This window comes from Barbus barbus, assembly GCF_936440315.1.
Source record: "Barbus barbus genome assembly, chromosome: 13".
NCBI lineage: Eukaryota > Metazoa > Chordata > Actinopteri > Cypriniformes > Cyprinidae > Barbus > Barbus barbus.
This window is the reverse complement of record NC_136741.1, coordinates 11,551,446-11,695,624: the sequence shown is the minus strand read 5'-3', so window position 1 is coordinate 11,695,624 and position 144,179 is coordinate 11,551,446. Positions and strand designations below refer to the sequence as shown.

Below are 144,179 nucleotides of genomic sequence, written 5' to 3'. Positions count from 1 at the left end.
AAGACACAGAAAAATCCAAAGGGCAGCGTGGGTCGACGATCAGCGTACAGTATCCAGACAGGGCAAGGCAGAGAGAATAATCCAGGAACACGGGCAGGAATCAAGACACCGGAAGACTAACTATGAAAAAGGGAAACGCTTTGTAAGGTAGACGGGCTAATACAATACTCGGCCGTGAGCAAGAGCAAGTCCCAGGCTTAAATAGTGTGTGTTTGGGTGATGGTAATTGCGAGATGGTTCTCAGGTGTGGGCGTGATCAGTGTGAACAGCTGTGAGTGATTAGTGAGTGCAATGGATGGTGGGAAATGGAGTCCAATGTGCTGTGTAGTGTGAAAGTCCATGTGGTGAGCGGGTGACCTCTGGTGGTGAGAACACGGAAGTGCATGGCCAGGATTCGTAACATTATGACTTTCAAGTTTTCTTTTAACAGTTGTAATACTTGATTGCCCTAGTGCATGTTGAAACTCTGAAGTCGTGTTTATTGCTGCAGCATTTTAAGATTGTTATTCTGGCACTTTGAGAACAATTTTGTTGCTCCAGCACTTTAAAGGCATCACAAGATTTAAAGAATTAAGATTTTTGCCTCTCGTTTATGCCTTTCATTTTATTTAAATTTTATTTTATATATAGTTTTTTAATTATTTTGATGAGTGGCGTAGAACTGTATCTGAGTCCAATTTTTGCATTGCATGCTGACAGAAAATGTGTCGCTTGGCAGAATTGTCAAATAAATATTTTTCTGTAAAAATGACTGTATGTCATGAAAATGCGTATGAAAATGTATTTTTTTTATTGTGTTTACAGTATGGTTTGCAATCTGTGTTTGATTTTTAAAATGAAGGCCATACAGGAATCTGTGGAAGAAGTTTGAATGCAAGATTTACAACTGTAAACTAAAAGAAGAAAATTAAGTTGAGCCAACTTAAAAAAATTAAGGTAATTTGCTGCAAAGCTTTTTTGAGTTTACTGAACTTCAGGTCTGTAGTTGTCCCTACTCGTTTCTTAAAGTTTACTCAACCCCCTTTTTAACTTTAAACACACTCATGATGTGCTGGTTAGATGTGCTTACTGAAGAAGGTATACCTAACTTAAACTAGCAGTTTCAATCAACTTTCTACAATGATTTGGCATAACTTTAACTACGGAAGTTGAGTAAACTCAAAATTGCTTTGCAGCAAATTACCTTAATTTAAGTTAACTCAACTTTTTATTTTTACAGTGCATTTCTGTTGATTTAATTGTGTTAAGAACTGGGTTGCTGTTCAAGAATAAAGCAGAAAGTTGAGATAAAAGTATTTTTGTGTCCACAGTGCACAGTGCAAGGTGGCCTCTGGCAAGATTCTTATCAGCATTCAGCATAGTTCATTACACACACATTATGCTTGTCTCTTTTTAGAGTGTAAAAATACAGAATAACGCAGGATTATTAATATATATTATGCAAATACCAGTTAAATTGCTCAGTAAGCAAGTTGCAAACAATATCATAAAACAGCAGAACACATACAGTATATGTCACAGTTGTCCCAATCACTGTTGCTAATGTAGATGGGAGGTCACCCTGACCTAATCATGGCACTGTGACCCTATGAACAGAATAGACTTCAGTATGGAACTAAATCAATCATCAAATAATCTAGGAGGTTAAATACTGATCAATAACTTGATTAATAAACACACAAGAAATAATATTATTGTGAAGGGTATGGTAGATTGCATCCACTCCTTCAGCATGAATTCATGATGATTCATGTACCAAAAGTATATTTATCCACAGTGGGTAGTAAATGCCTTTTTTTTTTAACAAAGAAAACATCATGATCATGCGTAATAAATCATAAATCATGGTGATGTACCCATCTTAGTTAATGTCTTAATGTGTTGTTCATCCATGAAGTCATGATAGAAATATTTTGAATTATTGTTAATTCCTGATAATTCATGAGATATTAATGCATGAAGTAACGCATCATTCATGCATGAATTTATGCATGAATTCATGGTAATTTGTGTACCCTTACCGTAAAGTGTTACCAAAACTCCTTTTAAAATAATAATACAATTAACATTAACATTTTACAAGAGATGTGAATACGAGTTGTCGGCTGATGTGTACATTATTAAATAAAAAATTCTATTAGAGGTCCTCATGAACTGAAGGTGTAAACAAAAATACTGTGCAACATACTGTCCAACAGCGTACTTTGATTTACCAACAAGATAATTTAATGCGTTGCTTTCTAGATTAAACTTGAGGTAATTAAAGAGATAACAATCTCGCTGAACGTGTCAACGCATCTGATGTTTTATGACTATTGAAGGTGTCACATCCTGATTTGTTTCACACCTATGGAGTCCTACCTATATTCACAATTTGGTATTTAAATAAGGTTTTGGTGGCACAGTTATCTGCAGAAAATCCGCAAAAGTACAAATCTAGTACTTTTTCCAGTGGGAAATTATCCTATATTTGTAAATAAACACGGCAAGGACACTGAAACAAACTTTTTGTCTCAAAGCAGCGACGAGTCTGACTCTGAGTATCATAGTGACTGGCCTATTCAAGAGGACAACCCCTTCAAATGCTGCAAAACGAGTCTATATTTTGAGCAGAGTGACGTACCTGTGTTACACACCATTTTCTCGACAATAGACAAGCTGTTTAACTTGAATTTAATTTATTTTAAGCATTGCTGAATGATCAGTAAGTGTTTAAACCTGATGACGCGCATCAATATTTTTTTTGACTAGAACCATGTGTTATAGCAAACCTCTGTGGCAAATACTCTATTTAGTCATTTATTGAGTCCTTGCTTCTGTTTCCATGCTACTACCTCTATGTTCCTTGCTGTATGTTAAATTGTTTAATAAACAGCTATTGGATTAAATTTTCCCTTGCCTCTAAGACTCTTTTATTCAAATTATGTCATGTTTAAAAGGTATAAGCATATTTTGAAACACATTGTAAGGATTACAGAACCTCAGACACTTTGAACTCCTGAGATGGACAACACACACACACAGTGCATTAACATACAGACATCTGTCTCCACACCCCACTGAGAGAGAATACAAGAAAATGCCTCTCTCACATATGCATCAGTTCCTTTTCATCCCCTTCCTTCCCCCATCCTTCCCTTCACTCAGAATGGTCAATAGAAGAATGTAATATTCTACATTAATGCAAATGTTATTTACAGTCATGTTTGGTATCATTTGAATTGTCTCAGGGCGACTGGTACAATGGTCTCATTCTTATAAGAAGTAAACTAAAAGGTAATACAAATCCTAAGAGTTCAGAGATATTTTGCATACTGTAGAGGGCGGATCAACACCTAGTGGTTTTCATGCAAATTACCTTCTGTCCCAAAAGGTGCCAACTTGGCTTGATCAAAGCAAATTCAAATTGTTAGTTCCTGTCTCGAGTTTGGGGGATGTTTATTCTGGTCTGAAGTACTTAAAGAAATTTGGCAAAAGGATCAGGGCGATTTCTGTAGCCAGAAGCCCGTAGTGTGCTGTGTCAATACTCACACTACGTATTTCTATAAAGTCAGGTTTGCATTCTTTACTCATAGATTTATCTTTGAGAATTCTATGTTTTGTATTGATATGATTTGATCTCTTTGAATTGCTGTGGAATTGACATAATACATACAGTATTTACCTGACTGATAATAAATTGTTACATTTGACCTTATTCTGTTTTACTCTGTAATTATTGACTCTAGTAGATTACGTTGCATCCTTGTTAAAGACATGAGCAACCGAATGAACGAGTAAATATAAAGTTAAGAGTTAACTAGAATAATCAAATATCAGAATAATAAATTAGAAATGGACAAGCAATCAATTTGTATTTCAAGCTAAATACGAGGTCAAGCTAAAATGGAGTCAGATTAAATGATAAGAGTTTAATTTTAATTTAATTTAAACTCAGATTAGAGTTTAATTTAAATTGAAGAACTGTGCACACTGGAAAGACCGAACACGCAGGAAACCTTCATCCACCATCGGAAACCTTCTTTGGGCCGGATTGGTGGAGCCTTACAACATATAGTGTTGAATATATTGTGTTCATCACATCTTTTATTTATTTGACATTTTAATATGTAAGTCTTTAACTGTACTTAGCATCTTAACATTATCTTTGGTATAGAAGTTAAAGTATAACCATTGTGAAATTAATGTTATGGATCATGGATCTTATTATGAACAATACATTTTTGACCCTCTAATCTTTAATCAAAATATATTCTTGCAGTGATATCAGTATACATTTATTTTCTAACAACTCAGGGTCATTTTATATCAGTGAAACATTTAAATAAAAGTTAACTGTGTGAACGCGTATTGCTGATTACTGTCTTTTGTTCATTTAAGTTGACGATGGTTGTGGTTACAGTTTCATGCAATGAGTCTTCATTGTATATTTAGCTTAAATACTAGTTTTTAAATCGGTTACAAAAGTGTCAGGCATGAAGCTTATATGTATTTTTAAATAATTACGATAGAGTTACAGGGTTTGGGTAGTTGGGTGCATTTAAGCGGTGGAAACTTGTGATGGACGAGAGTGTTATTCAAACAGGTGTCTGTTTGAATTTGTTTACTGCAGTTTCACCATTCTTATCTTATTTTCCCACCTAATTGTAATTGTTAGCCTAACGCTTATGGCGTTGTACACTTTGTTTCCCAGTTTTTTGCTGCCATGTTAGCGGGCCTTTTTGTTCACAGAAGCCAATATTTCTGTGAATATGGTTGATTTAAGAAAATATTGCTTTAAACCTCGTCTTCATTCAAGACATTTACGTTATATTATTTTTGATTGGGTGGAGGAACAGAGCAACACCCCAAGCAAGGACAGTATCTAATTGGTCAAGACGGGACGGTATGAAAGCCGAGTTTAAAAACTCAGGACACCATCAAACTCTTTCTTAGTCACCCTTCGCTCTCTTCTCTCTCCTCTTCTTCTCTTCTTCTCTTTTGCCACCGCATTTTGACGCTGCTCTTTGAGCGTGCTCTGGCCCACGTGCCAGCTGCTACCACAATGATAAGAAAAACCACCTAGTCTCGTTATATCCATTTATTCTTTTACTTTAATTTCTTTTCCGTTGTGAGTTTCGTGTACTCAGTTAAGTTTTGCCACCACGCCTCGTCTGTGAGTTCAACTCGAGTCTGTGACCGCCTCAAAACTTCTATCAGCCACAACTCCATTGGTTTCCCAAGATGTCACTTCACGACTACTGAACTCTCAACCAGTCAGCCACTTCGGGGAACCCCCTTTCCTGCAACAACGACGACAAAAGGGATTCCCTTAGCAACGAAGCAAGTAACCTCCAGGTTCTACCCCTCAAAACTGGACTTTAACTCGCAATTCTGACTTTATAACTTGCAATTGCAAGTTTATATCTCACAATTCTGAGGAAAAAAAGTCAGAATTGCGAGTTTATATCTCTCGGAGCACGGAGGGGAAATTGTTGACGCTCCACTCCGCTCACATACTCTGATCGGACACCGCCACACAAATGTGGCTTTTTGTTAATGACTGTCATAGAATTTTACACAGAGCAACAGCTCACTACCAATTACAGTTATTATTAGTAAAAATTGTATTATTATTTTAACCTGTTAACCTTTGCCAGAGCGACGGTGCACTGAACGCTCTTTGTTTGCATGTGTCATTGTTTTCTAATAGAATAAATGAAACGGGACAAAGTTAATCTTGGCAAACTATATATCATTCTGAAGGTCTAAGCCTCAAGCATCGACGACAGATCGCTGTTTTCCGATGGAAAGCTTATAAGGAATGTATTTGCTACATTTGTGTAAGCAGTACACATCAAAACAGGCAGAATAAAAAAGCAGAATATACCAGATTCATTGTAATAACGAGTCACAAACGCGTCCACTGCTGAAATCCCAGTTTAGTTAGAGAGGTAAGGGTCCACAGAACAACATCCCAGCGAGCACTTTTAGTCCAGCGAAACAATAACGTTGTAATAAGGATGAATATTCCTTTGTTTACATTTCATTTCTTCGGGAGAGTTATTGTTCGCGTCCGTTATGGAATAAATTACGCTCAAAAACAGCGGCTTGGTGGTAAAAAAACAACACGGTGTTGTAGCATACAGTTTTACAAACAGAATGAGATCATCCACGGAAAAAAAGTCTCAGATAGGCGGAATATAGTTTATTTTAATTTGGCGCTCTCTCCTGAGTGACGCACGCTGTGACGCAGCTGTCATCTGAGTGTAACTTAGCAATCTGTTTAGAGACACAGACAAAGGAAATAGTGTCTGTGGCATCCTTGACTTTTAATGTCTAACTTTAAGTGTAATCGATGGGTTTGTATTAAGTGTTACAGTCATAACAGAAAATGTCAAGACTCATTTTCAAGTTGAGGTAAGGGCTATTATGTGTCTTTGTGACACAGGTAGACAGGATCATAGACAGATCAGAAAAGACATCCGAAAAGGATATCACACTTTTAGTTTAAAACGCTCTCATCTAGAAGGACTATCCTTTTATTTTTATGCTGTATTGGTTCATAAATTCCTATGAACATACACTGCATGTCTGACCACAATCAGAAAGAACTCATCACCTGAAAACTATGCAAAAACAAAATTCAAACAGACTCATTGATTATCTCTAGTGGAATAATATTATTTACAAACCACAAATTCACAATAGAGCAGAAAAGAGGATTTCTGTCTTATGTCCTCATTATAGCTAAAATTCTCTTTTGCCAAATGCCGAACACACTTTTGCATTTCGTAATTCAATGATTTTTAGTCAGTCTGTTTTGCACAAAGATAAATCCTATGTAAGGATTATATTTGAATTTTTTCTATAACCTTTACAAATGTGTGGAACATCATAGTTCTCAAATGTGTTTGCATTACATCTAACAAATATGACAGAAATGGAGAAACACTGTCCTAACCCTCCGCCTAACATGCACGTATTGTAGATGCTTACGTACACTAGAGATGTTGCTTTGTTTGAGTCAAAGAAGATGGCTATAGTAATTGATAACATTCTTTAATGTTTAATGTCGTTGTGTTGAAAAAGATTCTGTGGACAAACACCTCAGGGAAAATTATTTGTAATGGAGGTTTTTCAAATAATAAAAAGTTCAGTCAAATGTTTAATAATTTTCTTAAATGAAGAAATGTGTATTATGCAATGTTAAGAGGTATGTGCTCCTCATGCTCTTTTCCCCATGCGAGAATTTGCATGAACTTACAGAGGGGTCTTAAAACAAATGCAGCCAAACAAACAAAATGTGAATTGTGTCATCTGCTATCTGAACAAAATGCCTAAACTAGTGGAGTAATAAAAATATAATTTACAAATCCACTTTCACAATTGTTTAGGAAACAGATTTCTGAATTCTCTATGCATTATAAACATTTCTATTCTTGCTATACTTTCTTTCTTAGTGATCTGGTCTCTTGAATGTACAAAAGGTTAATATTAAATTTATCTATACTCTTTACAAGAGCGTGGAAACTTTAACATGCTCAAACTTAAAAGAATGTACAGCTTTCAGTGCAATAGTTTGATTTGCTTAGGTTGTAATTGTTTTAAGGGTAAAACAGCAAGACTTAATTTTCGTGTTGATGCTTCATGTGATCGCACTTTGTGAAGTTGCACTAAAACAATTATCTCAAAGAGAAAGACTGTTACTAAATTTCTTAATTTTCATTTATTCCTATTATGATGACAGCTCACAAAGAGGAGTCTTCACCTAAAAACATACACAGTCCAACAAACAACTGTGAACGGCCATCCGAAATCTTGATAATATGACTAAATCTAGGGGTATATGAAAAATGTCTGTCAAAAATATTGTGATTTTTAGATTAAAAAATCTGTTGGCATGCAAAAATACTCACAAATGTTTTAGCACAGCTATTTAAACATAGTATGAGAACTGTATACTGTGTCACTTACAATAAAATTAATTTATTAAATATCAGTTTATTAGGGTCAAAAGGAAATGATGATAATAGTTGAAACATCCTTAGCTTGAACATCTCTTTCATGTTGAAAATCACAGGTTCTGGTGTCACGAGTCCGGGTCCTGCGCTTCTCCCTGTCGCCACAGGAGGCCGCCATCTCCCGTCCTCCCGGACTCATCTCTTGTAAATACATACACCTGTCCCATCACACACACCTGTCCCACTCATTACACCCACAGCTGTTCCCCATTGCCACAAACTATTTAGTCTCCCCTCTCCCACCACTCTGTTTTTCGTGCCGTGTTGGCCTTTTTGTTTCTATTAAATACCCTCACCTGCATTTGGACACAGACTCCGTCCTTTCCACGGCACCCTCGCAGCATACCGGGACAGAATGAAACCAGGCAGAGTGGTGGGAGAGGGGAGACTAAATCGTCCGTGGCAATGGGGAACAGCTGTGGGTGTAATGAGTGGGACAGGTGTGTGTGATGTGACAGGTGTATGTATTTACGGGAGATGAGTCCGGGAGGACGGGAGATGGCGGCCTCCTGTGGAGACAGGGAGAAGCGCAGGACCCGGACTCGTGACATGACCCCTCCGTTAAGGAATGGCTTCCAGACGTTCCACCAAAACCCCAAAAGTCCGGAGGGAGGTGGAACAGGGGGAGGGATGGCGGGCCAGGCCCGTGTAGCGGAAGAGGGCCTGGAGACGGAGGCAGACACGGGTGCCAGGATGGTGCCGGCAGAGCAGGAGGCCAAGGCGGAGCAGGCAGAGCAGGAGGATCGTGAGCAGACATTGCCGCTGCCTCGGAAGCCCTGTGAGCGTGCACCGCCGCCTCGGAAGCCTTGTGAGCGTGCACCGCTGCCTCGGAAGCCTTGTGAGCGGGCACCGCCGCCTCGGAAGCCTTCGGGAGGATCGTGAGCGGGCACCACCGCTTCGGAAGCCTTGTGAGTGGGTACCGCTACCTCGGGAGGATCGTGAGCAGGCACCGCCGCCTCGGAAGCCTTGTGAGCATGCACCTCCGCCTCGGAAGCCTTGTGAGCATGCACCTCCGCCTCGGAAGCCTTGTGAGCGTGCACCGCCCCTTCAGGAGGATTGTGAGCGTGCACCACCGCTTCGGAAGCCTTGTGAGTGGGTACCGCTGCCTCAGGAGGATCGTGACTGGGCACCGCCTCGGAAGCCTTGTGAGTGGGTACCGCTGCCTCAGGAGGATCGTGAGCGGGCACCACCGCTTCGGAAGCCTTGTGAGTGGGCACCGCCGCCTCGGGAGGATCGTGAGTGGGCAACACCGCTTCGGAAGCCTTGTGAGTGGGCACCGCCACCTCGGGAGGATCATGATTGGACACTGCCGTTGCCTCGGAAGCGTTGTGAGCGTGCACCGCCGCCTCAAAAGCCTTGTGAGCGTGCACCGCCGCCTCGGAAGCCTTGTGAGCATGCACCTCCGCCTCGGAAGCCTTGTGAGCATGCACCTCCGCCTCGGAAGCCTTGTGAGCGTGCACCGCCCCTTCAGGAGGATTGTGAGCGTGCACCGCCGCTTCGGAAGCCTTGTGAGCGTGCACCGCCGCCTCGGAAGCCTTGTGAGCGTGCACCGCAGCCTCGGAAGCCTTGTGAGCGTGCACCGCCGCCTCGGAAGTCGTGAGCGTGCACCGCCGCCCTGGAAAGACCACGAGCAGACCACGCTGCTCGCACCGACATCAGTGGGGAATCCTGCACGCCGTGCATCAGCCCAGGATGCTCCGGAAGCGGGCGCGAGGCACTGGGCACGGCCGCCGATTCCTCCGCCAACCCCCGGATCGCCACCTCGGGAGAACTGTGAACGGGCTCCGCAGCTAACTCCACCCTGAAGGCTGAGCCGCTCACCTGCAGAGCCAGGTCAATGTAGTCCTCCAGCGACTCCTCGGGGTCCCAGTATGGCACAAGGGACTTGAAGGGCTCGGCCAGGCCTCCGTAAAAGAAGACCATGAGGCAGGTCCTATCCATAGCCGACCGCCGAGCCACTCCAATGAAGTCCCTGGCATACTCCTCCATGCTCCGGTCTCCCTGGCGTATGTTGAGCACCCTCGCTGCTGGACCCAGGGAGATGAGTCCGGGAGGACGAGGACTCGTGACATCTGGTGCTTTTAATCTTTTACTAAATAATTTAAAATGACATGATATCTACAAATAGTCAGAATGTATTAAACTACTTGGTTGGCATGAAGCTTAATCTGGATCCTCAAAGCAAAGTTTTGTATTCTAGCTATAAAAATTTACACCAATAAAGGTTTCATTAACATTAGAAAACAACATGCAATACTTGTGATTGCTAAACACCTCGGGTAAATAATTTGAAACGTAGATCTGTCAAATGAGAAATGTTCACTCTGAAACATAGATAGACAGCGTGCCTTGCTTTCGTGACACGCAATGTGTTTAACCTTTTAAACATGTTTAAAACTTGTGGTTGTAATTATTTTACTGAGCAGTATCGAAGATACTCCCGCCCCTCCTTCTCAGTTAGGCCCAAACATTAGATGGGTGGATGGTAGTGGTTTCAATAAATTGCTTGGCTCTTTGTCTTCAGTTTTTAACAATAGCCTATCAGCTTGTACTGACTCTCACTCACTACAGTGCTGTGTCAGGATGCACACATACAAATTTTTTAGAAAGACCCAAACTTAAAACATTTTCAGAAGGATATAAACAGTGTGATGGGTAATGGTCTTTGTGAACGCTTTGATTTTTTTTGTCTTAGCCATTAACATTTAGCCCATAGATCAGGTAGACACGAGTTTGGAGGTCTTCAACCTAAAACAAAGTACATCCCCAAACATGACACCTTTATTCTACCATCACTAGAAGGTAGACGCTCATTAACATAAGAGGCAATAATATACAGCCATTAGATCAGACCATGGTGAGGTGTCGACATAAACACTGTTGTACAGACCCAGAAAGTCAGGAAGGAGACAGATGAAGAAAGCATGCTTTTAGACTAGTTAGGACATTCATGTGAAAAGTTTAGATATTGACTCATTTCTCAATACATGTTTGATACTACCAGTCAGGGTAACACATTGCAATCCAAATATACAACAACATACCCCACAGATAGGAGGGCTAAGCATGCATGTCTGTCTGGGAAAAGCTTAATTCACAGATAGGCATGTGGACTGCATGGATCTCACTTTAACTCAGGTAAGTTCACTTAGAACTTTGTTTTATTTCTTAAACTATTTTGTTTCTTCATTTGCCTCCACAAGTGGAAAATGTACCGTATCTCTAAGGGTCTAAAAAGAACATGTCCGGGCATATCACTTTTTCAGAAGCATAGATGGATTAGATTAGACTAGACTTGGATAATTGTTTGCCATTTTAATCTATTGAGCCCCCATGATAGCCATAGGGACAAATGTTTGGAAAAGTTTTTCATCACAAAACAAAAGAACTCAATGGCTCTCAGCTCATTCATTCTAGTTCTTATTCAAAGGTGTGAAACAACCACAACATTTGACGGACCAACCCATCCGAGATCATTGTGACACTTCATAACACATGGTAAAACAAAATGGCCGAACCACATCCTGATCACAATATGGCCACTGCCACAAACAGGGTGTCATAAACATCAAGAAACAGACATCAAGAAAAGAGGAACAGGAGGTCAGAGGTACCAGTTTGACACCTGGTGTCATAAACATCAAGAAACAAACATCAGGAAACAGGAACAGGAGGTCAGAGGTGTCCATTTGACACCTGTGGGTCATAAATCAATCAATTTACATAAAGTGCCTCATAATTTTTCTTCTCCCGCCCGCAGTTTCTTCGCCCTAGAGAGAGGGCTCGACACTCCGCCTGTCTTGCTCTGAGGAGGTGAACGTGTAGGACGTCAATGAATTGTAAAGCTGCAGTGTTTGCACAAGCATATTATGAATGATGACATCATTATAGCAGCGTAAGAAATGCTAGAAATGGAGTTTGTGCTGTCAGCTCTAAAGAAAAGGGGCTGATTGTGCTTCTCTGATTGGCGGCGAATGAGATCGCGGGGATCGCAACATGGATCGGGCGGACGGGTTGGAGACGGGTTCGCCCTATCTCCATCTGCATTCCCCAGATCTAGCGCTCTCGCTCGAGTCTGGAGGCGGTTCTTCCCCCTCTGAGTGAGAGCTCGCTGTTGCAGAGGTGACGCGTGCATTACGTCATTCTCATTTTTATCAGAATCAGAATTAACTTTATTGGCCAAGTATGTTTACACATACAAGGAATTTGTTGTAGTGACAGAAGCTCCACAGTGCAACAGAAAGACAGTAACAGGACAGGACACAGGTAATAAAACAAAATAACAAGAAATAGTCAATAACCAATGTACAAAGCAGCAAAAAAATAAAAAATACACAATATATAATATATAATATAGGCGACTATGTATGTACAGGTCAAGTATGTGCAAATTAGAAATGAGAAAAATTAAAATAAAATAAGTGAGTGTGGTGAATGGATAATGAATTAGTTGTGTGTTCCACGTTTATTTATTGAGTGTTCATGAGATGTATTGACTGAGGGAAGAAACTATTCCTGTGTCTGGTCATTCTGGTGCTCAGAGCTCTGTAGCATCGACCAGACGGTAACAGTTCAAAGAGGGAGTGTGCTGGGTGTGAGGGGTCCAGAGTGATTTTGCCAGCCCTTTTGCTCACTCTGGATAAGTACAGTTCTTGGAGAGTGGGGAGGGTTGTACCAATGATTCGCTCAGCAGTCCGGACTACCCTCCGTAGTCTTTTGAGGTCAGATTTGGTAGCTGAGCTGAACCAGACAGTTATTGAGGTGCAGAGGATGGATTCAATGATGGCAGAGTAGAACTGTTTCAGTAAGTCCTGTGGCAGGTTGAACTTCCTCAGCTGGCGAAGAAAGTACAACCTCTGCTGGGCCTTCCTGACAATGGAGTCAATGTGAATATCAACTTCAGGTCCTGAGAGATGGTGGTGCCCAGTGTTTATTTATTTATTTAGTCATTTAGCAGACGCTTTTATCCAAAGCGACTTACAAATGAGGACATAAGAAGCAATCAAAACCAACAAAAGAGCAACAACGTGCAAGTGCTATTACAAGTCTTGGTTAGCCTAACGCAGTACAGATAATTATTATTATTGTTATTTTTTAATAAAAAGACATAGATAAAATACAATTACAATAGATAGTGCTAGAGTTAGAGGGTCAAGTAAAGATGGAACAGATGAGTTTTTAGCCGTTTCTTGAAGATGGGTAAGGATTCGGCTGCTCGGATCGAGTTGGGCAGGTCATTCCACCAGATGGGAACAGTTAATGAAAAAGTCCTTGAAAGTGTTTTTCTGTGTTTTTGGGATGGTACAATAATTCGTTGTTCACTTGAAGAACGCAAGCTTCTAGAGGGCACATAAGTCTGAAGTAAAGAATTTAGGTAAAGGGGCGCAGAGCCAGTGGTGGTTCTGTAGGCAAACATTAATGCCTTGAATTTAATGCGAGCAGCTATTGGTAGCCAGTGCAAATTGATGAACAGAGGCGTGACGTGCGTTCTTTTCGGCTCATTAAAGATTAATCTTGCAGCGGCATTTTGGATTAATTGTAGAGGTTTAATAGAATTGGCTGGAAGACCTGCCAAGAGAGCATTGCAATAGTCAAGTCTAGACAGAACAAGAGCCTGAACAAGGAGTTGCGTTGCATGTTCCGAGAGAAAGGGCCTGATCTTCTTAATATTATATAATGCAAATCTGCAGGACCGGGCAGTTTTAACAATGTGGTCTGAGAAATTCAGCTTATCATCAATCACAACTCCAAGGTTTCTGGCTGTTTTTGAAGGAGTTATGGTAGATGAGCCTAACTGGAAGCTGAGATTGTGATGAAGCGATGGGTTAGCTGAAATTACAAGCAGTTCTGTCTTAGCTAGGTTGAGTTGAAGGTGATGGTCCATCATCCAGCAAGAAATGTCTGATAGACACGCTGAGATGCGAGCAGCTATCGTCGGATCATCAGGATGGAATGAGAGGTAGAGTTGAGTGTCATCAGCATAGCAGTGATATGAAAAGCCATGTTTCTGAATGACAGAACCTAGTGATGCCATGTAGACAGAAAAGAGAAGTGGTCCAAGAACTGAGCCCTGAGGCACCCCAGTAGCTAGATGTTGCGACTTGGATACCTCACCTCTCCAAGATACTTTGAAGGACCTATCAGAGAGGTAAGACTCAAACCACTGGAGTGAGGTTCCTGAGAAGCCCTTTCTCAATAGGGTTGACAAGAGGATCTGATGGTTGACTCAGTGTTAATTGATTGATTGGTTAATGAGTATGCTCCCAATTATTATGGATTTCTCTCAGGTGTGTTTGTCATGTGTCCATGCCATGTGATGTTCTATTTAAGCTGCACCTGTACCAATAAACAATTGACTGCGTGTTCTCACTGCAACCTGTGTGAAGCATGTTTATTCTCTGTCTTAGCCGGTATCTAGTCAAGCTCTGTTTAACAGGTTATGGGCCCAGATGCGCTGACGTTTGTGCAGATACGGCGTGAGTAGTAAGACAGTTTGTCTGCACGTTTGGAATTCGTGTCTCAAGGTTTGGAGTGCCAGCACTATGAGCGAAAGGATAAGTTCACGTTGGTCTCGTCTTGTGTTCGACGGAGACGAAAAGTATTATGAACTGTGGGAGACAAAGTTTTTGGGCCATCTGCGGTTGCAGAAATTGAAGGACACAATTTTGAATGGGCCCGCTGTGGGTGCGGATGCAGACGCACTGGCTGAGGATACAGCAAAGAATGCTGAAGCGTATGCTGAACTGATCCAATTCCTTGATGATAAAAGTTTGTCCCTGATCATGCGAGAGGCTGCGGATGATGGGCGTGGAGCACTCAAGATCTTGCGGGACTATTATGCTGGAAAGGGTAAGCCCCGCATTGTGAGTCTCTATACAGAATTGACTTCCCTGCAAAAGCTGAGTGGTGAGAGTGTGACTGACTATGTCATACGTGCCGAGACCTCAATCACAGCGCTGAGGAATGCTGGAGAAGTATTGAGTGATGGATTATTAGTTGCAATGGTTTTGAAGGGGCTGCCAGAATCATTCAAGCCTTTTTCCATTTTTGTCACTCAAAGGGATGAGACTCTCTCTTTTGCGGATTTTAAGACAAAACTGCGGAGTTACGAGAGCACTGAAGGTATGTGCACAGCTGTGGCCGAAGACCATGTCATGGGGGCCCGGGCACATTCAAGGAAGGCCAGTGCCCCGACAGGCGTAAGGGTGTGGAGCACTGAGAGCAGGGACATGGAGTGTTTCCGTTGTGGCCAGAGAGGACACAAGGCAAGACAGTATCACATGGCGAGGAGGACGGAAACCGCAACAGCAGGACGACGCACATGGGGTGTACGAGGAGACCGACAACACTTTTGCTTTCAAATTGGTGGCCAGTGATCGTCAACCAGGGAGCGATGTCACCAGAAAGGGGTTGATGGTGGACACTGGTGCGACATCTCATATCATCACCGAGCTGGCCAGGTTCAAGAGCTTCGACGACCGATTCCAGGCCGAGACGCACTGCGTGGAGCTGGCCGATGGCACAAGGTGCAAGGGGGTCGCGGAGCGCAGAGGAGAAGCAGAGGTGTGTCTGGTCGACAGCAGGGGGAGGCACCTCAGTGCCACACTGAAGCAGGCGCTGTACATTCCCTCCTATCCCCAAGACATCTTCTCCGTGAGAGCTGCAACTTCCAGCGGGGCAACAGTGATCTTCAAGGAGGGTGAAGACGTCCTGCAGTATAAAGACGGTACACGTTTTCTTATTCATGAACATAACAGGCTGTTCTATTTGCCTACTGTGCCAGTGAACAATGACTGTGATGATCAATGCATGAGTTGCCATGATATTCAGAAGTGGCATGAGATTTTGGGACACTGCAATTTTAATGATGTTCAGAAGTTAGAGAATGTTGTGGATGGTATGTCGATCAAGGGTAAAGTACCCAAGTCTATGCAATGTGATGTGTGTTCAAGGTAAATTCACTCAGAGTAGGAATAGAAAGCCTGATGTGAGAGCCAAGTTGGCTCTAGAGTTGATACACACTGACTTGGCAGGCCCCATTGACCCAAAGTCCAGAGAAGGGTATAGGTACGCACTTTCCTTTACTAATGACCACTCAAGTGCAGTGTTTGTGTACTTTTTGAAGCATAAAAGTGACACAGTGGACGCCACAGAGAGGTTCCTAGCTGACACAGCTCCATATGGGAATGTTACATGTATCAGGTCTGATAATGGTGCTGAGTTTACTGGACAGGGTTATCAAGTATTACGTCGCAGGAACAAAATCAGACATGAGACATCAGCACCATACTCACCACACCAGAATGGCACTGCTGAGCGTAACTGGAGAACCCTTTTTGATATGGCTAGATGTATGCTCTTAGAAAGTCAGTTACCCCAGGAGCTATGGCCGTATGCAGTCCAGACAGCAGCAGTGGTGAGGAATAGATTGTTTTAACAACCGCACCAAACAGACACCTTACTTTATGCTAACAGGAAGGAAACCCAATATGTCCAGGATGCAGAAGTTTGGTACTGTGTGTTATACCTATAGACAGGACAGGAAGAAGCTAGACTCAAGGTCTGTCAAAGGCATCTTCGTTGGGTATGATAAGAACAGTCCAGCCTATATGGTCTACTATCCTGACAGTAGAAAGGTGATGAAACACAGACTGGTGAGATTTATGTCCAATATTGAGGGACAGGAGACTGATGAATTGTCTGATGACGATGACGTTGGTGTGCGGTTTAGCAGAACCAGACCTGACCCTGACAAACCCAAGCAGTGTGACATTCCAGAGACTAGGCTAGGCCCAAGCCAGATAAGTCTACAGTCAACTGAGGTCAAGCCAGAATCGTATTCTCCAGATACCCGGAGTAGAGAGAGGAGAGAAAGACTACCCTTCTCCTTCCTGGCCTCCTTCTTTCTCTACCCTGGTAGAGAAAGATGGAGGCCAGATTTCTATGGGGTAGAGAGTGATCAGGTGCAGATCAGCATTGATTATTGCTATAAGATTGTTTCAAATGTACCTCAGACTTTCAGAGAAGCTGTGACTTCATCCAACTCAAAAGAGTGGGTAGATGCAATGGATGAGGAGATGAAATCACTGAGGGATAACACCACATTTACTTTGACCACCCTACCTGAAGGCAAGAAAGCAGTGGGGGGTAGATGGGTGTATGCTATCAAAATCAATACTAATGGATCTGACAAGTATAAGGCCCGCTATGTCGCTAGGGGGTATAGTCAGGAGATTGGTGTAGATTATGGAGAAACTTTTTCTCCTACTGCTGACCTTACCAGTGTGAGAGTGTTAATGCAGAAAGCTGCTCAGGAGAATCTGATCCTCCATCAGATGGATGTTAAAACTGCCTACCTGCATGCACCGATTGATTATGAAATTTACATGGAACAGCCAGAGGGGTATGATGTAAAATCTCAGACAAATAAGAAAATGGTATGTAAACTGGAGAAATCATTGTATGGGCTAAAACAATCAGGTCGAAACTGGAACAAAATGTTACATGACTATTTGTGTGAAAACATCTTTGTACAAAACCCAGCTGATCATTGTGTTTACAAGAGAGAAACAGAACATAAGAAAGTGATAATATTGATATGGGTTGATGACTTGGTTATTGCTGCCAGTGATGAGAGCGTTTTAAAAACGGTCAAAGAGATGCTTACTGGGAAATTCCAGATGAAAGATTTAGGAAGACTGAAGAATTTTCTTGGTATCACTTTTGACCAGTATGATGAGGGTGTGACTATGTCACAGCAGAGTTATGTTGGCAAACTGCTGGACAGGTTTGACATGCAAGATTGTAAACCCAGGTCGACACCTTGTGAACCAAAGTTGAATTACATCGATGGTGATGAAAAGTGACCCCAGGAAATACAGAGAGGCAGTGGGTAGCCTAATCTACCTAACCTCATGCACTAGACCTGATCTGAGTTATGTTGTTAGCAAACTGTCCCAGTATTTCAGTGAGCCAACAGAAGAGCAGTGGACAACTGTAAAGCATGTACTGAAATATCTGAAAGGTACAAATGACAAGATGCTCTGTTACAGGAAATGTGATGAAGGGTTAAGGTTGGTGATTTACAGTGATGCAGATTGGGCAGGTGATGCAAATGACCGACGTAGTACATCTGGTTATTGTGTTAGCCTATGTAAGAATGGTCCTCTGATTTCTTGGAAGACCAAAAAGCAGCCAACTGTAGCATTATCAACATGTGAGGCTGAGTACATGGCATTAGCTGCCACTATACAAGAGTGTTTGTACTTGAGACAATTGCTTGAACATCTTGATGATTATCAGTATGGTGTACCTATGATCTATGAAGACAACCAAGGTACAATTGCATTGGCAAAGAATCCTGTTAGCAGACAGAGATGTAAGCATATTGATATTAAATACCATTTTGTGAGATCAACTGTAAACAATGGTGAAGTGTTTTTGGAGTATTGCCCAACAGATCAGATGGTTGCTGACCTAATGACTAAACCAGCTACAAAAGTGAAGCTACTTACCTTTTCCACGTTCTTGTTTGGGTTATAGCCAAGCTTCAGTTGGTTTCCATGATGTTTTGTTTTAGTTTTTCTTTGTGACTGAATATGAATGATTGTGGATAATGTGTGAGCAATTGGGGGTGTTAATTGATTGATTGGTTAATGAGTATGCTCCCAATTATTATGGATTTCTCTCAGGTGTGTTTGTCATGTGTCCATGCCATGTGATGTTCTATTTAAGCTGCACCTGTACCAATAAACAATTGACTGCGTGTTCTCACTGCAACCTGTGTGAAGCATGTTTATTCTCTGTCTTAGCCGGTATCTAGTCAAGCTCTGTTTAACACCCAGGAATCTGAATGACTCCACTGCAGTCACAGTGCTGTTCATGATGGTGAGTGGGGGGAGAGCAGGGGGGTTTCTCCTGAAGTCCACTATCATCTCCACAGTTTTGAGCGTGTTAAGCTCCAGGTTGTTGAGACTGCACCAGACAGCCAGCTCCTTAACCTCCTGTCTGTAAGCAGACTCGTCACCGTCCTGGATGAGGCCAATCAGTGTGGTGTCGTCTGCAAACTTCAGGAGCTTGACAGAGGGGTCTTTAGATGTGCAGTCGTTGGTGTAGAGGGAGAAGAGCAGTGGGGAGAGAACGCAGCCCTGAGGAGCTCCAGTGCTGATGGTGCGAGTGCTGGATGTGAATTTGCCAAGCTTTACTAACTGCTGTCTGTCTGTCAGGAAGCTGTTGATCCACTGGCAGACGGAGGTGGGGACGGAGAGCTGAGTTAGTTTATTTTGAAGGGTTTCCGGGATAATGGTGTTAAAAGCAGAGCTGAAGTCCACAAACAGGATCCTCACATAAGTCCCTGGTCTGTCCAGATGCTGCAGGATGAAGTGCAGTCCCATGTTGACTGCATCATCCACAGACCTGTTTGCTCTGTAGGCAAACTGCAGGGGGTCCAGTAAGGGTCCAGTGATGTCCTTCAGATGAGCCAGAACAAGTCTTTCGAATGATTTCATGGCTACAGACGTTAGGGCCACAGGTCTGTAGTCATTAAGTCCAGTAATTTTGTGTTTCTTTGGGACGGGGATGATGGTGGAGCGTTTGAAGCATGAGGGGACTTCACACAGCTCCAGTGATCTATTGAAGATCTGTGTGAAGATGGGGGCCAGCTGATCAGCATATTATGAATCCTTTCGTATCAGACTGGGTTTACTCGTCTGGTTCTCTTTCTGCATTTAATTTTGAGGAATTAAATGATGTATTTCATCTAACTAGGAGAAGTTAGATGTGTAAATGTGTATACATATACATATATGTGTGTATAGGAGCCTCTTGGGACATTTCTCGAGTGAGAGCACAATGTTTTACCTCTCTTCCTCTGAGGAGGTTGAGGTGATCAGCAGGGGTTGCTGGGCGGAGCAGCCCCAACCGTGTTCCAGCTCCTCATTTAGGGAGCATCACTTCTTGTACTCCCCATAATATTGGAGTCAGAGTGGCGCTCCCAGGCCAAAGGTTTCTAGCAGAAGGCGGATCTGCGGACCGTTGTTCTCGCTGGATAGTCTTTGGCTAAAACGTCCTGCTGCCTGTGACCCAGGACTTCTGAGGGCCGGCCCCTCTGGGGAAGAGCGGCTTACATCGCATTACACGGTGCCCGTCTCTCCTCAGTGCCCGCAGGAGATCGGTCTGCCAGTGTTCCAGGGCACAGCGGTCTCCAGCGAGCGCTTCTCTCAGTTACTTCCACCCGGAAACGTAGCGGAACTGAGAGGCTCGCCTGCCCTTTGGGGGTCTTTAGAGCAGCTAGAGTGGCCATCCCCTGCCGGTCTTCTGCTTCAGGGCACCGAGCTAGCAGCTCTAAGCACACCAGAGGCCAGTCTCGAGAGACTGGTTCCCTTAGTAGGCATCTGGCGGTGAGGGAGCCCCTGCTAAGCGTGTCTCATTGGGTCCTTCCTGAGCAGGCTCTGGTTCTATCAGTCTAGTCTTCCTATAAATGATGCGGGTCTGAGGACCGTTTCAATAGGAGACTTCAGCTGAGGCAGTCCTGATGCTATGGTCCAGGACTCATGAGGGCAGCCCCCTCTGGGGAAGATCGGCGTACACCGCGGTACACGGTGCCCGTCTCTCCTCAGTGCCCTCGGGAGATCGGTCTGCCAACCCTACCATGTACGGTGTTCCAGGGTGCATCGATCTCCAGTGAGCACACATCTCAGTTTCTTCTGACCAGAAACGTAGCGGAGCTGAGATGTTCGCCACCCCTTCGGGGATTTCTAGAGTAGCTATTTCGGCCATCTCCTGCCGGTGTGCCGTTCCAGGACACCGAGCTAGCCGCTCTGGGTACACCAGAGGCCAATCTCGAGAGACTGGTTCCCTTAGTAGACTATTTGGCTGCGTGGAAACTACTGCCAAATGTGTCTCCATGGGTCCTGCATACTGTAGAGAGAGGCTACAGAATCCAGTTTGGTTCTCCTCCGCCTCAATTCAATGGGGTGAATCCCACTCTGGTTGACCCTGAGCAGGCTCTGGTAATGGAAGGAGAAGTAGAGTACTCTCTTGAGGAATGAGGCCATCGAAATGGTCCCTCCTCACGAAAGAGAGTCCGGGTTCTACAGCCGGTACCTCATAGTTCCCAAGAAGGATGGAGGGTTGCGTCCCATTTTAGATCTGCGTCAGCTGAACCGCTCAGTCATGCGACTAAAGTTCAAGATGCTCACAATCAAACATGTTGTGTCTCAAATCAGGTCCGAGGACTGATTTGTCACGATAGATCTAAAGGACGCGTACTTCCATGTCTCCATCCTTCCCAGTCACAGGAAGTTCCTGAGGTTTGCTTTCGGGGGCGAAGCTTACCAATATCGAGTTCTTCCCTTTGGCCTAGCACTCTCACCCCGTACTTTCATGAAGTGTGGGGATGCGGCACTGGCCCCGCTGCGGCTCCAGGGCATCCGCATACTGAATTATATTGACGATTGGTTGACCCTAGCTCAATCAGAGCAAACGGTAGCTCAACATCGAGATGTCGTTCTCGCCCACATGAAAGACCTGGGGTTAAGACTAAACGCCAAGAAAAGTGTGCTTTCTCCATTACAAAGGACCACTTATCTTAAACCACCAAGATTCTTACGAGACTACATCTGTGACGCTACTCGTATATAAGTGCGGATGAAGAACTAGAGCTTTTGCAGTCAGAGAGTAATGTGCGCTACTGAGTTCTTTTATGGACACTGGGACAGTTGTCTCTTAAGGGAGGGGTAGTGTAGCGCACAGACTTTATTATCATGGGGAAACTTGTTATTTGTTTAGCACCGGCAATGATAGTGTTAATGCGGGGAGTTCAGGACCCGGAGGAGGGGGAGGAGCGAATTAGTTAGGCTGGTGCGTCTGTAAACAGTTGTTCTGCGTTCTAATTATAACGAGGATACACGGAGGTTCTTTTGTCTGTCATTCTTCAGACGTTACAGTATTCTGAAAGACTGCTTATGTGATGTCCACAAGTCAGTTTATTATAAGTAACAGAAGACTTTAACAGTCAATGACATTTACAGTTGGGGAGGCTGGACTGAATTTCTACTGTTTAGTGTTAATCATTTAACTCGACCAGTTGCATTTATCTTAAGAATATGTTGCCTGGAGCACAGGATTTATCAGCTGGCAATTTTCAATGCACATTTAAGAGAGCCTGTTTTTAAATTCCATAGCCTGACTTTCAGTTCACAAGGCTGGCCAGGAGTTCCCATCGCTCTCATCATCTGAAACAAGGAGATATAAACATTGTATTCGGTTTAACTGCTGTACACAGACACACATACACAGTATCTGTGTTATAGGCCTAACTCCCTTTCTACCGCATGCACCACACTAATGGAACTTAAGTTATTAGCTAGGTATATGAGAAAGCCAACATACTGTTATACGATTTAAACTTATTATTCTTCTGACACCAAGAATTTTCAATTGTACTGTATATCCTCCTAGGGCTTTAATGCTACAGGCACCAAACTCATCAGAGATCTTGGACTTGATCTGTAGTTTGTTTCTATATCTTTTCTAACTGATGAGACTTAGTTTTCATATAAATAATTATAAAAAAATCAAAGATTTCCCATAGCATTGGCTGAGCAAAAAAGCCCTCTCTAGAGGGCAACTGCAGTCCACTAGAGGGATCCACAGGATAAGAAATCTTTCAACTCCCCTCATTTAATTTTGTTTTCAGTCAGTTAAATTTACAAATAATTGCATATTTTTTCCTTTATGCTGCCAAGCAAAGCTAACATATGTAGGATATCAGAGACTGAATCAGACAAATTTAACATTCGATCAGAACATCGAAACATGAGAAGCTGAGATTCCACAAAGAGGGGCTTCATAGCTGTAACAGGACAACGTCATAAATCTGTCCAAATCCTAGAGCCAACTAGTCTGAAGCAAGCAAACTAACCAGCAAGCCTCTTTCACAGAACAGCTTACAACCTTGAGACAAAGGAACACTTATTGATAATTACAATTAAGGAAGGAGACTGTAAAATTTGGGGCAAGTAATCAAGACTTGAAAATCACGAGCTACAGACTCCCTTGGGCTGGTCTCCCCCCATACAAGACAAAGACTTGACCTTTTAACCTCTCTCTGGTCATCAAAGAACATGCCTCTTATTCTCTATAGAACCACACAGAGACAATCTTTTCATATGCATTAAAAATCATTGATCTTATGAATTATTTCTCTGCATAGAAATAACCTATATTATGTTTGTAACCCACACGTTAGATTATCATGTTTTAATCAAATATTAGGTATGTTTTTTTTAATCACTGTTGAATAGCTGAAGGATTCAGATGCATGTTTGGTATGTATGAGTTTGAAAAATCATGCTTTAAATGTTTCTTCCAATCAATTCTTTGTCAAATGCATCATAGTCTTGTTATAGCAATCATGTTCAAAAGTATACTTTGCAAGAGCCTGTAAAGTTCGGACCTCTGACTGAACAGATAACATGTTGATTTATTGATTGGGTGGAGGAACAGAGCAACACCCCAACCAAGGACAGTATCTAATTGGTCAAGACGTCCATATGGGACGGTATGAAAGCTGAGTTTAAAAACTCAGGACGCCATCAAACTCTCTCTTAGTCACCCTTCGCTCTCTCTTCTCTCTCCTCTTCTTCTCTTTTGCCACCGCGTTTTGAAGCTGCTCTTTGAGCGTGCTCTGGCCCACGTGCCAGCTGCTACCACAATGAGAAGAAAAACCACCTAGTCTCGTTATATACTTTTATTCTTTTACTTTAATTTATTTTATTTTCTGTTGTGAGTTTCGTGTACTTTCGTGTAAGTTTTGTCGCCACGCCTCGTCTCCGAATTGAACTCGAGTCTGTGACCGCCTCAAAACTTCTACCAGCCACAACTCCATTGGTTTCCCAAGATGTCACTTCACAACTACTGAACTCATATCTCTCAATTCTGAGAAGAAAAAGTCAGAATTGCGAGTCTATATCTCACAATTCTGTGGAAAAAAGAGAGTCAGAATTGTGAGATAAAAAATATCAATAACCTTTTTTTTTTTTTTATTCAGTGGCGGAAACGGCTTCCATAGAACTGTGATATTTCAAACATACTGAAATACTTTAGACGCAGAGTGGTGTTTCTGATATCAGTGAGCGCAGAGTGGAGCTGGAGCAGAATGATTATTAAATGCTCGGAGCGCGGAGGGGAAATTGTTGACGCTCCACTCCGCTCACATACTTTGATTGGACACCGCCACACAAAATGTGGCTTTTTGTTAATGACTGTCATAGGATTTTAAACAGAGCAACAGCTCACTACCAATTACAAAATACACTGTAACAGTCAGTCACAGGCAATTCTGTTTGCATTTTTCATCCATTAATATATCTTAAATTATCCTTTGACTATGTTCTGGCCCACCATCTAGTGGTGAATGTTTTTTTTGGCCCGATGCCAAACTTACTTGCCGACCCCTGGTGTATGGAGTGTAGATTGATGTGGAAAAAAAGTAATTTAAATCAGTTTAACATAAGGCAACATAAAACGTGAAAATAATTAAGCGGTATGAATACTTTCGCAAGGCACTGTATATGCAACATGTCTAACCTATAGTCAAAGTTTAGATGTAATATTAAATAGTCATTATAATACAATAAGCAAGATGTGCTCTCTCAGTTGAGAGAACAAAACCCTGAAATAACATTGACAAAAAAAAAAAAAAAAGATGTATTAGTATTAAAAAACTATTGTTATATCTGTGTCCTTTTATGTCAGGTTCTTATTTAATCAATAAATTCAATCCGAATAAAGACATGTTGGCTATTAACAATCAAATGAAATTACTATCAACAAAATCCACAGATGGATTTTTATAAATTATGTAAAGTTTAAATATAACATTTAAATGTAGAAATATTAAATGATTGCAAAAAATGAAATAAGCAACTTTTTTAAATATGAAACAACCACCAGTAGGTGGCAGCAAGTGACTATCTTAATGAGTGAGTTGAATCAAACTGATTAGTTTAAAATGCTGATTCATTTAAATTCACAAATGACTGACTGCACTTATAACTTTATGGAATCATTTATGGTCTGTGTAACGCCGTGGAACAAAACAGTGTTGCTCGGAGACACAAAAGTTCTGCTGTTTGTTCTATTTTCTTTTTCATGGAGCAAAACAGAATTTTGTGTCTGAAAGTTCAGTAAGTTGTAGTCTATTGTACATTTGCGATGGTGCAGATATTTGGAAAAAAAAAACAGGACTCTTGTTTGTGTGATAGGCTAAATCCTATCACAGGCATATGAAAACAGAAACTCATTAAATGGCTGTTTTTATTTTTTTTTATAATTTTGATGACATTTCTGCCATGTGTGATGTCAGTGAGACGGGAGAGAGCGCTCAAAATGATTCAGATCGCATAATTCAGTAGAATATTAATAATTTAAAATCATAATCTGTAATGAAATGGCGCGTGAACATTTCATGAATTTATCATTATCTTTCTATATGTGTGCTCTTTTAGGATAAAGGCTTAATGGAGCTGTTCAAAGTGAGCCATGTGATAAACTAATCAGTGCAGACGTGATCAATATGTGTCCTTGTATGTGAAATAATCATCAGTTTATGCTGATTATGGCCTCGAAGCTCATAGTTGGAAACTGTTAGCCCCGGCTGTCTCGTTTAGCTCTTGCGTGCGCAGTGGAAATGCAGCTAATAATTTCTGACTAGCATATAACTGAACAAATCAAACAAACGTAAACGGGCAGGGCTCATGGGCTGCAGCCTAGAGCCCTGCACGGGCCTCAAATTTAGGACCTAGCCTGGCCCTGGCCCGAGATGCTCAGGCCTAGCCCGGCCCACGTCCGACAGGCTTATCAGAATTACCGGCCCGAGTCTGTCTTTTTTTCCCCCCTTCTCCTAAAACAGTTTATACTACTGTTTCGGCTATTAAAATAGTTCAGTTTTGTGTGTAATGGCAAAATTCTTATATTTCGTTTTTTTTTTTTTATTAAGTTAATTTAGAAAAACGGATTTTTGTTCATTAAATATCCTATAAGTTTTTGTTTTTTTTAAAGTAACGACCAAGCGGCCAGCTGCATGAGCTGATCATAGCCTATGTTTGATCAATTTAGCCTTCTCATATCATTACGACTTGCCTAAAATTAAATCTATAGATATACTAAAACAGTTCAAGTATATAACAATGTTTGAACGTTAAACCTGCGCTATAATAATAATAATGTGCGCTAGCCTATATCTAAGTTTGTGCGGAGAGTGGAAGCTAAAGCGCGCTCTGCAGGACATGGAGGCACCAGAGCAAACACTTGGAAACAAATTAAAATAGCCTATGCCGTAATTTATTTATTTTTTTGATAAAAGTAAGAGTAATACATCATTCGGACCTGTAAAGGGTCTACTTGTATTTGTGTGTACTCACAATACCAACAAAAGGTAGTTCTTTTATAAAACAAAGAAAACAAACATGATGCGCTTTCTGCCGTCTTGAACAGGAGCGCGTCACAAAAATGAACCGAAGCTGAGCGAATACATGCCTCACAGACATGATAAATATATCTATAGAAAGCTTTAAATTATCACTTAACGAAATAAAAAAATTGAAAACAAAAACTCTTATAATCTTAATCATAATAAATAAAGATGCATTTCTCTCTAAAGGCGCGTCTAATGAGGAGATGGCGAATCAGGATCAGCAATTTTATCCTTGCGACACGGACTCAGAAAACATTTGTTTATTAGTAAATAATTGAAATATCTCCTTACTATTTCCCGCAGACTGGTTCTGTTTGCTGGGGTTTTGCAGCAAGCGTTAGCCTATTGCGTGCATTTGAACGCAGAACTATTCAGATGCGCTGAAGTGACTTGCGCACCTCCTGCTGCGGCACACTAAACACCATCGAGCTGCTCTCAGTCGCGGCACGGTCTCGTGTTGTTTCCACCAGCGCTGCGATTTTTTTTTTTTTTTTTTTTTTTTTTTTTTTTTTTTTTTTTTTTTTTCCATCACTAATTGATAGATGTCTATAATATAAAAATGAGGAGAAACCCAAAACAGGCCCGAGGCCCGAGGCCCGGCCCGTGTCTTAACTATGACGTGGAAATTGGCCCGAAAGCCCGGCCCTAGAGGTGTAAAAAAGTCGGGGCCTGTTGGGCCCGGGCCGAAATGCAGGGTTCTACTGCAGCTCAGTCAAGTCCAGTCCGGCCATGCCTACAGGAAATGCTTGACATGCCAATAAAGCTTTGATTAGGCTGACTAAGAATTTTTACTGGAATGCAGTTTAAATTTAACATATATTTCATTTTATTTTGACTAATTAATAGACAATAAATACTATAGTGTTTCATTGAGGAATTAATCATTGACGTAGTTTCATTTGAAAATGAAAACACAACACGCTCATTTATCATCACACACAGGCATAAATTCAATCAAAGTCAAATATTTTATTGGTATAATTGTCAGGGCCCATATTCATAAAGATTCTAAGAATCCTCTCAGAAAACTATTAATTGACTCTATGCACGATCACTTCCGCGTTTGGTCTCAGTCCGCTCAGTTACATCCGGTGCAGCACCGGAAGCCGTTTTCCCTATTGGCGATAACTGTGTGAAGATGGCGCAGGAGAGGATGACACACTACACTCGCTGTTTACAGGAGCTTCCCCGGATAACGGTTAATGATGTTAATTGTATTGTGAGGCAATCAGCTGTTACACCCAACAGTAAGAAAGAGAAGGGCTTCAAATTATATATTTCGAGTTATATCGACAATTTTGAGGGTGAGTATTCTCATGCTATAATGTTATACGAATATCGATTCTAGCTGTCTCCGTTTCTCACAGTTCATATATGTCTTTGCATTATTTGTGTTTATTTGTTTATATATCTATCTAGTTACATTTTATGTACATTGTTTGCATCTTATGTGATATTTTTTAATTAATATACATTTTGGATTTTACTTTATTAACGTTACTAACTGTAAGTAATATCTCAGTTTCTAGTAAGGATAAGGTGACAGGAGAGATCTGCGTGAGGGCGACATGTTTCAGGTCGATGAGGAAGTCAGAGAAGCCGCATAGTTTGAGAGTAGGAGGACACGATCAAGACTTTAGCTAAGCAAAGTTAACGTTTTAAATAGAGATGCACCGATCGACCTGTGTTGTGCCAGATATTGCTTGTGCAGCCTGCCTTGCCACAGCAGAACTGTTTTGTGTCTCCGAGCAACACAGGGGTTTTTTTAGTTACTGAATGAATCCACGATTTTTAACAAATCAAGTGAGTCAATGATTCAGTAATCCATTCATAAACACAGTTGCTTGCCTCGTTTCTGAATGAATCAGCTGTTTGAACAAATCTGTTGAACTCACTTATTCAAACAGCCATTTGCTGCCACCTACTGGTTTGGTTTCACTTTATTTTATTTTCATTTAAAATTATCATTGCATTTTTTTCAATATTTCCTATTTGTATGTTTAAAAATATTTTATCTATAAAATATTTGTAAAATAAAATGTATCTTATAACATTATTTATGCATTTTAAATTTTGCAGTGTAAATTAATTTATGCCACCTCAGCTTCATCAAGCAGTTTGAGCAAATACATTTAATGCCACTTAAGATGCAGCTTTGCAGCTGCAGTGAAAAGATGGAGTTTGTTGATACTGATTTCATTTGAATGGTAACAGCTCCATAGCTCAATTTCAGAAAAAAAAACAGAATCCGAAGAAAATTGTAATCGGTGCATCTCTAATTAAAATAATAATAATAATAATAATAATTGTTGGTTCTACATCTGTCAAAAGATAGGCATAGGTAAAATGTAATGGAATGTATGGATGATAGTAATTACAGTATATGGCTATATTTAAAGTCTATTTATAAATAATATTAATTGCTAATTCTTGCCATCTTGTTTAATTCAATTATCTTCACAGATTGTATTAAAGGACTCTCGTCCTGTAATACTCTCTCAAAGCAGTTGTTCCTGTGTTGCTGGCACAGCAGTGTGCAACCACATTGTTGCACTACTCTACCAGGCAGCACACTACTCACAGCTTGGCCTTAGTGCAGTTCCTCCAGTTCGCAGCTGCACTGAAGCTGAGCAAAGCTGGCACAAACCAAGGACAATGGTGAGTTTAAATCGATTGCTTATAAAAATGATATATTTAAAGGTAAGTTATGGATAATGCAGTAAATTAATTATTAAATACAATAAACATGTTTTGAATTTAAAATTGTATTTACTAAGTTGTAAAGAGTATTATTAAAAGATAATACAAACACTGCTCTTTAGGGTACATAATTTTTCTTGATAATTTCTTGGTAATTTCTGTGAACAGTGGCCATTATTCAGAAATATTTGACTGCTGAATTGACCTACTATAGTAAGAATATAAGAATATTAGTATTGTAAAATATTTTTTGTAATAATCATATTATTATTATTATTATTTTTATTATTAACATGTCTCTTGTGTATCCCTAGGGAATCAAGCCTGGTCCTGTCAATAAAATGGTGCTTCTGTCTGCAAGACCCAAAGAAAGGAAACTTGCTGAGGGATTAAGGTGAGACACTTCAATTCTTCATTGTAGTTTTTTCAAATTCATACAACAACAACAAAAAAAGATGAATATGTATGAAATAAAAAATATGAACAATTAGACAACAGATTATGAACTAAGGAATTTACCTTTTGATGAACATTTTTATTCCATTTTAGGAGTACCCTTTACAAGGGTGTCACCAGTGAGCTGCCTGACCTGTCAGTCCTGCAAGTGGCAGAGGTTTACAAGGACTTCGCCAGTGCTACAGCCCCTTTGATCACCACAATTGGGATTTCCAGTGAGGATTCTTTGGTGGATTCTGCCTTTGGCAAAGTTCAAGCTGGAAGCGTGCTATCATACCAACAGCCACCAGCAACAACTCGCAACATTAGTACACATCCTGATGCCCCAGCACCACCACCTTTGCCACTTCATGGTTACAGCCTTGACACATCTGTCTGCTTGTTTGTCCACAGCAAACATGAACAATTACACATGAGGTCATTGGAGGTGACTTTGGAAATGGCTCACAATATCGAGACAGCCACCAAAGACCAAAGTGCATCCCTTGATTGGCATTCTGTCAGAAAACCAAGGGTAACATCATCTCGTTTTAGGGAGGTTTGTCATGTGCGTGGCCAGAGCTCAGCTGAACACCTGGCTGAAAGAGTGTACAAAGGAACTCGCCAGACAGCACACATGAAAAGAGGACTGCAAATGGAATCTGCTGCAGTTGAGGAATACTGTCTCCTGCAAGAAGTAAACTATTATCCTTGTGGATTTATGATTCATCCCGATGCACCTTGGCTGGGGGCTTCTCCTGACGGGATTATTTTTGACCCTAAAGAGCATCATGTTTTTGGCCTTTTGGAGATCAAATGTCCAAATGTACAAAGTTACGTAGACTGTCCTTACCTTAAATTTCACAATGGCACACCAGAACTGAAAGAACAGCATGCCTACTATTGGCAGGTTCAGGGACAAATGCTGATCTCAGGATTGGACTGGTGTGATTTTGTCATTTATGCACAGGATGACATGATGGTCCAGCGCATCTACAAAGACATCAAAGTATTTCAGACCATTCGAGAGAAAGCTGACCATTTCTTTTTTTACTTTTACCTGCCGAGATGCCTACAGGTATAGAAAACACACAAACAAACAAACAAAAAAAACACAGAAGACAAATAATCATTTAATATTGTATTTACACAACATCACTGTACAGGAAATGTTTAACACTGTATCAAAGTTATTTATATTTACATATTTACATTACTGCAGTGCAAATGTTTAAAGTTATTTATATATTTACATGTTTACATTACTGCAGTGCAAATGTATAAAGTTATATATATTTACATGTTTACATTACTGCAGTGCAAATGTATAAAGTTATATATATTTACATGTTTACATTACTGCAGTGCAAATGTATAAAGTTATATATATATTTACATGTTTACATTACTGCAGTGCAAATGTATAAAGTTATATATATTTACATGTTTACATTACTGCAGTGCAAATGTATAAAGTTATATATATTTACATGTTTACAGTACTGCAGTGCAGCCAACATTGTATAAAATAATTTATATACATGTTTATATTATTTATTACAAAAATAAATCTAAAATCAATCTCCAACAAATGTTTTCTTGTCTTTAATCCTTTGCCCAAGCTTTCACTAATGGGCCATTCTGGTAATTTACAAGGAGGCAAGCAACAGTGTATAGCTGGTTGATGCTCCCTGTAATAGAAAGAGGGATGACTGTGTCAAACAGCTTGTGTTGCTTCACCCTGCGGATGAGACGCTCAACGTGGACCCTCAGCCGAGCAATGGACTGTGTCTCCCTCACCTCATCAGCCGACATCTGTTCCCTCTTCGACAGGTAAGCAGGTCTGTAGACTTTGCATGGCACACAGTCATCAACAAGAAACCCTTTGTCAACCATTATTGCCATACCAGGTTTCAACAGAGACACAATCCCAGACTGCTTAAAAAGTTCCTTATCACTGACAGAACCTGCATACAGGGATGAGACAAAGGTGACTGCGCCATGTGGTGCCATGCCGATTAATCCCTTGACGGTGCAGTGGGACTTGTAAGTGGAAAAAACTTCACTTTGAAGCAGAAGTGAGGATGGAGTTTGGCAACGCAATTCTGTGCAGTCAATCACCACTTGTGTGTCTGGGTAGTCCTGGAACTCATTGGGTAGATGAGCCTTGATTGCCTCCTCAGACATCCAGATGCGGACAGACCCAAGAACAGTGTACAAAAAATTGGCCCAGGTTGTAATAATTCGGCTAACTGTGGACTGATGGATGTTGAATCTGTGGGCAAGATCCCTCTGTGTTAGGCCAACTGAGAGGTGGACCATGAAGAGGAAGAACTCATCAATGGGCTGCAGGGACTGACCCTGTAAAAACAACAAGGTTTCCAATTATGTGCATATAATGTGCGGGCTAGGCTTCCACTGAAAATATAGAATTAAGTTTTGTTCTTCTATTTCTTTATTTACCCATCCACTGCTTGTTGTTCCAACGTCACGCCTCATTGTAGTTGCTCTTACTCTGGACACACGAATCATGTTGTGGGATGCAGGTTCAATGAGTTTCCAGAAAGCCATTAAATGGCTGTAAGTTCCGAACCTAAAGTAGATGTAGGACATGTTATAAATGTACATAAATTACAAACTGAAATGAATTACCTACAACAATTCTAAATATTAAATTTAAAAATATAATCAAATAATATATATATATATGTGTGTTATATATATATATATATATATATATATATATATATATATATATATATATATATATATATTTATTATCAGTACTCAAAAACAATGCCAGCAAGAATGCAAGCTGCTATCGAGGAGAAAGGAGACCATACAAAATAAAAATAAAATCTGTTTTTTTTTTTTTGGCTACTATGTGTGAATCAAGACTAGTTGTTTCAGTTTGCCTAATAAATGAAAATAGACAATAACATTTTTAGTTTAAAACACGTTTTTGACAGATTCCTAAAATATTTGTGTTTACTCTTCATTATGACAAGTGGTCTATAATAAATTCGTTAAGCATACACACACACACACAGTATCTTATATTGTGCAGTACGTAAGGGTTTTAAATCGTACCTTGTGTAGAACCTTATATCATCGTCAGAAGCCGCAAATCGTCCCAAACAAAATCTTTGACTGACCGACAACTCCTCCACCTGTCTCCTTAGTCGCTCCACCTCCTTACGGAGATCTTCAGTCTGATCCAGTGCCTTATCAACTGCCGCGGGTTCTGGAACTGAACAATAATCATGTTCCAGATGCTGGGCACCAATCGGCACGGGATCCTCATCCACTTGAGAGTCAACCTCCCTTTTTTGCCATACCCCGGTGCGCCTTGGTTCAGCAACGGAGTAGCCGTTCCACTGGAATAAGGTGGGTACTGCCCCTTTCCTCAGCAAGCGACGCGCTTTAGGGGTCAATGGCTCGATCAAATCATCACTAATAAAGTGGCGACTGCAGACCCTTGTATGAGATGTGATGTTAAATCTCTCACGTCGAATGTTGTGAATCCACTTTCTACGTGTTTCTTCGTCCACGGGAAAAGTGTGGAAACTCAGTACAGAGTTGAACTTTGAGGAGGCTTCACATAACGGGACACAACAATGTTCAGCCGAACTACTGTCTTCCCGCCGTTGATATTTAAACTTTCTGCAAGCCATTACTATAATATATAACTATATAATACTATATTTAATACTTAAATTATAAATCGCTGTCAAATGAATGTTATGAAATAGTTTTGCCGGTATCCTTCGCTATAGAATGCGCTATGCGGAAGTAAATAGGCTGACTGAGATTCTACCGGAAATACGTCAGCAGCGTTCGTGGATAGAGTCTATTTAGCTTAAAAACTTTTACGTAGGAGTCTTAGCTTAAGAGCGATTCGGGACCGATCTGAGAGCAACTCTGAGTAAGGAAAAGACAAAAACGTTCATCTTAGTGAGGAGGCGGGGTTGACCCCGTTGCTATGTATGACACAATCTTTTGAAGACTGTGATTGGTTGGTTGTCAAGAAGGAAATAAAAGAGTGCTTTTAAGAGTAGGGTATATTATAAGCCTTCACTTTGAAATTACAGGCGGAATTTTTCCTCTCGCTCTTTCACACACACACATTATATATGTATATATATATTCTTTATTTACCATGCTGTCATACTTACAGAGCCGGCGCCAGGGCACCTCCATCGGGGGGCATTTAAATTTCTGGGGGGGGAGGCACAAATCACGTTTTGTGTGTGTGTGTGTCGGGGGGTGGGGGGGCTGCAATCTGTGATCTCGTGCAGTTGCTGACGCTTGCTAAAGCGTGCAATCGTATTATGTGCGCTGTTTTATCGGTACTTTCGCTTTCAAAATCGATCGCGTTCAGCAAGGAGGGGAGAGGATGGAAAGTGGGGGGGCACAGTAACTCGTTTGGGCGCCTTGGCGCCGGCCCTGCATATTTACTGTGTTTTATAGGAAATTAACAGAGACATATAAGCCTAATAACTGCTGTAACAGACCCAAATCATCACTGCTGCATAGTTGCATTTTTCCAGTTACCGAATATGTTAATGTAGTCATTTCTGGCGCTATGGCAATTCTGCGCGGTGTCTGAGATTTTAGCATGTCTTTAATAAGATCAGTCACAAACATGATCCCTGCACGAACTAATGTGTAGTGTCTTATTAACTCACTGTCATGCATTGTGTGCAACACATTTCTTCTCCCTCTTCATTTTCGTCCATTTTCTCCGCTGTTAAAGAAACTCTTAAGCCCCTTAAAAGTCCTCGTCCGTACTCCTAACAAGTTTGACCTTAAGACCTCTTTTAAGTGTTAAGATGCTTTCTGAATTACTTTTTTCTTTACTAGGATTTTTTCTTTAATTCTAAGAGTAAACGCCCACATTTCTAAGAATTTTCTTAGAATTTTGTCACTAGGAGCTACTTTTTACATTAAAATTCTTCATGAATACGGGCCCAGGTTTTTACAGTATTTGCAAAATATATGGTAGCAAATACTAGCATAATTATACAGAAAATTAATTAGGTAAAGTGATACACGAATTGAAAGGGAATAAGCATAAAAATAAATATAAAAATATAGCCCTAACAAGTTAATATATTATTAATATACAAATATTAAATTAAATGTTTAATGTTAATACAAATGTTTTATCCATCTCTGATAATCCTGGGTTGCTATGGTCACGTAGAAAAATGTCGTTCCCTCAACAAAGTCGTAGCCTCGACATAAGGATGTAGTTACTTCGACAAAATGATCTCGTGGCCATGACATAATATCAAGTTGTCACAAGTTCATATGTAATGGCCACGACAAAATTAAGTGGACTGAACATGTCCCCTCCTGGTCACCGTAACTGCTAAAAAACATCTGTTTTGCTTCTGATTATCATGTTTTAAACCATATTAATTTAAACTTCTGATCAACAGTTTTCTGAGTGCACATGTCCGAAGCACATGTACAGAAAGCGGCTGTCACATTGCATGCAAGTACTAAACTAAGTTCTCATTTATGGCTCGTTTCCACTGAGCGGTACAATACGGTACGGTACGGTACGTAGTTGTCAGAAGTTGTGAATGGTACCAAAATAGCGAACCATACCGTACCACTTTTTTGGTACCCTTTCGTTGGGGTACCTAGCACAGAAAAGGATGGAGCTAAACTCACTGCAGAAATTGATTGGTTGACTAGAATCGTCACTTGTACAATACAAGGGGATTCTCCTTCACTCGCTCCGCTCTGCTTATTACATCAGAGTGCACAAACACACACACACAAAAAAAATATAACTGTGTATTTTATACTCTTATATTTTCACACAGATAATAACCGTTTCTCAATGTGTTTTTGTGGACTTGTGAAACATCATTGCCCAAAATCCCTCATAATTTTCAAAATATTACTGTTATTGTGTCATTAAATGTAGTTTTAAGAGTTTTTCAGGTGAGAATGTAGTTGTTTAAAACTCAAATCTGCAGTTTATTTATAAAGATATAGCGCCTATTTGAAAATTTGCTATGCCGATTTCGAATCTCCAGGCGATCACCGGGTGCTCGGTGCTCATGTATCCGCCTCGAGCAGCCTTACGCTTGGCTAGTCCTTCGGACATTTGCCACTGGCTCTGATGTCTCTGTGGTGATTAAACAAGAATCAATTCGTTTCGTGTATATTTAACAGGCATTCGTGGTCTCATGAATCTATTATTTGTTCCTGGTCATATCGTTTTGACTGAGCACAAAGTTTAACTTTTTATTTATTTTGAACTTTACCGCAGTAACTTGCAGCGCTGACTTTGTAGCAAACGTTTGACTGTGAATTGTTTGCTTTTGTCTTTATTTCCTCTTATATAAGCCTCTTATACTTTGTACTTATACTTTTATAATGGCTATTATTGTTCATAAAAACTGACATAAGAGGCAGAGTTGTGCTTATTGTCACGCTTTATTGTCGATCGCTACTTTCCGGCATACACCACGCCTATTAAGTAAAGGGTACTGTTGGCAGTGGAAACGCAAGCCTGATCAGGGTTGCCTGTACCGAATCATACCGTACTAAACTGTACTGTACCGTACGAGGCATTACACACAAGTTTACGTTAAAAACACACAAGTTACCAAAACAGTCGTTTATGTCTGTGAAGGTAAACAGCTGGGAAAGAAATTGCATGTTTATATTAGATCTGTGTGGCAGAAACAATATACAGTAATAAATCAATAAATACACTGCTCTCTTGTCTCCTCTGAGGCTGGGACTCTAAATAGTGTTCTGTGCTCATCTGTGCAGCCAAAGGCAGAACAGTTAGCATGTTTTGTTCAAACTTTCACCATAGCATTAGAACTGGTACACCATTGTCGCTTGCGAAATCATGATGGCACCGTGGGTGGAAATTTACAGATAAAGGAGCGGTAATATTATGAGATTCCTTTGCAACGTCACAAGAAAAGTGAAATCAGCACGCTCGTTTTTTCAGACGCTTGCAGAAAAAGGCTTACCAAAACAAAGTTACTGGGTTAATCATTTTCACGTTTCCTTGGTTGGTAGATGCACCGGGGACCAGATTATAGCACTTAAAACCTGGAGAAGTCAGATTTTCATGATATGTCACCTTTGACTTTAATATTTTTGCCCTTCCAAAATTTTGTTAGTTGGATTTTTTACAGTGTAACCCTGAGTCCCACCAACTTGCAAGACATGTTTGAAGAGTTTCTAAAACTAAAAATTAATTGAGGTTAATGTGTATAGTAAAGTGATTTTTGTATATTCCTGTAATTAAGTTTGTTTATTGAACTCATTTGGATTAAGAGTTTGATTTCCTTGTTTGAACAGAAGAGAACATTCATTTAGTAATTTATTTAGTAGACATCTGGATGAATTGAGACATAGATTGCTGTGCTTAATACTATACATAAAAACAAATCTATATTTGTCATTCTTTACAGTTTACAGCCAGACACTTTACAGTTTTCCCCCCAGGCCATATCCCACCTGAACAACACAGCACACCTCAGGACTGCACATCTGTAAATAACACATATGCACATTCACAATTCTGTCTATTGACATTTTATTATGTAGTACTTTCTGTACTGGAAGCTCCTAACACACTTGGCAATAAAGCTTTTTTTCTGATTCTGATTAGTTAATATCACACACACACACACACACACACAAAGGAGGAACACAGCATAAGCATCTCTTTAATTCAAATTTAATAACTTCGAAAAATGTAAAGGCGCTATAATTGTATATTACTTGAATATTTTTTTTCACATACAGAATTTGTCAGAGGAAAAAAACAGATATGTAACATCACAGCAAAAAGAAAAAAAGATACAAGCAGAGGGAGAAAACAATGGACATAAACAGTTAATAGCCTTCAAACAGATGAGACCACATAAACACTTGAGATATTCAAACATAATCCAGGTTGGTGTTGTTTATAATGAGAATTATTATTACATAGAAAAGGTGAGATTCTGTGAAGAAATTCTGAATTCATTTAATTCAGCTGGTTCATTCTCGTTCTAAACATTCTAAACTCAATTTACAGAATGAGAATATTGGTGCTTGTTTGTGGAATGCTGGGTTGGTGTGAAAGCCCCTAGATTTACTTCTCAAACACACTGGTCTGATCAGTTAAAGGCAGGTGTATAAGGAAGACTACAAGTGTGCGTGTGTGTGCGAATGTGCACAGATAGAGTGTGTTTTTGGACACATTAGTGGCCCTTATACATTTTCTGTATAGATGCTTGCGACACAAATTTAAATGACTGACATAGCGCATTAGATGGCTGAAACCGATAAGTGAAGGAGGTGAACAAAACAACCACACGTTCATACAAATCATATAGAATTCTCTTCACAGTAAAGCATTACAGAGTTACACTTGACACACTGGTTTTATGTTGATTTTTGCAATATTCAAACAGCAATTTGTTAAAGATTTTAAGAATTGTACTGTAAATAGAATCTCTCACTTTTTCCTAAACTCTTAAGCATAAAACAAGTCTACTAGAACCATGAGCTCTGAAACTCCTATCTGACTGGCAGCCTGTAGTCAAATGAGAGGATTTCAAAGTACGCATGGTTCAGAATATGTGCTTGACGGGTGTTTAGAAGTTTTAAGGGATGGTAGGTTGATATAGGATTTCCATAGAAACCCAAATTGCATTTAAAGTTGTATTGTATTTATGCCCATATGACACGCTAAAAACACTGACCTATAAACTTAACAGTTGTAAAATAATCCTAAAAGTTTTTTTTCTGTTATTACACTTCCAGAATACTAGTACACTGTTAATGTATCTTGAATATTACGAAACACATTCTAGGAATGACATGTAAAAACTAGTTGTTAAGTGTAACAATCTCCTTTTCCCTAAGAAATGAAGGAGAGGGAGTATTTTTAGATCATTGGCGCCAGCATGATTCAAACAACTGGTGCAAGTTAAATTTGAGTACATCCACTGTCCTCAGGTAAACCTCACCTGGATGCAGACATATTCTCACAGGATATTAAGCAGGTGAGACTAGTTTATTGTGCAGGTTGTCAAGCATGTTAAAGTCACCTGGATTAATGGACATGCTATCGTCCAGACAATTATTGAGCATTTAGTTTTAAATTCTGATTGATATTCTAACCTGAACAAAGAGTCTTTAAGGAGCATGTTTCCCTAGACTGTGTAACTTCACTACATTTAAAGTTTTTGCCAATAGAAACTGTCAAACAAAAGAGGTTTTTAAAAAACAAAAAAAAACAAAAAAACTAACCTTTCTTTCCTTTTATAATACAGAAAAAATAAAAACAAATTTAACTATTCTGTTGGAGCAATGACACAATTCACTACAAAATTTACACTGCCTCTCTTCCAGTAAAGCTGTCTTTAAATAATGCTTTGACCTATTAATACGAATGACCATTCCAAGCACTGATTGGCTGACTGCATAGGAACTGATCAACAGCAAGTCTGAGGTTCGATATCAAGGCATTTCCACAAAGCCAAATTTCAAGCTAACACTAGTAGTAAGCACTGAAGCAGTACTGTGATGATTTCACTAAACACGTTGCCATTTTCAAACCGCAAGTCTAGCCCACACTAACGATGAGGAAACAAGCTTGTAGCACCCTAGAAGACTTAACCCAGTCTCCTTAAACATTTTATGATAAATAGAAATTCAACTACTACAAAATTCTTCTAAATTATTGCAGAAGCCCTCCCACTGACCTAATAACAATTCACCAAGAGGATGAGCTCCTAGTGATATGGCAGAACTAAGTGCATATTTGTAGGTATGTGCAGTATTTGAGATGTGTAAGTTCATTTCAGGCTCTTTCCCAATCTGAAGAACATGTATTGCTTAGTTCAGCATGCAGTCCATGGGAAATGTAGAAATGCACGGTAAAGTGTGAGCTCCTTTGGACACTCACACAAAGCACAATCGGCCTATGAACTGACCTGCAGCTCAGCTGAGCGCTATGGCAAAGCAGATTCAAGCCCTTTAACAAAAAAACCTACCACCACCAGAATCCTTTCAGGTAAGGATATCTTTTATACTCTTTTTAGTTGTGCGAGCATGCTTCAGGTCCTTCGTATGGAGTGATACAGTGTTGGGATAGATAGAGTAAGAGTAGTAATGGTTTATTTACAATCTATAAAATGAAGTGATGAAACATTTTAGAGCCCAAATCTCTTTCTATTCTACCTGGAGATCATAGAGCTGGACTGCGACTGGCTGGAGGATGTGGTGGCGGCGCTGAGCTGAGAGAAACCACTGTGACTGGATTCCAGACTGGTCATTGAGCCCCTGAGATTAGAACAGAATAGAATGGCATGTGAGAAATTAATAAGCCTGAAGACTATAAATAAAATTCTGTAAGAAAAAAAGGTTTAAGGAAAATGTGTAGATCAGTGGTTCCCAACCATGCTCATGGAGACCCCCCAACACTGCATTATTTCCATGTTTCCTTAATCAAATACACCTGATCAGATCATCAGCTCAGACGCCAAGACCTGAAATAGTTGTGTCAGACAAAGGAGAGATGCAAAATGTGCAGTGTTGGGGGGCCTCCAGGAACATGGTTGGTAACCACTGGTCTAGATACTTTAATAAAAACCTGTAAGTTACACTCGCTCATGCAATTTGGTTTTATCGGTGTTCATATACAGTTAAATACCCATATCTTAAGCAGGACATGCAGTTAGAAAAAAGCCAAACTAAGGCAAATAAGAAGTATATGCCTTTTATCATATTTGACATTAAAGTTAAATTTACTGAAAATTTCTCTCAGAATAAAAAGGTAATTAGTACAAATATTCGAAGCCCACGCGAGTTTAGAATCCTCACAAAAAATTATGTAAACCTTACAGGCAGACAATGATTTTTTTTCTGCTCATTTACCAGCCATAGGACTTCTTAAATTTGTTTTTACATTAAATGCTGTTGCTTATACAAAAAACACACTTGAAACACATTTCATCATCTTGGGCATTCACTGGCTGGTTGGCAAAAAGTCAATATTATACCCTGCTTACACAATCAATTAAGGTAGCTTGTCATTTGCAAAAAAACATTTGACAACCATCTAGCCAGAGCATTTTATTAGTATTCAATGTTCCTGTTCTTCTTGGCTTCAGAATACATTCTTCAAACTGCCTACATAAAGCTCACATAACCACCATATTAAGGCTTTTTCACACCAAGTCTGATGCAGTAAGAAAAAAAGTTTTCCAAAAAAACTGACCCAGTACAATGCAAATCTTAGTAATTTTCTGAAATAAATAAATACAAATGTTCATGCCTGAATCAAAATGCACTCCAGTTATTCACATGCTTTAATGCAAATTACAACCCACCCCTAAATCAGAAATGCTGTCACTCTTCTGCAATGCAACTATGGAAATAGTAAAAATAGTGTGACTAAAAAGAACTTAAATATAGGAATACAAAGGTTTTTTGGTAATAAGTGGTCAAATACTACTATTACACATAAATGGTTAATACTAATATTAACACAGATTTGCAACAGACATAAGGCAAGTATATTAAAATTCCTTGCCATACATCTTTTCCTTGATTGTTTGTTGCCACTGTTTTTCATCAAACAGTGCAATATAAAAGTTTAATGTAAAATCAACCTACACTCAGTAACGACGGACAGAAATGACAAAAGGTCAGACTTGGTGTGAACAGGCATTTTATAAAACCAAGTAGAGACTTAAAGTGAATAGGCATTCTATAAAATCAAGTAAAAGGAAATTTTACCATGATACTAGATAATGCGATAAATACTGAACCTACACAGCCAAGAACATATTGGAGTTTCAAAAAAGATACACACACACACATACATATATACAGTCATGGCCAAACATATCGGCATACTTGGAAAATATGATCAAAGGCGGCTGTGAAAATTAATCTGCATTGTTAATCCTTTTGATCTTTTATTTAAAAAAATCTAACCTTTCATTGGATAATAAGAATTTAAAATGGGGGGAAATATCATTATGAAATAAATATTTTTCTCAAATACACATTGGACACGATTATTGGCACCCCCTTGAAATTCTTATGAGTAAAATATCTCTGAAGTATATTCCCATTCATATTCACAATTTTGAGCACTCCAGGGTGATTATGAACATGAAATTATCCAGCCATGGCTTCCTGAAATAGAAAATAGAAAATCACGAGCTACAGACTGTCTTGGGAGGGGTCTTCCCCCATACAAGACAAAGACTGTCTGCTTCCATATGCACCTAAAATCATCTTAAAAGACTTTCATTTTACATTTTTTATGAAACTAATAATTTCTATGCATAACTGCATATTATGTATGTAACTCACACATTTGACTATCCTTGTTTTAATCACTCATTGTGTATGTCTTGCTTTTAATAAGTATTGAATAGCTTAAGCCTTAAAGGGTAATATTCATGTTTGGTATGTATGAGTTTGAAAATTCATGCTTTAAATGTTTCTTCCAATTAATTATTTGTAAAATGTATCATATTCTGGTTATAGAAATCACATTCAAAAGTATGCTTTGCAAGAGCTTGTAAAGTTCGGAAATGTGACTGACCATTTAACATGTTGATTTATTGATGGGGTGGAGAAACAAAGCAATACCCCGAGCAAGGACAGTATCTAATTGGTCAAGACGTCCAGATGGGATGGTCTGAAAGCCGAGTTTAAAAACTCAGGACACCATCAAACTCTCTCTTAGTCACCCTTCTCCTCTTCTTCTCTTTTGCATAATGACATTTCACAACATTTTAAATTCTTATTATGCAATGAAAGGTTAGATTTTGTGAATTTTGTGAGACTGTGAATTCTTTAAATAAAAGATAAAAAGGATTAACAATGCAGATTCATTTTCACAGCCGCCTTTGATCATATTTACGAAGGGTGCCGATATTTTTAGCCATGGCTGTATGTATGTATATATTTATATATATAGTATATATATAAATAATATATATATATATATATATATATATATATATATATATATATATATATATATATATATTAGTATATAGATATATATATGTATACATACATACACACACACACACACACACACATAGAGTATGGATGCGTCCAAAAGCTGAAAAATTCTGTCTCTGTAGGTGGGGTAGGAAGGCGACAAGGCACGTCCGAATACAATGATCGTGTCACATCCGTTTCTACTGAGAGACCTTCATCTGATCGATTTTTGAAGGCAGATTAGTTTACATGTTGGCCTAACCTTCGCTGCCTTTGATATCCCACAAACCCGTGCGTTCCATTCTGTAACGGTTCATGTTACGGTTGATGGCCAATTTGTGTGTGTTTTTCCCCCCACTTTTTATGTAATTTCTAGCGAGAAATTAGTATTATAGTAGTTGAATATTTGCTTAATTATCACCAAGGTTCTCTCTGTTTTGCTCTAGATTTTTAAATGGTTATGCTGCTTCAAAAGTCTGTCAGAAATCAGTTTCTTGAGGTACCTTCGTGTACAAATGCAACCTGCAAAGTCATTGCCTGATAGGGTTTTTGGACACAGCCTATACGCCAAAGGTTATGGGACACACCTCTTAATCATTGAATTCAGTTGTTTCAATCAGACCCGTTGTTGCATGTGTATAAAATCAAGCACCTAGCCATCCAGTCTACATTTACAAACAAAAAAATGGGTCATTCTGAAGAGCTCAGTGAATTCAAGCATGGTAATGTGATAAGTCAGTTCATGAAATTTCATCCCTGCTACAAATTCCATGGCCAACTGTAAGTGGTTTTATTGGAAATTGGAACCAGGAAAAGCACCAGCTCAGCCATAAAGACCACATAGAGTCACAGAGCAGGGCCACAGACATCTGAGGCGTGTGGTACATAAAAGCCCAATTCCATGGCTGAAGAGTTCCAAACTTCCCCTGGCATTAATATTAGCACAAAAATTGTGTTTATGCTACAAATTATTAAGTTCCTCTAACTTAATGTAGTTTGTTGATTGAATATAATTTCATTAGAAGTTGTCAAAAAGATTCATGCAAATAGTTGCATTAATTTCATTTTATATTTTTCCACACATTATTTGTTTTGTGTGAACTTTGTGGGAACAGTTTGGGGAAGGGCCTTTTCTATTCCAGCATGACTGTGCCCAAGTGTAAAAAGCAAGGCTCAAAAAGACATGGTTGGATGAGTTTGGTGTGGAAAACCTTGACTGACCTGCACAAAGCCCTGACTTCAACCCCACTGAATACCTTAGCAATGACCTGGAATGGAGACTGAAAGCCAGGCCTATTCGTCCAATATCAATGCCTGACCTCACAAAACCTCTACTGGATGAATGGCCAAAAATTAACAGAGTTCCACACTTCATCTTGTGAAGGGCCTTCCAAGATGCATGGAAAGGGGGAGGATAAACTCCATATTAAATTAGAAATTAGAATGTCATTTAAGTCCCTGCTCGTGCAATGGTCAGGTGTCCCAATACATTTGTCCAAAGTGTATATAATCAGTTTACAAATTACTTGGGGAAAAAATTTGGAAATTTTTGAAGAGGGTTTTTAATAGGAAACAGGTTTTCAGAAGCTTGTAATTTTCATGTAGGCTTACAGTATCATCGTCTCACGTCAGCTGTATTACATCAGCCTGCATATACTGAATGCAGAGTTAGAGGGTGATACAACAAGCCAAGCATGTTTGAGCAGGCAGAATTAACAGAGTTTTGTTAGCATGATGATAATGCTAACAATCACAATCCACTGACAAAGCGCAGTCGTTAAGCTAACGACAGACAAGTTCACTTACAAACTCTGCACATCGTAGCAAGCCGTTCTTTACAGGGAGAAACAGAAAGGATGGTGGTCATGTGCAGAAGGGAGAGAAAGAGAAAAAAGCAGCAGGCTTGGACACTGCTCATAACTATTTTGCTCTATTATTACTTTAATAAGACAATACTGGTAAAACATACACTGTAAAAAATTTACATTTACAAAAATTGGGGAAATTGACAAATAAACATTGGCTCAACAAATTGCTTCCCAAAAATTACCCCAAAACAAAAAAATACATTGTGCTAATTTTAGCTGAAGGTCTGAAGTTAAAGTAAAAAATATATATTTACTGAACATATTAAATTGTTTTCAGCCAATTTATCAAGCATAAGTGAAAAATCTGTTTTGGCCCAACAAGCCTTGCAGCAAAAACGAGTGTGCGCATGCGCATGAGAGAATCGTACTGGATTAAAATTCCTGTCTGCGGGAGAGCGAGAGATGCTTAGCAGCGACGAAACGAAACATCATTTCCAGACGGATTTTCATCTATAAAGTTACGGTGAGTACTGAACTGTATTTATTAAGTCCTCTTTAGGTTAAATAGAGTGCAACTGTCAGTAATTTCGACAAAAAAACGTAAAACATGGGCATTACATTACCGCCTCAGACAAGTACGTTAACGTTAGTTATTCGTTAAATGAATTGCCAGGTTTTCCGATTTATCCAGGTTTATACTTGAGGACACGGTACATTTTACGTGTATTATATTGTATTTTTTGCAGATTAAGTGTGAATTCACGCCTTTACTGGTGTTTATTTCGCAGAATAATGTAACAGTGAATTCACATCTTTAAATTAACTTAACTTACTGGTGTCGTGTTGGCGTTTATAACTCAATTTAGCCCATGCTGATCCCTCGGTTACTTAAAGTTACTATTTATTTAACTAAATTATTTTATGTCACTTTATAATAACGATATTAAATGTATGAGGCACAATGAATACGTTTCTGCAATAAATATAAATGTTTTTCCCCTCAGTGAACCCACCATTGCTAGGCCTGCATGAACACGCGAGGCACCATTTAGTGAAGAACACTAACGTACGACTTGAGCAGTGAGTATTAACGAATTCTTATTGAATATATGTTTATTCTACATTAGTGTCAAATACTATTAGCTTGTAAATGTGATTAGCCTAGACGCATTGCTGGTCTGCTGAGCCTTTGAAATTGGCGCTCAAAGTTTATAAATGTGCATGCCCCTTGCAGAATATGCAAAATGTTAATAACTTTATCAAAATAAGAGGGATGAAGAAAATTTGCATGTTATTGTTTAATTAATACTGTCACGAATAAGCTATTTCACATAACAGATGTTTATATATTTTCCACAAGACAAAGTAATAACTGAATTTATGAAAAAAGTCCCAGTTCAAAAGTTTACATACCCTTGAATCTTAATAATCTGTTGTTTCCTGGATTATTTGCGACTGTTTTATATTTTGTGATAGTTGTTCATTAGTCCCTCATTGATCCCAAGCAGTTCAACTGCCTGCTGTTCTTCAGAAAAATCCTTCAGCTCCTTTTTTATATTTGAACCCTTTTCAACAGTGACTGTATGATTTTGAGATCTGTCTTTTTACACTGATGACAACTGGGGGACTCATACATAACTATTATATAAGGTGAAAACATTCACTGATGCTCAAGAAGGCAACACAATGCATTAAGAGCTGGGGGGTGTAACATTTTTTAATTGGATGATCAGGGTAGATTGCACTTATTTCATTTTCTGAGGTAACTTCTTCAGTGCAGTACCAAATGAAAAAAATATGATCTTTAGACAAAATAAGAAAAATTAACACATCATCCTGTTCAAAATTTTACACTACCCAGCTCTTAATGCATTGTGTTGCCTTCTGGAGCATCAGTAAATGTTTACACCTTTTGTAATTGCTGTCTATGAGTCCCTCAATTATCTTCAATGTGAAAAGATGAATCTCAAAATTGTACAATCCCTGTTGGAAAGGGTTCAAATATGCAGAAGACACCGGAAAAACCAAATAATGTGCAGGAGCTGGAGGATTTTTCTGAAGAACAGCAGGCAGTTGAACTGCTCAGGACCAATGAGGAACTCGTGAACAACCATCACAAAACAGAACAACAGTCGTGGATCATACAGCAAACAACACAGATTATTAAGATTCAAGGGTATGTAAACTTTTTAATAGGGTAATTTTTATGAATTCATTTATTATTTTGTATTGTGGAGTATATAGAAATATCTCTCATGTGAAATAGCTTATTCGGGACAGCATTAAATAAACAATAACATGCAATTTCTATGATCCCTTTTATTTTGTCAAAATTATTAACATTTAGCATATTCTGCAAGGGGCGTGTAAATTTGAGCACAACTGTATATAGGATAACAACGCAATTTGGTTTCGGTTTCATTACTTTCTGAATATGACCGTTACATCGTAGCACATACACAGATTATATATTTATATATATGGCATCCATCTACGTGCTTGGAGCGGTCCAATGGGGTGTCTATATGGTTTTAACAATTTCAAAATACTGTTTAGACCTGAAAATCTATGTGGCTTAATTTTGAAGTACCCACATTCCCACATAGATTTAAGAAATGCTATTTTAAAAGGTCTTTTTGAAATGAAGAGTTCATTTGCAAATCCGATAACTCGAATACAGGTAATTTACAAAATTGAAGTTAATTGAAAGTGCGTGTGTATATATATATATATATATATAAAAAAAAAAACACACACAGTAAGTGTTTAATAGCAAACGCAGATAACTCCCAAGTCTTTTTTTGACAAAACGTGTTTAGGGTTCAGATCACACTCTGTGGAGACTACAGAGTGCAATCAACTAATTTTTTTTTTTTTTTTTTTTATATATATTCTTTACTCTACTTTGGAAATGCATGGAATCATGTTGTTTTTTTCACTCGGTGTTGTTGGCTGTGCACTGCAAAAAATGCTTTTCTTGCTTTTCTTCAGTCTCTGTAACAGGATATGAAACAAACTAAACAACCAAAGTAGCCAACAAAGTAAAATGATCCTAAAGTAACTTATTCATATTTTATCAAACATTGAGAATATGGGTTGTGATGATGTTGTATATTGTTCTGGATTTATTTGTTATATGTAGACTTAATATTGACATTGCTATGTTGTTGTTGTTTTTATACAGAGTACAGAGCCATTGGAGAACCACACAACTGAAATGAAGATGGAAGAGCCCACCTCAAGAGCCCAGTCAAGTACTCAGGATGTCTCCGTTGTGCTGGAAGAGGAGGTGGTATTTGACAACTTGGGAGACTTTGTAAATGCATTCATTGTACTCTTTGGATTGGTGTATGCATTCAATATGGAGTACAACAAGGACTTAAAATACAATTTTGAGTTGATTCAGAAGGTGTCTTTAAACCTTGGCACTGAGTGCAGCAAAAAGGTTCAAGCTCTTAGGTCCAAATTATTGGGAATCTAGGTGATGAAACCCTTAGGGGAGAAGTAAGCTCAAAGTACCTCTTACAATATTTTTTTTTTGGTAGTGTAAGATGCAGTTTTACAAGCTAAAAGTACTGCTTCTGAGAATAGTTTCACTTGAATTGAACCACACTGAAGAATAGATGACGTTACCTCCCCAGTTAAATTTATGCTGTTTTGACACTTAAAAATGCATAAGTGTATTTGATGTTTAATATTTAAACTGTTAAGATGCCGTTTCATGAGCTCAAATATGAGCCCCGTGTGTTTTTGTACCTTACATTTATAAATGTTTACATGTTTAATATTTTAATTAGTTAAAACTTTGTGAGTTAAGATTACCTTTTTTCACTTTTGTAAAGTGTTGGATGCAGTTTCAAGAGCTCATTTTTTTATATTTTTGTTTTTGTTTTTTGCATCTCTGTAAACATTTGTAAAAACATGTTTAATATGTGAAGTAAGATGTGGTTTCATGAGCTTAAAGTGAGAATGTTAGTAAATATGTGTAAATTGTGAGAGTGGTAGAATTTGTAAAATTACTCTAAACTGGGTGAAATAACCACGCCATTATGTAAATTTGGTGTGTGTGTGTGTTTTTTTTTATGTGAATGTACATGCGTTTAAACAGTTAAGATGCGGTTTCATGAGCTCAGGTGACGTTGCACTAACTTCTGGTTGAAGTAACCCCAGACAAATTACCTTTTATGGTGTTTTTGCACATGTTTGTAAGCGTTTTAATTTATAAGATGCAATTCTTAATCTTTGTTTATCTTGTAAGAATTAATGTATGATTTTATGTATGGCTATATTGTGTTAAATGTTAATATGTTTGTCATTTTAAGGTATTTTGCACAATATTGTGTTGTAGATTTAATTAAAAGTATTAAAATGTGGCAGTGTTTAGTATCATTTAATGCATTTTTTTTTTTTTTTTTTTTTTCATTTGGGACAATGGGGAATAAGCAATTCAGTAAAGTTGCTTTAGCTATATAAATTGGCCAATGGACATTTTTAAATTAGGCAAAACCAAAAAAGTATACTGGTACTATTTAAAATATTCAATTGGGCCAATAACATGCTTTGGTAGATTTAATGTTTTTCCATTTGGCTCAACACATTATTTCTCATTGAGCCAATGTCAACTGACTGTTGCCATAAGTGAAAAAAATAAATTTGCCGAATTTCAATGTTTAAAAATTGGGCCAATGAAAAATTTTAAATGTTACCAGTCACTAGAAAAGTTTAAGTTGGGCAAATTTAGAATTTTTTACAGTGTAGACACAGCCCCAAAAAAGTAATTGCCAGTTTAAATAAAAAAGCTGGAAAAGAAACACACAAACAAACATTTAAGTCATTTTGATTAAAATAACATTTTAAATGACAATAACTAGACAGGGATGAAATGATAACAACAGATATCACACAATTCAGTATTGTTCAGTATGTTTACCTAAAGTCCTCTGAGCCCAGAACCTCAGTGTAGTACATGACTTTGCACTTGTGAGAGGACACCTGCAGAGTAGCCAGAACATCATCCACCCGAGGTAGGTTTGTGGTGGCACATGCTGGCATAGAGTGGAACTTCCATTGCAAAATATAGAATCCTGGCCATCGCGTCACATGTGAACCCTAAATGGTGTGTACATATGTTGGCAGAGGATAAAACAAGGGAAGGAAAAAAGATGGAATGCAATTATCAACTCTTAACTCTCTCTCTCACATGCAAAGAGAGCATTTACATAGTCTTAAAGGTACAGAAGCAAAGTATGGTATGACCACTATGAACCTTTACTATTGCAACTCAATCAGCATTAAACAGGATGCTGGTTGTAACTGACATACCTGTACACTTTCTCCCTCTTTGCAGGTGAGAGGTGACTCCACCATGCTGTAGTCCTGTCCCAGCAGCCAAGATTTATCTATAAGCTGCACGTTGTTGCCTGCAGGAGAGGTAGCCAGCGGATCTTTCCTCGGTGGCTGTGGAGCCCGTTTAGAGTGATAGATATTGAAGATCACATCACCTTTACATACATCAAAGTCCCAAGTGATGACTGAGGAGGCATCAATGATCTCGATCAGTAGCTGAAGGGGGAGATATAAAAAAGAAAATTGTTTGTTAATTAAAACTGTAGTTTCATTGCTGTCCAGTAGGCTGTATTCTGCTTTAAAAAAATATCTAAAAATTTATGTTAGGCCATAAGGTGAAGCCGTTTTTCGTTTAATTCCGTTCCTATACATGGTGCACTAAATTCTTTTCATTCCAATAAAACTATATATTGATTTCGAGCGAGAAAACAAAAAGTTCTCCATGTGTAATCCTGCAATTTATTAAGTTGGCTTGAAAAATCCAATTTACTGATCTACTATTTAATTTGTGGTGCTTGCCAAAGGCAAGGCATCACTATTATTATCTCACATACTTATTAGTGGTGCTTGCCAAAGGCAAGGCATCACTATTATTATCTCACATACTTATTATTAGCGGTGCTTGCCAAAGGCAAGGCATCACTATTGTTATCTTGCATACTTATTATTGCATACTTGCATACTTATTATACAGATCTTCAATTTATACAGATTATACTATTATAAAGATCTTCAATTTAAGCTTATTATTATTACGTTGGCTTAATATTATTATGTGGCAACATACTGTTATGCTATTTAAACTTCTTTTTATCATATTTTCTTCTGAGAGTTAATTTACTATAGAAATACATACAACAAACTACATCATTTCCATGTGATTTACAGCCTTATAAATCAAAACATTCCAGCGATCGAACACAGTACATATAGAAGAACATAATAAAATGAGTGCTTATGAGATTTTTTTTCTCTAACTGCAGAGCAACGTGCAGCTCGCTGGACCGCATTATCATCACTTCTCTTGAAAAAACACAGACAAGATTAATTAAAAAATAAAGGATATCTAAACATTTAGTTTATACAGCTATAATACATAAAACAGAATTAGGAAATGAAGCTAAGCAAAAAAAAAAAAAAAACAGGTTGCAGTCCTGTTACGTTTTAGATTGTAACTTCAAGAAACATGCATAGATCTTGAAAAACTGCACAGCATTATTTTCAGAAAATTCTCCAGATTAAAAAGAGAAAACAATTGCCATATTCCGTCGATCAGATCGAAAGATTTTGTTCATAGAGCTGTCACACATTATACCAGACAGGCGCACTGAGGCGCTGCAAGGAAAAACAGCTTCACGTTGCGTTTTTATTCTTAACTTCACGAAACTTGCATAAATTATTTCACATCCAGCTAGCCAACTTTGTTGAAGCTGTTGTCATAGCCTAGTATGCTTTTTATTAGAATAGAAAATAGCAAGGGTTCATGGAAAAATACTGTTGTATGTACATCAAATGTACATTTGATGTTTTCATTTCCGGATCTAAACACCTACCTAAAACCTGCTCTTTTATACTATCGTTTGCAATTTGTTTAATCGCACAATTTAACTGATATCTACACTTTTATTTTCATAATAAACATGTTTGTTAGAATAGACAATTACATCGGTCTATAACAATTATTACCAGGGTTCGTACAAGCTGCTTAAAATGCCAAAAGTACTTGACATTTAGTTTTTGAAATTAATGACAACATTATGAATGAATTCGTGTTTATTTTTAAGTAATGACAATTTTGGTTGTCATGAAAGCCTTCTTCGTTACAATACAAAATAGCAAGTGTCTACTGAAAATTTTATGAAGACAATAACTATGGGATGATATTAGACTCAAAATGATTAATAGATGCACGCACAATTCTCCATGTACTGCATACATTTTATGCATGTATCTTACTAACCACTAACAAATGTATTTCAATTTGAGTTGGTGGAATTCGGGATTAAATGTTTATGCAGTGATTTTAACAAATACACACATGTTTGTGTATAAAAATGTTGTGATCTGCATTAATATATCATAAATTGCTCATGCAAAAAGGAATCCGTGCATTTGTGGATCAGGTGACACACGTGCATTTATTGACATCTTGTTTGCATTAATCTTGTTCGGTTCATTTGGATTTTGAGACTTCATTTTCGCAGTTTGCAGCATTTCACGACGCCCACACACACAACTACCAATGAACAAAGCCCAGTGCAATTCATTAACGTATACACGATTTGAAAAATTCGCAAATGTGCATCACTACACTGAAACAAATGCTTTTCAGCCAAATTTTTAATACAAATGTTATAGTTTGTATTAAACTATCATAATTTGTGCATGCAGCGATTAAAATGTGCATTTGTGCATCAGGCGACGCACGTGCATTCATTCACATCTCTTCTGAGTCGATTCTATTTGATTCATTTGAATTTTGAGACTTTCGTTCCGCCCGTTTAGCCTTGCCCAATCCACACACACACAGCTCGCGATCCACACGCAGCTGAGCCTAAGAACATCAGCGAGCACTAGATGGCACTAGCCCCAGTAAGTAACATCAGTAGCATTTTTAGAGATTTGCTGTTTACACCAATTGAAAATAGCCATTCTATACATAGCCACCCTGATTACCCTAGCAACCGCATAGCAACACCTAGGAACCACACTGTGTACCCCAGCAACTGCATAGCAATACCCTAGCAACCGGATAGCAACATCCTAACAACATCCTATCCTAGCAACCACCCCAAATACCCTAGCAATCACATAGCAACACCTTAGCAACTAGCCCGGGTACCCTAGTAATGGCACTAGCAACCATCCTTGGTACCCTAGCAACCGCATAGCAACACCCTAGCAACCACCCAAAGTACCCTAGCAACAAGCCTGGGTACCCTAGCAATGGCCCTAGCAACCATCTTGGGTACCCTAGCAACCACCCTGATTACCCTAGCAACCGCATAGCAACAACCGAGCAACCACATACCAACACCTTAGCAACCACCCCAAGTACCCTAGCAACCAACCTGGGTACACTAGCAATGACCCTACCAACTACCCTGGCTACCTTCGCAACTGCATAGCAACACCGTAGCAACTACCCTGGGTACCCTAACAACGGGCCTAGCAACCATCCTGGGTATGCTAGCAACCACCCAGAGTATCCTAGCAACTGCCTAGCAGTGCGGTGGAAACCACTCAAGCCAACCTAGCAACCGAGGGGCGATTTTTGCCACGGCAAGCACCACTCACATTTTCTTCAGGAAATGTACATATCTAGTCTTATTAGTAACTCGTCCTGCACCGTTTGTCATAGACTCATCAATGAGGTGTCAAATTGTGTGGCTTATTGAGGAGAGGTGTGCTATGACTTTCATAAGCAATTGGTTGTACAATGTTCGTACAATGGGTGAAAAACTTTGCCCCATAGACTTAACATTGGCACAAAATTAGTGAGATTATATCTTTGGATCAGGAGGTCACAGAGACTTGGCGGAGGCCTCATTTGACTCAGCCTATCAAGCAGCCAATAAGTACTGACATGACAACTTCATAGCTATGCCCTAGCAACCCCTTACAGCACCCTAGCAACCATAAAAGGACATTAACAAACAATTTTTCAGCACAAAAACATTGTAGAAACATGGCTTTGGGCTCTGTTGATTCAGACTGTCAAATAGTCTTTAAATACCATCCCATAAACTGTATAGCCACAGCATAGCAACCATTTAGAGTACCTTAGCAACTGAACAAACACGTGAATAAGCAATTTCTCAGCACCAGAAAGTGGTATAGATATGGAGGTGGCTTCTTTTGTTTGGGCTGAAAAACTAGTCTGTAAGTATCACCATGGCGACTGTGCAGCTACACCCTAGCAACCATATAGAGCACCCTAGCAACTGTATAGCAACATAAAGAAGCCATATCTCAGCTCCACAACATCATACAGACATGGGAGTTGGCTCTCTACAATCATGCTGAAGGCTCTACTGACGGCCTAGTGCCGAGTTTTGCCACGGCAAGCACCACTCACATTTTTTTCAGGAAATGTACATTCTAGCTAGTGGTGCTTGCCAAAGGCAAAGCATCACTATTAATATCTCACATACTACTTCTTTCGTACAGACTTCGGCGCGTGACTCGTCCCGCACCGTTTGTCACAGACCCATGAAACAGACATCAAATCATGCGGCCTATTGAGGAATGGTGTGCTATGACTTTTATAAGCGATCGGGTGTACGATGATCATACAGGGGGCGAAAAATCGGCTGAAAAATCCCATAGACAATGCATTGCGGCCAACTTTGGTGGGTTGTAGCACAGAGTGAGAATTTCGTAGAAACATGTGAATCACCACGTTTTAAGAGGCTATCAAGCTGTGCGAGAACATACCCTGTAGTGGGGTATAAGTTGTACCCCTGGGACGCAAGAGTGCCCCAAAGTTGCCCCATTGACATAGTTTGCTGAGGGAAGGCCCATGAAACTGCATACGTTTTTCCTACGATGGTAATTTACTTAGGAATTTTGCATTGCACATAACTTTCCGTCAAAATAACACAGAGACATGGGGGTGGGCTCATTTTACTCAGGCAACTAATCCGACTCTCAGGATCATTTTGACGCTGTCAAGCCACACTCTAGTAACCATTTAAGGCGAGACACGGCAGGCAAAAACATCGGGGGGTTTTTTATTGGTCAATTTTGAGATTTTTGGATATTTGTCTTCAATAACATGTCTTCTTTTAGACTTGTGGTGAAAAAAAAGTCCAAAATACACATTTAGGTCTTTATTTTACTGCACTTTGTCTGTTTGTGTCTGTAGATTTCTCATAAATTCAACAAAAGTTGGCGTTCTAAATCAACATGCTGCTCCGCGATCTCTGCCTGTACCCAGTCATCACGTACACTGCTGGAAAGCTCTCTCTCTTCTGTACTATGCTGTCGGATCCAAATATGGTCATTTCCTTTTTATCAGCAACCAATCGTGAAAGTAAAAGAGGGGATTTAACTCTAAATGCGCAATCTCATTGGCTGAAGACAATTTCTGACAACTTGATTCATTCAGAATCGTCACATGGTATGCTTTGACGCTTCCTTGTTTGGTTTAGCTTTCCGCGGGATCTTTTGAGTGAATGAATGAAAATTACTTTGCGTCAATCATCGAAAAGAGTACAGCAGTTGTCACTTGCAAGGGGGGAAGGAAAATTAGTGATGGATTACCCAGTGAAATGCCCTCGGGAAGCGCATCTGAACGTAAGCTGTCGATGGGAGGTTTAGATATAAGCCAATCTATAAATAAAGTGCACTCTACACAACAGTGGCTGCTTGTTCATGTTGCGCGACTGAATGAGCTGATTGGTGATTTAACTTGTCCGAATTGTGGTATGTCAGGGCTAAAAATTAATATAGATCCACAGAATCAAGGGTTCTGTAGCAGTTTATTGCTCGAGTGCTGTCTGTGTAAAGATGACAAGTACCGCAGGAGCGTGTACACGTCTACGCGACTTCGCGATGAGTCCAGAAACGATGTCGCATTTGATGTGAATGTGCGAATGGTCCTCTTGGCACACGAGTTAGGATTGGGATATGCAGCTCTCAGAAAAATCAGCAAGGTGTTGGGGCTCCCTGGCCTTCACCTTAAAACGTATCAGAGGCACGGCAAGAGAGTGACAGGTAGGCTATGGAAACAGGGTTGTAGCCTATCCCAAAAATTGAAGCAGTCTGTAGAATTTCTAATGTAAGAAATAGCCCAATACGTGTGGCTGTTACCACCTTGTAACATATTATAACATTACTGTAACAATATTTGTTTTGTATGGATGAAATATTTATTTATTTATAAGATTTATAAGAATAGAGTAAAGTGCCATCTCATTCATTATGTTGTGTTGCGGTGGTCAGTTTTACTTTTACAGTACAGATTTCTGTGAGCTGTATCTATAAAAACAAAACAAATGAACAGTTATTGATACAATACACATTTCATTTTAGCGGCAGAAATTGAGAGAGGTCTTGAGTCACTTCACAGGACCAGGGAGCAGGTCAGGCAGGCCTTTGCAGATATTGATGCAGATGTGGCAGAGTTGCTGAGAGAGGATGCAGATGCGGTGATAAATATCAGTGTGTCTTTTGATGGCACTTGGCAGAAAAGAGGGTTCACATCACACTATGGGATCGGGGTGTGCATCGATATTTTTACGGGGCTGGTGATCGACTTTGAGGTTCTATCCTCCTATTGCCATGCTTGTGCCCTTAAAGAAGCTGCCAGGCATGAGGGAAAGATTACAGATGAGGAAATTGACAGCTGGAGAGAAACGCATGACTGTGCACAAAATTTTAGGGGCTCAAGCAAGGCTATGGAGCAGGAGGCAGCGAAGAGGATGTGGGCCAGGTCTGTGAGTCGCCACCAGCTGAGATACATTCAGATGCTGTCAGATGGGGACAGTGCTGCATTCAGGGAGGTGGTATCCCTCAACCCATACCCTGGGCATGAGGTAGTAAAATTAGAATGCATCAACCATGCCCATAAGCGTATGGGCACAGCACTACGAAAATTAAGTGCTGAACGCAAATTGGGGGGGAACGGTCTAGGAAAATTAACGGCCAAAAAATGTAAAACATTACAAAATTATTACAGGGGGGCAATTTTTAATAACCAGGGTTCCATAGAGAAAATGAAAAATGAGATCTGGGCTGGTCTCCTCCATAGCATGTCCTGTGACGAAGTCCCCTTGCACACCAGGTGCAACCTGTCCTGGTGTTAGTATAGGAGAGCGGAGGAAAATGGAGAAACTCCAGAGAGCCACAGGCTCCGTGCAGGAATCTTTTTGTCTCGGGAGGTGGGCCAGAAGCTGATACCTGTATACCACCGCATGTCAAGTGACAGCCTGCTGCAGCACATGCAGCATGGTGGCACTCAAAATGCGAATGAGTGCCTCAACTCCGTCATTTGGGCCCGCTGTCCAAAAACAGTGTTTGTAGGTAAGAGTAGAGTTGAGGCAGCTGCATAATGGCAAGCATGGCAGAGGCCCCCTCATTAAAAGTTGAAATGGCCATACTTGCCATTATGGATAAGCTTTGGCTGGAAAGCACTGTCGTTACCGTCACCACCATCAGGGAAACCGACATGCTGAGGATCACAAAAGCCGAATCCATCCAGTCTGAGAGTGTAAAACGTTGCAGAAAGACTCTGAGCACAGCTAAAAAGCTGAAAAGGCATCAGCAAGAGAGGGGTGAGGGGCCTACATATGGTGCAGGCATGGAGAGCTAGGCTTTCAACCCTCATGGGTGAACTTTGTGTTCCGATGGACATAGATGACTAGAGTTGCAGTTCTGATGATAAGTTTGTGTCTGTATTTGTGGTTCTCTGTGGTTAGTTGAAGGTCTTATTTGGCAATGTTGTTTTATTCAGTTGTCATTGTTCATGGTTTACATTGTTATAAACAATTACTTGGCCAGTTGTTTTGCTTGTTAGCAATGTTTTCATATAAAAATGTGTGGATTTTTACAATATAAATCTTTAAAGCCCGTTTTCTCAAAATGACTTTTCTCTCATACTCCAAGTCCGAAATCTCCACTTCAGTAGCACCTATATACACCAAACTTTCCAGTCTTGTACCTAGTTATATTATGAAGACAATTACAGAGGGATTTGTAAATATATTATACCTAGCCTGATTTATATAACATTTTATTCCAAAAAACATGGTGAAAATACATTAATAAGGCTATTGACAGTATATTCTGATTTACAGGATAACAAAAGTAGATATCCATAAATCCCTCTGTAATTTTTTCCCCATCTAATATGTGAACACAATGAAAAAATAATTTTGAACCTGGCTTTATCCAATTCTGAGATTTAGTTTTTTTAAATATATGCAAATTAGTGCATATTTAATTAGATAATGCCTAATTTGCATATTTAAACATAAAATTACAGAAACTTTGTAATACATTTTTTTCTCATCTTAATGTAGGTAATCAACTGGGAAAGTTTCATGGTGATATCTGCTAGTTAAAAATTTTACCCTATTCACCTGTAGTGTCTCGCCTTAAGGCACCCTAGCAGCTGATCCCATATCCATGATGGTTGCTAGGGCCGTTGCTAGGGTACCCAGGGTGGTTGCTAGGGCCGTTGCTAGGGTGTTGCTATGCGGTTGCTAGGGTAATCAGGGTGGTTGCTAGGGTACCTAGGATGGTTGCTAGGGCGGTTGCTCGGGTACCCATGATGGTTGCTAGGGTGTTGCTATGCGGTTGCTAGGGTACCCAGGGTGGTTGCTATGTGGATGCTAGGGTAATTGGGGTGGTTGCTAGGGTGTTGCTATGCGGTTGCTAGGGTAATCAGGGTGGTTGCTAGGGTACCTAGGATGGTTGCTAGGGTACACAGGATGGTTGCTAGGGCCGTAGCTAGGGTACTTGGGGTGGTTGCTATGCAGTTGCTAGGTTACCCAGGATGGTTGCTAGGGCCGTTGCTAGGGTACCCAGAGTGGTTGCTAGGGGTAGCTATGCGGTTGCTAGGGTACTTGTGGAGGTTGCTATGGTACCTGGGGTGTTGCTAGGCAGTTGTTAGTTTCACAGATCTAGACCTAGTTTCTAAAGTGTTGCTATGTGGTTGCTAGGGTACTTGGAGTGGTTGCTACGGTGTTGCTATGCAGTTGTTAGGGTACCCAAGATGCTTGCTAGGGCCGTTGCTAGGGTACCCAGAGTGATTGCTAGGGGTAACTATGTGGTTGCTATGGTACCTGGTGTGTTAATAGGCAGTTGTTAGTTTCACAGATCTAGACCTAGTTTCTAGGGTGTTGATATGCGGTTGATAGGGTAATCAGGGTGGTTGCTAGGGTACCCAGGATGGTTGCTAGGGTACCCAGAGTGATTGCTAGGGGTAACTATGTGGTTGCTAGGGTACTTGGGGTGGTTGCTATGGTGTTGCTATGCGGTTGCTAGGGTACTTGTGGAGGTTGCTATGGTACCTGAGGTGTTGCTAGGGTGTTGTTAGGCAGTTACTAGTTTCACAGATCGTTACTATGGAGTTTTATAGATTTATTAACGCTCTTAGCCTGAATTAGCAATTAACTAATGACTATTAGCATGTAGCTATTCACTGATAGCATGACTAGCATGATTGAAGTCCGGTTTGCTAGCATGAGTCAAAAGAACCAACTCCCATATCTGTACAATATTCTGATGCAAAGATATAGGTCTTGCCATACGGTTGCTAGGGTACACTGTTTGGTTGCTAGGGAGTGGCTTGGCAGCTGCCCATGGTTATACTGCAAAGACAGCTTGTCAGTATGAATGACATAAACAAACCCCCATATCTCTATGACATTCAGATTTGAAGATACACCTCTTTGGGTTTGCATTGCTAGGGTCATCAATAATGGTTGCTAGGGTGTGGCTAGGAAGGGCCAGTGGTGGTTCATGATTGGTTATTTGCTGTCCCGAGTCAAAAACACCCACCCCCATGTCTCTACAAAACTGTGATCTAAAGATATCCATCTGGTCCTTTATAATGACAGTCTATGTGATCATTTGCTAGGGTGCTCTGAATGCTTGCTAAGGCGTGGCTTGACAGCTACACAGTGCTCCTGAGAGTCTGATTGGTTGCCTGAGTAAAATGAGCCCACCCCCATGCCTCTATGACATTAAGATTTGAAGATATGCCTGTTTGCATTTGGTTGCTAGGGTGCTCGACAGTGGTTTCTAGGGTGTGGCTAGTAAGTGTCTATAGTGATTTATGATTGGCTGTTTGCTGCCCCAAATCAAACTAGCCCACCCCCATGTCTCTATGACAATGTGATCTAAAGATGTCCATCTGGGCTTTTATAATAGCAGCCTATGGGAAACGAAGAGAAACATTACTTACTCATCATACTTATCTGTGTCCTGTCGCTGTCTTTCTGTTGCACTGTGGAGCTTCTGTCACTACAACAAATTCCTTGTATGTGTAAACATGCTTGGCCAATAAAGCTCATTCTGATTCTGATTCTCATCAGATCAATCTTCTCTTCTGGATGAACTCTTGCTCTTATTTTGAGGGAAATCCAGCCTTTACTCAGCTCGTTTTCTTGCAGAAACGAACAGTAGCCTCGATGAACGATCTCCTCACTCTTTGTTTGTGTTGGGCGTATCCATGAGCGCGTGTCTCACGTGGATATTTACATATGAACGGCGCGAGGGGGCGGGATCGCATTAGAGATGACGAGTTAGACGGGAAAGACTGAACATTGTGTTGGTTTCATATGGATTACTTCATCACAAAATGTTTGTTTTTGATAAGACTTACTTCATTTAAAAGTAGACACTTCAAGCTTTCTATAGATATAACTCATGTCTGTGTGTTGAGTTTTCGCTGAGTTACAGTTAATTTTAGGGACGTGTTTCAAAAAGCAGTTTGTGGAGACGGAGAAGACAGAGCGCACCCAGTTTGTTTTCTTTTTTTCCAAAACCACAAAGTTTTGTTGCAATTGTGAGTGTACACAAAAAAGTAGACACTTAACAGTTTCGATTGATGTATAACACTTATTTGTGTGACCAAAATCAACAGAGTATTTTTAGTGTCTTTTGCACTCATAAGAAAAACAAATTAGCTCGTCTCGCCAGTGAGACCATCGACCCCAGAGAGTTAAAAGCGCTATATAAATAAAGGTGACTTGACTTATGGCCTATGTTTTATAAGAATGAAATTAAGTTTTTGTGAATAAATAAATCATAAATTGTGTGTTCATACTATGCAAATGCACCAAACAAAACCAAACTCGAGCTGTATAATTTAGTTTTTAATGCATAAGTCTGACCTCATGTGGTGCTCCTTTGAAGATGCTGGCACTCTGGTAAATAGTCTCCGTCCAAAGTCTGATTTCATCATTCTCCAGTTCTTCTGCAGTTCTGTACAGAGACTTGGGAACCAGGCCGCCCTCTGGCACTTCACACTACACATATTTTACAGTGCCATAACTTTAGTTCAATAAGCCACTAAAACCATACTAAGGTGAGACATAATATCCAAATTTGAATACATGCATACAGATCATCTTACTGAGAGCAAGTTTTACTTTTATGCAAGTGAATAGACACCATTCAGTCGCAAAACATAGGGAAAATAAAATTACACACCATACACTCTCCTCCAAGAAAGTCAGGGATGATCTCTTTATCAATGTAGTCCACAAGACCGCCAGGGCCCTGGTAGTCATTTCCTGCATAGATCAGGAACTTCTTTCGTGTATTCTCATCAATGAAAGGGCTCACCTGTAAAGAGATGAGAGAAGAAACCCACCGTTGATACATACATAATATGCTTCCTTTAAGTTAAATCAGGCTATTAAGAGTTTAAACTGGGTGACTCATGTACTTTGTAAATGAGAGGTTGTTAATTCAAGCAATTTTTATAAAGGACTATAAATATAAGGGGGTTAATAACTTGAACAAATGAATATGGCATGTCGTGTTAAAATGCCATTCCCATCTCTAGATTTTAGCAGAGAAGATCAATTTAAAAGCAATAGCAAACAGCGGTGTCTCTAACCAGCGTCCACAGGACAGGAAAGACTCTGGGAGCTCTGAGGATGAGTAGACGGCCCAGGGTCTCTGGGTAATTGGCCTCCACCACCTCAATAATCCTCAGCAAAGCTTTGACTCCAGGACGCCACAGATGCCTCATATTGAGCCCCTCAAGATCGACCAGACATGTCCAACAACTATAGGATGAGAAAATGTGAATTCAAACAAATGTTTATAGGGGGCCTCTTATGGGACTTGTTACAGACAAAAGGTATTTGTATTTTAACTGTAAATACTGTAAATGTGTGTGTTCAAATGGATGGGTTAAATGCAGAGCACAAATTCAGAGTATGGGTCACCATACTTGGCCACACGTCACTTCACTTCATAATATTACACTTTATGGTTACAGAAGAAAAATCTGCTAGCCCTGTCAGTACCTAATTGGCCGACCAAAGACTTTGGTGTTTTCCTCACAGCGTCTCAGACCCTCTTCATTGATTGACAGCACCTTAAAATTCATATATGCTGTTAGACTCTGCACTATTCACTTGAATTCATATGAATGAAATACACCAGAGACCATGATGGAAAATTATTATTATAGAATTATAGGATTATAGAATCTGTTACATGTCTGAGCAGGGATTCTTCTCCAAGTGCTCGAACCAGTCCTTTAGTGTCCATATGTCCTAGGCGTAGGATATACAGAGGCCTGCCATCTGCAGAAAGCAAGACAGAAACACAAGAGTTTAAGCATGTGAGAACACAACACACCAGATTTTTTATTAATATGTAAATATGAAAAAAAGAAAAATGAAATTATGCGCTAAAAGGTGGCTGTAAATGTATTAATGCAGTGGTTTTTAATCCTGATCTTGGGGACCCCTGCTCTGCATATTTTGCATGTCTCCCTTATTGAACACACCTGATTCAGATCATCAGATCGTTAGGAGAGAGCTCTATGAACTGAAATAAGGCTACGTCCACACGAAGCCAGATTTCTCCCTATCCAATCTTTTTTTTTGCTTCAAATTCCGTAAACACGGAGTCGTCTCAGGAAATATCTGCGTACACATGCAATCACTGAAACCGACTGAAAACTATGTAGTACACATGCCAGACCAATATGTGGCGCTGTAATTCTGCCACAGAGATACACAAAACAACAGAGAAGAAGACTTGGACCATGTGCGTAAACCTTGCGCGCTGAATACAAACTAACACACAAAGCAGAAGATTTTGCTTTAATAAAGTTAATGAGCTCAGTGGGTTCTGCAGCACGAACACAGGCACGTAGTCTGACATTGTTGTTGTTGTTGTCGGTATTATGTGACGTAGCGGTGTCTGATTAGGGGCGAGACGTGGGCTGATGACGTCATCGTTTCAGAAAATATACGGATTCGCCGTCCACACGAAAACGTGAAAACGGCGTTTTCAAATTTATCCTCCCTGGGACCCGGTTTCAAAAATTATCGGTTTCACTCTTCTATAACGCCTATACGGTAAAAAATGTATGCGTATCAAGCGAAACGCGTCTTCGTGTGGAGGGGGCCTAAAGCTGTATCTGAAATCGCCCCCTATACCTTCATTAACTATTCTCTATATTAGTTCTGTAATTAATTTCACTTGAAGGAGTGAATGAAAGCGAGTGAATTCGGACACCGAGTGCAATGGAGGGACTGCCACTTTTGCATAATTTGTGTGTAACAATTTCTAAGCTCAAAAGGGAATTGTATATAAATAATTACGATTAATTATGATTAATTACAATTATTTATATTGGCTGACAGTAATAACTGTCGCAGAATTGAATTGCCATCAGCTGATCTGTCCGTCCAGCGAACATTCAGTGTAAGTTTGTATCAACTCTAAGAAAGGGTATTTCCACAGAAAATACTTTCTTATTAATGCATTAGAGCATTGTAGCAAGGGTCAAAATCGTAAAGGGACATTTAATATGCAAGGCAGAATCAGAAACTCATGTAATTTGTGCATACAACTTTTATTAACTAAACACTAACGCAGACTAGTCTAACAAACAAACAAACTAACTAACAAACAAACATACAATCACTCATACATGGGAAAGGCTAATGAGTGTTGATGGATGAAACCATCAGGAAAACCAGAGAATGCAGTTATGGAGAAAGTCATTTAACCACCTGAGTAAAACCATCAGCACCATTTATAATGGGGTCTATAACTTATACTAAACCTCGTTTAGTTAAATGTTATACTTGCACTGCCTTTGGTCGGGTCGAGTGTCCGGAATGCAGTCTCAGATGAAAATCTTAATGGTTTCAAAGTTTTGGACTCCCGATCACGTTCTTCCGGGTTGAAGAGTGATGAATTCCCAAGATGTTCTGAGGTAGAAATGTTCTTCCAAGTGTTGAATGGAAAAAAAAAACTAAGAAAGAGATCTGCTGAGGTCCAAGGAGCTTGGTTGAATGGAAAGACAAGGCCGCACGGCCTGGCACAAAAACTTAGAGGGTCCAGAAAATGTTCTAGCTCACATCTTCTTAGGATCTAACAAAACCGCAGACTGCCAGGGGTCACTTACGTGAGAGCTTTATCTGCTATACAGGTCATACCTCTGGGGTGTCAAAGACCCAATGGAGTCCTGGATTTTTGGAGGGAAAGTTTTACGATCCTTTGTCTCTGGACATGGTCATTTGCATAGGTAATTCAGCTGGTTTAATGCACAAACTTCTAAAGATTCTTAAGACATTAATATGTTGCATAGGTATCAACAGCTAATATTCACTCTCAATTAGATCATCCGAAGACGAATTGATAGAGACTAAACATGACACATGCTAGAGTGATATTGACTAGTGAACTAGTGGTCTATCATTCGCATGCATAAAATGGTGTACAATACACAAAAACATATACATATACAAGAACAGTAATAATATACACAATGACCTGAAGATATGTGTGTTCATTCAAAGAAAGGTTTTTCTATGAATTAATTAGAGAAGATTCCATTTCTCTTTCCTAAGGGGCAAAGAAGTGAGTTCCCGCATTCCTTTGAGCAATAAAACCAGTGTTATCAGATGGGTTGCCATGGAACCAGAGACCTGTTCTGCCTTCTTAGGTGTTAGATGCATTTCGGGGGGAAGGGTCCACAGACCCTCATAGTTGGCCTTTTGGTTAGGTGAGGGGGCATAAGAGATTATTTGTTAAATATAACAAATATTTGTGTGTCTGATTGGTCCAAATGTTACATAATTCCCCCCTTACGAACGTTGTTGTCCATCCAATAGACAACAGCGAGCGACGTTAAAGATACAGAACAATCAAACATGCACCTGCCACCCATGGCTGGGAGACAGTGGTGGCTCTCAGGCTGCTGCTTATCTCCAGGTGTGGTCGTGGTGCTGTGATGGATGCTGTCAGGTGGTATGCTGTAGCAAGGTGTGGGTCCTCGAACTTATGCAGCAGGTGTCGAGGCGGAGTCACCTGTCGTTCTGAAGTGAGTTGATCCGGGTCAGATGGTTGTTGATGTTGTTAGCCAGTAGGCTATCTGTGGTACCCACGGTGTGGAACAGCTGGGTTAGACTCTCACTGGTGAGAGTGCAGGTGTTTCCAGGGGTCGAAAGGAGTTTTGATGGAGATTTTGTAGTGCGAAGAAAGTTTCAAGGTTTTAAGGGATGCTCCTCCCTTGGAGGGGTCTGATGCTGCGTTGCGTCAGGCAAGGAGTCAGAAGTTTGTCCTTCGCAGTACTCCTCAGTTGAGTTTTGTTCAAGCTCTTCTGCTAGTTTCAGCATCTCCTGTAACTCAGAATTAGGCGTGTCCGGCTGTCCTTGTGCAACATACGTTTGGCACCTGTGTAAAGGGTGTGGAGGAGGATGTTGTGGGGGACTGTCGCTGGACATGCCGTGGTGTTCACAGGATGTGGATGGCCTTTTCCATGGTTTCTGCCAGTGGCGGTAATGCTGATGAGGGCTTCGCTTTTCTTGGCTCTAATTCCTTTTCAGGTGGTCTTCCAGAGCATTTATTTTAAAGTCTTTGTTTTAAGGTCACTTTGGCTTTCTCTAGTAGCTGTTCTGCAGACTTCTCATGTCTTTCTGGGAAGCCTTTAGTTCTTCTCGGTCACGTTAAGCAACTGCAAGGGCTTCTTGGAGCTATTCAGATTTTTTCTTTGTTTCCTGCTCCACTCCGTCTGGTACCTTGAGTTTATGCTGGGTTTTCACTTGGAGCTTGTCTGTGCAGCATGAGATGTGCAATAGCTTTCTCAGGAACTCAGTGGTCTGATGCCTGAAATCATCTTGGACTTTCACTGCCAGCCTGTCTATGCGGCTTTGGGCATGTGTCAGCTCCTTCTAACGATGGGTGCTGTGCTCGTCGCTTAGTGTCAGCTGGGCTGTGAAGGCATAGGGAACTGATGGTCTTGTTTAGCTCCCCGTGGTGTTGATTCTGGCTTGAGTCATGTGTCAGGAGTCTCTTCCGAATCGTGACTATTACTCAGAATATTAAAAGTTCAGTGGTCTTGTGGGTGAGAACTATCTGTAATGCCTCTTCAGAATCAGAATCAGAATGAGCTTTATTGGCCAAGTATGTTTACACATACAAGGAATTTGTTATAGTGACAGAAGCTCCACAGTGCAACAGAAGGACAGTAACAGGACAGGACACAGGTAATGAAACAAAATAACAGGAAATAGCCAATGACCAATGTACAAAGCAGCAAAAAAATATATAAAAAAATAAAAATACACAATATATAATATATAATATAGGCGACTATGTATGTACAGGTCAAGTATGTGCAAATTAGAAATGAGAAAATAAAATAAAATAAGTGAGTGTGGTGAATGGATAATGTATTAGTTGTGTGTTCTACGTTTATTTATTGAGTGTTCATGAGATGTATTGACTGAGGGAAGAAACTGTTCCTGTGTCTGGTCGTTCTGGTGCACAGAGCTCTGTAGCGTCGACCAGATGGTAAAAGTTCAAAGAGGTTGTGTGCTGGATGTGAGGGGTCCAGAGTGATTTTACCAGCCTTTTTGCTCACTCTGGATAAGTACAGTTCTTGGAGAGTGGGGAGGGTTGTACCAATGATTCGCTCAGCAGTCCGGACTACCCTCCGTAGTCTTCTGAGGTCAGATTTGGTTTCAGTAAGTCCTGTGGCAGGTTGAACTTCCTCAGCTGGCGAAGAAAGTACAACCTCTGCTGGGCCTTCCTGACAATGGAGTCAATGTGAATATCCCACTTCAGGTCCTGAGAGATGGTGGTGCCCAGGAATCTGAATGACTCCACTGCAGTCACGGTGCTGTTCATGATGGTGAGTGGGGGGAGAGCAGGGGGGTTTCTCCTGAAGTCCACGATCATCTCCACCGTTTTGAGCGTGTTAAGCTCCAGGTTGTTGAGACTGCACCAGACAGCCAGCTCCTTAACCTCCTGTCTGTAAGCAGACTCGTCACCGTCCTGGATGAGGCCGATCAGTGTGGTGTCGTCTGCGAACTTCAGGAGCTTGACAGAGGGGTCTTTAGATGTGCAGTCGTTGGTGTAGAGGGAGAAGAGCAGTGGGGAGAGTACGCAGCCCTGAGGAGCTCCAGTGCTGATGGTTCGAGTGCTGGATGTGAATTTGCCAAGCTTTACTAACTGCTGTCTGTCTGTCAGGAAGCTGTTGATCCACTGGCAGACGGAGGTGGGGACGGAGAGCTGAGTTAGTTTATTTTGAAGGGTTTCCGGGATAATGGTGTTAAAAGCAGAGCTGAAGTCCACCAACAGGATCCTCACATAAGTCCCTGGTCTGTCCAGATGCTGCAGGATGAAGTGCAGTCCCATGTTGACTGCATCATCCACAGACCTGTTTGCTCTGTAGGCAAACTGCAGGGGGTCCAGTAAGGGTCCAGTGATGTCCTTCAGATGAGCCAGAACCAGTCTTTCGAATGATTTCATGGCTACAGACGTTAGTGCCACAGGTCTGTAGTCATTAAGTCCAGTAATTTTGTGTTTCTTTGGGACGGGGATGATGGTGGAGCGTTTGAAGCATGAGGGGACTTCACACAGCTCCAGTGATCTATTGAAGATCTGTGTGAAGATGGGGGCCAGCTGCTCAGCACAGATTTTTAGGCAGGCTGGTGACACACCATCTGGACCAGGTGCTTTCCTTCTTTTGTTCTTCCTGAAGACCTGGCACACATCGTCTTCGCTGATTTGAATTGTAGGTGTGGGGGAGAGAGGGGTTGCTGGAGGTGTGAATGGTTGTGTGGAGGGGTGTTCTGGGCGGGTGTGGGGTGATCGTTCAAAACGACAAAAGAACTCGTTTAAGTCGTCTGCCAGGTGTTGATTCTCCAGAGTGCTGGGGGGTGGTGTTTTGTAGCTGGTGATGTCCTTTAATCCTAGCCACACTGAAGCCGGATCGCTGGAAGAGAATTTGTTCCTGAGCTTGTCAGAATAATTCCTCTTTGCCACTCTGATCTCCTTTTCCAGTGTGTATTTGGCCTGTTTGTACAAGACTTTATCCCCCTTTCTGTGAGCATCTTCTTTGGCCTGACGGAGCTGTCTGAGTTTGGCAGTGAACCATGGTTTGTCATTGTTGTAGAATAGATTAGTCCTGGTAGGAATGCACATATCCTCACAGAAACTGATATAGGATGTTACAGTCTCTGTGAGCTCGTCCAGGTCATTTGCCGCAGCTTCAAAAACAGACCAATCAGTCAGGTCGAAACAGGCTTGTAAATCCCGCTCTGTTTCGTTAGTCCATCTTTTAACAGATCTTAATACAGGCTTCGCAGACTTAAGTTTCTGCCTGTAGGATGGAATAAGATGAACCAAACAGTGATCAGAGAGATCACTATTTGGTGATCACTGTTTGGAACACACTTAGCCAGGTGTTCACATCTCCTCCTTGGGTAGCGGGGTTTGCAGTCTGTGACATGCTGGCAGACCGGAAAGTGAGGACTGACACACATCTGTATGGTGTTATAGGCCCATATGTGATGAAACAGCTAGGTGTCATTTCAGTGATTGCAAACCCAGAGTGGAGTGTGTTGTAGTGGGGCTTTGTGGTTCAGGTTTGCTGTTCGGAATTGACAGCAACCTGACATGCTCTGACATATTCCGCCACATCTTGCTGTATGCCAGCTCCGTTTGTTACTTGTTTTAGTGTCTTATAAATGTCTCTGGTACTGTGGTGTCCAGCACATGGTGTGTTGTGGGCATACATTTACCTGACCCCCCTTTGTCACTGTGGCACCACAAGCTTTGGCGCAGTGTGGTCATCAGGGACATATTATAGAATGTTGTTCATCACACGCAGCATGTGTTTGATGTCATGCAGCAGTTTGAGGGCTGGAGCAGCAGCCAGTTGAGCCGATGTGATAGGGTGGTTGGAGGGGTCAGGGAGGTGGCCAAGAATAAGTGTCCTTGATCAGTCAGAGGTTTGTTTAGGCAATGCCATCCATTGATAGTCATTAGGTTAGCGCCAGGGCTGCGAGGTGGGTACTATGGAAGTAAAAGTTGGTCTCCTGTTGGTTACAGCTGCCATGTCATGGGTGGGTGGGTGGGTCATGGTTGAGACCATAGCTCACCACGCAATGCACTTGTGATGTTGTTGCACGCCTGAGACGGGTGTTGGTGCTTGACTGGCTTCTTGTTCATTGTGGCAAACTCATCTTCTTCATAGCCAAGGGGGAGGTGGTGTGTGAAGCTGAGCTTGGCATAATTTGAGTCTGTGTAACTGAGGAGTTCTCTGCAGTTCTTGTGGGCCGATGCGATTTAAAGGGCGATCAGGATGGCTGTCACTTGTACTGTGATGACTGGGAGTCCAGCTTGAAGTGTTGCTGTGGGAGAGATTTGCTGTTAACCCACAAAACACCTGCTCTGGGCACACTGTGTCTCATCATTGCATTCTTAAAAGGCCATTAACCGTGTGGCTTTGGGTGTGGTGGTCCTCTGTATGGATGCTTTGGTTGTTGAGGGTCATATCAGGCATGGTGTAGAGGGCAGATGCCATTTGAGTTTGATGATGCAATGTGGTCTTGAGTGAGTCCACATAGTTGACATTAGCTCTGCATCGTTGCCTCTTGTGAAGAGCAGCTTTGGCACTGGCCGTTGTCGGCAGGTGCAGGATGTCGCTTAGAAAAGGGGTGTGGCTCAGAGTGGGGCCAGGTTCCCTTCCTTCCTTTGAAGGTGTGTGGATGAGGGTTTGGCCATGCTATCTGTGTGTCACATTGTCGCTGTTCGTTCCCTTTTTGTGTATGCTGGTACTGCAGTCTCATATTTTTACCAGAGTAAACGTCTGGTGTGGTCTGGCCGGAGGTTCTTGCACTCTACAGGGCTTCCCCCAGGGGGCTGCAAGGTTTGCGAAGGCCGGTCTGGTGTGTGCTCGGTGAGTGCCTTGAAGCGTGTGAGAGTTCAGGCCATGTCCTCATGACTGGCTGTGAGATTTTCCCGTGACCTTGGTGACCTGACAGTCTGTCTGGGTGACCTGTCTGGCTGGAGTGGCAGGGGTTCTCGCACTTCAGCCCGGGGTTTTGGTTGTCTCAATTTCAGCAAAGGGTCAATGTGACCCAGCAGCTCTTTATTACTGAGAAAGAGGTATGCATGTATGACTGCATGTTCAGTGCACACCTTTGGGCCTTAAGAGTTCAGTTCTGTATCTGAGCTCCAGCTTGGGGTCTGCCAAAGTGTTGGAAGTGACATACAAGTTGGATTTACTCCAGTGTCACCAGGGCTCCAAGTCTCACCTTGTTTTCCAACATGCTGTGCAGGATCTCTGTTGCTGGCCCATGTGCTCTCTGGAGTCAGTTCTGGGTCTTGTACGGAGATAGGCAGGATTTTAACAGATTTTAACAGGTTCACTGCGAGCTCCAAAGTAAGCTCGTCGAAGTCTGTGGTAGTAAGCATGGGGAGTTTCATGACGGCCCTGTTCAATGGCTAGGGCAGCGATCAGTCCGTGTTCAGACTCTGGGTCTGAGAATTCCTTTATGATAGCTTGTTTAAGCTGCTAGTAGTCTGATTGGATGTGTTCTGGCTGTCGAGCCAGGAAGCGTCGCACTTCTGGGCTAGCGTGGACCCAGAGCAGATAGAGTCTATCTTGGTGTTTCACACTGGTCCAAGACTGCAGGTGAAAGTCAATTTCTCTTAAGTAAGTATAAACATCATTCTCTCCTGCAAGTTCTAGTGTGAATGCAGGGATGTTTCTGGCCATTCGGTTGAGCTCTTTGAGTGTCACTCCATGTGCTGTATCAGGGCTCGTCTGAATAAATCCCTTTCCTTCTGCAGCTGCAGAGGTTTTCAGGAAGCTGATTTGTGAAATGTCAAGCAGAAGGCCCTGGCTCCCCCCTTCGTATCTGTGTACAGGAGTGAGGGGATTTGCACTGCTGGCTGTGTGACGTGCAGCAGGGTGCCTTTCACTTGATTCCATGCACAGTCGGTAGGACTGTTTCAGTTCTCTCTGAACCATGTCAAGCTCCTCGTTAATGTTGCAGAATTGCTGAGTCAAAGTTTGGACTTCAGCTCTGGCTGCATGCAGATGGCCTTCTAAGGCCTTAGTTCTGGTGTCCCTCTCCTTAAGTTCCACATACGCTGTTTCTAACAGTGTCTTTGAGTGAAACAATTCTCTTTCCAGGTCCTGTCTGGTGGCTTTTTCACGCTGCGCTTGGTGTGCAGCAGCTGTCAGAGCCTCCTGAAGACTGAAGATTTCCTTCTGTTGCACCATTCTGTAAGGTCCTTAGCATCCGTTCTGTGCCTTCTCTCGCTGAGCGGGTCTCAGTTCCCTGTAGAACTCTGTGACTTGCAGGCTCAGTTCATTTACCTCCTGTCTGAGGCCCTTGAAGGTGCGGGCCAAGGAGATGCTGATGCTAGTCAGCTCCTGGTGGTTTAGGCTGGGTGTCAGGTGTCTACTTGTGTCACAGTCTCACTGTTCCTTTCTCTACCATTGCAGGTCAGTGGCTGCTTTGGGCTGAAGGATGTCCATCACAGTGCTCAGCCGGGTTTTCAGGTGGTCCTGGTGAGCTGGCAGGGTTGGATGTCTGGAATGTCTGAGACACACTGGCACACTTGAGGGAACACCAGAGAGTGAGAGGCAGAAGGCAAGTGCAAGTACGTACAGAGGCGTTAGGCTATCTGTATGGGGAGCGGCTATGTAAGCCGTGTAAGGTGTGGATAGCTGGTGAGGGGCAGCTAGTGAGGTAGGGTGCTAAGAACACAAGTAGAGGTTTTGAGTAACTTTGTTGACGGGGCTGTAAGCAGGGGTCAGCTGATGATCTGGCTATATGTGTGGTCAAACTATTACTCAAGGCACTGATGGTTCAAAGGTTTGGTCACTATGAAGGTATCAAATAAACAAAACTGAAATAGAACAATAAAATTAAATCAAAAAGGAAAAGGAAGAGAGAGGATTTTACCTATTTAGTTTTGCTAGGAGATATGGCTAAGCAGGTGTCACTTGTGGGTTATGCTGCAATAGACTCATAAACCTAGGGTTAGACTGTTAGCTAAGCTAGCAGGGGACACACCAAATACCTCATAGTCAAAAAGAAAAAGAAACAATGGGAAGTGTTTCTAGTTCTATCTGGGGCCCACATTGTGTTGAACAGTAACTGCACTTCAATGTACTAGGCCTGTCACTGAGGAGTGAGGAGGGGCAGAGAGGAAACAGGGATTAGGTTACTAATAACCTGTACAACTCATTAAGGAAGCAACAGTTGCTAGAACTACTGTAATCCTATTCAAAGAGGCTTTTATACAACACTTCAATAAATAAGAACTTAATATTGTGTTATATTTTAGACACAATTAGGTTCAAATAAAAATTTGAACCCGTTATTTTTTTCTCTCAAAATTAATTAGTTATGGTAACGTGTTAAATTGACAGGCCAAAAATAAACACTTCAGTAAGCCTGTATGTATTGGCTATGGATGAATGAGAGACATGCCTTTAGCTGACAGGGCATCACTGTGCTCACTCACCTTTGTCGTGGTGGTGCCAGCCTCCGGTGTAGTAATCGTGCAACACCTGAGGAGAGCTCCAGGTGTCCAGAAGGTAGTCCACCTGATGCTGCTTCCTCCAGGTCAGACTCTGACAAAGGATCTCCCGTGCTTTATCTATGTTGAAGTCCCGTGCACGCAGGAACCGTAGAATATGCTCATCTTTTGGGATCTAAGAGGACAGGAGGATCAACAACTAAGCTAGACAGGTTGCTTTCTAGACTGCTACTGACAAAATGTGACCAGATCTTAAAACTGATCATTAGTGAATTGTTTGAATACATGTCGATATGCTTAAAAAAATGTATGCCCTTATTACAGAAATGATGTGCAGTTTAGGAGAAAATAAAAAAGCCTTTTTTTTACATAAATAATACACAACTAATGTATTAAATTTATGGCTCTAATAATTAGAGTAATAATTATTAGATGGCTAATATCTCTCTCTCTGTACATATACTTATGCATTAATAACAAGGATAAACCATCTGGTTTATCACACATGCACAGGCACAGTTATCAGCCAATGACAATAATCTCATAATGTCCAAATAACAGCGGATTAATCACACATGCCAATAGATATTGATCCTTCTGAATGAAAATTAGAAAGGTTAAATGTGTGTGCGCATTTCACCTTGCCCTTGTGTGTCTCCTGTAACCAGCGGCGCAGGCGAATCAGACAGCTCTCCTGAAGGGGTCTGAGGTCACCCAGATAACGTTTGATGTAGTCTGCATCCAATTTATCTAAATATAGATTGAAACAATTTACATCTATCACATCTTAAATCAACACTGTTTATATGAAACGTTAAAGGGATAGTTCATTAATTACTCAATTACATTAATTACTCAATTATTAATTACTGGAACACAAATTAAGATATTGTTTATGAAATGTGAATGCTTTCTGACCCTGCATAGACAGAAACGTAAATTGCCCAGAAACATAGTAAGGATATTATTAAAATAGTCCATATGACATCAGTGGTTCAACTCAAGCTTAAATTTATTAAGCTACAACAATACTTTTTCTGTGCAAAGAAAACAAAAATAATGACTTAATTTAACATTTTCTTCTCTTCCCGGGAAGAAATCTTTGTGTCATTCACGAGAGTACCACGACGCAAGCATGTACATTCCTCTGCTTGTAAACAAGTCGCAGCGCATGCATGTTCTACATTAGAACACCGGCTCCTGTGTCAGCAGCACCACACGCATGGATCGTAGTACTCTTGTGAATGTGCAGTGGAGAATGACACGGAGGAGAAGAATTGTTGAATAAAGTCATTATTTTATTTAAAATATTTTTTTCACACAAATAGTATTCTTGTAGCTTCATAAAATTACGGTTAAACCACTAATGTCATATGGACTATTTTAACAATGTCCTTACTACATTTCTGGGCCTTGAATGTGCTAGTTCCATTGATATCTATGCAGGGTCAGAAAGCTCTCAGATTTCATCAAAAATATCTTAATTTGTGTTGCGAAGATAAATGAAGGTCTTACTGGTTTGAAACTACATGAGGGTGAGTAATCAAGGACATTTTTGGGTGAACTATCCTTTTAAGCTGAACAAATGTTCGCAAACAAACTCTAAATTAAAAGTTTTTTTAATGCTAAGTTTTAATAAACTGAAACATGCTTTATTTGTGGTATAGTTTTGAGGCAAAGTACAAAAATAATACAGTGTTCTAATATTATGTAGTAAAGGTCAGAGTGGCAACAGTGTTGGTACTAACCGTCTGGACTGGCAACAAGGGCGTCGCTCAAGCTGCCCGGAGGACTGCTGCCCTCTTTACACACTTGAATCTCATTCATGCTCTCAGGAGGGGCTTCAATGGTGATTGTGGGAGTGATAGGCAATGCAGGGATAACAACTGGCACCATGGGCTTTGTGGGTGATGGCGGACGAGGGCTCCACCGAGGTACGCTAGTTATACCTTCTTCCTCTATCTCCCTCAGGTAGTATTCAATAATCTCCTTACCCTTTAAAGAAATAAGAACACATCACTCCTTTTTCACAACTTACTTTTTTTTTAGATGATAAATACACATGCATTAAAGACGTTACAAACAAGACGAAAGTTTATGGGAGACAACATATGCTTTCTGTGGATTAAAATGCACAAACTGTTTTCGTAATTCAGAGGAAAAACCACTAACATAACATCTCTCCATTGAAGATGTGACAGTTCTGAAATAGGAATTTATCGGATTACTGAAACATGTATAAAATCTTTAAAAGAAAAAAGAAAAAAAACTTTAAAGGGGTCATCGGATGTAAAATTCACTTTACAAGTTGTTTGAACAAAAATGTGTGTTGGAAGTGTGTGTACACATCCATCCTATAATGATAAAAATCCACCCAGTGTTTTTTTTTTTAAATCCCTATTTTAAAATCCCATTTCTCTAATCAGGCTGTTCTGAGATTCCTGTCAGAATGACGTAGTTCAGTACAGACTAGTGTTGTCAAAAATATCGATATTTCGATAAATATCGATACTGAAATATCTGAACGGTACCAATATTAATTTCCCGAAGTATCGATACACCGATACTAGCCGAGCTGTCACTTTCACTTCTCTCCAAAGGTGCGTGGACAAGCACCACAGGTGACCGCACTCATCTCCTTCGCTCTGGTTAAATAGCAAAAGTGAAGCAGTACCGGCGCCATGGGCGGGCAATGGGGGGCCTGGCCCGCCCTGTGAGTCACTAGTGCCCGCCCTGGAGGAGCCTGCTGAGTAAAGAAAACTTTGTACTATTCAAACATCAGTTATTATTTATTTACCCTTGCATTGAGAAAAAGCGGAGATCTGTTTCCTCCAGGCTGTGCGCGGCGCTCAATCTGAAAGGAGGCGGGGTGGAGTTACGAGTAGAGCCCTGCATTTCAGCCCTGGCCCGATGGGCCCCGTCTTTTTTACGCCTCTAGGGCCGGGCTTCGGGCCAATTTCGACGTCATAGTTAAGACGCGGGCCGGGCATCGGGCCTGTTTTGGGTTTCTCCTTATTTTATATTGTAGACATGTATCCATTGGCGATGAAAAAAATTGCCGCGCTGGTGGAAACAACAGGAGACCGTGCCGCGACTGAGAGCAGCTCGATGGTGTTTAGTGTCCCGTAGCAGCAGCAGCTGTTCTGCGTTCAAATGCATGCAATAGGCTAAAGCTTGCTGCAAAACCCCAGCAAACATAACCATGAATGTGTCTGCGGGAAATAGTAAGGAGATATTTGAATTATTTACTACTAAACTAATGTTTTCTGAGTCTGTGTCGCAAGGATGAAGCTGCTGATCCTGACTCGCTGTCTCCTCATTAGACGCGCCTTTAGAGAGAAATGCATCTTTATTGATTATGATTAAGATTATAATAAACGAGTTTTTGTTTTCATTTTTTTTTTATTTCGTTAAGTGATCATTTAAAGCTTTCTATAGATATATTTATCATGTCTGTGAGGCATGTATTCGCTCAGCTTCGGTTCATTTTTGGGAAGCGCTCCTGTTAAAGATGGCAGAAAGCGCATCATGTCTGTTTTCTTTGTTTTATAAAAGCCTTTTGTTGGTATTGTGAGTGCCCACAAATACAAGTAGACCCTTTACAGGTCCGAATGATGTATTACTCTTACCTTTATCAATAAATAAATAAATAAATGACGGCGTAGGTTATTTTAATTTGTTTCCACTGAAATAAATCCATGTGTTTGCTGGTGCCTCCATGTCCTGCAGAGCGCGCTTTAGCTTCCTCTCCGCACAAACTTAGATATAGCGCACATTATTATTATAGCAGGTTTAATGTTTAAACATTGTTATATAGGCTACTTGAACTGTTTTAGTATATCTATAGATTTTATTTTAGGCACGTCGTGATGATATGAGAAGGCTAAATTGATCAAACATAGGCTATGATCAGCTCATGCCGCTGGCCGCTTGGTCGTTACTTAAAAAAAAAAAAAAACGTATAGGCTATTTAACGAACAAAAATGCTCCAAACGTTTTTCTAAATTAACTTAATAAAAAAACAAAACGAAATATGTTAATTTTGCCATTACACACAAAACTGAACAATTGTAATTGCCGAAACAGTAGTATAAACTGTTTCAGGAGAAGGAAAAAAAAAAAGACGCGCTCGGGTTGGACTCGGGCCAGTAATTCTGATAAGCTGTCGGACGTGGGCCGGGCTAGGGCCTGAATTTGAGGCCAGTGCAGGGCTCTAGTTATGAGCTTTCGCTGAGATCTTGAGGATCCAACGGCGTTAAGAAGTTTTACTGACAAGCTCTTTTTAATGATTGGCATTGGTTAAACATTTTAATTCGCGGGCCATGCCGCCCCCCCCAACGAGTTACTGTGCTCCCACTTTCCATCCTCTCCCCTCCTTGCTGAAAGTGATCGATTTCAAAAGCGAAAGTGAAACCAATAAAACAGCGCACATAAGAAAGCGATTGCATGCTTTAGCGAGCGTCAGCAGCTCACCCCAACACAACCCCCCCCCCCCCCCCCCACACCCCACACACACGTGATTTGTGCCCCCCCTGGAAATTAAAATGCCCCCCTGATGGAGGTGCCCTGGCGCCGGCTCTGAAGTGAAGTGAATAGAAAGATGACTGCTCTGGTTGTTAAAGAAAACAGCAGGAGCGCTATCTGTAGGGATCTATGATCTCCGCGATGCAGAGAACGCGCACGGAATCCAGTCATAAAAACGGAATTTACAGTTTCTGTGTGAATGTGCTGCACCTGCGGTTTTGTTTACTAATGTGCTGCTCGCGGTGATTTCAGCGTCTGCCGTCTCAATGAAGACATAAATACATCAACAATATCTCCAGAACTGATCTGAAAGGCACTTTACGAGCATTTTACCATTTAATTTGAGTAAAACTAGCGTCATATCATACACACACAGAACTTTAGAAGTATTCACGGCAACCCGTCAAAATAAAAGTTCGGTTTAACTTAGCCTATTAAAGACCGTGTGCCAGAAATAGGCTATATAACTATTATTTAGTAGAATGTACATAATACTACTACTGTTAATTTTTTTTAAAGAAATAATCACAAAATATTTTAATTTTAATAGTAAATCCCCTTCATTTGCCAAAAATGTAAACGTTTAATTTTCATTAATTCAAATATAAATGAATTAAAATTGTTTTATGCCTTCATCTGATATCCAGTAAAATTTAAATACACAACACAGAATTTCTGAGGGGGAAAACACATTTCATAAGGCTACTGTAAGAATAAATAAAAATTGTTTGTATGCATTCAAATAGCCTAATAGACATGCTAAAACACAGAATTTGGTAACAATAAAACATAAGGTGAGAAAAAAATAAAACATTTCATACGGCCCTAAACGTGTCATTTTTGTTACACTTTTAATAAATTAAATGTTAAATTGTATAATTTTCATGATTTTAATGAATTAGACATGCTTTTAGATTAATAGCATTTAATTTGACCATTAAAAAAAAAAGAGTCCAGAAAAATTCAAACGGAAAAAAACAGAATCCAGAAAAACTAAAATGGAAAAAAATTGAATGTAGAAAAAAATTTAACGGAATTTGGGGAAAAATAAAACGGATTTCATAGGGCCCTATATCTGGAAATATTTTGGTTATGAAGCAAATGAGAATATCAACAAATAGAACTTTGGATTTTAATTAGTACATGTATTAGTAAACGTTAGTTTCAATTAACATTTAACTAAGATTAATAAAAGATTAATAAATAAATCAACAAATGCAGTACCTCAAGACATTTTTTTTGTTCATGTAAAATATACCGCATGTTCTCGACTTGTTACATTTATCTTTAAATTGAAAAAATTACCCCCTTAATATTGTGGCAGTTTTTTTCGCCGTGGTATCGAAAATGGTATCGAGTATCGATATTTTTCAAGGTATCGTATCGAAGTTAGAAATTCCAGTATCGTGACAACACTAGTACAGACCACTCCCACGATAGTTGATTGACAAGTCCGTCTTACCTTAGATCCGCCCTGAGTGAGCTGTAGCCACAGGAGGCCGCCATCTCCCGTAAACACATACACCTGTCACATCACACACACCTGTCCCACTCATTACACCCGCAGCTGTTCCCCATTGCCACGGACTATATAGTCTCCCCTCTCCCACCACTCTGTCTGGTTTCATTAGATGTTTTTGTATTTGTGATTTCATGTATATGCTGGGTAAAGGTAGTTGTTTGTTTTCTAGTGTCTGCTCTGGTCTGGGATACATGCACTGCATTGCCGTTCGTATCCCAGTCCTTTTCTGTTTTGTTTTTTTGTGCCGTGTTGGCCTTTTTGTTTTTTTGACCTAGACTCCATCTTTTCCACGGCACCCTCGCAGCATACCGTGACAGTTATAACCTAAAAACTGTTTAGGGCTGCCCCCTAATAGTCGACTAAACGTTCGTATCCCAGTCCTTTTCTGTTTTGTTTTTTTGTGCCGTGTTGGCCTTTTTGTTTCTATTAAATACCCTCACCTGCATTTGGACCCAGACTCCGTCTTTTCCACGGCACCCTCACAGCGTACCGTGACAGAATGAAACCAGCAATCATGGGTCCAGCAGGGAGGTTGCTTAACATCCGCCAGGGAGACCGGAGCATGGAGGAGTATGCCAGGGACTTCATTGGAGTGGCTCGGCGGGCGGCTATGGATAAGACCTGCCTCATGGTCTTCTTTTACGGAGGCCTGGCCGAGCCCTTCAAATCTCTGATGCCATACTGGGACCCTGAGGAGTAGCTGGAGAACTACATCGACCTGGCTCTGCAGGTGAGCGGCTTGGCTTTCAGGGTGGAGTTAGCTGCGGAGCTCGTTCGCAGTACTCCCGATGCGGCGATCCAAGGGGAGTTAGAGGTCTCATCGGCCGCACCCAGTACCACGCGCCCGTTCTCGGAACGTCCCGGGCTGATCCGCAGCGTGCAGGAAACCCCGATGATGTCGTTGCGAGGGTCGTGGTTTGCTCGCGGTCCTCCCATGGCAGTGCTTCCGCCCCACAAAGCTCCCAAGGCAGCAGTGCCCACTCACAATCCTCCCGAGGGAGCGGTTCCCACTCACAGTTCCTCTGAAGCGGCAGTGCCCGCTCACATTCCTCCTGAGGCGGCAGTGCTCGCTCATGATACTCCCGAGGTGGCGGTGCCCACCCACAAGGCTTCCGAAGCAGCGGTGCCCGCTCACAAGGCTTCTGAAGCGGCAGTGCCCGCTCACAAGGCTTCCGAAGCGGCGGTGCCCGCTCACAATCCTCCCGAAGAAGCAGTGCCCGCTCACGATCCTCCCGAAGAGGCGGTGCCTGCTCACGATCCTCCCGAAGAGGCGGTGCCCGCTCACGATCCTCCCGAAGCGGCGATGCCCACTCACAATCCTCCCGAGGTGGCGGTGTCCGCTCACAAGGCTTTCGAAGCGGTGGTGCCCACTCACGATCCTCCCGAGGCGGCGGTGCCCACTCACAGGGCTTCCGAAGCGGTGGTGCCCGCTCACGATCCTTCCGAGGCAGCGGTAACCACTCACAAGGCTTCCGAAGTGGCGGTGCCCGCTCACAATCCTCCTGAGGCGGCGGTGGCCACTCACAAGGCTTCCAAGGCGGTGGTGCCCTCTGACGATCCTCCCGAGGGGGCGGTGCCCGCTCACAAGGCTTCTGAAGCGCCGATGCCTGCTCACGATCCTCCCAAGGCGGCGGTGCCCGCTCACAAGGCTTCTGAAGCACCGGTGCCTGCTCACAATCCTCCCGAGCGGCTGTGCCCACTCACATTTCCTCCCGAGGCGGCGGTGCCCGCTCACAAGGCTTCCGAGGCGGCGGTGCCCGCTCACAAGGCTTCTGAAGCGCCGATGCCTGCTCACGATCCTCCCAAGGCGGCGGTGCCCGCTCACAAGGCTTCTGAAGCACCGGTGCCTGCTCACAATCCTCCCGAGGTGGCAGTGCCCGCTCACAAGGCTTCTGAGGCGGCGGTGCACGCTCACAAGGCTTCCGAGGCGGCGGTGCACGCTCACAAGGCTTCTGAGGCGGCAGTGCATGCTCACAGGGCTTCCGAGGCAGCGACAATGTCTGCTCACGATCCTCCTGCTCTGCCTGTCCCGCCTTGGCCTCCTGCTCTGCCGGCACCATCCTGGCACCCGTGTCTGCCTCCGTCTCCAGGCCCTCTTCCGCTACACGGGCCTGGCCCGCCATCCCTCCCCCTGTTCCACCTCCCTCCGGTCTTTTGGGGTTTTGGTGGAACGTCTGGAAGCCATTCCTTAACGGAGGGGTCATGTCACGAGTCCGGGTCCTGCGCTTCTCCCTGTAGCCACAGGAGGCCGCCATCTCCCGTAAACACATACAGCTGTCACATCACACACACCTGTCCTACTCATTACACCCGCAGCTGTTCCCCATTGCCACGGACTATATAGTCTCCCATCTCCCACCACTCTGCCTGGTTTCATTAGATGTTTTTGTATTTGTGATTTCATGTATATGCTGGGTAAAGGCAGTTGTTTGTTTTCTAGTGTCTGCTCTGGTCTGGGATACATGCACTGCATTGCCGTTCGTATCCCAGTCCTTTTCTGTTTTGTTTTTTTGTGCCGTGTTGGCCTTTTTTTTTTTTGACCCAGACTCCATCTTTTCCACGGCACCCTCGCAGCATACCGTGACAGTTATAACCTAAAAACTGTTTAGGGCTGCCCCCTAATAGTCGACTAAACGTTAGGTTGACTAAAATTTTATTAGTTGGTTTTTCACAGAAAAAAACTGTCTATGACAGATAGATTGTTAACTGCTAGTCCTTGAGGTAATTACAGTATATCTAGCAGAAAATCAAAAAATTGCATCATTCATTGCGGTTGGTTTCAAGTAAACAATAAAAATGCATTATTTGGGTAACACTATTTAGGTAAACACTAATTTAAGTGTTAGTGAATTCACTAACACTTAAATTAAACAAAAGCAAGCAGGTGCATGATTTGGCATGGCAGCCCATACAAATAAGTAATAACCATTTCCTTACATAAATCCTGCGTTTGGACCAGGCTCGGTTGCAGAATCACATCACTCTGTGCTTCTGAAATTATTGTCTTTATCTATATACTGTAGTAGTTAGCCCTCTCTGTGTCGTACGTGGTCGCTTTGTCAAGCATGAAAAACAAGTTTTATTTAAATTCTGAATATATTATTGTATACGGAATGCAAAGAGCGCTCCCTCTAAATTTATAAAAAAATGTCACTCATTCATCACAATCCTACAAAATTCCGTTTTAACCAATGAATGTGTCCACACAATTAAACTTTTTTTTTTTTAAATGAAGTTACGAGTCAATGATAGAACTCGGTGCTGGACAAAAAGCTGTGAGTGCGTGGATTCCAACCTGAACACCTTTGATTGGCCATTGCGTTGTAGAAATAACAAACATGTCTGTGATTGGCTACTTTTGCTCCCATCTGCAAAAATGCATTGTAAAATCATTTGATGCTTTCCAAAGCAGAAGATACACTGGATTGTTTGCCAAATCTATTTTATTATGCTGTTATTACGAAGAAAACAGATCCTAGACCAGGAGTTATGGGCAGCTTTTCAATCTAAAAAAAAATCAGTTAGACTATTTTACACTATGAGTTAGACTATTATACACGCTAAACTAAAGTCTGGCCATCCCCCTCGGTCTGGAGGGGGGGCCCTCTGGCGCCGGGCCTGGTTGTAAGTCAATCATAGCAGTGGGTGTTTAATTCCAAGTCTACAATCCGCCACGCCTATTCAAATGGAGCATTCTGATGAGGGGGTTTAAAACAGGACAGAAAATAGCCTATTACTTCTAAATAATGATTTGATGTAAAAATCATGATAACATTATAAGTGGACCTCAGAGAACAGTTCAAAATAAAAACAGAGGCAGTTCATGACCACTTTAAATAGAAAACAAATATTCTCTGATTATGTAATCCGTATGAAAGGGGCCTTTCTCTCTAAAGGCTTGTCCAATGTACTATAGAGATTGCGAGTCAGCATCCACTTCATCTTTGCAGCCAACAGACTGACTGGGAAAACACTAGTTTATTAAATAATTACAATATCTCCTTGCTATTTTTCCAAACGAAGCAACTACTTTTAGGAATAGGCTATATTTTATAGGCTTACTATGGTTTAGTTCCCCAGCCCCGAGTATATATTAATTAAATTAATGTAATGGACCAATGCCAATTCGGGTTAGATTTACATGTACAGTTAGGATCATCAAATATTGCTAACTGAAAAATAAACCAATTTGCGTGTATATGGTTTTTGAAGAAGGCAGTATGGCTTCCCACCTTTTTGATGCTGCTGGCATACTGTTTCATGGCGATCTTCTCCACTGTGCTCTCAAAACCAAAGAAAGATTTGATGTCCAGACTGGCAGATTGTTCAAAACATGTCCATTCTTCATTTTCTGGGTGAACCTACAATGGACAACAGGTCACAAGCTAACTTTATTAAATTGCCAATTAAAGAGTAGCATAAAAAATTATGTTGTCAGTATCCGATATACAGTGCCATCCATAAATATTGGAACAGTAAAGACAAAATTGTTCTCTTTGCTGTGGAGTAAAGAAATCTGTAATTATTATTAAAAGATAAATATGAGACAAAATTACAAATTGTCACATTTTATTATTGGCCGTTTCAACACGTTTTACTAGCTAAGAAGATCAGCACTTACAGAGTTTCATCCCCCTATCTGATGTCAAGACATGTCAAGTCACCTTTATTTATATAGCGCTTTTAACAATACAGATTGTGTCAAAGCAACTTTCCAATATCAATATAGGAAAATAGTGTGTCAATAATGTAAAATGACAAGATTAAACACTCAATTTTCAGTTAAAGGCATTTTGATGTGAGCATAAGTATTAGAACAGTTGCCTCGCAGGTCTCTGTAAGTGATCAGCTGTGTCCTGCTGCATTAATTCTTCAGATAGTAAAAGCAAGGAATGTGTCATATCAGTTATATCCATTGCTTCTGCATTCTGAGTCTTGCATTTGATGACGACAAACACAAACCAGGATGAAGACGAGGGAGCTGACTTTGAGAGAAAAGCAAGTAATTTGGATGCTAAAAAAGAAAAGAGGAAGCATGGAGAAATCAAGAGTTTTGAAACCACAGGTGACATCAGCATCCAACAATGACCTGATCGGCTGAGAAAAACAACAGCAGTTGATGACAGACAAATCATAACAGCTGTCAAAAAGAACCCTAAAATACGTGTCTGTAAAATCACCAACAACCCCCAGAAAGCTGGGGTGATGCTCTGACAATCTACTGACCACTGGAGACTAGGGATGTAACGATTACCGGTTTGACGATAAATCATGATAAAATTCCCCGCGGTTAGTATTACCGTTTCATATTTTAATTATCATTAAAACCGTATTCGATTACCGTGATTTGAACAACTCGCGATAAATAAATACTGTCCAGCATAAAGCAGAGTTTTCAGTAACAGTCTCACGTGCGCACAGCAGCACAGTAGTTTCGTTCTGAGTGAAAATAGGGCGGAAAAGCTGGGAGGTTTTAAAATGAATGAATGATGCATTTATATAGCGCATTTATTGTGTATTGCCGTACACCCAAAGCGCTTTACAATCATGTGGGGGGGATCTCTCCTCAACCACCACCAGTGTGCAGCATCCACTTGGATGATGCGACGGCAGCCACAGGACAACGGCGCCAGTGCGCTCACCACACACCAGCTACAGGTGGAGAGGAGAGTGTGATAGAGCCAATCAAGTGGATGGGGATTACTAGGAGGCCATGATTGATAAGGGCCAGTGGAGGGAATTTGGCCAGGACACCGGGGTTACACCCCTACTCTTTACGAGAAGTGCCATGGGATTTTTAGTGACCACAGAGAGTCAGGACCTCGGTTTAACGTCTCATCCGAAAGACGGTGCTTTTTACAGTATAGTGTCCCCGTCACTATACCGGGGTGTTAGGACCCACACAGACCACAGGGTGAGCACCCCCTGCTGGCCTCACTAACACCTCTTCCAACAGCAACCTAGTTTTCCCAAGAGGTCTCCCATCCAGGTACTGACCAGGCTCAACCCTGCTTAGCTTCAGTGGGCAACCGGTCTTGGGCTGCAGGGTGATATGGCTGTGGCCGTAAAAGAGTGCTAGGGAATTATACAAATTAATATATCAATTAATTAATCATATGAATGTACCTCTGAAGGTTCGGACTGTCTTCAGAAACGATTTGATGGCATTTTGTTCTCATCTTCGCTCCATGTAATACCTAAAGGAAGTGTTCGCGGAGTTCACAGGAATCAGCTGTAATTCAGCTTTTCCGTATAAAGCGCCACCTGCTGCCAGAGAGTGGATTTACAGACACTTATTTACATTCAGTCTGTGTGCAGTTTCTGTCTGGCCAAAAAATTGACCAAATTTGCATGACCTGCTGTAAATTTTAACCGGTTGATGAAAAACAAACTTATGTACATTTAAACAATTCAGATAAGCTATATAGAATTATTTATGGAGCAGATAAAATACATATAATCATTTATTAATTATCATTTTAATTTAATCCTTTTCTTTAAAGGCTGAAATGTGTGGTCTACCTTTATGTTAAACTTTTTCAAAGCTTTATTTGAACATTTACATTATTTATTTGAACATGCTATTAAACTGGTGTCAGTCAAGTTGTCATTTAAAATCCAGACCTCATTGGTAATGTTATTGTTTTAGTGATTATGCAAACAAAAAGTCATTTTATTTGCTGTTTGTTGATTTTTAAGTATGAAACTTGGTGAAGTGATTTATGTTTCGGTACTTTTTGAACATCTCCAGCACATTTTAACAATACCGTGATAATACTGATAACCGTGATAATTTTGGTCACTATAATCGTGATTAGAAATTTTCATACCGTTACATCCCTAATGGGGACCAATTAGGAAAATGGGAGGAATTTATAGAAATCAATCTCTACGAGTTTTAAAAAATGATGAAGGAAGAATAGCTGTGAAAGATAATGAAAAAGCTGAAATGCTGGCTAAAGTATTTGTTAAAGTCCATTGTGATGACAGTGTAACAGAGGATATTAAAAAGTGTAGAATCCAGAACAAGAATCAGTATCCAGATGTGATGATGAAAAGAAGTCCTTCTGGAGACACTTTAGATGCAGATTTTTCTATGTATGAGTTAAAGATGGCTCTAGGGGGAGTTAAACATACATCTCCTGGAAGAGATGCTATGTGTTATGCAATGATTCAACATTTATCAGATAGATCTTTAAATTATTTAAAATCTTTTCAACAAAATATGGAATGCAGGAAAAATTCCTTCTTCATGAAAGCATGGAATAATTGTACCAGTAGGCAAACCTGGAAACGATAAATCCAATCCAATTAATTATAGGACAATTGCTGTAACTTCTAATTTATGTAAACTGATGGAAAAAATTATCATACCTAGACTAAATAATATATTGGAAATAAAAGGTCTTATATCGCCATATCAGAGTGTATTTAGGGCTGGTCGGAATACAATGGATGCTGTTTTAAGCCTAGAAGCCAATATTAGGAAAGCTCAGGCAAATAAAGAAGTATTGGTAGGGGTTTTATTTGATATTGAGAAAGCCTATAATATGATTTGGAAAGAGGGACTTTTAATAAAACTTAAATGTATGGGAATTGGAGTAAAGTTATACAACTGGATTATGGATTTCCTTCTTCAAAGAACAAAACAAGTTAGGGTAGGAGTAGAGTATTCTAAGACATATACGATAGATAATGGAACTCCTCAAGGAAGTGTATGCAGCCCAATATTTTTTAATATTATGATTAATGATATTTTTTGTCATTTTAAAGGTGACATTGGAAGGGCATTATTTGCAGATGACGGGGCAATATGGAAAAGAGGACGTAATATTGCATGTGTGTCTCAAAGATAACAAAAAGCAGAAGAAAAAGTGGAGGTATGGGCAAATAATTGGAGCTTCAGATTATCTCTGGCTAAAACTCAAGTTATATGTTTCACAAAAGGGAAAAGAGTACCAAGGGTCAAGTAGAAGTTGTATAAACAGGAACTAGAGCAAGTATCAGTAGTTAAATATCTGGATGGATGGAATCTAGATTGACATTTGCAATGCATGCTAAAAACTGATCAAGAAATGTGAAACAGGAGTAAATATTTTACGATGTCTATTTCATATTTAATTTTTTTTTACATTTTACGGATTCCCCCAATCTCACGCATGCCGAAATACAAAACCGTATTATTATTATTATTATTTAAAATATGTTTAATTATTATTTAAACACGTTTTAATTAATACAAAGGAATGAATCATAGAAAGTGATAAATTTCTTAATTCATGTCCATAATTTTCGGCATGGGCTCTGTATACTGGCATAAATATTTTAAAAAAGGCCAAAGAACGAATAAGCAGAGGTGGAAAGAGTACGAAAATATTTTACTCAAGTAAAAGTACCATTACCTTAATGAAATTTTACTTAAGTACAAGTAAAAGTACCAGTCTAAAAATCTAGTAAAATGTAAAAAAAAAAGTTATTTTTAGTAATTGTTTTTAATTAAAGGAATCAGTTATTTAGAATAATAAGACATTTGGGCTGTTACCAGGCAAATTAAATCAGTATCAACAAAATTCATCTTTGCAATGCAGAGGAAACACAGAAGCTTCATCTGAAGTGGCATTTAGACGTATTTACACACTGTTTAATGCAGGACATGAATGCATTTAACCTGCAGTTACAAATGCAGATATAATGTTTCGATATATAAGACATAATGTTGAAACAGTGCTGTGGCTGTGTTTGGGATTATTTTTGTTGTCAAAATAGAGCAAAAACAGACAACGTGTGTCTAAAACGCAAGTCTCTTAATTAATTTCTTGTTTATTTAACTGTTGTAAAAAATAAAATAAAAAATAAAGATAGATTTACTATATGAAATTATATAATTCTAAATTTTCTGCACCTATCTCTTCAATTTTGCGATCATTCTAAATGCATTTTAACAGACTTAATCACGCAGTGAAAGAATGCAATCTAAATGCACACTAATCTACTACACACGGTAGGAGTGTTTTGTTTGGTTTTTGGCTAAATACTGATGATGTCAAATATCGCACACCCTGTACCACTGTCTTTTTGGCTAATTTGTGCAAAACCTTTTGCTAAACTGCCAAAGCTTCATTTTAACCACCAATGCAATGATGCAAGTATTTACCTTACCTCTACATGCTTGCGAAGGGTTGATGTCAAGATTTTATAAGATGCTAGTTTGGTCTCCCTATAGGCAAACACATCTTAAGGCCTTTCCGCACTGAGCGCGATGCGAAAAAGCAAGGCGAATCACCCGTGAATGTTGCTTTCACACCGAGCGCGAAACGAATGTTTGCCTTCTGCTAATTCACGCCTGCACGCTAGGGGGCGCCGACCACCAATGCAGTTTTTCTTCATGTAGCGCATGTATCTCGTGTGGTTTACATCGTTCGCTGCTCAATATACAGCATTAAATTAAGAAATAACTTGTTTCTTCATTAGAAACACAAAATATCCATAATGCTTACAATACATCTGAAATAATTAGAGATACAATTAGCATCAAGCTACATTGAAAATGTATGTAATTATTAACGTTTTTGCTCAAAACCCACTTTAAATCATCATTGAGTGCTTGCAATAACTTCCGATTGTGATCTAAAATGGATTTTGATTCTATAATAGGCAGACATGCACTCTTTGCATGTTTTATAATGGACTGATCAATACCTGCTTGTCATGTGTCATAAACATCCTTTACGGTTAAAAAAAAAATACAACGAGCTGCATAAAAACATACAGAAAACTTCATAAAAAAAAAAATCACAAAAAATCTTCATAATTATAGGGCTATTCGCTTTAATATTTCATGTGTAGAAAATGTTTTCTATTTTAATATACACGGAAGGCCAAGAGATATGATTACATGACTGACAGGTCTAGGGTGAACGAGCTGACTCATAAATACTCCTGGAAGCTCCTGGAAGAAAATGGACGGTGCTCTTCAGATCACATAACTCAGTGGAGAATTAATAGAAATGTTATTCTGTATAAAGAACATGTCAGAATAGTCTGTTCTTAAATGCCAACAATAACTCAGCATCAGTGTTGTGCAAGTTACTTCCAAACTGTAATACATTATAGATTACTTGTTACTGTTATTTAAAAGTAATTCCTTACCTTACAATATTACTGTCTCAGAATTGTAATGCGTTACATGACTCCTGTATTACTTTTGAGTTATTTTCACCAAAATAACTACAGAAGTAGAACTTAACATTCTAAAATGACAAAATGTACTAGAGCCCTGCACGGGCCTCAAATTTAGGCCCTAGCCCGGCCCGTGTTCGACAGCTTATCAGAATTACCGACCTAAGCCCCCCCCCCCCCCAAAAAAAAAAACGGCTCATGTTTCAGCTATTGAAATAGTTCAGTTTTGTATGTAATGGCAAAGTGTTTATATTTCGTTTCAGTTTTTTATTAAGTTCATTTAGAAAAACGTTTGGAGCATTTTTTGTTCATTAAGTTTTTTTTCTTTCTTAAAGTAACGACCAAGCAGCCAGCGGCAGACATGTTTGATCAATTTAGCCTTCTCAAATCATCATGACTTGCCTAAAATAAAATCTATAGATATATTAAAACAGTTCAAGCATATAACAATGTTTAAACGTTAAACCTAGATAAATGTGCGCAGCATCCAGTAGTTTGTGCGGAGAGTGGAAGTTAAAGTGCAGGACATGGAGGCACCAGCGCAATCAATTGCATTTTTTTCAATGGAAACAACTTACGCCGTAATTTTTGCTCATGAAGGTAAGAGTAATACATCATTAAGATCTGTAAAGGGTCTACTTTTATTTGTGTGCATTCACAAAATCAACCAAACGTCGTGCTTTTATCTTGAACAGGAGCGCTTCACAAAAATGAACTGAAAGACAGCGAATACATGCCTCACAGACATGATATATCTATAGAAAGTAGGGATGAGTGAGTACAGCATTATGTGTATCTGTATCTGTTAACCATATGAATTATCTGAATCTGTACTTCGGGGCTTAACCCGGAAGTGGGCGGGATTTAACCTGGAAGTGGGTCGGGTTGTCTTGAAATGGGCGGGGCTTTAACCGGTATGTTATTTTAAGCATGCAATTGATATGGGTTGATCAGAAATTGTTATATGTATTGCTGATTAGAAAACTATTTACATGACAGCATCAGCATTGAGCTTCAGATCAATGGTTTTGATCACGATAACAAACGAACTATATACAGAACAAGTTTTGCACCAGTGTGATTTTTTTTTTTTTTTTTTTCACACCAGGTATGTGTGTGTGAGTGAGTGAGTGAGTGAGTGAGTAAGAGAGAGAGAGAGAGAAAGAGAGAGGGGGGGGGGGAGTGTGTGTGTGTGTGTAGCTTAATTTGTAATATTATTTATACCACAACTACCTTTATTTTTTTTATACAGCAAGAAAGTGTCACTCAGTGCGTGAAGTCAAAAAACTGGTTAGAGCCAGTTTAACCAGTTTTGACAGTTTTTTTCAGTTTAAAAAAAAAAAAAAATAAATAAATTCTCCGACAGGCAGAGACACGAGTCGCATTCTACCAAGCACCACGTCTGAACAAACCCCACGTTTACCAAAACTCTACTGGTTAATAAGTAAGTACTACAAACCAAAGTAAAAAACAAACCTGAAGCTGAAGAAACCCTAAACGTTAACGGAAAAAACCCGCGAACCTGAGTGACTGAGGGAGAGACACAGAGAGAGAGCGTGCTGTTCTTTTCTCAGTGTTCTGTGTGTGAGTGAGCAGAGCGGGACACAGCAACACAATAAATCTGTATGTGTGTAGGGGAGGGGCGCTGTGACTAGCCTATCACAGAACGCAGACACAGTCAGCTACCCAATGATAATTTTTATTCAATCCGAGCACAGATGGCGCTGTGACTAGCCTATCACAGAACGCAGACACAGTCAGCTACCCAATGATAATTTTTATTCAATCCGAGCACAGATATTGACTCGTATTACTCGTATGATACTCGTACTCGGCAAAAGTGCTTTATCCGTACCGGATACTCATTTCAGCCGAGTATCCGGCTCAACTCTAATAGAAAGCTTTAAATTACTACTTAACGAAATAAATAAAAAACGAAAATCCGTGAAGTTGCACTTCTCTCTAAAGGCGCGTCTAATGAGGAGAAGGCGAATCCTTACTATCTCTTCAGCTGTGCTGACGGCTTGCTGCTGCTGCGGGACATTAAACACCGTCCAGCCGCTCTTGACAGTCGCGGCAGCACGGACTCGTGTTGTTTCCACCACTGCGGCATCAATAATTGATGGATGTCTAAAATATAAAAATAAGGAGAAGCCTAAAACAGGCCCAAGGACCGGCCCGCGCCTGATCTATGACGTGAATATTGGCCCGAAGCCTGGCCCTGGGGGTGTAAAAAAGTCGGATCGGACTTTAAATTACATTTTAAAAATAAATAAATTTTGGCCTAAAAGTGTGTTGTAACGCAAGCGTTACTGAACATGTATCGAGTAAAATATTACTGAAAATTGAGTAGTAATGCCTTACACTACTGCGTTACATCAAAAAGTAATCAGTTACTGTAATACATTACTTTTGTAACGCGTTACTCCCAACACTGCTCAGCATACACTCTTCTCTCTTGCGGAAAAATTCCTCTTCTTCTGTGTTTTTACGCTCGTACTAAATACAGACTTCTGAGCTTTTAGCACCACCCGCGTCGACCTTTTGGGTAACAGCAGTTGCTCTGGCCACGTGATGTAATGCTCAAATCTTATTGGACAGCCTGTGTTTTCGCTTTGCGAAAATGAAGATTCGTCAGACTGGACGAAAAAAAAAACATTTGCATTTTGGGTGCACGAATGTTCGAGGTCTATGTGGAAGCATCCATAGGAAGCTGTTGTTTTATTCCAGCGTGTCATCGCGTCCGAAAATCATTTCGCTTTTTTGCGCTCAGTGTGGAAAGGGCTTTACACTGCATAATAGAGCACAAACATGGCCAGGGGTTCACTTCATTTCCTTCGAGTTCAACTTCAGCAGAATACGACGGGATTTGGTTTTCAGCTGGGTCTGCACCACTAACGCCTGTCTTGTCCGTCTGCATCTTTCTTGTGATTTTAGTGCCAGTTTGTTCTCCTGCCCATTATATACTGCAGTAGTTTCCAGGGAGCGATTTTCATTTTTTTTTACTCAGTAATGAATGTGTTTTAAAATGTAGCGAAGTACAATACTTCAAACAAAATATACTTAAAGTAAAAGTAAAATTACAGATTTTAAAAATTACTTTAAAAAGTAGAAGTACACAAAAAAGCTACTCAATTACAGTAAAGTGAGTAAATGCAATTTGTTACTTTCCACCTCTGCGAATAAGTGTGTGACCTGCTGAAATACATCAGAGAATTATTAAATGTAAGTTTCAAGCCTTTCATTACGACATTAATGTCAGTGCCAAAATATGTGTTGGCCTAGCTAACCTATAACACTCAAGCCACCTTTCTAATCACTTTAATTTTAAGCCATAATGCACACCTCCTTAAATGTAATCTAAACATTCCAAGTTAATCCCTATTTTATTGTAGTATTTCTAGGCGTTTTTCATGTCACAGTTTTAGCCCATTAATCTTAATTTCTCAAAGATTATTTTATTTGAAGTTTATTATTTATTTATTTTGGTGTGAGTTAGAGTAAATTGCAACTCCAATAGTCTCATAAACGTGCAGCCAATGGCCAAAGTCAGGATTTTTGTTTAAAAACTTTCATTAGCCTGTAGATTGAAATGAAAGCTCCTTAATAATAATATTACAACATAAGGCAATTGTGTAAATCGAATGGTTTTCATAATTACTGTTTAATAACCATAAATGCAAAGAGCTTTTTTTTTATTTTTGATGCGTAGGCTGTAGTCTACAAGATCCCACGTTTTGAAATGAACCCTCACTGTAAATTATATGGAAGCAGAATAATGACAATAGTTTTTGAAACAAAGCATGCTGAATTCCACAAATCGAAAAAAAGATGCATTGCAATTAACAGTGCTTGCATTTTAAATCCTTGTATTTTCCAGGGCTTGCATTTTTAGGTCCTGAAATTGAACATAGTTGTTTATTTAAGCTGTGAATATTTCGATTCAAAATATTTCACACACATTTTCATAATTAAAAATTCAATAATTCATATTCACCTTCCAGAATTCACTTCCAAAATATTCAATCTGTTTAAAAATACGATGTATAATATTCGACAGGCAAATTTCGGTCATTTTATTTCACTTTCCAAATTCACTGCCACAAATTCAGTGGTTAAAATTCTGCAGAAAATTCAGCGTTGCACATAAAGGACCCGCAGGAATAGCAGTAGAGCACCGATGTATGATCTTCAGCTGATGTTGATGAAGGCCATATGTGGATCAAGTCGTTCATTTACAAAAACTGAATTGCAGAAATGGAGCAAGCGCTAAGTAGAAGTTTTGATTATCGGGGCCAGTATAAACATGTGGAAATGCTGATTGTGTGTATGTTTAATTCAACATCTTTGCTGTTTCCCTACATGTAAGCAGTGATGAACGTGAACGACTTTAACATGCGACTGACTTGTAGTTAACGCCGTGGCCCTGTGGCGGCGGTACACATGGCGGTAATAGGCATTTTGGTTGTCCACCTACCTAAGTTTTGGGAGTTCATTTTTAGTCCATCTCCTATCCTGAAAAGTTTGTCTTACAGAGATCGACTACATTAGGCTACGACTACTTTGTGGGAAGTCGTGGCCTAATGGTTAGAGAGTCGGACTCGTAATCCAAAGGTTGCGGGTTCGAGTCTCGGGCCGGCAGGGATTGTAGGTGGGGGGAGTGAATGTCCAGTGCTCTCTCTATCCTCAATACCATGACTGAGGTGTCCTTGAGCAGGCCACTGCTCCGGGTGTGTGTTCACGGTGTGTGCGTGTTCACTGCTGTGTGTTCACTTTGTATGGGTTAAATGCAGAGCACAAATTCAGAGTATGGGTCACCATACTTGGCCGTATGTCACTTCACTTCAATGAACTCTTGCGTGCTCTTGTCGCACTATTAACTATAATAGAATTTTTCTGCAAAAACACAGTACAATATATTTGTGTAGTTGTCAAAATTAATGTACTGTGAGTGTTTTATAACAGATGCTCACCATAGAAGGGTGTTTTGGAGAAGTTTAGGACTTAGAAACAGTGGAGTTTATGTACAAATGGGCATCAGATGTTCCAAACATAGACATGATTGCTTGTACTGACAGAGGAAGATTTGTTTAGATTTGTTTGCAGATCAATAATACCATGATTCATGTGCACCTAAGGACTCAGATCACTGTAATCATTCTTCAAACTTTCAGCTTTGCCCAACACCTGGGGCATCATTTATAAAATGTTGTGCAGAAACCAACCTAAATTTGATCTTACGATCATTTCTCAAATATGCGTACATGTGATTCATAGAATCAGGAAGTGCAGGAAACGCACATACGCATCTCTTTCAGATGTGAAAAATAAGAATCGCATATGATCATGAACAAATGAATGGTTTCAGCTCTCTGCCTTGCAAACGACTCCTAATTAATGTCAATAACATGTAAAAGATCTCAGTCATCATCCAAATTATTTAATTTAGAACAGCGAGCTGCAAGAACAGCTTACATTTACAGGGTCTGCTCAGACACTGACGTGACGCTAAGCACTTTTCCACGTCAAAGACCGTTTTTACAAATATGAGCGTTGGTGTGGATTTCAGTGTACGCACACTATAAGATCAAATCTGAGCATACGCACGCTTTCGTGATTTGAACAACTCGCGATAAATAAATACTGTCCAGCATAAAGCAGAGTTTTCAGTAACAGTCTCGTGTGCGCACAGCAGTTTCGTTCTGAGTGAAAACAGGGCGGAAAAGCTGGGAGGTTTTAAAAGAGTGCTAAGGGAATTATACAACTGAATATATCAATGAATTAATTATATGAATGCACCTCTGAAGGTTCTGACTGTCTTCAGAAACGATTTGATGGCATTTTGTTTTCATCTTCGCTCCATGTAATACCTAAAGGAAGTGTTCGCGGAGTTCACGGGAATCAGCTGTAATTCAGCTTTTCCATATAAAGCGCCACCTGCTGTCAGAGAGTGGATTTACAGACACTTATTTACATTCAGCCTGTGTGCAGTTTCTGTCTGGCCAAAAAACGGACCAAATTTGCATGCCCTGCTGTAAATTTTAACCGGTTGATGAAAAACAAGCTTATGTGGATTCTACATATTTAAACAATTCAGATAAGCTATATATAATTATTTATGGAGCAGATAAGTGGATAGAGAGTTGGACTTGTAACCTGAAGGTTGTGGGTTTGAGTCTCAGGTCCGGCAGGGATTGTAGGTGGGGGAGTGAATATCTAACACTCTCTCCACCCTCAATACCATGACTGAGGTGAGACCCTTGAGCAAGGCACCAAACCCCCAACTGCTTCCTGGGTGCCGCAGCATTAGCTGCCCACTGCTCCGGGTGTGTGTTCACTACTGTGTGTACACTTGGATGGGCTAAATGCAGAGCACAAATTCTGAGTATGGGTCACCATACTTGGCCACACACCACTTCCCCCTCCCCTTCCCCTTATTAATCAATTATCATTCTGACTTAACTCTTTTCTTTAAAGGCTGAAATGTGAGGTTTACCTTTATATGAAACTTTTTCAAAGCTTTATTTGAACATTTACATTATTTATTTGAACATGCTATTAAACTGGTGTCAGTCAAGTTGTCATTTAAAATCCAGACCTCATTGGTAATGTTATTGTTTTAGTGATTATGCAAACAAAAAGTCATTTTATTTGCTGTTTGTTGATTTTTAAGTATAAAACTTGGTGAAGTGATTTATGTATCGGTACTTTTTGAGCATTTCCAGCACATTTTAACAATACCGTGATAATACTGATAACCGTGATAATTTTGGTCACTATAATCGTGATGAGAAATTTTCATACCGTTACATCCCTACAACCAAATTGAAGTTGCTTATTACATACTTAACAGCACCTCTGAGATGTGAGGGTGATTTTTCTCACCGAGTAACAGCAGAGTTCATGAATGATGACTCTGTTGGAGAAGGTTTCATTGTGAGATTCAATATGAAGAGTTCTTTCTCTGTGGTTCAGAGAGTTCTTCTGAATGAAGTAGACATAATCCACACCTGCAATCTACACACAAATACAGGATTTATAATTTTATTACAAATCAAAGATGAAAATTTAATCAAGCTTATTCACATCTTATATCAAAAGACTTCCATTCCATTTTACCCGTTTGAGGAGTCGTGGTGCATCCACATCAAGTTTACACCTCCTCTCAATCCTATGAAAAGAACGATCCTCACTGGTCTCCTCACTGATCACATCACTGTCCACAAACATGGGGATCAAATGACAGGTGGGAAACCTCCTCTCATATGCCTGAAGAAGAGAGAATAACATAATTGATTGAAAAACAGAAGAATCGAAGACCCACCTGCTTTCCTTTATGGAAGAAAAGAGGTACAGTATTGTGTGTGTGTGTGTGTGTGTGTGTTTTTGCATCAGCATAAAGTCACCGAGGACCTGCTGTACAGAAAAAGAGGAGCGGGGAAGACATTGATCAGATAGGTAGTATCACTATTAAGCACACTGTCACAGAGAAACATGGGAAACAATTCCAGGAATCACATCTTAATTTGTTTAAAGAACTGAGAATACGCCAAATGGAAACAGCACTTGTGTCCTGTGTTTACCAGAAGCCAGAACACCTGACATTTTGGCAAATTCAAAAATGCTACCTAAAGCTAAATGTAAATACTCTGATTGTTATTCACATCAGCACTAATGGTGTCCATCATTGTCAGTCAGAGATCACTAAAAAATAACATTAAAATGTGTGTGAACTCGCAATTATGATGTAAGACACTGTAATATGCTTGGGCCCCCTCTCTGATCATCAGGGTGACGAGATTCATAGCAAACTTTTGTCACTCAATGGCTGGATGTCTATGGGTTTCTTAGACAATTGGACAAGTTTTTGGGTCTGGCCTGATCTGTTAAAAAGAGATGGTCTTCATCTTCATACTGTTATAAACATGAGCCAAATCCAAAAGGTAAAGGGGGAGGTGTTGCTACAATTTATTGTAATATTTTCAGTGTTTTCCAGAGGTCTGGTTTCCAGTATAATTCTTTTGAAGTGATGGTGCTTTATATACCATTATCTAGTAGAACAAATGTTAATGATAAATCCCTTTTGACATGAAGCTAGGAAACTAGGAGAAGGCAGTATCCTCACAACAATGGCCCTGTCCCAAATGGCACCCTAAACCCTCGCGTTCTTCCTATGATTCCACACGTTAGTGACGTAATGCCGGTTTGACTGTTAGGTAGATGCCTGCTGCAGAGCTAGTCTTAGTGCAGGCTCGGCAGAAGTGGGTATCAAGGGATCATAGTGGCCACAAAGAGGGCGCTTGCGAGCACCCTTCTGAAAGATAAAATGACGAATGGTACACCCTATGGTCTCATAGACTTAACGGACACCCGCACACAGCGGCCATTTTATTAATTCAAGTTTATTTGTATAGCGCTTTTTACGATACAAATCGTTGCAAAGCAGCTCTACAGGAATTTAAGTTTCCACAATATATTTATATATTGCAGAACCTTAATTATTACCGCATATATTACACATACATATATATACACATATATATATATATATATATATATATATATATATATATATATATATATATATATATATACACAGTGTCACAGAAGTAAGTACACCCCTCATTATACCTTTTCATGTGACAACTGAAGAAATGACACTACAATAATATGTGACCAAAATGGATGTACATGTTTGCATTTTTTAGAAAAAAAATATTATGCGTGGTTAGTAAGTTTTGGGGGGGAAAAAATGAGCTGAAATAAGGCTATAAAACCCACACTAAATAGTTCTGAATAAGACTTTTGAGTAATCAGTCTTGTAGGCTAGAATATTTACTTCAAAATTATGTGAAAATCATTCTACTTACTCCTTCACAGAAAACAATATATTGATTTAAATTTTTAAAAGACATGTTTTGTGATCGAAAGCCTATATGCGAGGGAGTGGCAATGGCCTTGAATATTAAGTGATTCTCACCCTAGAGACAAAGGGCCTTCCCCTAATAGCCCCTAATGGCCCATCAGTGTGACTGTGACTTTGAGGCAGTAAAGAGAGAATGTAAGGACATTGAAAAAAGAATTTTTTTATTTTTATTATTTGTATTTTATTTACAACACAGTATAATCAAAACAAACATAATGAAGGCCAAAAGACACATTATTGTGCACACTGATCTAACCACAGAGATGTGAACAGACTTTGAGTCATTCCTGCAACAGATGCTGTCCAACAAGTAAATCATACCTGATATTTACGTGTTATTTAAGCTTTTCTGCTTCTTTCCATGGATTCAAGAAGAAAAAAAACAATCAATAGTCAAGGAGCTTGGTTATATATATATATGCTCCCCTCCAAAAGTATTGGAACAGTAAGGCCAATTCCTTTATTTTTGCTGTAGACTCAAAACATTTGGGTTTGACATCAAAAGATGAATATGAGATGAGAGATTAACATTTCAGCTTTTATTTACAGGTATTTTCATCTGGATCTGATACACAATTTAGAAGATAGCACCTTTTGTTTGAACCCACCCATTTTTCATGTTACCAAAAGTATTGGAACATGTGACTGAAAGGTGTGTTTTGTTGCCCTGGTGTGTCCTATTAATTGATTATTCAAACAATTTATATAGCACAATGTCTGCGCTCAGTTTCAGATCCGTGCAGGCTGCATTTATAGTTAGTTAGACGTGTAACCAACATGAAAACCAGAGAGGTGTCTATGGGAGAAAAACGAGCTATTGTGAAGCTGATGCGCTGATTTATGAGCGCAAAATACTGCGTGTTTTGAGTTTGAGCTCCATCAAGTTGATTCTTTATCGTCTTATCTTAAAAACAATTTAGTCTGCTATTAGCTTATAGGCCGTTAGCATCGGCAGCGTGGCTGCCGCTAATCTCGCTTAGATTGCTAATACTCTATTCTCACACATTACCATTGTTTCATTGTTACTTGCTTAAATGGCGGATTTTTGTCTACCTTTGAGTGCAGGTGAGGACACATTCGAGCTGCATTCGGTGCAGCTGGAGCTGGAGGCCGTGGAGAAGCAGATCCGCGAAGCAGGCCCAGCTGAGAGAGCGGAGAGCCGCGCTGGAAACATCACGGGCTGAGGCTCACAAGTCCGGGGTAAGTATACAGTACGCTGCTAACACTCCCACCACCTCTACTCCGTGTGTTTCTCTGCACAGACCCTGTGCACCCAGGACGTGATCTTCCCAGATGTCCTTCACTCCGGCGCCGGGACGCCACGGACCCTGGGTGCACCAGCAGCGGAAGACGCGAGCCAGGCCCCGGGCGACGACCTCTCCCCCTCCGCCACCTCCGGTCTTCGAGATCTCCACCCGGAACCGCTTCACTCCCCTCCGCGAGATGGAACGCGAAGCTGTGATCGTCGGAGACTCCATCATCCGGCACGTCCGTACTACGTTAGCTGAAGGTAAAGTACACACTCACAGTTTTCCCGGTGCTCGTGTTCTCGATGTTTCTGCGCAGATACCCGCGATCCTGAAGGGCAAGGAGAGCATCGGTGCTGTCGTGCTGCACGCGGGGGTTAATGACACCAAGCTGCGGCAGACGGAGACACTGAAGAGGGACTTCAGGAGCCTGATCGAGACGGTATTCAGCACATCGCCCACGGCGATGATCATCGTGTCAGGGCCGCTTCCCACGTATCGACGAGGACACGAAAGGTTCAGTAGGCAGTTCAGCTTCGAAATGACAGAGAACAAACATTAAAGGTAATTTGCAAGAGCTCCCTTATCGGTTCTTCTTTCAGTACTGGAGAATAAAATTTTTAGATGTTTTTATTTGTAGGCTACATGAACCTTATCTAACACATTTTATCTCCCCAACAGATTAATTTGAAATAAGTTTATAATGCATGTTCGCTAATTCAGAAGACCGCACACACAGCCCATGTCTCTGAATGCTTCTCATACTCGCTCCGCTCCACGCTGTGCATCTCCTGCATCTCACAGACGCAGCCTGTAATGCTCTTTTATACTCACGGTCTCGTGCCCGGTTCTGCTCCGCAAGTCTCTCACGAGCGCATCTGGCAATATGGACGAGGCCTGACGCACGCGCGCAACCTGTGTCCACTCGCGCCTGGCTCCGCGTTTAAAACGAATGTAAATAACTACTTGCCAATTTCACTTGGATGAAATTAAACATTCAGCACATTTCCCACTTGTTCTTAAAATCCCAAATACTTAAAAATGAATGAATCAGCCCGTGTAACATGTAAAACTTTAATAATTGACAAAATAAATATAGTTCTTTATTTATAAAAAATAAACAAATCTTTCCTGTGAAATTCAGTAATTCTGTAAAAGTAGTAATACCATTATAATCTTCCCTGCAGAAAAAACAAAACAAACAAAAAAACAGTAGAACCCCTCCCAAAACACAATAGAAAATGTAATGGATGTAAGGGTTATAATGGGAATTGTATTGGTTTTAATGTAAACTATAATGGTGTCTATTGGTATTTGATGCATTCTATTGGTGGGATGTAATCAAAGTCTCTTTATATAGTCTTTGATGTAATCTAGCAGATGGCAACCAATAGACCAACAGTAATTCCTATTGGAATAATGCCCAAAACAAAAAGGAATTTTGTATTGGTTTTTATTGAAATTATAAGAATTTCTGTGATGGTTTCTATTGTTTTATTATTTTTTTCAGCAGGGTAACGATACTCATACTGTCCTGCACATTATTGACAATATTGAGCAGACGCTTGACTTTGCAAATTTAAAATCGCAAATCAAATCACAATCGCAATATCTGTCAAAAAAAAAAAAAAATCGCTATTAGATATTTTCCCCAAATCGCACAGCCCTAGTCGAAAGTATTTAAAAGTTTGCTAAAATGATTAGTAATATGTTATAAGTGCTTTGGAGTCACTGGTGCAGACCAGATAGCTTACAACCTAAATTTGCTAACATTATATCAAATATGTGATGTCTAACATTATGTTTATTATACAGAAAATGAACCAATCAGAAGATGGACCATTTTCTATGTTCACAATTCAGGTAAGCACTGCAGTAAAACTCACATTAAATCATTCATTCATACCAAATCAAGCATTCTTTAGTTCATAAACTTTAGTTGATATTTTAGCATTATTTTGATCTTTCGTTAGGCAGAAGACTCCCTGCCATTGCAGTCCCACATGACCAGGAGTATCTAATATCAGAGCACAAGTGGGTTAACTACTCTAGGAAGGAGAAAGATCTGCTCCGGGTGTGTGTTCACGGTGTGTGTGTGTGTGCATTTGTTCACTACTCACTGCTGTGTGTGTGCACTTGGATGGGTTAAACGCAGAGCACCAATTTCGAGTATGGGTCACCATACTTGACAATACGTCACGACTTTACTTTACTTTACTTTACTTGCTTGCATGTGTCTTAGTGTGTTTTTGTTTCAAACAGCTACTCCTTCACTGCAGACAAGCTGAAGGCTAAATCCTCAATTGGAGTCTTTCTCTCTATGGCTCTCAGCATTTTTGGAAAGAATTTATGATATGTAAGTATTAAAATTAAATCTGACAATTTAGTTTACAGTTCAGCTGAAATGTTTGTATGTTATTGACAAGCTGTTACTTACAAATATATGTTAGAGTAAAAAAGGTTTAAAAATGCAGGTTAAAAATAAATTCCCTCTCTGTCTTAGTATAGTGTTGGAACCCAGGATCTCCACTGAAGGACTGAGTACATTTGTGTTTGTGGAAATGCATACAGACCTGGGAACATTCTGATGTTGGCAAAGTTCTGAGCAGGATCCAGTCTTCAGAGAAGTTAATTTATTCCCAAAGGTGGACAAAAACATTGTGTTGGCTTTTAAAAGGCTATTTTGATAATGACTTTTACTCCTATGCTGTGGAAAAGATGGAGGAGTACAGACATTGATAATAAGAAATGTTTTTTGAGCATCAAAGAGATTTCTTTCAAAATACTTTGTCATTGCAATCCCACATGGCCACCAGCAATCCAGCAAAGTTTGGAAAAAAGTGAAATGACTATGAAGGTGGGGTTGTGTGTCATGTTACCTAATGAGATGAAAATAACTTTTGTCCTATGTTGGACATTTCCTTTTTGACTGCTTAAAATTGTATATATATTCTGCAGTTCTATTAATGTAATTGTTGATATTTCATCATAATGAATATTTTAAGCTAAACAACCAATGATTTTTCCATTCATTTTGTCAAATGTGAACATTTTGTTTAGAATTTCGTGTATGTTTTTTAACAATGTATGTAGTGAAGGACAGCACATAATGTGTTAAATTATACACGTTTACACATCTTTGTGATAACCTTTCTGACACATTTACTGTGTTAAAACCATCAACACAATGAATAAGTAAAAATTAACACAAAAAACGTCCCAGACGTTTCAATCCACAAATCACCCACATTTACCATAGTTTTATTGTAGTAACACTAACGGTAACAATGGTTTGGTGGCAGAAAAGTAGGATATTCATATTCCCCCAGTTTCACAGACCAGGCTTAAGTCTAGTCCTAGACTAAAATGTAAGTCTGAACTATTTCAACTGAAAGAAACTTGCAATGACTGATCTTAAAATATATCAGTGCCTTTGGTTTGTCTCAAGATGCTCACAAGTAATGTTTTGTCCTAAGCACATTTATAAAAATTACTTAAATGTCCTAACTGAACTATGGCCTAATCCTGGCTTAGTCTAAGCCCTGTCTGTGAAACAGGGCCATTGAGTATTATATTATTAATATACTAAATATGTTAAAGGAGTAATGGAATATAATTACATTATTTTGTTAATTATTCTATCAGTTGATGTGGATTTGCAATTGACTGAATGTCTTTAGGCTACTGTTCTTCAATGCAAACACCATAGAAACCATATAGTTAGGCTACCTTTTTTACCATGATAATGAGGTTCTTTTGGTTATGTATAAAAGATGAGGCTGTTACAGTTTTCACAATGGTACTCTCAAATGTACACCTGCATCCCAACTCAAAAGCAATAAATGTTCAGGAAGAGAGTTAAGAGTTTTCAGCCTTTTTTTAAATATATATTTTATATAAAAAATATGACATGCAGATTCAAACAATGACATAAATCTGTTCAAAATAATAATTATTAATAATCGCAAATACAATCTTAAGGGAATAATCAACAATTATGATTTTTGTCATAATCGTGCATATTCGTGCATAGTGTATATTCCAAGCATTCTGAAGGTATACTGTGGGTTTGGTGAGAAACAAACCGAAATGGCAAGTTATTATACAGGTCCTTTTCAAAAAATTAGCATATTGTGATAAAGTTCATTATTTTCTGTAATGTACTGATAAACATTAGACTTTCATATATTTTAGATTCATTACAACACAACTGAAGTAGTTCAAGCCTTTTATTGTTTTAATATTGATGATTTTGGCATACAGCTCATGAAAACCCAAAATTCCTATCTCAAAAAATTAGCATATTTCATCCGACCAATAAAAGAAAAGTGTTTTTAATACAAAAAAAAGTCAACCTTCAAATAATTATGTTCAGTTATGCACTCAATACTTGGTCGGGAATCCTTTTGCAGAAATGACTGCTTCAATGTGGCGTGGCATGGAGGCAATCAGCCTGTGGCACTGCTGAGTTGTTATGGAGGCCCAGGATGCTTCGATAGCGGCCTTAAGCTCATCCAGAGTGTTGGGTCTTGCGTCTCTCAACTTTCTCTTCACAATATCCCACAGATTCTCTATGGGGTTCAGGTCAGGAGAGTTGGCAGGCCAATTGAGCACAGTAATACCATGGTCAGTAAACCATTTACCAGTGGTTTTGGCACTGTGAGCAGGTGCCAGGTCGTGCTGAAAAATGAAATCTTCATCTCCATAAAGCTTTTCAGCAGATGGAAGCATGAAGTGCTCCAAAATCTCCTGATAGCTAGCTGCATTGACCCTGCCCTTGATAAAACACAGTGGACCAACACCAGCAGCTGACATGGCACCCCAGACCATCAGTGACTGTGGGTACTTGACACTGGACTTCAGGCATTTTGGCATTTCCCTCTCCCCAGTCTTCCTCCAGACTCTGGCACCTTGATTTCCGAATGACATGCAAAATTTGCTTTCATCCGAAAAAAGTACTTTGGACCACTGAGCAACAATCCAGTGCTGCTTCTCTGTAGGCTTGACCTGGGGAATGCGGCACCTGTAGCCCATTTCCTGCACACGCCTGTACACGGTGGCTCTGGATGTTTCTACTCCAGACTCAGTCCACTGCTTCCGCAGGTCCCCCAAGGTCTGGAATCGGTCCTTCTCCACAATCTTCCTCAGGGTCCGGTCACCTCTTCTCGTTGTGCTGCGTTTTCTGCCACACTTCCCACAGACTTCCCACTGAGGTGCCTTGATACAGCACTCTGGGAACAGCCCATTCGTTCAGAAATTTCTTTCTGTGTCTTACCCTCTTGCTTGAGGGTGTCAATGATGGCCTTCTGGACAGCAGTCAGGTCGGCAGTCTTACCCATGATTGCGGTTTTGAGTAATGAACCAGGCTGGGAGTTTTTAAAAGCCTCAGGAATCTTTTGCAGGTGTTTAGAGTTAATTAGTTGATTCAGATGATTAGGTTAATAGCTCGTTTAGAGAACCTTTTCATGATATGCTAATTTTTTGAGATAGGAATTTTGGGTTTTCATGAGCTGTATGCCAAAATCATCAATATTAAAACAATAAAAGGCTTGAACTACTTCAGTTGTGTTGTAATGAATCTAAAATATATGAAAGTCTAATGTTTATCAGTACATTACAGAAAATAATGAACTTTATCACAATATGCAAATTTTTTGAAAAGGACCTGTATTTTATGAAAATCTTGCGTTGCAGTCCTGTGTGCGAGTGTGCAGCAGCTCAAGCCTCGCACAAATGCATATCCTTTTGAGATATCAATTATAATCAATTTTAATAAAACACAAGACTACATTATAAAACTCTAACAGTAGACTATCTATTGTTCTCCGGTTGTCAGTCAGGACAGTTCTTGCGTAAACATTATAGGCCTATTTACAGTATACCCAAGCCAATTAATTATTCTTTCCTTTTTGTCTTAGTTTAAAATATTTATTTTGAAACAAATTAATTAATTATTTAATTAAACAAACAGACTTACTGGGTGAGCAGGGTAGGCTATGACAGCCATCAGATCAAACCCTGCCTTGATGCAAAGAATAGAATTTATATCTACACAGAAAAAAACCCTGTCTAGAGCCATTCATTAGTCTGTTTGTTTGATGAAAAAAAATGTAGTTGCAATAAATGCTTTCAGAATCCTTACAACTGCAGCAGCAGAGGACTATTATTCTACTGAGTGACACTGCAGAAGAACTGATTACGGCACAGTTTTATCTTCGGCTGACCTATCAGAAGAAAGAGGCGTTTAATTCCCGCCCACATGTAGAAATCGAATATTCAAGCTGTTTATTCATTTTTATACCCCTGAACGAAAAATGAAAATTTAAGATGAATTCTCGTTTTTTGGAGAAAAAAAACGAAAAAGGGGCTGTTTTTTTTTTTTTTTTCATTTTTCTACTTTCAATATTAAATCAAAAAACCAATGAACGAATGATACACGGATTCAGAATCGATGCAGTATCATTACTCGATTCATGATGCATCAATTTATTGTCCCAGCCCTAAAATTTAGATACTTGCAGATTAATTTATTCAACTTTTGATAAGAAAGAATTGCATAATAAAGCTAAAAATCAAACTTAGCTCTCTGCGCTTTCTAGCTTTTTTTTCAGACAACAAATTTATACCAACACTCATTGCTGACACCAGAACAGTTAAGCAGGCGAAGAAACGCTGCACTATGCTGCTCTGACACATTTGCTACTAGGGGTGTTATGGTACACAAACATGACAGTTCAATATGTACCTCTGTTTTGACGTCACGGTTCAGTATAGTACGGATCAGCAGGAGGAAAAAACACTAAATATAATTTGCAATTATTATGAATTAAAATATAAAAATTATATATATTTTTTTTTCTTAATTAAACAATGGTTTACTGAACAAATTGCACTTTTTAAAATAAATTCAATTAGAATTAAAATATTCTACCTCAGCTTCTGCTCTAAACTATAGCGAGCCCTTTTACATTACTATAAGGTTACAATTAACAACAGAGCCCAAACTTAACTTAATTCAATTACTATTTATTTTTAACTATAATAATCAACACTCAAATTAAAAAATTGTATGCAAACATGTCTTTAAATGATCAAATTACAATAAATAAAATAATAAGTGTTAAATGTTACAATAAAATGTTTTGGAAATATAATCACTTACACAGTGGCTGTCATAACTTGTTTCATAAAAGATTTAAACATACATTAAATAATTAAGACATCACTAACAGGTAAAGTAAAATATAAAATAAAATAAGTATATAGTCTAATATTTCACAAAATGTTCTTCAATAGACTTAATTTCTCTAGCAAAAACCGAGCTAATGACTTGCCTGAGGTAGCCTAAATGAAATGCTACGTCACATTTTGTTTACAAGCGGTTTTAATAACGTCTTTCCATGGTTGAAATGCTAACTGAGCGATTACGAGAGGGGTGAGATGTTAATTCATGTTTATTTCATATTAAAACTAGTAATAATTAAAGAAGTAGGGGAGATCACGCTCACTCCGCACTGCCGTCATTACTAAAGCATCTATCCAGCGATCTGTCTTGCCATGTCAAAGAGCGCCAAATCGGCATGTATTGTCACGTGTGCACTGAACCAAAAGACCCTTACTGAAAATTTTCAGTACGAATACGTGTACCGTTACACCCCTATTTGCTACTAATCTAGAGATAATACTGGTAACTAGTTACTAAAAGTGGAAGACTATGAAAGTGGGGACAGGGCTCGGCAATAAGGAGTGCCCGATGGCCCTGGGCCAGCGTGAAGGACGCTCGGGACAGTAGTCGGATTTGTCACTTGCCCAATCGGGCCACTGCAGCGTCGTCATGAAAGTTTATCATTTGCATATGTTTTTAAGCTTTGTTAAAAAGTGATTAAAAAGCATTTGGGTGCAAAAGACAACTCCTCACTACTTGCACGCTGTGTTCTGTGTGAACAGTGCACGCACAGACAGCCACGTCTCTGACATGCGCGAGCCGCCTAAAAGGGTGAATACATACAAAAGTAGCACATGTCAAAATACCCGTCTTGTCAAGTAACTTTGTAGATTTAACAGTGATTAATCTATATTTAATTTATACTGTGGAGTACAGATGCACCGATTGACCGGACATTTTTTGTTTTATTTCAGACTATCTTCTGTTCCGTGCTTGCACACAAACTGCACTGCAATAATTTTCCAAAATGCCATGTGTGAGGAAATATTACATTATTATTATAATTGGTCTGTAAACAGCCGTTAACAGAGACCAGAGACGTGAACAAGATCACTGTTCACGATGCGCAAAATATAGGAAGAAAATTAAAATATTTAATTTTATGTGTGTTTCTGAGGGGAACTGGCTGTTTTCAGAAAGGTTTACATGGTTTTCTTTTCATCTTGCCTCCGTATAATACATTTAAATTAGAGTTAATACATGCAGCACTGCTGTGTTTAAGAGTGGTAACCAAGGAAACACTGTTTTATTGCTGTTAAGCACCACCTGCTGTCAGAGAGTGAAATTGCGTCTCACTCTGCTGTTTCTGTTTCGTGCAATGTTTTTTTGCAGCATAATTTTACCAAGCTAAAGTCAGACCATTCTGTTTTTGCTTCAGATTTTGAAATTATACAGTCTAATATAAATCAAAGATTGCACATTTTTGTTTTGATCGATTCATGATTAAAATGCAGTGGTTGCCTATACTCTCAAATGGCTATGAAAAATAAAGGTGCAGAGTGAAGAATATGCAAATGTTATTTTATCAGATTTTTACATTTCTGTACCTGAACATCTAAAAACATAAAAACCTAAAGCGTCATTTCATTTCTATCTTTGAGCTATAGGCCTATATTTAATTGTGCTATTACTTGTAATTTTTTCATGTGTACTTATTTACTGGCGGTTCACTTTTCTTTAATAATATTTGAACTTTATATTAATTTATAGCTAGTGGTTTTTGCTGTGGTATCAAAGTTGAAATTCAGAATTGTAAAATTGAATTGGTATCTAAAATATTGGTGTCATGTAAGCTTATTTATTGGAAAACAAGATAACATAGATCAAAAACCGGGCCAGTAGAAAAAATCCTTAACGTTGAGTCCTGGGGGAATTAGCAAACCGTACGAAAGGCTGTTGAAAGGCAGTGTATAATGGAAACTGGTCCATGATGCCCTGCTGTTGCATACTGCAAATGAGAACTATCCATAGGTCTCAACATGCCTACTGGGTGACAAACTGTACTGTACTGTTACATATTACATACATTGAAAAATGTGCTAATGTGTAAGTCACTTACTAAACATAGGAATGTTATTAATCTTTAAACCTGCAAATGGACTACTGCAAGCACCTGTATAGTAACCTTTGTAAAACACACAACACAAACTCCTTCCACATTCCTGTGTATAGACTGCCACAACAGAATATGCTATTGAGTGTTAAGACTGTGGTTCACACTTACTACCATGACCAGTTCAAAAGGATGTTTGTACACCCTCACTGGGGACTGATACTTCTGCACCATGGTGGAGCCAACAACACTGCCGAGAACCTAAAAAGAAAAAAATCCAGGAAAGCAATCAAACATTCCATTTTATGTAATAAACCCAGCAGATTTGGCCTAATTTCTCAGAATTAGTATTATTACATAACACATGTACGAATGCAAGAATCATTTTCTTTAATATGTAATGAACAAATCGTCTCGTCACATGTTGGAAGGAAAGGAATTTCAGAAATGTCCAGTTCAGGCCATTTTATTTTGATTCCATTGCCTGAATACACAAACAGATGTCTGAATAAGAAATACTGAGAAAACAAATAAATAAATCTTTATTGGGGGTTCCCTGTGTAAGAATAGATTTATGTTGTAGACACAGAGCAATGCAAGCTGTCCTTGCCTATCCTTTAATTTGCAACTAAATGCTTTTAAAGTTTGATAACTTTATGTCTGTCTCAATAACAAGCTAAATGTTATAACAGCAATCCTACTTGCCAAATATAAACACATACGGACTTGTGATTTGTTATTTCTATGGCATTTACTATGTAGACATCTTGTTGGGCATGTAAGATTAAATAGTTCCCTGAATCAAAATTCATCGTGTTATACAGATAACAAGGGAAGCTTAGCAACTGGTATTTCATGCAAGAAAAAAACAACAACAACAAGCTACCCAATTATGAACTAAAACAGCTATATTACTGCCAATAATATACATCATCCAAAACACTGCGGTCTAGAACAATAACTACTGCTATTACTAATAAATAAATAAACATTCGTTTGCGTTATACTGACATTAAACTGGATGAATCTAACGTTGTATATGGGTAGTTGACATATCAATGTGTCCTATATATGGTTTGACAGAAAAATGTAATAAAAAAAAAATTTAATTAAATAACCTCTACATTGAAGATAAACCGCTCTCATGCTATTTGTAACGCTAAGAATGAAGATACATTTTGCTCATGTTATTTATGTTAAGGATTTTTCTACATTTTTGCTATTTCCCACCATAGAACGCAGTCCAAATTTTATTTGTCAACTACCCATATACTAGCATGTTTTGGGTGTGATCTGTGTAAGTTATAACAAAATGATAGTGACATAAAATAATCATAATTTAACATGCGCAGTTTAAACCGAGAAATAACTTGTCATTATATAACATCCGGCATAGAACTGTCTCTCTAAATAAACGTAATGGCTGCTTATTTATCCACATTTAAATGTTTTATATTATGAATAACATGTCTCAGCTCTGTAGCTAACGCAATTAGCCGGTTAGCACACCCAATACCATCTCTTAACGTCCCTCACTTTAAACTCAAACACAAAACTCCTTTTTCTTTTCATCCTTAAACGTGTGTTCATTTAATACCTCTATAATTTAATATATCGTTATTAAAACAAGGCACATATATTCATAAATGGTTATCGTTAGTGACGGCTAACGTGCTAGCTGCTAACTGTTTTAGCAAACAGAATTAGCGAGTTTAGCTGTGATCTGCCGGCTGAAAATAATATATTAATCATTTTTACACTGTTCAATCAATATCTAATTTCAGGCACATTCTGTAGCAGTGATTGAAGCGATTTTTTTTTTTTTTTGTCTATATACTGTGTAAATGTACTTACTGAAACAAACTATGAGGAACTGAAAATAGATAATTCGTAGAAAATAAAGCAGTCCTTATGAATCTGAAAGATGTCCTGCAGGTTCTAGATGTTAGGATTTGAGATATCCATGACTAAAATGATCTGAATCGAAGTCGAGCAGTGCTTCCGATTAGACAAAGTCCGGACTCACGGATCCGCTGCTGAATCTGCCCCATCATACACTGACAGGCTGCAGGGAAGAGAAAAATACTGCTCCTCCTCCTCGTCTCAGTATTTTTCCGAACAGTCTAGTTTGCTGTAGTTGTCATCGCCACCATGCGACTGACCGATAAAGAAACAACACAAGAAAATTCACCTCCGCAAACCTAGAAAAAAATCATGCCTACCAGAGTGCACAAATCATTAAAGGGCTCTGAGCTGCACAAGCTCTGATAACGACACCAACTATGGCAAGCCGTTTTAACATTTAATCTATAAACCATACTAGTATCTATTTTCATGCTACTAGAACTTGTTTTTAGATACTAATATCTTTTCCATTAAGTACTTATTCATTAGCTACTACTTATTCTTACATTCACATTTAGTCATTTATCAGACACTTTTATCCAAAGCGACTTACAAATAAGGACAATAGAAGCAATCAAAACCTTCAAAAGAACAATTATGCAAGTGCTATGACCAGGCGCAGATTAATGCACAGTCTGCAGCCTAGGGGCCCCCGGATTATCCAGATTATTATTATTATTATTATTTTAAATGGACTAAAATTGGCCCATAAGAAACATTAAAGGAGGATTCGTTACAGAGCGATTGATAGAATTAATGTCTTGTATTGTGCACTCAGTACTGCCTAGAGTTCTTTAAATCGAAACCGAAAGTAAAACGCGCCCGCGCATTCAAGTAATTTTAATGCACACTGTAAAAAATCCAATTAACAAAATGTTGGAAGGGCAAAAGTATTTAAGTTGAACTATCTTTATTGCTTGGGCTTAGTTGAGAAGACATTATATTAAGTCTGCACAAATATATTTTAAAAACATGAAATTAATGGTTATTTTCAAATCCAGTCAACATTCAGAATGCTAAATGTTGACTAAACTAATGAAAACAAATCCAGCCAACACTGGGATCATTCTGCAGGTGCACGCACCTGAGTGACTTCATGGGAAAAACAGCACCGCCATCTTGTCAAACTCACGCCTCAGGTAAGTTGCACTAAATAAATGTTATTTTTTTAGACTACATTTAACGAGAAAATCATGCAACATATTCGATTTTTTTGAGTGGACATTTAGAAAATGTTTTATGAGTTGTATATCTGAAGAAAGGTGGATATAAGACAGGATATATCAAGTTCAGGCATCAGGTAAATTGAGTGGCACTGAAATATTTGTACTTAACGGTACACTGAATTTATCAAAACGTATATTTAAAAGGTGTAAATGTTTTACTTAAAACATATATATTTATACACAAACGTACAACCTATATAAAAACATCGAATAAGCGTTGTATGATATGTCTGAGGGAAATTTAAGTGAAGGGAATGTGGTCTTTCACTTTGTTTAATCATAAAATACTTAATACCAAAAGCTGTGTTGTTACTATAATGCATTTTAGCTAATTTTGGCGTGTTGTATGATATTTTTTTTTAGTGCTGTCAAAGCTAACGCGTTAACGCAAATTCATTTTAACTGCACTATTTTTTTTTTTAACGCGCGATTAACACAGCGCGTATTTTCTGTTTGACCCGTTGCCCAACCCGTAGTTGGAGAAATGGATATGCACAGTGATGCACGCTCAGTTGCTGTTCAGCACGCGGCACAGAGGAGCAGCGCTTTAATTCAGTTAAACACAGATATTATGTTGCTTCTCTAATTTTACATGCAAGTATAGCCGAAATCACAGCACAGCTATTTTCTTTATTTTATGTGTATTTGATTTCATCAGGCGACGGTGCGATTATCATGATTTTTTGCAGATTAACATCTTGGAAGTGAGAGCTGGTTATGTTGTCTTAATGGATCGCGTTTCAGTCACTATTTCATATTCATTCCGTTGTCTGACAACAGAAACAATAAAATATATAAATGAAAACAGTTTTATTGAGAATTTAGCTTAATCAATATACCATATGTGGGCACCAGTGGGGATTTCTTTAAGACTGCAAGGGAAGCTCGGCTTCCCCTATAATGTCAAAACATTAATGGTCAAATATGTACTATTGTGTTAACATTTTATTGATTAAAAATGCGTTAGAACACGTTCATCTCAGAGACGAGTTCGTTCAGAATCAGCTACATATAGCAGGTGACTCGGTTTCCTTCTCATATATTCCCGTAGCATCAGTGTATTTCACTGTTGAAGCCCAGCGTCCATTGACTTCTATGGGGCTGCTTTGAACAGTTTTTTTCAGTGCTTCAAAACTAGATGGTCATTGGATAAATGCTGCGATTATGTCCCGCCCCCGGACGCTCAGCGTCTCTGGGGGTGAATGGAGGAGTGGGCGGGGCTGGACTCCGGGCTTCTGCGTGATGATTGGAGGGTTTGTCGAAAGACTGCATCTCCTTTTGATTGACAGCGATTGTGTCCTATAAGAAGTCGCTGATGCTGAAGCTATTCGAGCCAGTGTTGCCAACTTAGCGACTTTTCAGACCACCCTAGCGATCTTTTTCCCCAAAAGTGACTAGCGACAAATCTAGCGACTTCTTTGACAAAACTTAGCGAGTCTCTGTGATCGCTGGTACTGCCGCAACGGCGCGAGGTGAGCGCGCACGCACTTCTTTCTCTGTTCAGTGAGCGGCTGAGAGGAGCAGCGCGTTCAGTTCAAATAGATATTATGTTGCTTCTCTAATTTTACATGCAAATATAGCCAAAATCACAGCACAGGAATTGTCTTGTCTTATCTTGTATGTATTATTTGATTTAATCAGACGACGGCTCGATTATAAATTAGGATTTTTGTGCATACTAACTTCTTGGGAGGGAGAGCTGGTTATGTATTCTTAAAGGGCTGCGTTTCAGTCACTATTTCATATTTATCCCGTTGACTGACAACATAAACAGTAAAATATATAAAGGAAAACAGTTTTATTGAGAATTTGGCTGCATTAAAATACAGTATGAGCACAGAGAGACAAACAAATGTAAAAGTCTTTCCTGTAGCTCAAATAGTAGAGCATGGCGCTAGCAACGCCAAGGTCATGGGTTCGATTCCCAGGGAAAGCAAGAGCTGATAAAATGTAAAAAAAAAAAAAACTGTAACTTGAATGCAATGTAAGTCGCTTTGGATAAAAGCGTCTGCTAAATGCATAAATGTAAAATGTAAATGTTAAAGGGAATATGATGCGATGACGTCATGAATATGCTAATTAGCGCATGACGTCATCTGGCGACATTTAGCGACTTTTCAAACTGGCTTTAGCTACTTTCCATCGAAAGAAGTTGGCAACACTGATTCGAGCTCAGTCCCATAGTGGACTTTGCAAGTGTAGTCAAAAGACAAACTGCTGCAACTATTTCTTGATATTTGCTTGGCGAAAATGCTGGCCAATTTTCATTATACATTTCACACAATTATACACCACATTCCTTGTTTCAGTTTAACCTAATTCCCACATTTCCTCCATCGAGTTTAATGTTTTTTTAGATCGTTTGTTCATTCATTCATTCATACAGTAGGCCAGGCGGTGAACTAGCCAGCTAGCAAACTGCACACGATGGCAGAATTTACGTATAAATAAATGGACAATTTTTATGATGTAGGCCGAAAATGAGCTTCCCCTTTTTGAAAGACCAGCAGCCGCCACTGGTGGGCACAGAGAGGGAAACAAATGTAATCAAAAATAATATATGTACATTTTGCATGTTCAGAAGAAGAGCTGCCCTGTCGTGCAAAAATGTAAACAGGTTTGTGTAAGTAAATTGCTCGGTGCAGAGAAAGAGAAGTAATGGCAACCTGTGTTTTTTTCATGTGTCTAATAGACATGAACAAGTTCTTTGAAAAACATCTATGACCTTTGAAACATGTATAGTCTTCATGCTCAATGTTGACTACGATTTCAATAATAATAAACATACATTTGCATAAAGCATCCATATTTGTCCATGCCCACTCTAATACTCCATTAGAGTATTCAAAATTTGAAAAGTATTAATTTAAGGTACATTTAGAACAAATAAAAATGTGCGATTAAGTTGCAATTAATCGTGAGTTAACTCATGACAATCATCCGTTTGAACTCGTGAGTTGAAACGGAGCGAGAGAGAGATGAAATGGAGCGAGAAAAAAAAAAAATAGGCACGAATAGAAACGCGAGTGGAAACGCGAATGATAAGCTAACCGGCTGACGAATGCTAATGCATGGCACACACGTTGCACTCGCGGTTTTAGATTAAAAGCGAACGATCAAATTAGTCAGATTAGTTTGATAGATAATATCAGAAATATGGAGGGAATTATGTTATATTTTATCACTTTTATGTTTTATAACCTAGATTTGCTCTGTTTGACAGAAACATGGCTAAAACGAGATGAATACATTACTTTAAATGAGTCTTTAAATGAGATTACTGCTATAAAAATGAGCCGCGTCCAAAAGGTAAAGGGGGAGGTGTTGCTACAATTTATAGCAATATTTTCAGTATTTCTCAGAGGGCAGGCTTTAAGTATAACTCGTTTGAAGTTATGGTGCTGCGTATAATCTAGAGAAACACGTGTTAGTGATAAATCCCCTGTGATGTTTGTACTGGCTACAGTATACAGGTCACCAGGGCACCATAGAGACTTTATTAAAGAATTTGCTGATTTTCTATCTGAGTTAGTACTGGCTGCAGATAAAGTCTTAATTGTTGACGATTTTAATATCCATGTCGATAATGAAAAAGATGCATTAAGATCAGCATTGATAGACATTCTGAACTCTTTTGGGGTTAGATAACACGTTTCAGGACCTACTCATTGTCGAAATCATACTCTAGATTTAATACGGTCACATGGAATTGATGTTAGTGGTGTTGAAATTCTGCAGCAAAGCGATGATATCTCAGATCATTATCTAGTCTTGTGTAAACTCCATATAGCTAAAACTGTAAATTCTACTGCTTGTTACAAGTATGGTAGAACCATCACTTCTACCACAAAAGACTGCTTTGTAAGTAATCTTCCTGATTTATCTCAATTCCTCAGCATATCCAACAGCACAGAAAAACTTGATGTAACAGAAACTATGGACTCTCTCTTTTCCACTTTAGATACGGATGCTCCTTTACACTTAAGGAATATTAAGGAAAAGAGTCCAACACTGTGGTATAATGAGCACACTCGCACCCTAAAGAGAGCAGCCCGGAAAATGGAGCGCAGCTGGAGGAAAACAAAACTAGAGGTATTTCATATAGCTTGGCGGGAAAGTACCCTATCCTACAGAAAAGCTTTAAAAACTGCTAGATCTGCTTACTTTACGTCTCTTCTAGAAGAAAACAAACATAACCCCTGGTATGTATTCAATACAGTCACTAAATTAACGAAAAATAAAGCATCAACAGGTGTTGGCATTCCCCAAGAGCACAGCAGTAATGACTTTATGAACTACTTTACTTCCAAGATCGATACTATCAGAGATAAAATTGTAATCATGCAGCCGTCAACTACAGTATCACATCAGAACTATAGTTTCCCTGAGGAAAAATTCCACTCATTCTCTACTATAGGCAGTGTTGGGGAGTAGTTAACTACAAGTAGCGACGCTACTAACTTAACTACATTTTTCAGTAGCTTGGCAGTAGCTCAGTTGCTTTTTAAACAGTGTAGCTTTTCCAGTAGCTAACTACTTTTTGCAGCAAGTAGCGGTGTAGCGCGAGCAAAAGCTACATTGCGTTTTGTCGAGCCTGCGCGAATCAGCGCGATGCAAGGATATTCTTCTTGTTAGATTACAAACTCATTTTTTTGCCATTACCGCCACCTGTTGTTTAATCACGCATCTTGCGGCTAACGGTTCACTGACGTACAGAAGTGGGTTGACACACCCATATTATCCATGATGGAGCAAGACGTGGCGGCAGATTTGGAGGATGGAGAAACAACTAACGTTAATTACCCATGGCCTTATTTGTCCAAGTTCATGTCTCTCAAAGAAACGACAAGTAAAGGTTACACTTTTTGTAACAGTCTGAGATATTTGAGTGTTGTGTGTAATAAAACAATACTCTTTGAAATCATAATTGTATTGCATTGTTTTAAACACTAAATATTTTACTTAAAACATTCCTCAGACACTTATTCAGTTATTTATAATATAGGTTGTTCAAAAAAATCAAAAGTAGTTTCAATGTAGCTAGCTACTTTTTGATAGTAACTTGTAGTGTAGCTAACTAATTTTCCAAAAGGGTAGCTTGACTGTAGTTTAACTACTTTAACTTACGAGTAGCTTGTAGCTTGTCAAACTACAGTTTCAGAGTAGCTTCCCCAACACTGACTATAGGAGAGGAAGAATTGTATAAACTTGTTAAATCATCTAAACCAACCACATATATGTTAGATCCTATTCCATCTAAACTACTAAAAGAGCTGCTTCCAGAAGTCATAGATCCTCTTTTGGCTATTATTAATTCATCATTGTCATTAGGATATGTCGCCAAAACCTTCAAATTGGCTGTAATTAAGCCTCTCATTAAAAAAACACAACTTGACCCCAAAGATCTAATTACAGACCAATCTCAAATCTCCCTTTTCTGTCAAAGATACTAGAAAAGATAGTGTCCTCACAATTATATTCCTTCTTAGAGAAAAATGGTATCTGTGAGGAATTCCAGTCAGGATTTAGACCGTATCATAGTACTGCGACTGCTCTCATTAGAGTTACAAATGACCTGCTTCTATCATCTGATCGTGGTTGTATCTCTTTATTAGTGCTACTGGATCTTAGCTCTGCGTTCGACACTATCAACCACAACATTCTTTTGAATAGACTAGAACACTTTGTTGGCATTAGTGGAAGTGCCTTAGCATAGTTCAAATCGTACTTATCTGACCGCCATCAATTCGTAGTAGTGAATGAACAGGCATCATATTGATCACAAGTGCAGTACGGAGTACCTCAATGCTCAGTACTAGGGCCGTTACTTTTCACGCTTTACTTGTTACCCTTGGGAGATATTATCAGGAGACATGGTGTTAGCTTTCACTGTTATGCTGATGATACTCAGCTCTATATTTCTTCGCGGCCCGGTGAAACACACCAAATTGAGAAACTAACGGAATGTATAGTCGATATAAAAAACTGGATAACGAAGAACTTCTTACTGCTAAATTCTGAAAAAACAGAGGTGTTAATTATCGGACCTAAAAACTCCACATGTAATAACCTACAACACTGTCTAACACTTGACGGCTGCTCTGTCATTTCTTCTTCATCAGTTAGGAACCTAGATGTGCTGTTTGATAGCAATCTTTCATTTGAAAGCCATGTTTCTAGCACCTGTAAAACTGTGTTTTTCCATCTCAAAAACATATCTAAATTGCGACCTATGCTCTCAACGTCAAATGCAGAAATGTTATTTCATGCGTTTATGACCTCAAGGTTAGATTATTGTAATGCTTTATTGGGTGGTTGCTCTGCACATTTAATAAACAAACTCCAGCTGGTCCAAAATGCAGCAGCTAGAGTTCTTACTAGAACCAGGAAGTATGACCATATTAGCCTGGTTCTGTCAACACTGCACTGGCTCCCTATCAAACATCGTATAGATTTTAAAATCTTGTTAACTACTTATAAAGCCCTGAATGGCTTAGCTCCTCAGTACCTGAGCGAGCTCTTATCACATTATAGTTCTCCACGTCCGCTGCGTTCTCAAAACTCTGGCCATTTGATAAGAATATCAAAATCGACTGCGGGCGGCAGATCCTTTTCCTATTTAGCATCCAAACTCTGGAACAATCTACCTAACACTTTTCGGGAGGCAGACACACTCTGTCAGTGAATCTAGATTAAAGACACATTTCTTTACACTTCTATTATTCAAATCCATTAAAGGATTGTTAGGGGCCGTTCACATATCGCGTCTTTTGCGTGCTCAAGTTCGTTATTTCAAATGGAGACGCGCGGTATGCACGCTCATAATGAAAGCGACGCGGTCGCGGTGCGACGTGCTCGTTTTTTCCAGGCACGTCTGCGCCGCATCGAGATAAAAACATCTCAACCTTTCAGAATGCCGCAAGCGCACCGCAGGTCATGTGACAAGAACCAACCAATCAGCTTCCTCACCTTTTCCGTTACTTTGAAACCTCAGCAGCTTTTTTGAAGTATGGGGTGCACCCAAACACTGCGGCGTTTTTTACTTTTCTTAGTAAATAAATCTTGTAACAGTTACAGCAAGGGTTTTTTGGAAATCCATTGCTGAAATTTCCTTGTTGTAACGGAGAGCGCAGCTGATGGTTGCTTAGCAACGACCGACGCCTCCGGAGCGCAACCGCCCGAGCGCTTTGGAAAAAAGGAGAAAGCGGCATGCCTAGCGTTTTCCACGCGTTTTTAGGCGCGATATGTGAACTGCCCCTTAGGCTGCATTAATTAGATCAACCGGAACCGGGAACACTCCCCATAACACACGATGTACTCGTTACATCGTAAGAAGAATGGCATCTACGCTAATGTTTGTCTGTTTCTTTCTTATTCTGTTTCTCAGTTTGTGTCCGGATCAGATGGTGGATCGGTGCCGGGAGATGATGTCTCCCTGATCGTCAGTGGAGGCCAGGACACATGGATGAGGCCCGGGGACATATCCCCAGTGAAGACCTCGACTTAAATACAATAAAACTAAAAGAAAATAACAAAAAATATAATAAAATACCTAACTATATAATACTATTATTGTTAGAAATTGCAACAATATAAAATAGAAATATAATACATTTATATATTTAAAATTTTCATTAAAACAATAAGTAAACAATAAATAAACAATAATCTCCTGGCCAGTTCTCCTAACAGAACTGGCCTCCCAAATGAGCCTGGTTTCTACCAAGGTTTTTTTCTCCATTCTGTCACAGAGGGAGTTTTGGTTCCTTGCCACTGTCGCCTCTGGCTTGCTCAGCTGGGGACACTTAATTTCTAATGATTATCGTCAATTTGATTTCGCAGATACTATTTAAGATAAACTGAGCTAGACAATGACATCTCTGAATTCAATAATGAAATGCCTTAACTGAAAATTGAGTGTTTAATCTTATTTTTTATACATTACTGACACACTATCCTCCAATTTAATACTGTTAAGTGCTTTGACACAATCTGTATTGTTAAAAGCGCTATATAAATAAAGGTGACTTGACTTTACTTTTTTATTTGAAGTTTATGAAGAAAGTATAGAGAAGACAGTACTTCCAGCAACATTATACCAAAGGCCTAATTACTCTTACTAATTACTCTAATTACTCGCTTTAGTTTTGGCAAAAGATTAAAACATGTTTTAAATTCTATCATTGACGAAACACAGTCAAGGTTCATGCAGAAAAAACATATTTCTAATAACATACGGCTAGTATTAGATATGATGGATTACTCCGATTATATTAATAATAATGGTTTTTATTTTCTTTTTAGATTATTACAAAGCTTTTGATACATTGGAACACACTTTTTTATTTCAGGCTCTTGAAAAAAATGGCTTTGGTGACTCGTTCTTTAGAATGATTAAAATGCTATACATACATATGGAAACAGCTCAATTAAACTGAGTAAAGGCCTTTCCACACTGAGCGTGAAAAAGCGAAACGAATTTCGGACGCGATGTCGTGCTGGAATAAAACAACATCTGCTTCCACACAGACAGCGAACATTCGCGCACCGAAAATGCCCATTTTGTTTTTCTGTCCAGTCCGACGAATCTTTTAAGTTTCGCAAAGCGAAAATACGGAACGTCCAATAAGATTTGAGTTAGCATCATGTGAGCGGAGCAGCTGCTGTTGCACAAAAGGGTGAGAATGGTGGCGCTGTTCCGAAAACCAAAGAAAACAAACAACGAAGAAGAGTATCCAATATATATATATATATATATATATATACATATATATATATTTTTTTTATTAAACAAATAACATTCACAGGGGATACAGTCAGGGGTAAAGTAAAAAAATTAATTACCTGAATAAAAGTAGTAAAAAAAAAAAAGAAATATAAGAAAAAGGAAATAATAGTTACTATAAACATCTTTTTAAATAAATGAATAATTTATAGAAAAATTTAAATAAACTATAACTAAAATGAAAATTTACACATAAAATATCAACTTCAAGAAATACTCAGGAGGTAATCCTTACAACAAAGTAATTATTTTTTCCATCAATACAGTTGTTTTAACAGCTTTCTTATTAAGTGATGAGCAGAGGGATTCATAAAATAATTTAAAATCAATACAAAAAATCATAAAATTGGGCATACAATCAGTAACTTTAGATTTAAGAAGATGAAATAGGCCACAAAGAGTTAAGAATTTTAACATATCATCCAGCTCCTTTGATCTGATTCCCAAATCAAAAACAGTACATTACTTATTTCAAAATTAAAAAGTTTGTTGTAAGATGAAAAAACAAGGCAAGACATTTCTTTCCATAAATCCTGTGGATAATCACATTCAAAAAATAAGTGTGATATTGTTTCCAAATTACAATTACAGAATGTGCATTGTGAAGAGATATCCAACTTAAATTTTGAAAGTAGAGAATTACAGGGATAGTACATATGAAGAATTTTATAGTGAAGTTCTTTTACCTTGTTAGGTAACAGAAACTTGTTAATACCAGCCCAAATTTTAATAGTAGAAAGAAAAGGGAAATGTAGTTTCCACTTATAAAATGCTTTAGGATTAGAACTAAATTTCTTAATAAGTGTTTTTCTAATCCAGAAATTGTTACATTTAATATTACAAAGCTCCAGACCTCCAATCAAATTTTTGGGGATTTCACATTTTAAAGAACTGTAACAATTTGCCCTAACCAAATTTAACAATTTGGGTGAAGTGGAATTAATTACCCATTCAAACACTCTAGGTGAGATTTCCAATTCAAAGAGTTCTGAAAATTCTGAATAAGAATAGAAGTTACCATCCTTTTTTAACAAATCTAAAACAAAAATTACACCTTTGTCAAACCAGTTTTTCATAAAGACAGATTTTTTTCCATGCAGCACATTATGATTATTCCATAGAATACATCTATGAGGGGAAAAATTGTGACAGAAGGCAAGCTTACAAGCGTCCAGAGCTTGCTTATGAAAATTAGAGAGCTTAACTGGGAGTTTATTGCAACTAAAATCGCAAGCTAATAAAAAATGTAAACCTCCGCATTTTTCAAAGATCAATTTAGGAATATAAAACCATAACAAATTAGGGTCAGCATTCAGGCAACGTTTAATCCAACGAATTTGAAAAATTTGATTGAGAGTACTAAAGTCCAAAGCATTCACACCTCCCTCCAAAGTATTTTTAATCAGTGTCTTCCTTTTAAAATATTCAGTTTTATATTTCCACAAAAATTTAAATAACATAGAGTCAATAGATGAGCATGTTTTTCGGTCAACATATAAAGACAAAGCTGGGTAAACAATCCTAGAAATACCTTCCGCTTTAGATATCAAAACACGACCATAAATGGTTAAGTTTCTTTGTAACCAACAATTGAAAATATTCTTAGATTTTTGTATCCGTTGCAAGAAATTATCTACAATTCTATCAGTCTGAGATTTTAATTAAAATACCTAAATATCTTACTGAATTTTTGACCTCAATACCTTCTATTTGATCTTTGTCCAGACTGTGAACAGGCATAATTCCACTCTTATTTCGATTGACTGAGAGACCAGAAGCATTAGAAAATAAATTCAAAGCATCCAAAATAACAGGAACCTGCTTCTCATCTTTTAAAAACAGACAGGTGTCATCCGCCAGTTGACTAATTAGAAAAGTATGTTCCGCTAGAATACCCTGAACATCTAAGCAATGAGTAATAAAAATATTTATTAAGAAACTCAGCGACCAATAAAAATAAAAAAGGTGATATGGGACACCCTTATCTGATACCCCTACTAATCACAAACCGAGGAGAAACACCATTAACCAAAGCAAAGACACATTGCTATTAATATTTTTGTAAAAAATCTGTACTATTTTAATGAAAGAATGACCAAAACCAAACCTACGCAAAGATTCAAACATAAACTTGTGTTCGACCGTATCAAATGATTTATAAAAGTCTAAAAATAAAATAATTGCTTCATCATTTATCAATTCCTTATAGTCTAAAATATCTAACACTAACCGTATATTATTTGCTATGTACCTGCCTTTCATAAAGCCTGATTGGGAAACATGGTTTCAGCCTGTTTGCATAAAGGGAAGCTAACAATTTGTAATCTGAATTAAGTTAGGTAATCAGGCGCCAATTATCTAAATACAGGGAATCTTTGTTGGGTTTTGGAATTAAAGTAATTGGCCCCTGCTTCATGGACTCAGTCAATTCACCTTTCTGTACACAGTCTTTGAACACTTCTAAAAGAAACTCTTTAATGTCTTGCCAAAAGGTCCTGTAGAATTCAAAAGGCAGTCCATCTGGACCTGGATTTTATTAAGAGGGGATTTATGAATAATAACATCCAACTCATCCAACGCAAAAACCATCTCACAAAAAGACATATTATCATAACTTATAATGGGTGTGAATGCCTGAACCCCCTTTTTAAATTTGTGGGTTAAATGTGGAAGTATAAAGTTGTGAATAAAAACTGGAAACAAAATTAGAAACTCTGGCTTCATCTGTTACTAAACTACACTCCATATATATAGAAGAGAATTTTTCTTTTTTGACTTTTCCTCTTCTCTTTTCTAAATTAAAAAAATATGTTGAATTTTTCTCCCCGAATTCTAGCCATTTCACCCTCGATCTAATAAATGCACCCTTGGCCTTTACTGTATAAATGTTATCTAATTCTTCTTTTAGGTTGTGTAGTTTTACCTTATCTTCTTCTGTTTGTTGTTTTCCTAGAATTTGATTCCTTTTCTTTTAATATAGAGGTATACCTTAAACATTTTGCCTTTGCCAACTGTTTACTAAATCGAATAGAGAATTTTCTACACTCATATTTGAACAACTCCCAATTAGAAGATATTGAAACTGATGGTTTTCCTTTAAATTCTTCAATAATGTTCTTAATACCTGAACAATAAGAGGAAAGTCTAATAAAGAACAATTTAGTTTCCAGGATTTCTATGACAGCCAGTAGCGGGATCAGATAAAATAAGATTTATAAAAGCAAGATCTGTGAGAGAAGCAGGACAGATATCACTGGATTTAATAAAAGGAGACATGAAATCAGATATAAGCCAATAATCTATACGCAATTTTTTTAAGAGATCTGCACTAAACCAAGAATATGAACAAGCATCAGCATGCATAAACCTGTAAGCATCCAATAGAGAAAGGAAGTTACAAAAATCATTAATAATGGTATTACCTGTGCGTGATTCTTGTTTTGAAGGAAATCTATCCATACATAAGTCAGGATCTTCGTTAAAATCTCCTCCGACTATTACTGCAGCAGAGGGATATTTACTAATTAAATCAAAGATTTTAGAAGCAAGATCATGAAAAAAACTGCTGTTGTGCTTATGATTGTTAAAACCATAAACATTGGCCAAGATAAACAAGAAATCTCCCAAAAGAATAACAACAATAATCCATCTGCCCTCAGAAGAAGAAAAGGACTGAAGAATAGAGCTGCTAAAATTACGATCAAACAAAATAAGAACTCCAGCGGAGTGGTTAGTACCATGACAAAATAAAATATTACCTCCCCATTGATTGCGCCAAAAAGTTTCATCTTAGAAAGAAGAATGTGTTTCTTGAAGAAAATAAATCTCTCTTTTCTGTGACATACAAAATAAAAATAAAGCTTTGCGTTTAGATAAATCACGAATTGGATTCAAATTTTTTGGTACATTTAGAGAAAAACAAGAAAGTTTAACTGACATACGAACAATAAGAGAACACGAGAAAAACTTTTAACCGCTACAGTAATAAAGAATATACAAAATGTAATACAATAAAGTGTAAAACTTAAAACTTATCCAAACCCCTCTTTAACAGCGTAAACTTATCAGGGGTTCAAGCACACAGTGCTGAAACCCTATTGTATTTGTTAGGATTTTTTTTATTATTATTATTCCCTAAAACTGATCGTGCAGCCCAAAGCGTAAGGCCTAGAGACCTGAAGCTTGGTCAGATGGTAGTAGTCCAGCCTTCTCGTCAGATACTAAGGCTCGCCCCAATCAAACTAAATTTTCAGACATTTTTGACCATAGTTCGTAAACTGTTTGTCGTAGACTCAAAAACTTTACATCGTTGTGATCCTTGGGTGGACACGAACAAAAGTGTATATGCAAGTTTTTTGCTCTACGACGCACAGTTTTCCCGTAAAATTGACCTATATCCCAAACCTACTTTTGCGAACTAGTCCTAGGTTTTTCGCCCAATCGGAACCAAACCACTGCAGAAATATTCTGTGGACACTGAATATCAATAATTATCAAAAAAAAGTTGAAATTTCAATTTCGTGCGAAACAGTATGCCAATTAGCGTCTATGCTAACGTTAGCCAAATGTTATTTGAAGTATAACTCTGGAACGGAATGAGATATCTTCACCAAACTCGGTACACATATGTACGAGGTTAATCTTTGGTTAAATAAAAACAAATGCGCAGATCTGAGTAAAGGCCTTTCCACACTGAGCGCGAAAAAGCGAAACGAATTTCGGACGCGATGTCGTGCTGGAATAAAACAACAGCTGCTTCCATACAGACCGCGAACATTCGCGCACCGAAAATACCCTTTTTTTTTTTCGTCCAGTCCGATGAATCTTTTAAGTTTCGCAAAGCGAAAACACGGAACGTCCAAAAAAAAAACTCTTTAATAGTTATAAAGCTTAAAACACAGTGTTGTATGATCAATTCCAATTTATAACCACTAGATGGCAGCGGAAGACCACTAATAGGCTTACATTTACATTTACATTTAGTCATTTGGCAGATGCTTTTATCCAAAGCGACTTACAATTGGGGAATACAAAAAGCGATTCATCTTGAAGAGGCAGTCAGACAGAGGAAGTGCTCGTAACACCAAGTCTCAGTCATTGTTCAAATAAGTGCAAGCTAGTAGGTGGAGAGAAAGATAGAGGGAAAGTTTTTATTTTTTTTTTTTTTTGAGTTTAGGATGAAGTCATGTACTGCCGAAAGAGATGAGTTTTCAGTTGTTGCTTGAAGGTTGCCAGGGATCCGGCGTTCCGGATAGGGGTGGGAAGATTATTCCACCAGCCAGGAATGGTGAACGAGAATGTTCTGGAGAGTGATTTTGAGCCTCTCTGTGATGGTACCACAAGGCGTCGCTCACTAGCAGATCTTATTAAACACTAAAACAGTACTGTTAATAGGTTTTCTCATGCAGATATTATAAAATCACTGTTATAACATTTAAAATCACTTTTAATTAAAGTTTAACATTTTGTTCATACAGATATGTCAGTTTTTACAATTTTGCCATATTATGATCACAGAGAAACCTGAAAAAGACATATAAACTCTTAAAATCAAAAACTTTGACAAAGGCAATAAGTTTTGTCACCTATCACTTGTTTCAAATATCTATATCTGCAACAAAATGTGTATGCATGTATGTCTATGTATGTGTGTGTCTGTGTGTGCATGTTTATGTGGTTTATGGGGACACAAATTTGTATAATGACATGGGTATGACAGAGGTATTACAATATGAAGGTGGTTTATGAGGACACTGCCTATGTCCCCGTAATTCAAAAGGCTTAAAAAAACATACTAAATGGTGTTTTTTTGAAAATCTAAAAATGCACAAAGTCTCCTGTGAGGGCTAAGTTTAGGTGTAGGGTTGGCGTAGGGCAATAGCACACACAGTTTGTTCAGTATAAAAACCATTATGCCTATGGAGAGTCCCCATAAACCACAAAAACCAACATGTGTGTGTGTGTGTGTAAATATGCTTATAGAGTATTAATATACTAGTTTAATCATTTAATTTCAGTGTGTCTGTATGTGTATGTCTGTGAGCCTATTCTCCATTTTGGATGTGTTTAACTGTCAGCCATACATCCAGGTTGGCCAAGACCACCTTAACTGCTTGAACCCCGGTAATTGCTGCTTGCAGCTATATTTTTAAACTGTCTCCGCTTAATTTAACATATTACAACAATAGCTACTGCGTATTTATCAGCTGCTTGTCAATTTTCCAATTTGCCAGTTAACAGTTCCGCAGTGAAAATGGCAATAACCATAACTGGCATAAGAGCACCTAACCTCTAATGTCCATTAGAAGTCATATGATCCGCACTAATCCTCTTTCCATCAACAATAGCAAATGGACCCTTGAAACCAGCACGGCGACCCTCTTTTCGGGCTTTCTCTACCAACGGCCACAGTTTATTCAGGGCTTCCTTCGTTCTCTGCGTCAGGTCCTCTGTTATCCTAATTTTTTCTGTTTGAGCACTTCTGATTTTTTTGCGTCAGCCCAGACACGATCACGGTGAGACCACGAGAGGAACTGTACAATTATCGTGCGAGGACGCACATTACCCAATTTAGGGCCAAGCCTGTGCGCAACATCAATCGAAGATTGCAGAACATCCGCTAAACTTGGGGACACCTGAAGAAAAATGTCCATTATGACCATTTTGACATTCTCCCCATCGACTTCCGGAACAACTGCGATCCTTAAATTCCATCGTCTCTGTAGGCGTCCAGCTCATCCACTTTATCCCATAGGCGTTTATTTTCTGCAGCCAAAGTAGACATCTGAGAGTCCAGTTTATTAGATTTAAGTTAGCAGCTGTATCCTCTGACGTTTTAGCAACAACGTCGACCCTCGCTGCAAGGTCAGAGATATTGGGTAGGCTATAGAATGGCGCCGCTGTGTTCGGACGCCGTTCAGGCCGCTCCGCTGAGATTTTTTTCACTTACATTTCACTGCTGGTTATACTCTGTATAATTGTGTATGTGACAAATAAAAATCTTGAATCTTTAAAAAAATCTGGAATCTTGAATAAGGACAGAATTGGACGCGACAGATTTCTCGATCTCCAAAAGTTTCTCCATGAAGTCATCCTGTTTTTTTATACCCAGTCTCTCTATTGCTTCAAGCAGGACCGCATTTGAAGGATCTGAGGCTGGGCGCCGCATTTTCGGCAAAGGGCTTGCTCCGGGAGACTCGGGAAAGCACGTGTCCAGTGAGTCCAGAACATTAGCAGATTTGGCATAAGTATCCAGTATAAGATATCCAGCCGAGTATCCAGTATAAGAGAGAGTGGATGCTGAGTTCTTGCTATCGTTGGTATTTGAGAACAGATTTATTCTCACATGTTCTTCATACAGAATAACATTTCTAATAATTCTCCACGTGCACGAGTCTTATGAGTCAGAGTGCGTTCACTCTCTAGATCTAACGTATAAAAAAAAAATCGAGTGAAAAATTTTTCTACACATGAAATATGAAAGCAAATAGACATGATTATGACGATATATTTTCTGTATGTTTTGTAGGCAGCTCTTTTTTTATGGCAATAAAGGATGTTTAAAAGTGAAAGGTGCGTATATGTCGCGTATATGGCAACGTTGCGGATCAATAGTTGTGTGCTGGTAATCAGTTGGTAATTTTTTATAATTATTTATTTTCTCTGGGCGAACATGCAGTAGTGTGAAGTTGTTGTTTAATATTCATTGTATTCTTTTTCTGGATGTTTTTGCCAAGGACTTTTATTTTGGTGTTGCGTCCTCCGAGAAGGAGGGTCAAGTATGTGAAGGGAAGTCAAGAGAGATGGTACTCCGCAAGGAAGCGTATGCAGTCCTATATTGTTTAATATAATGATAAATGATATTTTTCAAAATGTCAAAATAGATATTGGAAGATCTCTTTATGCTGATGATGGGGCGATATGGAAAAGAGGACGTAATGTTTCACATGTAACCAAAATTATACAAACAGTGGTTAATGAAGTGGAAAAGTGGGCCAATAAGTGGAGTTTCCGATTGTCAGTTGCTAAAACTCAACTAGTCTGTTTTGCAAAGAGAAATAGTATCCCTGAAATTAAAGTGAAACTTTATGGACAAGTACTGGAACAAGTTAAAGTTATAAAATATTTAGGAATATGGATGGATAGTAGGCTGACTTTTAAGACACATATAGAGAAAGTATTAGAAAAATGTAAAAGAAGTAATAATATATTAAGATGTTTATCAGGGATGGAATGGGGAGCTTGTCGAAAATCTTTACAAAGAATATACTGTGCTCTGATCAGATCAGTAATTGATTACGGGTATATTATTTATGGATCTGCATCAGAATCATGGATGAAGAAAGTTGAAACAGCCCAGGCACAATCAATAAGAATTTGTTGTGGGGCTTTTAGATCCTCTCCTTTGTCGGCATTACAGGTAGGAGAATTGCCAATAAGATTGCGTAAATTGAAATTAGCAATGAATTATTGGGTTAATATAAAAGGACATACAGAGACACATCCAGTTAAGGAAATACTAAAAGAATGTTGGGAATATGGAAATGATGGCATCAGAAGTTTTGGTTGGACAGCAAATAAGGATGCTATGAATCTGGGTATTACTGATATTCCAGTTAGGCCCTCTGTAGTAATACCAAATATTCCTCCTTGGTTGCTTCCTATGCCTCAAGTTGATTTTCATCTTCAATATAAGTTTAAGAACGAAAAAACTATACATAAGGAGGTCGTAGTACAACAGTATTTGGACCAAGCATACTCATCAATGCTTCATATATTCACTGATGGGTCTAAGGATCCAGCTTCTGGGCATACGGCTGCAGCTGTATACATTCAGAGATATCAAGTCAAAATTCAGAAAAGGATAACCAATTATGCATCTGTTTTTACAACTGAGCTGATAGCAATTTTGTTGGCTATTCAGTGGGTAGAGGAAGTTAAGCCAACAAGGGCAGTTATTTGTTCAGACTCTATTTCATCTCTAAATAGTTTGCCAGGTGGGACATCAACAGTAAGGCAAGAATTGATTTATGAAATACTTATAAATCTGCTTAGAATACAAAATATGGGTATAATCCTGAGGTTCATATGGGTACCTGCTCACGTAGGAGTACAGGGGAATGAAACAGTTGATAAATTGGCTAAACAGGCGATGAAACATAGGACTATTGAAGTACAAATTCCACTAAGTAAAGCAGAAATAAATGGAATAATCAAAAATCAAATCAATAAAAAGTGGCAAGAAATGTGGGACAGGGGAATAAAGGGTAGGCACCTATATAGCATTCAAAAACAAGTTGGTAAAGGGAGAGTATGCCACAACAACAGAAGAGAAGATATCATTATTACACGACTGCGGATAGGACATTCTGGTTTAAATCATTCATTATACATAATAGGGAAACATCAAACTGGATTGTGTATATTCTGTAGTGTAGCAGAGACAATTGAACATGTACTTCTACACTGTACAGCATATAATAGAGAAAGAGGCGAGTTGACTGAGAAATTGAAGGATCTAAGTATAACTAATTTCAGTTTAACAAATCTATTAAGTTGTGCTTCAGAACAGTCAAGAGTGCAAAAATAAATATTATATTATCTCAAAGTTACAGGATTGGAAGGAAGAATTTAGTGGGGTTTTTTTTGTTTTTTTATAAACCCTGTCGAAGCTTCACACTCCAGTCCAGTTGGTGGCGGTAATACACCATAAGTTGGCTTGTCAACCGCCAATAAACGACCCAAGAAGAAGAAGAAGAAGAAGTCAAGAGAGTAGAGTTTGGCGGGCACAGAGACTAGTTGCTCTCCTCCCCAGTTCTAGGGCTTCGCTCAATAAAAGTTATTATCCGTCTATATTTTCAAGTCCATCGTCTTTATTCACATCAACCCACGGGCAGCTAAAACCCCACGCCTTACATATTTATTGGTGGCAGCGGTGGTTGTCTCCGGCGTCTTTGGAGAAGTTGCTGTTGGACTGGTATGATAACAAGAACTAAAATATATGATAATCGCTGCCCTTTCATCATATATGCTGGATCAGTTGTGCTAGTGGATTAATTTAGACTGAAACGCGTTTTGTTTTACTCACCGTTTCAATTGCATGGACTCAGTTAGCGGTTCTACATTGAAGTACACCCTGGGCGAGACCCCTTCGTGCGTCTCACAATGGCTCTGTTCACAGTAGCTCCACAGAAATGTATCATTTACATATGGAGCATCTCATACTCCATCGCTGCATGTTGTGAGTTTGTGTTTATAACGTTAATCTGGGAACGCAACGCACGCCATTTCAAACGATTTGTGAGGTAAATCATTTATAAATCTACACAAACACAGGAGAATACATCGCTATTTCAAAATAAAAGCTCAAACCCTCACTCTGAGTTTACACGGTTTGATGTCCACATATTCATGTAATTACAGTGGCTGTAGCATTTCTGTCCTAAAGAAATGGGCAAATATTAAAGATTAAGTGTACGTTTGAATTAAATGGTGCTTGGTCAATATTAAACAGTAGTGTGTAAAAATAATCATCAGGCCGTCGGCGCCCCTGCAGGCCTTTGTTGTAATGCAATTAATCTACATTAGCTCTATTGTTTAGAATACATTGTATTTTAACAGTTTTGTTCAATAAAACCATATTATTTCTTGCTTTTGATACTTTATTTGAACTAATTATTATTACATCATTGCTATTATATATGTACTTTAAGTCATTTTAAAAGCTATTGTTCACTTAAATCCTTTTTTATTACCACAAAAAATATATATATATTATAATTATAGGCCCCTATGAAATGCGTTTTATTTCCAAATTCAGTTTTTAAAATAGTATAAATCAAAAAGCCTGTCTAATTAATTGTTTTACAGTTTTATCTGTACCAAATTCTGTTTTCCATTATTTTCTGGATTCCATTTTAATTGTTCCATTAAATTTTTATAATAAAAAGCATCTCCAATTAATTGATTTTATATTTTAAAAAGTATTTTTTCAGAAATACTGCACGTTTACATTTTTCACCAAAATAAATTCTGGAAAATAATATTTCTGGTAAATGCTCCTTTAAAAGGTGTTTTTTGATTATAATTGTATTAGTAGTAGACTAGAACACGTGGCTATGTTGTCATTCTTACACTATAATACTGAACTTTGATTTCAGTGATTTGGACTGAGATAGACACTTGCTTCTTGCACTCTTTTGCACTTCACTTTTGCTTTAAAGGATTTCATAGAAATTTGGATTTCATTTGGTTTAATAAAATGTTTTTAAGTAAAATCTTTTTTTTTTTGCGGGAAATTAACCGTTTAGATTAATTGATTAATTGAAAAATTAGTCGATAGATTAATCAAAATAAAAATAGTCGTTAGTGGCAGCCCTACTCTGCACTGGATATTAAAATCCAAAATATAGTGAAAACACTATTTAATAGCACAGTAACAAGATCGGCAGTTTAAGACATTAACTTGTGGGCACAAAACACAGGATACTTCTCTTTTCAATATAAATAAGATTTTATTTATATAAACCTAAGGCATAAACTAATCTAACACATGAACACAAGCATTCACAGGTTGCAGAAAGAGAGGAAGTAAGGAAAGGATGAGTTTAAGAGAATGGAAATGTGAAATCCCAAGTTTACAGCTGTTCAATTGCATAGACCTGAACAACCATCAATCACTTATATAACCCTCACTTTGAGTTTCTCAATGAGGCTAAAATTTATATTAAATACACCGATTCAGTTAGAACCTGGAGGTGTTGCTTGCTTTGCCTGTGTTAAGGGGTTTCCTTTGTGTCGTTGCCGTCGTTGCAGACGGGGGTTCCCCGAAGTGTCTGATTGGTTGAGAGTTCAGTAGTCTTTGAAGTGAAGTCTTGGGCGTTGGCTGAGGATGTAGAGTTGATCTGGTTGAAGTTTGAAGCGAGTGCAGTCGGAGCTGAACTTTGCAGCAAACTTACATTAGAACACGAAACTCCACGGAAAGAAGAGAAACGGAAGTAAAAGAATAAGAATAAAAGGATGTAACGAGACTAGGTTGATCTCCATTCGCTCCATCTCTCGCTGGATCCGCTCCTCGGCTATCAACGAGAGGAATATCTGTACTTCCTCAACAGACAACGAAACAGACATTTTATGGTTGTTTAAAAAAGGTGCTCTCATTCAAAACAGTTGAGTTCAATCCTTCGTTGGCTGTGCTGATTTAAATCTAGCAGGTCTGTTGTCTCTCGTGTTGAAAGTTCAATGACGCAGGCAGTGACAATTTTCTCCGGCCAATCAGTGATCAGCAGAGTTTAAACATCATGTTTTAATAACAGGTACAGCTCGCTTGGAACCTCGGCCGAGGTGGTACTAAAAAAAGTACCAGGTACTGTTCCCAGTGGAAAACCCGCCAAAAGTGAGCTGTACTGAACCGTGCCGTGCTGTACTATGCAGTGGAAAAGCGCCATTAGATACTGTCCTTGCTCGGGGTATTGCTTTGTTTCTCCACCCCACTAATAAATCAACATGTTATCTGTTCGGTCAGAGGTCCGAACTTTACAGGCTCTTGCGAAGTATACTTTTGAACATGATTTCTATAACAAGACTATGATGCATTTGACAACGAATTGATTGGAAGAAACATTTAAAGCATGATTTTTCAAACTCATACATACCAAACACGCATACGAGTTACCAAACACGAGTCCTTCAGCTGTTCTAGAATGATTAAAAAGACATACATAATATTTGATTAAAACATGATAATCTAATATGTGGCTTACAAACATAATATCGGGTTCTGCATAGAAATGTCCTTTTAGGATGATTTTATGTGTATATGAAAAATAAAGTCTTTGTATAGTTCTATGGAGAACGAAGGCATGTTCTTTAGACAAAGGAATTTCGGTTTGGTCTGTCTTCCATGTGGGGGAGAAGGTCAGTCTAAGGAAGCTTGTGAATTCAATCGTGGAACACGTGATGGCCATCTCTTTGACCATCAGTCTTGATTATTTGTAACAAATTTGACAGTCTCCTTCCTGAATTGGAATTATCAATAAGTGTTCTTTTGTCTCAAGGTTGTAAGCTGTTTTGTGAAAGAGGCTTGCTGGTTAGTTTGCTTGCTTCAGACTAGTTTGAGCTAGGAATCTGATTTACAACGTTGTGCTGTTTCCTTGGGCCTCTCTGTTGGATTCCAGCTCCTCATGTTTCAATGTTCTGATCGCATCTTAAATTTGTCTGATTCAGTCTCTGAGTGTGTGAACAGGTGTCTTTTGTAGAATATCAATCAATCAGACTCCAACCTCTCCACTATGGGCAAGACCAAAGAGCTGTCTAAGGACACTAGGGACAAAATTGTAGACTTGCACAAGGCTGGGATGGGCTACAGGACAACAGGCAAACAGCTTGGTGAGAAGGCAACAACTTTTGGCACAATTATTAGAAAATGAAAGAAATTCAAGATGACTGTCAATCTCCCTCAGACTGGGGCTCCATGCAAGATCTCGCTTCGTGGAGTATCAATGATCCTGAGAAAGGTGAGGGATCAGCCTAGAACTACACGGGAGGACCTGGTCAATGACCTGAAGAGAGCTGGGACCACAGTCTCAACGGTTACCATTAGTAACACACTACACTGTCATGGATTAAAATCCTGCAGCGCGCGCAAGGTCCCCCTGCTCAAGCCAGCGCATGTCCAGGCCCGTCTGAAGTTTGCCAAAGACCATCTGGGTGATCCAGAGGAGGCATGGGAGAAGGTCATGTGGTCAGATGAGACCAAAATATAACTTTTTGGTATAAACTCCACTCGCTGTTTTTGGAGGAAGGAGGACGACGAGTACAATCCCAAGAACACCATCCCAACCGTGAAACATGGGGGTGGAAACTTCATGCTTTGGGCGTGCGTTTCTGCAAAGGGGACAGGATGACTGCACCGTATTGAGGGGAGGATGGATAGGGCCATGTATCGTGAGATTTTGAACAACCGTCTTCCCTCAATAAGAGCATTGAAGATGGGTCGTGGCTGGGTCTTCCAGCATGACAATGACCCCAAACACACAGCAAGGGCAACTAAGGAGTGGCTCCGCAAGAAGCATTTCAAGGTCCTGGAGTGGCCTAGCCAGTCTCCAGACCTGAACCCAATAGAAAATCTATGGAGGGAGCTGAAACTCCGTGTTGCCCAGCGACAGCCCCTAAACCTGAAAGATCTGGAGAAGACCTGTATCAAATACTTATTTGCCCCACTGTATGTCCTCCTTCTGAAATAAACCAGGGGGTAAAGATGGTTGGGTTTTCAGTAGTAGCAGGTGGTTGGGTGTTAGAGCCTCTAGATCGTTGGGATCCGCAGATGATCTAGTTATAGGACGGCCATTGATAATTGACTCCACTTCGCACAGAAGCATATGAAGACCCTCTTCATCTATACTCTGCCCTCTCAAGATTGAATTCATAATCTTCCTCACTGATCGAATCATCCTCTCCCAAACGCCACCATGATGAGATGCTGTAGGAGGATTAAATATCTATTTGATGCTCTTCTAGTTTAGAACATCACTGATCTTATCATGGTTCCAGTTTTTTAATGGCTTCTCTCAATTCTCGTTTGGCTCCAACAGAATTGGTTCCATTATCTGAACGTAACTCTGATACTTGACCACGTCGTGCCATGAACCGTCGTAAAGCATGAATGAAAGAATCTGTATCTAATGATGCAACCACTTCGATATGTGGTAAAAATTACTCCATTTCGCTTCACAGTGCTTCGTCCTTGTTTGATCTCAAATGGACCAAAACAATCAACTCCAACTCGAGTAAATGGTGGTTCATCTGGTGAGACTCTACTTTAAGGTAAATTTGCCATCTGCTGGCATCCTGTTGTTCCTTGAAATCGTTTGCAAATTACACATCTGGACAGAACTCTACGTATGGCTGAACTTGCTCCTGGTATCCAAAATCGTTGACGAAGCCTAGCCAACATGTAATTTCGTCCACTATGTCCGACCTCATCGTGAATATGCCTTAAGAGTAGCTCAGAAATATGCAGATCCTTTGACAGTATTATTGGATGCTTTGATTCTTCAGGCATGACTGCATTATCCAGACGTTCATACATTCTTATTACACCTGCCGCTCGTCCACTGAAAGTTAGCCTTCAACCATGCTGGACGGTAGTTTACACATATTTTCATCAATGATATCCTTCAGTGGTTGATTAGATTCAGTACAATCGAGAGTTTTCAATTGTTTTCTCCTTTTACTTAGATCTAGAATAATTCTCTTCAGCCTAAGGATCCAGGCCACAGCTTTCCTCAGACGTGTCCATGATAAATAATGATTGATGAGCCTTGCTACAGCATCATCTCTCTCCTCAGTTTGAACCAGTAGTGTATTACCACAATTTCTTTGATTTCTGGGTCTTGTACCAAACTCTTTTCTAAATCAATTGGGTTATTTGGCCACTCTTCCTGTGATCTAATAAGGAAGGGGGGGGGGGGGGCAAACCTCCACATCTTTAGCCCCCTTGAGGCAAAGTCAGCAAGGATTGTTGGCAGAATCTATATATCTCCACTGAGCTGTGCTGGATGCTCTCAAGATCTCAGACACTCTGTTGGCAACAAAACACTTAAATCTAGAGGACTCATTTTGAATATACAGGTACATCTAAAAAAAATTAGAATATCATGAATAAGGTCAATATTTTTTGTCACTCATTTGAGAAAGTGAAACCCATATATTATATAGATTCATTACACACAGTGAAATATTTCAAACCTTTATTTCTTGAAATTTTGATGATTATGGCTTACAGATAATGAAAACCCCAAATTCAGTGTCTCAGAAAATTTGAATATTACATAAGATCAATAAAAAAGGATATTTTAAACAGAATTGTCAGGCTTCTGAAAAGTATGTTCATTTCTATGCACTCAATACTTGGGTGGGTCTCCTTTTGCATGAATTACTGCATCAATGCCACGTGGCATGGAGGCAGTCAGCCTGTGTCACTGCTCAGGTGTAATGGAAGCCCAGGTTGCTTTGATAGCGGCCTTCAGGTCATCTGCATTGCTAGGTCTGGTGTCTCTCATCTTCCTCTTGACAATACCCCATAGATTCTCTATGGGGTTCAGGTCAGGCGAGTTTGCTGGCCAATCAAGCACAGTAACACCATGGTCATTGAACCAGCTTTTGGTACCTTTGGCAGTGTGGGCAGGTGCCAAGTCCTGCTGGAAAATGAAACCAGCAGAAGGAAGCATGAAGTCCTCTAAATTTCCTGGTAGATGGCTGCGTTGACTGTGGACTTCAGAAAACACAGTGGACCAACACCAGCAGATGACATGGCAGTCCAAATCATCACTGACTGTGGAAACTTCACACTGGACTTCAAGTAACATGGATTCTGTGCCTCTCCACTCTTCCTACAGAATCTGGGACCTTGATTTCCAAATGAAATGCTAAATTTACTTTCTGAAAAGAGGACTTTGGACCACTGAGCAACAGTCCAGTTCTTTTGTTCCACAGCCCAGGTAAGACACTTCTGAAGTTGTCTCTGGTTCAGAAGTGGCTTGGTAGCCCTTTTCCTGAAGACGTCTGAGCGTGGTGACTCTTGATGCCCTCCAGCTTCAGTCCACTCCTTGTGAAACTCTCCCAAGTGTTTGAATCAGCTTTGCTTGACAGTATTCTCAAGTTTGCAGTCATCCCTGATGCTTGTGCACCTTTTCCTACCCAAATTCTTCCTTCCAGTCAACTTTGCATTTAATATGCTTTGAAACAGCACTCTGTAAACAGAAACCTTTCAGTAATGACCCTCTGTGACTTACCTTCTTTGTGAAGTGACATACGGCCAAGTGTGGTGACCCATACTCGGAATTCGTGCTCTGCATTTAACTCATCCAACGTGCACACACACAGCAGTGAACACACACACACACACACACTGTGAACACACACCCGGAGCAGTGGGCAGTACTGATTTTTTACTTGCTCAAGGGCACCTCAGTCGTGGTATTGAGAGTGGAGAGAGCGCTGGACATTCACTCCCCCCACCTACAATCCCTGCTGGCCCGAGACTCGAACCCGCAACCTTTTGGATTACAAGTCCGACTCTCTAACCATTAGGCCACGACTTGTGGAGGGTGTCAATGTTCGTCTTCTGGATCATTGCTAAGTCAGCAGTCTTCCCCATTATTGTGGTTTCAAAGAACAAGAGATACCCGGAATTTATACTGTAGGGATGGTCATTAATTGAAACTCGAATGTAAATATTCTATTTTGAGATACTGATTTTTTACTTTCATAAGCTGTGAGCTCTAATCATCAAAATTAAAACAACTTTTGAAATGTTTTACTTTACATGTAATGATTCTAAAATATATGAAAGTTTCAGTTTTTGAAATAAGTTACAAGAAAAAATTAACTTTTTCACGATATTCAAATTTTTTGAGATGTACCTGTATTTTAACACAGGAATATCTCCATTCTGCCACGTTCCTGCTCGCCTCATCTGGAACATCTTTCCATTATTTGCTGCCCATTTTATCTGCCCCGGGAGTTTTCATCGATCATTGTTACTGCTGTGTACATTCCACCACAGGCAGACACCGGCTTGTCAATAAGCTTGTATATATATATATATATATATATATATACAGGTCCTTCTCAAAAAATTTGCATATTGTGATAAAGTTCATTATTTTCTGTAATGTACTGATAAACATTAGACTTTCATATATTTTAGATTCATTACAACACAACTGAAGTAGTTCAAGCCTTTTATTGTTTTAATATTGATGATTTTGGCATACAGCTCATGAAAACCCAAAATTCCTATCTCAAAAAATTAGCATATTTCATCCGACCAATAAAAGAAAAGTGTTTTTAATACAAAAAAAGTCAACCTTCAAATAATTATGTTCAGTTATGCACTCAATACTTGGTCGGGAATCCTTTAGCAGAAATGACTGCTTCAATGCGGCGTGGCATGGAGGCAATCAGCCTGTGGCACTGCTGAGGTGTTATGGAGGCCCAGGATGCTTCGATAGCGGCCTTAAGCTCATCCAGAGTGTTGGGTCTTGCGTCTCTCAACTTTCTCTTCACAATATCCCACAGATTCTCTATGGGGTTCAGGTCAGGAGAGTTGGCAGGCCAATTGAGCACAGTAATACCATGGTCAGTAAACCATTTACCAGTGGTTTTGGCACTGTGAGCAGGTGCCAGGTCGTGCTGAAAAATGAAATCTTCATCTCCATAAAGCTTTTCAGCAGATGGAAGCATGAAGTGCTCCAAAATCTCCTGATAGCTAGCTGCATTGACCCTGCCCTTGATAAAACACAGTGGACCAACACCAGCATCACTGACTGTGGGTACTTGACACTGGACTTCAGGCATTTTGGCATTTTCCTCTCCCCAGTCTTCCTCCAGACTCTGGCACCTTGATTTCCGAATGACATGCAAAATTTGCTTTCATCCGAAAAAAGTACTTTGGACCACTGAGCAACAGTCCAGTGCTGCTTCTCTGTAGCCCAGGTCAGGCGCTTCTGCCGCTGTTTCTGGTTCAAAAGTGGCTTGACCTGGGGAATGCGGCACCTGTAGCCCATTTCCTGCACACGCCTGTACACGGTGGCTCTGGATGTTTCTACTCCAGACTCAGTCCACTGCTTCCGCAGGTCCCCCAAGGTCTGGAATCGGTCCTTCTCCACAATCTTCCTCAGGGTCCGGTCACCTCTTCTCGTTGTGCTGCGTTTTCTGCCACACTTTTTCCTTCCCACAGACTTCCCACTGAGGTGCCTTGATACAGCACTCTGGGAACAGCCTATTCGTTCAGAAATTTCTTTCTGTGTCTTACCCTCTTGCTTGAGGGTGTCAATGATGGCCTTCTGGACAGCCGTCAGGTCGGCAGTCTTACCCATGATTGCGGTTTTGAGTAATGAACCAGGCTGGGAGTTTTTAAAAGCCTCAGGAATCTTTTGCAGGTGTTTAGAGTTAATTAGTTGATTCAGATGATTAGGTTAATAGCTCGTTTAGAGAACCTTTTCATGATATGCTAATTTTTTGAGATAGGAATTTTGGGTTTTCATGAGCTGTATGCCAAAATCATCAATATTAAAACAATAAAAGGCTTGAACTACTTCAGTTGTGTTGTAATGAATCTAAAATATATGAAAGTCTAATGTTTATCAGTACATTACAGAAAATAATGAACTTTATCACAATATGCTAATTTTTTGAGAAGGACCTGTATATATATATATATATATATATTATATATCACACTGTCGTTCAAAAGATTTTTAATATTTTTTTGTTTTGTTTTTTAAATGTAATTTATTTCAGTGATGCAAATCGGATTCATCAGCCTTTATGCCAGTCTTCAGTGTCACATCACATAATCCTTCAGAAATCATTCCAATCTGTTAATTTGTTATCAGTGCTGTTCTTTTTAGCTTTCTATTCATCAAAGAATCCTGAATAAAATATCACTGTTTCCAAAAAATATTAAACAGCAAAACACTGGTAATACATCAATATATTAGAATTATTTCAGAAGGCTCATATGACTTTGAAATATAATTTAATTCGGTTACCACAGTTTTTAAAGTATTAATTGTGTGTTATAGCCTATATTAACTCTACTATTTGGCTTTCCTGTAGCTCAAATAGTAGAGCATGGCGCTAGCAACGCCAAGGTCATGGGTTCGATTCCCAGGGAAAGCAAGGGCTGATAAAAAAAAAAATGTAAAAAAAACCTGTAACTTGAATGCAATGTAAGTCGCTTTGGATAAAAGCGTCTGCTAAATGCATAAATGTAAATGTATTATATGTATATAACCTCTGACACGGAGAAGAGTGAAAACTCCTCACGACCGCTACAGAACATCTGAACATAACGAAACAAATACACATTGACTAATCTTCTTCCATCTGTTCTGCAAAATGTAAACAAATGTAGCCTATATTTCTGCAAGCGTAAATATTGTGAAAATATCAATATTAATTGTGTCTAGGCAAAGGCATTCCTCCTGGAACAAGTTGCACGCCGCTGCGCTTAAGGCGAGACACTACAGGTGAATAGGGTAAAAATTTTAACTAGCAGATATCACCATGAAACTTTCCCAGTTGATTACCTACATTAAGATGAGAAAAAAATGTATTACAAAGTTTCTGTAATTTAATGTTTAAATATGCAAATTAGTCATTATCTAATTAAAAATGCGCGAATTTGCATATATTTTAAAAAACGAAATCTCAGAATTGGATAAAGCCAGGTTCAAAATTCTTTTTTCATTGTGTTCACATATGAGATGGGAAAAAAATTACAGAGGGATTTATGGATATCTACTTTTGTTATCCTGTAAATCAGAATATACTGTCAATAGCCTTAAAAAATGTATTTTCGCCATGTTTTTTGGAATAAAATGTTATATAAATCAGGCTAGGAATAATATATTTACAAATCCCTCTGTAATTGTCTTCATAATATAACTAGGTACAAGACTGGAAAGTTTGGTGTATATAGGTGCTACTGAAGTGGAGATTTCGGACTTGGAGTATGAGAGAAAAGTCATTTTGAGAAAACGGGCTTTAAAGATTTATATTGTAAAAATCCACACATTTTTATATGAAAACATTGCTAACAAGCAAAACAACTGGCCAAGTAATTGTTTATAACAATGTAGACCATGAACAATGACCACTGAATAAAACAACATTGCCAAATAAGACCTTCAACTAACCACAGAGAAGCACAAATACAGACACAAACTTATCATCAGAACTGCAACTCTAGTCATCTATGCCCATCGGAACACAAAGTTCACCCATGAGGGTTGAAAGCCTAGCTCTCCATGCCTGCACCATATGTAGGCCCCTCACCCCTCTCTTGCTGATGCCTTTTCAGCTTTTTAGCTGTGCTCAGAGTCTTTCTGCAACATTTTACACTCTCAGACTGGATGGATTCGGCTTTTGTGATCCTCAGCATGTCGGTTTCCCTGATGGTGGTGACGGTAACGACAGTGCTTTCCAGCCAAAGCTTATCCATAATGGCAAGCATGGCAGAGGCCCCCTCATTAAAAGTTGAAATGGCCATACTTGCAGCTGCCTCAACTCTACTCTTACCTACAAACACTGTTTTTGGACAGCGGGCCCAAATGACGGAGTTGAGGCACTCATTCGCATTTTGAGTGCCACCATGCTGCATGCGCTGCAGCAGGCTGTCACTTGACATGTGGTGGTATACAGGTATCAGCTTCTGGCCCACCTCCCGAGACAAAAAGTTTCCTGCTCTGGAGTTTCTCCATTTTCCTCCGCTCTCCTATACCAACACCAGGACAGGTTGCACCTGATGTGCAAGGGGACTTCGTCACAGGACATGCTATGGAGGAGATCAGCCCAGATCTCATTTTTCATTTTCTCTATGGAACCCTGGTTATTTAAAATTGCCCCCCTGTAATAATTTTGTAATGTTTTACATTTTTTGGCCGTTAATTTTCCCAGACCCTTCCCCCCCAATTTGCGTTCAGCACTTAATTTTCGTAGTGCTGTGCCCATACGCTTATGGGCATGGTTGATGCATTCTAATTTTACTACCTCATGCCCAGGGTATGGGTTGAGGGATACCACCTCCCTGAATGCAGCACTGTCCCCATCTGACAGTATCTGAATGTATCTCAGCTGGTGGCGACTCACAGACCTGGCCCACATCCTCTTCGCTGCCTCCTGCTCCATAGCCTTGCTTGAGCCCCTAAAATTGTGTGCACAGTCATGCGTTTCTCTCCAGCTGTCAATTTCCTCATCTGTAATCTTTCCCTCATGCCTGGCAGCTTCTTTAAGGGCACAAGCATGGCAATAGGAGGATAGAACCTCAAAGTCGATCACCAGTCCCGTAAAAATATCGATGCACACCCCGATCCCATAGTGTGATGTGAACCCTCTTTTCTGCCAAGTGCCATCAAAAGACACACTGATATTTATCACCGCATCTGCATCCTCTCTCAGCAACTCTGCCACATCTGCATCAATATCTGCATAGGCCTGCCTGACCTGCTCCCTGGTCCTGTGAAGTGACTCAAGACCTCTCTCAATTTATGCCGCTAAAATGAAATGTGTATTGTATCAATAACTGTTCATTTGTTTTGTTTTTATAGATACAGCACACAGAAATATGTACTGTAAAAGTAAAACTGACCACCGCAACACAACATAATGAATGAGATGGCACTTTATTCTATTCTTATAAATCTTATAAATAAATAAATATTTAATCCATACAAAACAAATATTGTTACAGTAATGTTATAATATGTTACAAGGTGGTAACAGCCACACGTATTGGGCTATTTCTGACATTAGAAATTCTAAACCTCCCATCGACAGCTTACGTTCAGATGCGCTTCCCGAGGGCATTTCACTGGGTAATCCATCACTAATTTTCCTTTTCCCCCTTGCAAGTGACAACTGCTGTACTCTTTTCGATGATTGACGCGAAGTCATTTTCATTAATTCACTCAAAAGATCCCGCGGAAAGCTTAACCAAACAAGGAAGCGTCAACGCATACCATGTCATGTGACGATTCTGAACGAATCACGTTGTCAGAAATTGTCTTCAGCCAATGAGATTGCATTGTAGAGAAGAGAGAGAGCTTTCCAGCAGTATACGTGATGACTGGGTACAGGCAGAGATCGCGGAGCAGCATGTTGATTTAGAACGCCAACTTTTGTTGAATTTATGAGAAATCTACAGACGCAAACAGACAAAGTGCAGTAAAATAAAGACCTAAATGTGTATTTCGGACTTTTTTTCACCACAAGTCTGAAAGAAGATATGTTATTGAAGACAAATATCCAAAAATCTCAAAATTGACCAATAAAAAAAAAAACGATGTTTTTGCCTGCCGTGTCTCGCCTTAATGTTCTTCATGTTCTTTTCTGTTACAACTCTGAGTAAGAACCGCTTCAGACGACTCCGCACGTGCAGCAGGGAACTGAACGAATCATTCAAACTGATTCGCAAACCGATTCACCAGTTTGCCAGCTGGTTTGATCAAGCCTTTGAACAGAATTGACTCAAAAGAATGAATCATTCTCAAATGGGCATCGGTCATTGCCCAGAGAAAAGTATAAATATATAAAAATAAAAAAAATGTTTTAATATTTATTTTTGGCCTCAGCGGGCCTTATACTGGTGTTAGCCTGTTTAGACAGACAAAACACCCATGGAAAACAATTTTCAATTATTTCATAATTCTCCCAACAGAACGCGTTTTGGCCACTCCTTCTGAGCGCCACGTCTTAAGTGCGCTTAAACTCAGTTTTAGTGAATTAAAGTGGCCGAGAATCATTAATTAGCTAGATTAATGTCTAGAACCGGGAGATAGTATAGTTATTTCCACATTGGAACACGCATTGAGATAACCAGCAATGGGCCTACAAAGAGACGGGAGGAATTCGCTCACTTCTCTCTAAGTGTGCTTTTTTAAGTGACTTAATCTGTTTTAGCAGACAACATTTAAATGTTTTATGCCATTCACTTCTCAAACAACTAGTTTCACATTAATTCGACAAAACACTAGTATGCTATAATAAAGTACAATAACACCAAACTCTGCTTCTCTGTCTCTGATCTATTTCTTCCGGTTAAAAATAGACAGGTACAACAACATGTCGTTTTTATACTTGAACGGTTAGTTTGTGCTGCCCGCATTCTCCACCATTCTGTAAGAAATTTAGCTTTTAGGGAATCAATTCTTAAAGATTCAATATTGATTTGATTAAACTGAGCTGATTCAAAACTTATGGGGGAAGTCGTGGCCTAATGGTTAGAGAGTCGGACTTGTAATCCGAAGGTTGCGGGTTCGAGTCTCCGGCCGGCAGGAATTGTAGGTGGGGGGAGTGAATGTCCAGCGCTCTCTCCACCCTCAATACCACGACTGAGGTGCCCTTGAGCAAGGCACCGAACCCCCAACTGCTCCCCGGGCGCTGCAGCATAAAATGGCTGCCCACTGCTCCGGGTGTATGTTCACGGTGTGTGTGTGTTCACTGCTGTGTGTGTGCACGTTGGATGGGTTAAATGCAGAGCACGAATTCCGAGTATGGGTCACCATACTTGGCTGAATGTCACTTCACTTATGATTACACCTTATTGACTAGTCCGTCCAGGATACACTTATTGTATCCTAGTCATTCTGCTTACTTCGTGGCCACCGAAGTTAGCATTAACCAACATTTTATTTGTTATGAGCAAGGTAACAAAGGATCGACAGCGCAAGGCAGTAATTGATCAAATACAAAACACAAACACTGCTCTGTAAAATGAAACACGTTTATTTGCTATTCTACGGCACAGTA

At 39.5% G+C, this 144,179-nt stretch overlaps 1 protein-coding gene across 5 annotated transcripts; it reads right to left on the bottom strand.

Annotated features, from left to right (window-relative positions):
* Window positions 1-37,330: 37,330 nt before the first annotated feature.
* Window positions 37,331-110,046, bottom strand: LOC306879640 (SEC14-like protein 1). Of its 5 annotated transcripts, XM_079432772.1 has the most exons (18): window positions 109,803-110,046; window positions 108,120-108,209; window positions 95,617-95,766; window positions 95,383-95,514; window positions 82,551-82,679; window positions 74,021-74,267; window positions 72,913-73,022; window positions 72,258-72,447; window positions 61,959-62,047; window positions 61,766-61,836; window positions 61,351-61,522; window positions 60,939-61,073; window positions 60,620-60,754; window positions 49,752-49,991; window positions 49,360-49,538; window positions 44,428-44,454; window positions 39,835-39,936; window positions 37,331-37,382 (listed from the first exon to the last, which is right to left on the bottom strand). In XM_079432772.1, exons 2-18 carry the CDS (start codon window positions 108,180-108,182, stop codon window positions 37,367-37,369), a joined length of 2,187 nt encoding a protein of 728 aa, XP_079288898.1. In that variant the 5' UTR covers window positions 108,183-108,209; window positions 109,803-110,046; the 3' UTR covers window positions 37,331-37,366. The 5 variants fall into 5 exon arrangements, with proteins under 5 accessions (XP_079288898.1, XP_079288896.1, XP_079288899.1 ...); XM_079432770.1 differs by lacking the exon at window positions 37,331-37,382 and having other exon boundaries at window positions 39,686-39,936; window positions 95,617-95,913; XM_079432773.1 differs by lacking the exon at window positions 37,331-37,382 and having other exon boundaries at window positions 39,686-39,936.
* Window positions 110,047-144,179: the final 34,133 nt, after the last annotated feature.

Excerpts from the sequence above, each read along its gene's own strand:
- LOC306879640 (XM_079432770.1), bottom strand. The coding sequence starts at position 108,182 with ATGGTGCAGAAGTATCAGTCCCCAGTGAGGGTGTACAAACATCCTTTT. Across the intron at positions 62,048-72,257 it reads CTGGCACCACCACGACAAAG|ATGGCAGGCCTCTGTATATC; the intron begins GTGAGTGAGCAC and ends TGCTTTCTGCAG. Across the intron at positions 49,992-60,619 it reads TCAAAGGAGCACCACATGAG|CTACTGATCGAGATCATTGA; the intron begins GTCAGACTTATG and ends CTCCCCCTTCAG.